This window comes from Lutra lutra, chromosome 8 (genome assembly GCF_902655055.1).
Source record: "Lutra lutra chromosome 8, mLutLut1.2, whole genome shotgun sequence".
NCBI lineage: Eukaryota > Metazoa > Chordata > Mammalia > Carnivora > Mustelidae > Lutra > Lutra lutra.
Window position 1 is genome coordinate 85,241,664 of NC_062285.1, and position 144,179 is coordinate 85,385,842.

The 144,179-nt window shown below is 38.3% G+C and overlaps 1 protein-coding gene and 1 non-coding gene across 2 annotated transcripts; one reads left to right on the top strand and one right to left on the bottom strand.

Annotated features, from left to right (window-relative positions):
- Nucleotides 1-27,565: 27,565 nt before the first annotated feature.
- SLC15A5 (solute carrier family 15 member 5) lies at nt 27,566-108,519 on the top strand. Its single transcript, XM_047742436.1, has 9 exons — nt 27,566-27,926; nt 32,352-32,574; nt 43,889-44,058; nt 53,906-54,126; nt 58,185-58,371; nt 71,402-71,590; nt 85,320-85,448; nt 105,316-105,424; nt 108,372-108,519. Exons 1-9 carry the CDS (start codon nt 27,566-27,568, stop codon nt 108,517-108,519), a joined length of 1,737 nt encoding a protein of 578 aa, XP_047598392.1.
- On the bottom strand, nt 88,590-88,696 carry LOC125108066 (U6 spliceosomal RNA). Its single transcript, XR_007129756.1, has one exon. It is a non-coding gene; the product is annotated as a U6 spliceosomal RNA (small nuclear RNA).
- Nucleotides 108,520-144,179: the final 35,660 nt, after the last annotated feature.

A 144,179-nucleotide genomic window follows, 5' to 3' on the forward strand; every position in this document is an offset into this window, starting at 1 on the left:
AATATTTAGACCACTGTAGGAAGACTCATCCCCCTCTCAACTAATTGACTGAACCAAAAAGCCTAATTAGTGCCACAATCACTTTATCCTGGAAAGCATTCACTGTACATTAGAACAATCTAATGTTAACCAACATTGTACATTAAACCTAGATCATGTTCACTAGCAAGGAAATCATTTTTAATGGAAAGAATTCAGTTTTAATGTTCTGTAATGGGCCATTTATTAGTATACAAGAGGGTCAGAAGAACTAATTAGAGACTATTTGAGCAAGTGTAAGTAATGTGGTTTTCCCAGGTTGCCAATTGGGATTCCAAATCCCAAAGCAGAATACTTACATGCAGATATAATATCAGATTTTACATGCCTGTGGGATTATTTGAGTGCCCCAAAGCTCACTTTAAATGCCAGGTTGTGAAAATTTGTTCAGTAAAGCAAGTTTAAGTCACATTTGTCCTTTTGATTTTTATGGGATCTGAGCAGCTAAAAGCCTACTTACTTTTTTTTTTAAAAATTAGGTTCATGGCATTCTTTTTTCATTTTATGTACTTCAGTATATAAACACAGAAAAGCAAGATCTTTTCTGTTTTTTACACAGTCCAACATTCATGACAATAATTATCTGAATTGCTCAATTCCCACTATGTTGCTGTTTGCATGCAACACACTTTACCAGCATTTCCTCAATGTGAAGCCCTCCTAACAGTTTCTTTTTTCAGCAGTTGTGAGAAAAGCTGTCTGAGGAGAGGGAGTAATTTTGGAATTTGATAGCAAGGCCCCCGAGGATATGAAAACTTGCTCAAAATGCATTGTACAACTGCCTTAGGCAAGTAAGGTATACCCAAGCTATGAACATCTGGCTTGCAACTATTATTTACATAATGAACTCATTCTTTCCCACCCTCAGTATTTACCTCAGGATCCTCCGCTCTCTCCCTCAGGGAGTGTTCCAGAATGCAGCTGAGCCATCCTACACCAATCTGGGCCAGCTGGTAGCCAGCATGGCCCCTACTGCCTTATCTCGTTCTTCAAGATCAATCACATACTTTACTCCTCATGCTTTTCCTTTATGACCTGCACTTTCCTTGTTTCCATCTAAGGTATTTTCTTTTCCTGAATGTACAAATTTCTCCTTGAATCAACAACCAAAACTATTTTCCTTTCTTTTTTTTTTAAACCATTCTTTACTGATTACCTCTTTACTTGCTCTGTTTTATTTTGAATCAAGATTATAACCTCTATAAAACAAAAAAGCATAAAAGTCAGACATATGATAAAGTTACACAAAAGAAGTGTGCTGGGGTGCCTGCGTGGCTCAGTCATTAAGCATCTGCCCTCCCCTCAGGTCATGATCCCAGGGTCCTGGGATGGAGCCCCATGTCAGGTTCCCTGCTCGGTGGGAAACCTGCTTCTCCCTCCCTCTCCCACTCCCTGCTTGTGTTCCTTCTCTTGCTGTGTCTCTCTCTGTGTCAAATAAAAACAAAAACAAAAAATTGTGTTTACCTAAACTTAAAAACAAATTAAGAACAGGAGCCAAAATTATTCCCCAGATTAATCTATAAGAACAATGGAATCTACAAATACAATGGAACAAGATGACAATCTGATTCTGAAGGTAAGATAGAATAGCAAAGAAACAAGACTTTTCAAGGTAATCTTCTATTAGAAGAGGAGGAGGAGATTTGTCCTATCTAACACCAACACTTCTATTAAAGTTATAATAGGAACATGTGGCATTTACATGGGGTTAGATAAGTGGAATAACGGAAAAGGGAGTGTCCTAAAATAATCCCACACAAATAACACAAAGCAGGAATTACAGATTGGGGGGAATAATCGTTATTAAATCAGTGGGTCTAGGACAATTTGTTATCTACATGGAAATTAATTAAATTTGATTCTTAATCCATATCATATCCAGAAATCAGTTACTAGTTGTAGATTTAAGGAAAATATGAAAGGTAAACCTATGGAAATTATAGAATAAAATATAGAACACCTTTGCAACCTCAGAGTCCAGAGATTTCTTAAATGATAATAAAACGGGCACCAAAACTCTTTTCCTTTCTTTTTTTTTTTTTAAAACCATTCTTTACCGATTACCTCTTCACTTGCTCTGTTTTATTTTGAATCAAGATTATAACCTCTATAAAACAAAAAAGCATAAAAGTCAGGCTTATGATAGTAAAAGATTGGTATATTGCTACAGTGAATCGAAAAACTTGAATTCATCCAAAGACATAAGGAGTTAAGAAAAATCACAAAGGGGGGCCTGGGTGGCTCAGTCAGTGAAGCGGCTGACTCTTGGGTACTGGGCAGAGTCTCGATCTCAGCATCCCGAGAGCGAGCTCCTACTTGGGCTCCGTGCTCACGTGCAGTCAGCGGGGAATTCTTTCTCTCTTCCTCTCCCTCCACCTCTGCTCCTCCCTGCGTGCTCTCTCTCTCTAAAACAAATAAGTAAATAAAATCTTTAAAAAAAAAAAAAAAGGAAGACAGATCACAGAACAGGAGAGTTTCCCTACACGTTTTTAACAAAAGATTTTATGTAGAATCAATAAGCAAAAGACAACACGATAGAAAAATCAGCAGACACATGAATGCGCATTGCGCAGCAAAGGCAAATAGCCCCAAGCCTGTGCGAAGATGCTTGTCCTTGGGGCGGTGCAGGGGGAGGCTCAGTTGGATAAGCAGGTTAAGTGTCTGCCTTTGGGGCTCAGGGCTCCGGGTCAGGATCTCACGGTAGGGGGAGGGGGCATAGAGCCCCCTGTAGGGCTTCCTGCTCAGCGGGGAGTCTGCTTCTCTCTCTCTCTCTCTCTCTCTCTCTCTCTGCCCCTCCCCCCGCTCTTGCTCCTGTGCACGCGCTCTCTCTCTCTCTCTCTCTCAAGTGTTTAAAAAAAATCCCTATCCTCATTGATATTCAGAAAAATGTACATTAAGATCTCAGGAAAAAAGTGAATAATTGATTCGTGAAAATTAAAATGATGATAAATTAAAAAATTAAAATTTAATCAAAAACAAAGTGAGAATCTCCAACACACTGCTGGTGATGATTTAAATTGTTACAGCCACTTAGGAAAAAGTTTATTCTGACAGTGCTAAGGAAAATTGAACATAGACATAGCTTATAATTCATCCATTCTATTCCTAAATATATATACCACGGTCTGAATGTTTGTGTCTCCCCCACATTCATATGTTGAAACCTAATTCCCAAGGTGATAATATTAGGAGGCAGGTGATTTAGGTCATGAGTCTGGAACCCTCAGTGATCAGTACCCTTATAAAAGGAACTAGAAAAATCTCCCTTGCCCCTTCTGCCATCTGAGGACCCAGAGGAAAGGTGGCCATCACGAAGCAGGGTCCTCATCAGACACTGACTCTGTTGTCACCTTGATCTCGGACTCTCCATCCTCCAGAACTGTGAGAAATAAATGTTAGTCTATTAGCCACCCAGATGACAATAATTTTGTTACAACAAAATAATTTTGTTATAGTAGCCCAAACAGGCTAAGACATAACATATGTTGGAGAAACTCTTATCTTTGAGAAAGAAGACTCATATATAAGGATATTCTTAATAGCCCCAAATGGGAAATGATCTAAATGTCCATCAACAGGATAAACCATGGTGTATTCACATGATAAGACATAGGAATGAACGCTAATGAGTTGCTAGCATATGCATCAGATGAGTCCATTGGCCCAAGGACCCTTGCCCCAGAATACTGTGCATGTCCTCAGGGTTGGGACAAGATCACCAGTATTATACCCATATTCCAGCACTTAGGAAAGGGGAAGAAGGTGCAGAGACAGCAATTTCCTCTAAGGAAGTGACTGGGAATTCACCGACATCACTTCTAATCACGCTACTAAGAACTTAGTCATATGAGCATACAATGGCTGCAAGAGAGACTGGAAAACATAATCTCTAGCTAGGCAGCCAAGTGCCCTTTTAAACTTGGGTGAAAGTTCTATTCTTACAGAAAAGAAAGGGAGTAATATGATACTGCAGATAGAACTGTAGCCTGCATATAAACTCTACCCAATCCCATTCCCTCTACCCTCTCTCTGAACTTAAACTCTATCCCGAAATTCTTGTTTATCATTCCCATTCCTATGTATGTATCCATGACAATAACTAATTTTTTTTCTAGTTTTTAAACTAAATATGCATGGTGTCACACTGGATATATATTTTGCACATTTTTTCCCCATTCATCCTTAAATTCTTGAGTTTTTTTTTCCTTGCTACTACATGTAGCTCTAGTTTGCTCAATTTACCTGCTGTATAATGTTCATATGTGAATATAATACGAGCTCTTTACTAATTCTCCTGTTGGTGAAAATTAGGTGGCTTCCCATTTTTCTCCCAAGTCCAGAGCTCAGAAAAAAAGTGTTAGAGATGGTCCAAGATGGGGATAACCACACTCTGAGCTATATGCTGTGTCGGTACTATGAAAATTAAGAAGGTGGAGCATATTCGGGAAAAGGAAAACTTGCTTTTAATCTCCTTCATAGGCACTTTTTCTTCCTCATTTTCATAAATGACAGTTGCCCTCAAAGTTTTGTCCTCTTCTTGTTCCATAATCTCCCCCCGCCCGCCATGTAATATTGTCTGCTCCAGTGAATCCAAGTATATAGACAGCCTTTGCAGGATTTCAGACTTTCTCACCTCTTAGAACACCTCGGTACTCCTTCCTTCCCTCCTTGTTCTTCCCTTCCCTCTGCCTCCCTCTCAAACCACCCCCCACACTCCCACAATACACCAATGGAGAGCAGTTCAGCTCCCTACCCCCACCTCATTTAAATCTATCGAATTTTGGGGCGCCTGGGTGGCTCAGTGGGTTAAAGCCTCTGCCTTCGGCTCAGGTCATGATCCCAGGACTCATGATCCCGGAATCCTGGGATCAAGCCCCGCATCGCATCGGGCTCTCTGCTCAGCAGGGAGCCTGCTTCCCCCTCTCTCTCTGCCTGCCTCTCTGCCTACTTGTGATCTCTGTCTGTCAAACAAATAAATAAAATCTTAAAAAATTTTTTTTAATCTACTGAATTTTTTAGAGTGGGACATATTTAAAAGCTAAAATAATAATACATTTGAAAAACTGTATATGGCGGCTTTATTAAGTTCTTGACAAAGGCTCTCTGTCAGTCTAGCCTGAGTACGTTTGCTGTTATTTGTGGCGTGTCTCTTTGGGTTGGGGGAGCTGCACAGGCAGGAGTGGAAATGGAGTGATCACGTTTCTACCTACACACATGAGGGTATCTATTTGGGACATCCTCCTTTGTGTGTGCGTGTAGGAACACTGGCTTTATGTGTCTCCTCTAAGCATGAATTAGCACTAATTGGTTTAGATACCTGTTGTATGTTTCAGCCACTTGCACGCTATGAATCATGGACTTGAATGTAGTTGACAGAGGTAGCACTAATTAATTAATGCTACTTTATTTTGCATACCTAGAGTAGGGTCTTGGATATTAATGCAGATTTATGTAAAAATAACCAAATTAATACTGCTGTGACATTTCTTTTAATGGGATCAGAGCTTATCTCTAGATAGAAACAAGTTAAAGTAAACATCTGCCTCTAGGAACTATTTTTCTTCAGCCAGGGTTGATTTTGATCTGTCTCACAGAGTTATTTAAGGGAAAAAAGTTAGAAAACCTCTTTAAATATAACATGCAACTTAAATGCTAAGGCAGCAAAAAAAACTTTTTTTGGGTGGGAAAACAAATCAGAGAGCGAAAAAAGGATGGATTCTCTTTACTGAATCATAACTTAGCTTGAAACACGATCTAGGAATCCTTGACACCACCAGCTTTTTTTATAGCTCATGTACTAAATACTGCAATCCACTCAGCAGTTCATCCTCTTCTGGGTTTCCGATAGGACCTCAGTCAAACTGGCTTCCTACAGTCTTGGCCGAGACTAGTAAGAAATCCATCTGGTAATGTAAGGCGGGACACTCCTGCTGGGCTCCATACCACACCCACGTCATGAGTCCAAAGAATCCAACGTCTTTTACTTATGCAACAAAGTAAGATATATATAACACAAAACAAATAATAAAGCTTCACCTACGTCAAAAATCAGCCTGGAGGATGATGTAAACTTTGGAGACAGGATCCAGTTAAATGGCATAATGCTTCCTTCTTTCACTTTTTGCTCAACACTCCTGTGCACCTTCAAAACAACACACACACACACACACACACACACACACACACACAGTGCTTCCTTCAAGACCTTAGTTAATATTATTGACTGGTTGATTGTAATTAAGGGGGGAGAGGACCTCCAGAACATATGAGATGACTTTTTATAATGATACATGTACTTATTATTGATGCAAACAGACAAGATTGAGATGCCCCAAATAATATTTGAGGATATAAAAGATACATTGGAAAAAAGTTTAAAGGGATTTGTTGGTGAAGAGAAAACTATTAAGGGATGTGATGAATCATGAAGTGGATAATATTAGCAGTAGCAGTAGTATCTTAAACTTATATGGAATTTTCGATTTAATGACATTTGTGGTAATTTATTAATAATTAAACATAAACTGTACCTTAATTTCCTAACTCTATAAAATAGATATTAAATTTATCCCAGATGTTCATCTACATTTTCCAACACATCCTCATTGATTTACGTAGTAGAATAGTCTTCTTAGCAAGAACTATGGAAAGGGAGAAAGAAATAAAATTTTTATTGAGTGTCTACCATGATACACCACATATGTTATTTCATTTAATCCCCACAACAATCATCTGAGTATTATTTTACCATTCCCAATTTTTAAATGAGAAATCAGAGATTTAGAAAGGCAAATAACATTTTTTTTAAGATTTCATTTATTTATTTGACAGACAGAGATCACAAGTAGGCAGAGAGGCAGGCAGAGAGAGAGGAGGAAGCAGGCTCCCTGCTGAGCAGAGAGCCCGATGCGGGACTCGATCCCAGGACCCTGGGATCATGACCTGAGCTGAAGGCAGAGGCTTTAACCCACTGAGCAAGGCAGAGGCTTTAACCCACTGAGCCACCCAGGCACCCCGGCAAATAACATTTGTAATGTTTCACTAGAAGGTAGAAGAATTGGGATTTGAATGGAAGTCCATCTGGTTTCAAATTCCAGCAAGCTCCCTTTCCCCTGTCTTAAACTCCTCCCTAGTGAATGTAGTATGTAACTGTGAAGAGATTTTCATGGGAAAATTCTCCCCCATGACCATAACTTAATTTCAAGAATTATTTTAATGGAGGAAACTGACATCAAGTCTCATAGCAAAGCCTGCTAGTAGTGAAAACCTTTGGGGAAATTCTTTGGAATACTGATACCTATAGGGAGTTAGGCAACTGCTTTGCATCCCACTACTAAGTCATTCTCAGACTAAAGCTTTCATTGAGATGTGGCTGATTGCAAGTGACTTCCAAATCCAAACAAGCATTTTAGGTCTATTTAATAGATCAATACAGCAATTCACTCCCGGGCCCCCTGAAATCATTTGTTTGGACCTGATGTCTACGTAGTCAGATTGAGGTGTACACATTAGCATGTGCAGGGAATTACACAAATAACTTGCATTGAAAGATGTTAAACCAATTTAGATTGTGTGAAGGAGGCAGTATTTAACTCATTTCCAAGTGACTGGGATTAAATGGGTCATTATAAAGGCAATGCCTTCAATGAGCATCACAAAGGAAAATAAACCTTTCGGCCAAAAGATACACTCTATCATGTTCAGATGCAACCGAGGCTAGCAGAGGCTAGAAAGAAAAAAGTTAAGAAAACCTAATATAAGTTGAAGGTTTTTTTTTCTCTTCTTCTTTTCCTCCTTCTTTTTAATCATTTCTATTTGAGAGTGAAAGACTCTCCCAAGGGAAATAGCAGAGGACCTGTTGCTTGATTCGCTGAAATTCACTGGACAAAACACCAGAGGGGAATAATTTTGCCTTAATTCCCCAGAGGAATGGGGCTATGCGGAACTAATAATAATTTTCCATCTCTAATTTTGATGACACAAAAACCAGAGTTATGTGCTTATTTGATCTAGTGTTGGATTGGATTTTAGCGGCAACATTTCATACCAAGTGAAGTCTGTTAATTATGTGTGCTGGGACACCAGCCAAAAAACTATTACAATAGTCTGAAGGGAATAAAGTAAAAAGTTTTAACATGGATCCTTCCATGAGGAACAGAGAATTGGCAGTAGAAGGAAAATTTCATTACAGCTGAGGTGTGACTCATTTGTCAGGTGTCGAAGTAAAAGAAGATTCTCCATGAGAGAAACAAAAGATATTCCTTTGAAAAGAGAGTTAAAAGGAAGTCCTTTGCCGATCAATGAATGAGCTTGCCCATAGATGTAATGCTGATAGGAGTGAAGCCATATAAACACTCATTCATTTATTCAATCATTCAATAAACAGTTGTCTTATCAGCAAGTACTTTGCCAGATGCTGTCAATTTAAAGAGGTATAAGACTCCATCCATGTCTTCAAGAAAGGACAAAGTGAAGAAAGAAGATATAAATAGATAGTAATAATGTAATATCTTCAAGAACAGTGAAATAGAAGCACAGAGAAAGAGCATGTCACTTGCCATTGACCGAAGCATAGGGACATCTTCCTAGAGGACGGGAAAGCTGAAATATATCTGGAAATGTGAAGAAAACTTAGCCAATTGGAGAGGATAGTGTTGACAAAATAGGAAACTTCATGGGCCAAAGGAAAGAAAGTAAGGCCATAGTTGTATTGGGAACTGTGAGTAGTTCAATGTTGAAGCAGAAAGAGCCCTTAGGAGAGAAGTAGAGACCAGAATATGGTGAGCAAAGTGAGTCTTCTTAAGGAGCAAGGGCTTCATCCTGGAGAGTGACCAGGTAAAGAGGAGACGATGGCAGCTAAACAGAGAAGGGACTGTAATGTCATCAAAGTAGAGACAGGGTAATCAGTAGGAAATCTCTTACAATAATTATGCCAAGGGATAATAAAGGCTGACTAAGTAACACTAAGGATAAAAAAAGAGGAGATAATCTGAAAAATATCTGAAGGTGAAATGGATGCAGCTTGATGATTGAATGGGTGTGGTAGATAGTGAAAGAGGAGAAAGACCCCAAACCACAGAAGTTTAAATGAGAAAGGGGTAGGGGAAAAATGAAAGGTAACTATGCTTAGCCACAGGGCCAGGACATAAGCTAAGAAGAAAACATAATAAAGACGTGTAGGGAGAGACTATCTGAGTAAACCTGGTAAAGCATGCCATTTCCCTGGGCTAATGTCTTCATTTTTACTTGTAGTACTTGCATTGATGACATTGAAGGGATTTTGAGCAAGAATCCCCCAAATCTGGATTATTTTGACCTGAAGGTTCAAATGGAGATCTTGTGGTATTAAGAGAAACTTTTGCCCCTCTTTCCTACCTAGAGGAATATAAATTGGAGGTCTTTTCCAGATTTAGAATTATTACCAGAGATAAATTTTATCAGAGTGACCCATCTGTATGGCAGAGTGAACATCTAATCACCAAACATCTGCTCTTCTTATCGCCCTGTGAATTGCCCTCCTCCCCTTTGAAGCCCAAAGCCCCTATCCCATTCCTTAGCACAGGATGGCATATATACCTCATTTTGCTTTTCTGTTTTGAAACCCTAATGGAAGTAGCATTCCCATACACATGGAAACAAATTTGATTTTCTTTTTTTCTGTTAGTCTGTCTCATGTTAACTTAATTCTTAGACAAGCTGGAAGAATATTTGAAGGGTAAATGAAAAATTTTTCTCCCCAACGCCATCTAAAACACACCCAGGTTTCTTATATTTGTGTTCTGGTGTTTTGTTTTGCTTGGTTTTGTTTTGTTTTGTTTCACTAGGTAACATATATCTGTATGCTACATATAAAAGTGCCTTAGCACATTTTGGTTGATTGAATTTGAATCTCAATCTGCTAGTACTTACTGTTCCATGCCTTCTTCAAAGTCAGATGCCAAGCTAGTTTTGTAATGCTCTTTTAGGCCCATTATTTCCTTCTCTTTTCTTTATTTTTCTATCAGTGTCTCCAACAGACTGAGACACACTGAAAGTTTCTATCCAATCTGATTATCCTGTAGCACAACTCTGATATGAATCAGCATTTTCATTATATAAATTTCAATTTTCAGTTCAAACTCCCTGTGTTTAAGGCATTACATTTGGAAACTCTGACTCATTCAGAGTTTACCTGTAAGTATGACCTCGAAAAATGATAAAAATCAGAACATAATTCTGGTAGCTATTTGAACAGGTGGAATATCAACATGGCCTTTCTATTCTAATTTTTACTAATCTGCCCTGACATATAAATTTTTTCGTTCATTTAACAAGTATTTTTTGAGCACTACTTTGAGGTCATGGGATGTTTCCATGGGTGGTAGGGTGGGGTGGAAATAGCAAAGCATCCTGCTATTATGGAACTTAATTCTACAATAGGGAAATATTCAGTTAAATGTGTGTATGTGCGTGTGTGTGTGTGTGCACACACATGCACATGTTTGTGTGGTATCTGTGCAGATGGATGGATGGATGGATGAATAGGTTAAAAACTTGGGCAGTGTAAGGTTTACTGGGTTGAGGGGGTTTCTAGAATGTTGGACCTGCAGTGTTAAAACAGGAAAAATCCCAAGCAAACCAGGACATGTTGGTCACCCTAATGTATGAGTAGGGAAACAGAAAGCAATTTTAAAGAGGAAGCCCCGTGCATGCTTAATTGGGAAGGTATCTGAGCAAAGTCTTGTTGGAAGTGAAGAAGTTAGACATATAGATATCTAGGGGAAAAGCATTATAGACTGAAGAAAAAGCTGAGGAAAGGGCCCTACATTTGTGACATGTTGGTGTTTACAGACACAGTGAAAATATGTATCATGAACAGACTGTGTCTATAAGGCGACAAAATTAAAAGAGTGAGGTTTGAGCCAGAAGAGCAATATTCAAATCTAGGATCTACTGCTTCTTAATACTCTGATACTGGACATCTTCAAACTCTCTAGAGGAATAATTATACATTTTTTAGAAACATAAAAACAATAAATAGTGATCAGACAAAATCACATTTGTGCTGAATCAACTAAATGAACTTGGACTCAAAATTCATTGTAGCTATTTTTTAATCCCCTTTGAGTCATTTAGACTCTGTCAGTATAAATAAACCCAACATGAAACCAATAGTATAATTTTTCTTCTACATATTTCTGCCTTTGCTTAATAATAAAATATAGGTGTGGAAATCTCAAAATCTTCAATAAATATTTGGTATGATCATAATAACCCCAGCTTTAACCTGTACAAAGACTAAGTTAGTATTTCACTCACACACACCCCTAGAAACTTGCATTTTCTCATCATTTTAGTTCTTGTTGACAGCTTATCTGGATAATTCACACTGAAGAAAATCTTTCGCTGAGAAGGACTTTATATGAATTAGCGCTATTGTTTTCAGTAAACCATGCAATTGTATTAAATTTCGTACTCATTTTGCATGCTGTGGACAGCATTTACCTGTTCAGCTAGAGTAAATACTTCAAAAAAAACTAGATTGACGGATCCCAAATCTTTCCTTCCTGGTCATTTTCTACCCAAGGATACATTTTGGCCTAACATGAACCAAATCACAACAGAAGTCTCTTTCTTTTCATTTTTTACCACATCCTAAGTAATTCCTCCAAAGACTTCCTCAGAGTTCTCTGCAGATGGGAAAGGCAATTCACAATGCAATAAAATTTATAGCTCATAAAATTATGAATAAGCCAAACGTTAAAAAAGAAAAGTTAAACTAGGTTTAAAATGATTTTTATAATATCAGCCACATGAATTGACACAGAAAATGAATTGCAAATGTAAGGGAATGCAACAACTAAATGTTCTGTGCTCTCTGGGTGTTAAATGGAGACTGTCAGCACAGCACAAAGAGATTCAGGAAATAGTCATTGATTTCTCTCAGTAGAGGTGGCCAAAGTATGGCCCAAAGTAGATTCTTTAAAGCAAATTAACTGGGTATGACTATCAGTACACAAGCCAAAAAAAGAGGAGGTATTTGGAAATTAGCCAATGAAGTGAACTGAGTCAACCCAAATCAGCTGTGTGGCTATTTTTGTTAAAAACGTTAAAAATACAAGCAAATAAAGAATTAAACAATCTGAAGGTTTCTTTCTCTCAGTACTGGAAGTTCTTTTTAAAAAGAAATAGAATACTTAACAATCTCAGAATAACCTCAGTCTTTCACTTCACTAAACTTCTTACCATGGATACCCTTGGCAACAAAGACATCAGTATCTAGAAGGATGGCTGATGAAAGCAGGTATTATCAATATCTAATCCAGAGTTGTCAAGCCCCTCACAAGGAAGTGTCCTTGGTGGTCTTTTCTTCCTATATTAATACCTTTCCTGGATCACCTCATCTATTCTCTTCACTCTAAATGACAATCTATACATTGATGATTCCCAAATCAACATCATTAATGGCTCATGTTCTTGTGCTCAGGCCCATTATTTCCTCCATTGATATCCGAGTGTTCCTCAGGAACTTTAACCATATGCCTATATTCAAGCTCAGTATCTGGCCCCAACCTGCTCTTTCTTCCATATTTTCCATCCCAGTCAAACATCATTCACCCAAATGTGTGTGGGGCCCCAGGAAAGAGGGAGTGAAGTCACTTTTTTTGCATCCTTCTGGAACCGATATCGCTGGCCCATTCCAACCAGTCAGAGTATTTGGGTATCAATACAGAAGACATGTCTTTTGAGTTACTCCTCTTGTCCATCTCTATCATTACTTGTTCATTCCATGCTTTTCTCCTACTTGGCTCTGTATCACTGGGGTCTGCCATCTGAAAACTCTGTTTCTGAAGCTCCCTTACCAATTGGCTTCTGCTTCAGCTTGATTGGGGTAAGTGGCACATGTGGAAAATTGGAGGCCTAGAGGAGGGGGAGGACGAGGTTATTCCCAGCCACACAGTGACCCAAATATTCCAGGTTTATCAGACTTCAGGGTTTTGCTCATACTCTGGATAGGATTCTTTTTCACCATTTCCACAAGGCAAGTTCCTATTTTGTTCAGGCCCAGCTCAAATATCAACAGATTGTCTCCTCACCTCCTGTATAAGCATCTTATACAGGCATCAAGTAACATGCCCTGAGCACTTTTAAACACCTTCAGTATAGCACTTAATGTACCAATGAAATTGGTTCCTCATCAAAGATATTAAGTCACATGTTATATTTTATCTCTTATCTAACTTGACATTTGACAATCAGTTCTTTTTACTCTATTGTGCAATCCCACCCCTGCCACCACTCCCATTTTCTTCCTATGTTCCAATTACACAATTCTTTTTCTGTCTTAAATATTAAAATTCTCCAAGATGTTTTGTATTGCCTTTGTTTTTCTCTCCCCATCCTTCTTGAATGGCATCAATCACTTTTATGTTTCCCTCTAGCATCAGTAAATAGATGACTCAATCTGTATCTCTGATCCATGTTTGCCTTCATGGCTTCAGATATGAATATACTGGATATCTCTTTCTGTATGATCCATAGGCTTCTCCAAAGCCTCCTAACAAACTTAGTTCATTATTTTCTGCAATCCCATCAAGTTTCCCACCACAAAGTCCCTCCACCAAACTGTCTCAGGAAATATCATTGTGAAATTTCTCCAGCCAGAAGCCTGGGAATCAAAATTGATTTCTCCTCCCCCAGCACAAATATTTAAATCAGCCAGAAATATTTGTAAATTTTCACTTTTTAATGACTCACTAAATGTGTACCCTGTTTTCTATCCCCATTAAAACCTTCTTAAATAGACACATGAAAAGATGTTCACTGTCACCAGTCATCAGGAAATTGCAAATCAAAACTACAATGAGATATCACCTTACACCTGTTAGAATGGCTAGAATAAAAAAGACAAGAAAAAAACAAGTGTTGTCGAGAATCTGGAGGAAAAGGAACCCTTGTGCACTACTGGTGGGAATGTAAACTGATGCAGCCACAGTGGAAAACAGTATGAAGATTTCTTTAAAAATTAAAAATGGAGGGACACCTGGGTGGCTCAGTTGGTTGGACGACTGCCTTCGGCTCATGTCATGATCCCAGAGTCTCGGGATCGAGTCCCGCATCAGGCTCCCAGCTCCACAGGGAGTCTGCTTCTCCCTCTGACCTTCTCCTCACTCATGCTCTCTCTTACTGCCTCTCTCTCAAATAAATAAATAAAATATTTTTTAAAAAATTAAAAATGGAGAACAGAATTACCATAGGATCCAATAATTCCACTACTGAGTATTTATCTAAAGAAAACAAAACACTAATTTAAAAAGCTATATGTACCCTTATGTTTACTGCAGCATTATTTGCAATAGCTAAGTCCATCCATAGATGAGTAATTAAAGAAGATAGAATATATACATTCTACATCATATATATACATCATATATATCATATATATATACATCATATATACATTATATATATAATATGTATATATATAATGTATATATATGTATAATGTATATATATATACAATATATATATATGATTTGTTTAAAAACAAACTAACTAACTAACAAAGATTTAAATGCAGAGAACAAACTGGTGGTTACCAAAGGGAAGGTGGGTGGAGGGATGGATGGATGAAATAGATAAAGGAGATTAAGAGTACACTAGTGATGAGCACTGAGTAATGTACAGAAATGTGGAATCATTATATTGTACTCCCGAAACAAATATAACACTGTATTTTTAATAATACTTCAATACGAAAAACGAAGTCTTGGAGATCCCAAAACACACAGCTGTCATGGGTTGGAATGGGGACAGGGAGAATTTTCCACACTGAATGTTTCCACTGCGGTATCTCTCCAGTAGGTCTGGAGGAAATGAAGCTCTTTCCTCACTGAACATACACTGTAGTCCTCCAAAAGTATGTGCAGGTGCTCCCTAGGGCTCAGTAATGGTGAGTTTGCCTGCCCTCTGTTGGCTTTCAGGCTAAGCACAGAGCACTCAGAATTCAGTATTTCAGAGGACATGCGCCCTCTGCCTTCTATCCAGGGAAGTGCAAGATGCTCTAGGTTCACTGGAGGTAGATGTGCCCACACGCAGCCACTAATACTAATATATATTTAATAGCAGAAGAAGAAAAACACTACGCTGAAATGAAAAGCATATTGGTATAAATAGATGTTTTAAGAATACCCTTAGGGGCACCTGGGTGGCTCAGTGGGTTAAAGCCTCTACCTTCAGCTTGGGTCATGATCCCAGGTCCTGGGATGGAGCCCCACATCCGGCTCTCTGCTCAGCAGGGAGCCTGCTTCCTCCTCTCTCTGACTGCCTCTCTGCCTACTTGTAATCTCTGTCTGTAAAATAAATAAATAAAATCTAAAAAAATAAAAAAGAATACCCTTAAATAGAATCTCATCACTTATCACCAAGATTACTTCTCTATTAACCAGTTTCTATGGTCTCCTGTCCATTCTTTCTACTGTTGCTAGAAAAATGTTCCCCATTGCTCCCTAGAATATAGTTCAAACTCCATCAATACATAGGTGGAAACTTTTTATGACATTCTACTAATTACAGAATAAAATCTATACTCTTTATCATGACTAAAGACTCTCCACAATTTCACCCCATCTAATTTATCTTTCACCACCCCTTCTTTTCACTGTGCTCTAGTATTATCAGAATATCTGCAGTTCTCAAACTCTCTCTTTGGTTTCACATACCATTTCCTGTGACTCACTCCTCCCTCTTCCCAGAATGCACCTCCCTTCTTTCTTTCTTTCTTTTTTTTTTTTAATATTTTATTTATTTATTTGATAGAGACCACAAGTAGGCAGAGAGGCAGGCGGGGGGGTGGGCAGGAAGCAGACTCCCTGCTGAGCCGAGAGCCCGATGTGGGGCTCAATCCCAGGACCCTGACATCATGACCTGAGCCAAAGGCAGAGGCTTTAACCCACTGAGCCACCCAGGCGCCCCACTTCCCTTCTTTCTTGGTCTGGATAACCCATTGCTCTTCATTGAGATTTCATCCAAGCATACCTCTTCCAGAGAGCTTTTTGTATATAGTCACATTAAAGTGTATTTTATCTGTTATCCCATAGTGTCCTGTGCATACATCTATGAGAACAGTTGTCACTGTTTTCTAATTTTATTTTTATTTCAATCTCTACCACCAGACTGAATTCCTTGAAGGCCAGATCTGTGTCTTTTTCTCTGAGTCCTCTCTACTTATTATAGTTTTCTAACACAAACAAATATTAAGTAAATATTTCTAGGTTGAATTAAGTAATCTAGTCATAGTGATATATATATATCACTCTCTATATATTAGATATTCCATATATACGTATGGAATACGTATATATGGAGTATGTATGGATATATATGGAATATATATGGAATATCTAAATGTAAACTTATTGGGGGAAATTGAAAGTTAACGATCAGCTCTTACTCACCCTTGAATCCCTAGCATCAAGCAAAATGCAACAAGTATTCAATAAATGTTACATACAACAATTATTCAACAATTGTTAAATTTTTACTGGTCCTAAAGGCTCTAGGCTGAGTTGATTTGGTGCCTGAGTTCACTGGAAAACCACGCCAGTCCCCTGCTCTGTTGTGCTATGCCAAATTATTGAGTAAGTTAGTCTGTCACTCTGTCCTTTGAGGACCTATGTTAAGCAAACATTGTGAAAACCTTAAAAAGTTTGGTCTTTGTTCTCTTGGAATCTTATAATCTAAATGTATACAGAGTTGCATATAAGAGTTTAATACCAGAGTCGGTCATATGGACAAGACACACAGGATCTTACTGTTCCTATAAAATAGTTCAACACTCTCCTTGCCCTCCATGGATTCACAGATAACATTGTTTCCTTTTGTGGATGCTGTTTTACAATACAAAAACTTTTCTACAATCCATATCAAGAGCTAGGAAATGAGTCAGAAAAAGACATCTCACTCTGTGAGATAACTCGCTCTAATTTCCTCATTAGTGAAAACGACATCATCATAAAGAATATCTGCCAACAATCTGATATAAAAATGTACATGCATCATGAAAAATAATTGCTGTTCAATTACTACTAAATTATAAAGCCGTCGTACAGGTGCGATAATGCAAGAGCTTTGAAAGTATGAAAAACTGCTTAGCTTAGGTAATTACATGTGTTCAAACAAAGTCCCCAGAATAAAATTTGCAGAGTTTGAAAAAACAATAAAATCAGAATCAAAGTGCTATTTATAGCTATATATTTTTAAATTTTCTGGTTTTTTTTCCTCTTGTATAAATTTTGAAAGGCCAGGGATAATAATTTTTAACTCTGGGGTCCAGAGAAAGAGAGAGATGCCGTAGCTCTTTCTTTGCCTCCCACCTTCCCCACTTCTCAAATTGGATCCACAGGGACCGTACTACGAAGATAGAAATCTAGCCATAACCAAGGTAATTGTATCTTTTAAAATAGTTAAATCTTACTTATGCCCTCTGCATAGTTTACATATACAAAAGGAAAAATTTATAGGAAGACAATTCCATTACTATTGTGAAAGGGATATATTTCTTGTAAATTTCCAAGGTCTTTAGGAAGGGAAATTAGAATCAGAGAACCAGAAAGGGCCTTAAATCTCATCTACTCCAAGGCCCTTAGTCACTGCTTAAGAAAACAGAGGTCCTAAAAATTTTATTGTACACATTTGTGTAGATAGTAGAAGAACTGGATCTAAAAGAATTTCTACAATATTATAGATCCGATTAAGCATAAGCTCTATTGTTCCAGGTCAGTTTCTAATTTTCAAAATACTCAAACTTCAAAGCCCTAAGACATATTTTTACCCAGCTGCAATGTTTTAAAAATAAAATTAGACTGGCAGCAAAAGGACATGAATTTATGGCAGGACAGGCTATTAATTAGTTAAAATAGCTTAGACTAGTCATTTCACCTCTCAGACCTTCCATTGTAAAACACTGTGAAACAAGGAGCTTGGCCAAAATGCCCTCTTCCATATCTAAAATGATACAATTTTGAAATTAGAGGATAGTTGATCTAAAATTATGAGTGTCTAAAAGGAGATAACCCCAGTCCTCTCCGTGTATCCACCATCTCCAGTCCTCCCCCACCAAGGGTAAGACATCTTCCTTAAGGGAGCCATCATTTCTTTAAAGCACGTCTGTTAACTTATGGCCAAGTTCATATTCTAAGCAAATGATTGGTTTAAGGGCTGGGTGGGGAGGTCGAGGGGGCTTTAACATTCACTATTATTTTAAGTTTTCAAGACCAGTGTTATATCAGTTAGTTATTTCCTCCCGTATATTTCCCCCAAAATTGGTGTAGGCAAAACCCAAATCTGAGATGAATGACAGGGAATTTAGTTTCACCTTCTTGTTGACTAACCTAGTATGTGATCCAACTGCTTTCATTTTTCTTTTAATGAAAATATAATCTAGTGTTAAAATAACAGCCACTTTGTTTAGTTTACTCCGAGAAATAAGTGGAAGTGACTCAAAGAAATTAAAACTAAATTAAATTCGTATTTTGTAATTGATTTTAAAACAACTAAAGCATATCCCTTCTCCTATTTTAATAAAAACTAACTTTTTCTTTAAAAAAAGATTATTGTGGTTCTACAGCTTATGTTTAGCTTTGGCTACAGTCTCCTACAGCCTCCTCTAGGCCCCGTCTTTGGGGTGGCATAGGGCCCCCCAAATTCTCATGAAATGTGAATTAAGAGGCGATTAACTAGAAAGCAATGTTCTAAGCTTTCTTTGCTTTGGGAATGTTTAATATTGTTACACAAAGTTTCATTGGAAGACACCTTTTACTGGGGCTCAAAGCAAGAAGTAACTCTTTCCACATGCACAAAGAAAGCAAATTTGATACCCCTCCTTCCTGGCCTATTGAATATGCTGTTGGGGCCTCAAACTCTGATCTGTCGTATAGTAAATCAGCTTCCTTTACTCCAGATCCCTTCCTTTGTGCTGCATAACACCACGATCCACCAAGATATCTACACTAGAAAGCTGCCCATCATCCTGAATGCCCTTAGTTCTTCATGCCACACATCCAAGGAACACTAAAGCTTCGTGTCTGATTTTCTATCAAATCCTAGTACTTTTTCCATTTATAATTTTTGCCTAGATTACTATATTTGTTCTCTAGGGGTGGTGGTAAGAAAAGAAGTATCTAGAAATTATTGGGTCTTGCCAGTACCTCTTAACTCATGCCCATACTTCTGATCTTGAGTAGGGGGAAAAAATGATTTGATGTCAAAAACTTTAGTCCTTTATCCTTGCTTTTGGTAGAAATTCATTCTACTCAAATTCTGGCATACAGAAGAAAGATGACTTCGAGAACCCGTCAAAATTCCATCTCATAAAGTCATTTATGATCTGTTTTTGTTTTTGTTTTTAATCTTTTCAGCTTCAGCACTCATGTCTCCCCAAATCCCATAGCTCCCTGATCCAGACCTTCTGAATCTGCTCCTGCCTCAAAGCATTAGAAAAAGCTTCTTAGGTCCAATAGTAGGCATTCTGTATTATAGGGAACATGCTCTGTGAGGAGAACCCTCACCTTACACATTTTCCCCAAGCTGAATTCTATCCCTCAAAAGAACCCAAGCAGAGTTATTGCTTCAATGGGAACCCTTCGGTGAACTTGCTGAGGTTGGGATAGAAGCTCTGCTGTATGCTCTGAGGCCCTTTCTTTTTCCTCCATCATGGCGCACAGCTCACTGGACCATAGTTCTTGCTGGATTGTTGATATTCCTTTCTACATTGTAAGCCCCAGGAAACCAAGTCTGGTATTTTGTCTTTATGGGATCTTCAGGGCCTGGCTTCTACTGGGTGCTTAATAAATATTTGATCAGAGTCAGATAAGGTCCCCCGGTATATAGGAATGCTTCCCTTCATAACGTCCCAAAGACATCTCATCCTAAACCATTCTTTCATTTATTCATTCAGGAAGTCAACTACGCATTTATCCATTCAAAATGTTTAAATATATAGGCATCCAGTGGATTTTACCCAGTTATTAGAGTCAAGATCCTAGTAGCAGACTGGGAAAAACTAAAGGAATAACACTCCTTGCAGAACTCTGACAGAATCAAGGTTGTGTCTGAATATGGCAAACGGCACAGCTGTCCTCCGCCCTTGGACACGTGCTGAAACAACGAGTACATTCCAGGCAGTGTGCTCGGCCGTGCGGGTGGAAGGTTAAGTAGGAAACTGCTCCTGTTCTCCACTCTCTCACAGTCAGTGAGGAGAAGAGTTCTGCAAGCTAATTAATATAACATAACACATGTAAAAGAGAGAGAGAGAGAGAAAGAGGTACAGTGTTTAAGAGCACGGAAAAGACTATCTGAGAATCAGAGCCACCTAGACTGAGGATGTGATGCTTCTATTGAGTTTTAAGGAATGAAAAGAGGCTCCCTGAGTGGAAAAGTGTTCCAGGCAGAAGCGACAGCATGTGGAAAGCATGAGAAGATAAAAGAGCATAGCCTAGTCATCAAAGTGTGAGCATATCATCCAGCGCCATGGCAGACTGGCAAGGGAAGGTTCTCGTCACAAGGTGGCATGTTGATCATCAGAGGCCTTACGTGCCAGCAAAGGATTTTTAATTTAATCTCTTAGTCTAAAGGAGTTGTTCACAGACTTTAAGCATGGGAGGAAATGGATCAAATCCAAAATTAAAAAAAAAAAAAAAGTTTCTGGAGGGTTTAGGGAGAATTACATAGAAGATTGTTTCCCAATATCTTGAAAATGGAAATGGTTTTAGATGATACATAGTTTGGACATTAAATAATGTAGAATTTTGTGGGGGGGGGGGAGTGATTTTTTACATAGTATCTTTCCATATTTTTATTATACAAAAGAAAAAGCATCTGTTAAGTGTAGGCTCTGGAGTCAGAGCACCTAGGTTGAAGTCTCTGCTCTATAATTAATTATCTTGAATAAGTTAATTTATTCTGTGCCTCAGTTTCCATAACTGTAAAACAGGATTCATGAAAATAGCATTTACATCATCAAATGGTTTCAAAGATAAATGAATTAATTCTTAGAATGGAGCCTGACCAAAAGAGCACTTAATAAATGTTAGCTATTATTTTTAATTAGGATTATTATATTTATTTTTACCATCTATTATGGCAACTGATGCCATTTACAGTAATAACTTAAAATGTCCTGTTAAGGGGCGCCTGGGTGGCTCAGTGGGTTAAGCCGCTGCCTTCGGCTCAGGTCATGATCTCAGGGTCCTGGGATCAAGCCCCGCATAGGGCTCTCTGCTCAGCAGGGAGCCTGCTCCCTCCTCCCTCTCTGCCTGCCTCTCTGCCTGCTTGTTCTCTCTCTCTGTCAAGTAAAAAAAAAAAAATCTTAAAAAAAAAAAATGTCCTGTTAAATAGGCTTACTCGATTTTAAAGAACAAATCGTTCTAAATAATACTACTAAGGAAATAATATAACATGAAAAAGTCAGGACAGGCAGAGGGACCAGAGAGTCCACAGGCATGGCAAATAGGTGAAAATAATGTACACATGATTGGGGTTGAGATGAGAGGAAGCCATACTGGAGGCAGTGAAAAAGGGAGAAAGGTGAAAAGTTCAAATTTATATCAGAGTAAAAAAGGTGAAGAAGAAAAAGATGGATTTGTGAAATATTTAGAAGATTGAATTGACAGTATTTCCCTGCTCTCAAAGTCTAAATAGTTTTCCTGGCATGTGGTAAGAACTCAGTAAATATTTTCCGTGAATGGAGCGCCTGGGTGGCCCAGTGGGTTAAAGCCTCTGCCTTCAGCTCAGGTCATGATCCCAGAGTCCTGGGATCGAGCCCCACATCGGGCTCTCTGCTCTGAGGGGAGCCTGCTTCTTCCTCTCTCTCTGTCGGCCTCTCTGCCTACTTGTGATCTCTGTCAAATAAATAAAATATTTAAAAAAAATATTTTCCGTGAAAAGGCAGACAAAAGAGGTAAGGAAACAATAAAGAAAAAATCTAAGACATCTCACGGTCTTCCAGTTTGAATATTTGGGTAGGTGGTGATGTTAAAGAAGGTAGAGCAAGAGGAGGAGGACCTGGAAAGAAGATGACAAGTTAGCGTAGGCTGTGATGAGATTGAGTTTTTCAGCAGAAATCTAGACGGAGATGTCCAACAGTTTATCAGAAACTCAGGACAAAGGTCTTGGTTACACATGTAGATTTGGGAGCTCTCAAGTCCATATTCTTTTTTTTTTTTTTTTTTTTTTTTAAAGATTTTATTCATTTATTTGACAGACAGAAATCACAAGTAGGCAGAGAGGCAGGCAGGGAAGCAGGCTCCCCGCTTAACAGAGAGCCAGACATGGGGCTCGATCCCAGGACCCCGGGATCATGACCTGGGCCAAAGGCAGAGGCTTAACCCACCAAGCCACCCAGGCGCCCCAAGTCCATATTCTTTAGTACATCTTTGTTTTCCCTCCATGATCAAAACAGAAAGATAAGACAGAAAAAGAGGGATGGTATGGATGGTGTCTATCAGTCAGGGTTTTCCAGAGAAACAGAACCAAAAGGATACACATTTATACAGTCAGAGATTTATCTTAAGGAATTGGCTCACGTGATTGTGGAGGCTTCACGGGTCAAAATCTGACTGAGGACTCTGGGAGGCTGGAGACTCAGGAGAAAGTTACAGTTCTGGACCAAAGGCAGTCTGCTGGAGAACCAGGAAGAGCCAATACTGCAGGGAAGTCCAAGGGCAATCTCCTTAAAGATCACCTCTTGCTCAGGAGAGCCAGCCTTTTGTTTATTCTGGCCTTCAATTGATTGGATAAAGCAATCTGCTTTGCTTAAAGACAGTGATTAAAATGTAAATCTCATCCAAAAATGCCTTCACAGAAACATCCAGAATATTGTTTGGCCCAATGATCTGGGCACTGTAGCCCAGCCAAGTTGACACATTGAATTGTCACAGAGCACATGTGATAAATCACTCTTCTCTTACTTTATACAAATATACCTTCTATATAGGGTTCAGTGCAATAGCAAAATTCATAGTAGTCATTAGTGGTATGGAAGAAAATCCCCTCAGGAGTACAATGGCCTTCATTCTTAGTTATCCGCAGAAAAAGAAGAATGGAACATGTTCTGCGTACTTGGACTGCATGAGCTATTATCTCCTGGAGTCTGAAGTGATTCTCCTTTATACTAGATAGAAGGATTGGGGTAGAAATACATACAATTGCCAGAGCATCTGTATAATGCAAGAGAAAGATTAACACAGAGAACTTCTTTCCTAAAACAAAACTGCAGCCTGATATGTACTTTTGCATTTCCACTTTGCAGCTTGAACAATGCAACAAAAATTTTACTCCAACAAGTCTTTGATACATCATTTTTAATAATTATAGTTAAGACCAGTCCTTCATGTTCTTGTCAACACTCAAACCAGGTATTTTACCAAACTTCATAGTCAATGGAATAAAATGGAATTAATAGGCCTAAAAGAATAAATATCTTCAAATGACCTTTGTGCTTATCATATACAGAGAATTATTGAGCTAGAAAAGCCTGTCCCTCAAAAAGCTTATTACATGTTGAGAGGACTTATGAAAAGTCAATCCACAAATGTACATAAAATTTGAAAGTGTTACAGTAACACATTGTAAAACCATTTTAGAAACTACTACAGTTTTCTCAAAAGTTATAATCAACTTGGAGATTATAAAAATACTTTATAATCCTTCATTGTTAAAAACAGCCTCCTTAAAAGCAAGGCTTCCATTTCTGGCACATTCCTGCAGCCTTCATGGGGTTAGATCACGGGATCTAATGTGTTCACACTCCAGATGCTTAGTAAAAACCATGGAGGATCATAGTTCATCAGATGAGCTCCTGACTAATTTTCCATATTAAATAAGATCCATTTTCCAATACCTGTAAGTATCGTCAACATTATTACCCCACACATGATGACTTTTGTTTTGCCAATGAAGAATTTTAGTGTTGGGGCAACTGGGTGGCTGGGTGGTTAAGTGGCTCAGGTCATGATCCCAGGATCCTGGGACTGAGCCTGGCATTGGGCTGCCTGCTCGGTAGGGAGCCTGCATCTCCCTCTCTTTCTGCTCCTCCCTCTTGCTTGTCCTTACTCTCTCTCTCTCTCAGTCAAAATAAGTAAATAAAGTCTTTAAAAAAAAAAAAAGGATTCTAGTGTTAAGTATAGCCTTAGCATCCCAAAAACAACATAGGCTTTCCAATTAAAAAACAAAACAAAACAAAACCTGAAGTTTGTATTGCAATTGACTTATGTCTGCATGCCTGAAAACTTCCTCACGTTCTAACTCAGCAATACTGTTATATACTAGTCTACGAATACAACGTGGGTTTCTTAAATTCTACATAAGAGTGAAATCATATGGTATTTGTCTTTCTCTGACTGACTTACTTCACTTAGTGTAATACCCTCATCACATCATTGCAAATGACAAAATTTCATTTTTTTGATGGCTGAGCGATAGTATGTGTGTGTGTGTATATATATATATATGTATATATATATATACATATATACACCATACACACACACACACACACACACACACACACACATATATATATACCACCTCTGTGTGTGTGTGTGTGTGTGTGTGTGTGTGTATACACACACATACATACATACCACCTCTTTATCATTCATCCGTGGATGGACATTTGGGCTCTTTACATAATTTGGTTTTGTGGAAAAAACAAATGATCATAGGGGGAAACAAGGGAGAGGAAAACTAAGAAACAGACTCTTAACAATAGAGAAGAAACTGAGGATTACCAGATGGGTGGGGGGATGGGTATAATAGGTGATGGGGATGGAGGAAGGCACTTGTGATGAGCACCAGGTGTCATATGTAAGTGTTGAATCCCTAAGTTGTAGACCTGAAATGAATATTACACCGTACGCTAACTGGAATTTTTAAAACATGTTAAAGAATGCAATATGGGAACGTGGGAAATTCATGAACATTGTTTATAAGGATGTTTTTTCTTTTAGAAGTGCATTTATAATGAAAAGTTAAAGAACATCTGGCTTATAACTGATCTGAGACTAATGTAACCAACCAAAAATGGAGGAATAGTTAAGTGAGTGATATATCTATTAATACAACCATAAAAATTTATGTTCACAAAGACTTCATAATGGATTGTTAAATTACCTACGAAACGGATAAAAATGCATTATGCCATATTTGCATATAACTATATAATTTAAATATTTAAAGTCTACTAATAAAAAATAGTCATGGGGGAAAATATCAAAGTAAATTCTGCAAAAACTTGCACTTCATTTCTATTTCTAGATATTTTCCACTTTGGGTCCAATGTACATACATTGCTGTTAAAATGGAGGAAAAATAAGATTTTATTAATGGAGGTGGAGGGAGAAAGAGAACAAAACCAAGGTTTGGGGTGGGGGAAAGTTTGCATGAAGCTGAAGGATGCAGAAGCCCACACTCAAGGGCTCAGGTTTGTATAAAGGTGATGGCATTCAATATTCCCTGTCAAGTGTCATTCTCAGGCAGAACTGGTAGTTGTCTATGCTCCCTCTGAGCCTAGTTTTGAGAGATAGCAGTAAAAAAGAGGTGTTTTCCTATTGCTTTATATCTACTCAGCAACTGCTGCTGTTCTCCCTGACTCAATGGTCTCCAAACCACAGGTTGCCACTACCTGCGGCCTGTTTGGGGACAAGGATACACACTACAGCTGAAGGATTCCAACATACCTAGGATCAGGCCCTGGAAAGGGTCAGGACTACCCAATTTATGATACGATCCTGCGGGAGTCCTTTGTCAAGGGCCGACTAAATGCATACCCAGGGGCTCGGGAAAAACATTCCCTGAATCTGGGGCAAACAACAACACAAAGTATCACTTAAGGTTCTCTCTCAACCACAGAAATCAAACACAGCTACTTCAGTCAAACTAAACTTGATTGGAAAGTGAGTCCTTTACAGAGGAAAAACTCATCATGTCTCCTAAAGGATAAGAGCCAGGATGGTACTGAATTTTCCATCAGAAGCTCTTGAACCATCACTTTTCTGAGAGTTGCCATCTGAATGACTTAGCTCCCATGTCCAAACTGGAGTCATTCCGCTCCATGATTAAAATTCTTGGGGAGAAAATGTAAGAGGATGGCCTTGGACCATGTATTGATTCCTCTGGCCAGAAGAAAACCCAACCAGGATCCCATGGCATAGATCGAAGTTATTCCCTAAAGGGAAGACGTATGTTGGGACTTGCCCTAGATGGTCCCAGTTTATATGCGTTTTTCAGGAATAACTATAAATAGCTTCATTTTCACTCACGGAAGTGTTCGAGTTTAGGTAATAAATTGCATGGTCACTCTACGCAAAGGAAAAAATGGGTCATTGTTACCAAAGACGGGGAGGTAATGTTGAGCAGATGAAAATAGAATGAAACTATTAGAAAGAACTGAAGCAAAGTGCTTGCTCCCAATCTCTCAGGTGAAAAGATAAGAATCAGAGTCAAAAGCCCTTATCAGTCTTTTGCTTCTGACTCCAACATAAAATTAACATTCCTATACTCACTCCCTGTGTGTTGAATTATTATGGCTTTAACCCAATAGTTCCATCTCCTTGTCTTCCTATGTCCTTGCAGATAAATCCCTAAATGTTCAAGTGTTCTCTTTTGCTGCTGCTTTTTTAGCTTAATTGGTGCCCTCCTGCTTTCCAAAATAGAATGCTAACATCCATTCACCCAGCTGGAGGAGGGTCAGGGTGATACCAGATCCAATATTCCCCAAAGCTTGTGTAGGATGGTTGCTGTGTTCCTGCTGCTGACTAATAATAAGGACTCAAAAATCACCTTTTGATTCTGATTTCCTCCGAGAGGCTGTTCTACAAGCATGGGGTCAACTTAAAGGAAAAGGGTTTTTGTTTAATATTTTCTCCTTTCATTAGTGCACTTAAATTACTTTCTTGCAAACTCTGCTTGTTACCTAAATGTACTAGCACTTATGTTACCTAATTAGCTTTCTTATCAGAATTCCAACCAAAAATAACAAGAAATGTAATAATGATAAGGTATCCTGCCCCCTCAAAACAGATTTCCTTTCGCGCTTTATCTCTTGGTGCTGTTCTGGCTTGTTTAATTAAAGTATCAGAAATTATTAGACTCAAATTATTTCTTGATCTAGTGCTCAAATTCTCCTGAAAAACTGCTTCTTTTGCCTCAGTATTAAACCTTTATCAGTGTGAGGCAGATGAGTTTCCACATGTATGCAACAGGATTCATGTAATACAATATAAGTTTGGAGGAAGAGCCTAATTAGCCTCTAAATAATTAGACAAGTCAGATTTGGCTACACTGGGCTACCGTGAACATTTAAATACTTGTGTCTCCTCTCCTGTGCTCCCCCATGTTAATGTGCAAAAAAACCCATGAAACTTTAGCATGGAGTTGTGAAATTCAAAGCAAAGATCTTATTTATTTTTTCATTAGAAGGGTGGGAGTAAAAAAAAAAAAATCACTAAGTTCGAAACACTGACATAAGTTGCATTTAAAGAGGGTAGTCATGTCTGTTATAGACTTTAAAACCACGGATGAGAAAGTATCTTTACATCACAGCTGTGAGAAAGAGAAAACTCAAAGACATACTGGTTATTTCGCTTCAACATATGCTGTGAAAAAAATTAGGGTTGGAATCTGTTTGCTTCTGGTGGAGATGTGTGAGAGGTTCACTTTCTTTGAAGTCGTCTGCAACATGATCCCCTTTTGCACTGTCAAGCTTGGCTATCCCAATTACCAGGCAGCCATTTTGAACTTGTGTTTTATTGGAACTTCAGTAATTAGCCCTATGTTTGCGGGATGGCTTGCTGATGTCTGTCTAGGAAGAAACAAGCTGGTATATGCTTGCTTATGTCTACATTTTCTAGGTGAGTATCCTCTTCTGACTGGATCGTTTTGCAACTTAACTGATTTTTGTTAGGATTTTTACTCTTATCCTTATCTTGCTCTGAGTATAAAATGTGATAAATGAAGTAAGAATGTTGTCTCAATTTACTTTGTTCTCTGTATTATTGGAGGGATGCTAGTAAATGCATGTGTGTGTGTGTGTGTGTATCCTTTGATACCTATATTGTTGCACTGATTATATTTTATAATAATTATCTCTTTACATATCTGTCTTCTGTACTCCTTCAAACACCCTCCCTTTCCCCCTTCCTACCCCAAGCCCAAATTCGTGACAAATTCTATGTGTAACATGAAGTTCATCTGCTTCACAACTAAGATGAAATGTGCTAAAAAGGTTTCTGAAGTTCATGTACAATAATTGAAGAATGTTTTCATCTAAAGGTGGTTCTTAATTAGTCATAGAATAATCAAGATTGAATATGGAGACATGATTTCTAGATTATGAACTATGGCTACATGCTAAATAAATGAATGAATTTAAATGCTACACTAAGCTCCTTCACATAGAAAAAAACAAATATATCTACAAAACACTGGGAGTGAAAAATATATCTACAAAACTTTGGGAGAGAAGTGCTCATGAGAAATGGGGAAAAATTAGGATTGTTTGATAAGGTATAGAAAGTAAGTTGATGAACAGTCTAGAATTTTGGGCTAAAAAGTTCAAGTTGTTCTTCTGGACATCAAGGAGTCACTGAAGATATGATGAAATACATCTCGGAAGTGTTTTTCTTCAGTAAACAGGAGAGGCAACCACAGTGAGAGGTTCAATAGCAGTAGACCAGGATATCCCAGGAGGATGGTCTAGGAGAAGTGCCAATCCAGGAGTGAATATGTGAAAAACTATGAAAACCTTGACAACTAAACAAGAGAACAAATATGGTAGAGAAACAAAAATTAACTCCAAGTTTCTGAGCTGAGGAACTTAAGAAGTTAGTATGTAGTTCACCGATACTATGAAATGGAGCGAAAATGCAGGTTGGGGGGGTAGGGGAAGAGATAAATGAGGAAGGGATGGATATCAGGTATTCAATATACCTCCCAGTTTCAGATGATAAATTACCATTCACCATTCATCACTTAGAGTGTGATTCAAACTTATAACTCTTCACTGTGTCAGTTTTGTTAAGTAAAAACAAAGTCTCTGTACAGCAAATATTCACTCAACATTCAACAAATACTCTTCAGTGACCGCTCTGTGGCACGCATTCTCCCAGGATCTGGGAATGCAACAAAAAAGAAAACAGTCTCGTCTCTGTCAAAGGTGACTTTCTGGTGCACCTGGATGATTCAGTGGGTTTGGCATCTGCCTTCAGCTCAGGTCATGATCTCAGGGTCCTGGGATTGAGCCCCACATCAGGCTCTCTGCTCAGCAGGGAGCCTGCTTCCCCCTCTCCCCTCTGCCTGCCTCTCTGCCTACTTGTGATCTCCCTCTCTCTGTCAAATAAGTAAATAAAATCTTTAAAAAATAAATAAATAAATTTTTAAAAGGTGACTTTCCGGTATGGGAAAGAGAAAACAAATGAGCAAATGATATTATGTCAGGTGCTCAGGAGTGTTACGATGAAAAATATAGGAGGGTAAGAGGGTGGAGACAGAGCAGACTAGACAGTGACATGTTTGCTGTTCTGCATCAGGAAATGTTTTCTGATAAGGAGATGTTTAAGCAAGCATATGAATGATTTGCTCTTCCTGACTTGGTAACAGGCCATATCCATGGCACTTGGCAACTTCTTATTTAACATGGCAATTCCTATCAGTCTAAATTCCCATGTAAGCCATCAGACTAAGACTGAGTCCCAATTTTAGAATTTGACAAATAAAAGACCCAAGTCAACTCCATATCCACTCATTTTCTTACTAAAAACTATTTCCTTGTGTCCCCACTCATGGCTGCCATCAATTTCCAACCAGTCACTGAGTATCAGAGGTTCTACCAAAAATGTGTCTTCTGTTTCAAATGCTAATCCTTAGCTCAAAAATGCAGCTTTCTTTTTCTTGACCATTACACTGGCCTACTTACTGGGCTATTGGAGGTCAGTATGACTCCAATCCATATACATTTCTATTTACAACACTAAGGATAAATAAGAATAAATCTATATAGATCTATATAAGTCTATAGAATAAATCTATATATTGGCTTTATTATCTAAAAAACAAAATCCAGTTTAGTACATAAGAATCTTTACAATCTGTCCCAAATTTAACTTTCTAGACTTTTCTCTCAGTATATGACCTCAACCCTGCTGAACTTTTGCTTGCCTCTAATCCCCTACTTCTCTACTGTTACTTATGCATTTTTTTTTCTATGCCTGAAATTGTCAACCTTCCTTTATCTTCCTACCCCATAGCCAAGACTTGAAAAATCCTGTCCTTCTTTCAAGACCCACATTGTTTAACCACATTCTAATCATACCTCTATAATTTCACTTACCACATTAAAATCTAATTTCCACCTGATTATCTGTCCTCTTTGATGGACTTGTTAGCTCCCAGCAGAGGCTATGACACATCCTGGTGTTTTATACAAAGCTACCCTGAATGTGTGCTGAATATGCAGTGCCCAATATAGCACATATCAAAGAGGAGACTTTCTATCATACATGTCATAGACTTGTATTTTCATTACTTCAATTTTACAACAGATAAAAATAAAGTTTTGATCTAATGAAATCAATACACTATGACATTTCCTCAAAAAGATGGAAGGAGTGTATCTTTCTAATTTACACAAATGGACCACTAAAAGTGCTTTGTCTTTAAGCATATGGTTTCTGCAAGAAATAACTCTCTGCCCATCCCCTTTGGACAACCCTTAGCCTCCCCAGGCCTCACATCATACTTCCGGAGATACAGAGGATTGAGTGGCAGGGAGAAAGCAGTTGGTATCATATCTGGCCAAACTTCATAGGAAATGTTTCAAACTCAGTTATATAAAGGGCCCATTCTCATGGTAAATCTATTTGTTACCACATATTGAGTGCATATATTCTTCAGGTTGAAAAAGCCATTGTAAGGGAGATAAAACATTAGACCCTAATTTCTGCCTTTAAGGAACTTATAGTCCAACTGAGAAAACTAACCACATACAGCCGCCATATAAAAAATCATACCAAAAATATGAATGCTTAATTAATAAAATGGAGGACAAAAATAACAGGGAGAAGCCATTTTTCACTAATCAAATTGACCACACACACACAAAAAAAGATGATTTGACCAGTTGATAGGAATTATGAAAAGTAGCAGATTACATCTGGGATACTCTATAACATTGGGCAAGTCACTTAACCTCCCTGAACCTGGGTTTTGTTTTGTTTTGTTTTGTTTTTTAGACTTAGAAGAAAATCTATCTTCTGACATCACAAAGTTTTTCCAAGATGAAATAATAATAATACATAAAAATGTTTTACAGAATTTAAAGAGCTTAGCAAAAGTATGGAATTGAATTATAATTTCTACCGAACAAAGGAAATGTTTAAGTTTACTCCATGCAAGATGGAAGGGAAAAGAGGATCGACTCCCACCCCTTGTCCCTTCCTGTCTTCCCCCTCCTGCTGTCCAGTACGGAATCACCCACCTCACCTTCTCACCTCTGTGTTCACCAAGATGGCTCTGCTCAGTGGCCTCATAAGTGAGAGAAATCAAAGGGCATGAATAGGAGAAAGAGAAGTAGAAAAGGCAAAGAGATCTATGCTCTTGTTATCTCTATGATAATGTTCTCTGTAAAACATTTTCTTTAGGGGCGCCTGGGTGGCTCAGGGGGTTAAAGCCTCTGCCTTCGGCTCGGGTCATGATCTCAGGGTCCTGGGATCAAGCCCCACATCGGGGGTCTCTGCTCAGCAGGGAGCCTGCTTCCCCTCTCTCTCTGCCTGCCTCTCTACCTACTTGTGATCTCTGTCTGTCAAATAAATAAATAATATCTTTAAAAAAAACACACACACATTTTCTTTAACAAGAAAGTTAAAAGTTACTGACAAGTCTGATATCTTTGAGTTTTCTATCACTCTAGTGACTGAGAAAAAATAGCCCTTACTAACAGTGGTTTTCTCTGGGGGGTGAGATTACAGGCATCTCTCGCTTCTTATATATTTCCCAATTTTGTTAAAACGGACGATTTGCTTATATACCCTGCAAGAGAAGATAGGTCAAGTCTAAGGGGGGGAAAACTAGGCCTCTGGATTAATTAAAACACATAATGAAGAAAATGTTCACATTTAGAAAAATTATCCTGTCTCCAGAATTGCAGTGACTAACAAGTATTTCAAGAAGACAATCACACAATGCTGCTCCTTTCAGAGGAAAAAACCTTATTTAAAATGTGGTTTGGTGATTCAGGTGGCCTATGCCATATTTATTCTCCTTTTTTTCTCTGTCTACAGGCACTGCTTTGTTATCTGTGGTTGCTTTTCCCTTGGGAGATTTCTATATAGGCACTCACCATATGATTAACCATATACCAAAAAAGGAGCAGAAGAGGCTGTTTTACACAGCGTTGCTGGCCATCTGCCTTGGCACAGGAGGACTGAGAGCCATCGTCTGTCCACCGGGTGCTTACAGCCTTAAGGAGCATGGATCCCAGAAACAAATGTCTTTTTTTAACTGGTAAGCACCACTGGGTAGGAGTGAAATGAGCCTTACAACATTCCTCTCCCTCCTGGGATTTCTCTTGTTTGCCCTCTGGTCCCATGTTGATGGCAGTAATTCAGTGTTTGTTATTGACTGGTCTGGGTCAAGTGACAATGTGACAGTGCCTTGGACAATGATTCAGCCAGTAAGTGTGGAAGCCCATGAGTCGGGTACAGACGAACGCAGCTTACCAGCACCTTCTGGAAGCACACTGATACATTTACCTTCCAAATAAACCAGTGTGAAGTGGCTTGTCACACCCAACAAAAGGTGGCTTTGGAGCCAAACAGGCCTCAACTCTACTTAACACAAGCTGTCTGACCTTGGTAAAGTTGTTTATTCTCTATAAGTTTTAGTTTAATCATTTTTTTAAAGATTTTACTTATTTATTAAACACAGAGAGAGAGAGAGAAAGAAAGAAAGAGAGCACAAGCAGGAGGAGTGGCAGAGGGAGAAGACTCCTCACTGAGCAGGGAGCCAGATGTGGGGCTCGATCTCAGGACCCTGGGATCATTCCCCAAGCTGAAGGTGGACGCTTAACTGAACAAGCACAAAGGTGCCCCCTCAGTTTAATCTTTGTGAAGGCTTATCATAATCCCTCTTCTTGGGTTTTATTAGAGGCAGTAATATGTGTCTTGCAGGCAGAAAATCTGGCACATAGTAGGGGATTCCCAAATGGTAGCTGTTACTAGCACTGTCTACCCTGTAAGAGGAGAATTGGGCAGAGATTATAAATTCACAGGCAGTGCAGAGAGAAGATAAAAAGGACAGAAAAAGTATTTTACAATTTGTTGAAACATAAACCAGCCTTCTGTCTGGAATCCACTTCACCCTTAACACCTAAAAGAGTTTGTATTCCATGAAAATCAAACCACCTTCCTGGGAATCTGTTTCTCTCCCAGTGAGTTCTTACAGTTTTATGCAGTTTTAAGGAACCAGTTTTTATTATCAAATACAAATTCAAAAAAAATTTTGATCTTAAGGTAGAATATTTTGTTATTATTCATCAGTGAATGTCAAATACATCTGAGATACTTTCTTTTGTTCCCTCTTCTCTGTGAAATGAGTTGTCAACATTTTTCTAAATATTCTGTCTTTACACCAATGTTAGCAATGGAAAAAATCAAGGCACAGAGAGAATCAGACAAAACGTTTAAAGAAAACTCGTATTTAAAGCATTAAATGAAAAAAAAACTTAGCATAAATAATCCCAGTATATTTAACTATCCAAGGCAGTCAGTTTCTTTCTCTCCTACTTTCTTTCCCTCTTTCTCTCTCCCTCTTTTTCTTTCTTTCTTTTTTTTCTTCCTTTCTTTCTTTCTTACTCCCCCCACCCCAATTATATTAATATTACAAAGCACTCAGGCCTATTTTGGATTCAGTCCAAATGTCAGAAAAACAATGCAGTTTTACCAAAGGTGGAAGGGACTCTTTACTTCCTTATAGCAAATTCTGCCTCCTTGACCTGCCCAAAGGAGAAAGAAAAATCCTTCTTTTTTATTCTATTCGGAGGTTTTAATCCTTAATTAGCAACATCATTTTGATTAAATAAGACTCTGGAGGATTAAGACTAGAGAGCAATCAGTTGTTCTGAAAGATAGCTCTGGAGAATTTATTGTACTATGGTCTTAGTCATTCAGAGTTGTGTTTAATCAAAGTGACATTTCTCAGTGTTGATTACAAAGGAGACATTATATGAATGAAATATTTCCTTTGGGAAAGGGGGGGACTCCCAATGGGTTTGTACTTTAGGCCTTTAAAGGGGGGATGGGGAGTGGGGTGAAAATGAATTTCTGCAGCGTGAGCAGCCAGGCCAAATTTAGGATGAACACGTTTCAATGCGGTTTCTTATTATTTCCTAATTTCACTAAAATCTCTAATAAAAAGAGTCAAGCAGGGGCGCCTGGATGGCTCCATTGGTTGAACATCTGACTTGGTTTTCTGCTCAGGTCCTGATCTCAGGGTCAAGAGATCTAGCCCATATCAGCTCCGTGCTCAGTGGGGAATGTGTTGAGATTCCCTCTCTCTCTCCCCCTCTCTTTGAATTTCCCCATCACACTCTCATGCTTTCTCTCTCTCTCTCCCCTAAAGATAAATAAATATATTTTTAGAAAGAGAGAAAGAAAGAAAGAAGAAAGAAAGAAAGAAAGAAAGAAAGAAAGAAAGAAAGAAAGAAAGAAAGAAGGAAAGAAAGAAAGAAAGAAAGAAAGAAAGAAGGGAAAGAGTCATGCAGAATTTTTAAAACCTAAAGTTAAATCACCTCAAAATGTAGGGTGCCTGGTTGGCTCAGGCCATTAAGCATCCCAGGGTCCTGGGATCCAGCCCCACACTAGGGTCCCGGCTCAGTGGGGAGTCTGCTTCTCCCTCTGCCCCTCCCTCTGCTCATGCTCTCTCTCAAATAAATAAATGAAATCTTAAAAAAAAAAAAAAACACCTAGAAATGTGCATGAGGAATCTAAAGTCAAGGTGTCACTCTTGGATGAAGAACTGTCTCGATAGTAAGCTTCTTGAAGGCTGAATCTGGTTGTTTCAGTTTTGGGGTTTTTTCCTAAGTTTATAGTACCAAGCTACAGGGCAATTTCTATGGGCAACTGCTTTTTGTAATTTATGGAAAAAAATATTAACTTTATTGCTCTACATACTGCAGGGGTGGGTAGTTACATGGACAGAGACCTTACAGGGCAGCCTGAAGGCTGACAGGATCCTGGCTCTGTCACAGAAGTTTTCTGCTTTTCCGCAAGTCCCTTAACCTCTCCGGGCACAAGTCCCTCATCCACAAAATGGGACTATGCTGGGTGGCGGCTGCATAGCTCATATATAAAGGATCCTAGCACATCATAGGTATTCAAAATAGGGTAACTATTGTTATTAAATGACAAATCAGCTAAAATTATTGTCTAAGTTCTGAGTGAGAGGGAACCCATTGAGGAGGAGGCCATCTTTAAATAGGCAGTGCCTTCATTTAAAATCTATTTCTCCATGTCAAAAAAATGCCTCTAGAAAGTACAAACTTGGCTAATATAATGAATTGCCATAGTGTCTTTAAAAACAGCATACCACTTGAATCCGTAACCACTCGAAGGCTACATCCAGTTCTATTTTCAGCACAGATGTCAGATGTTCCTAGTTACAGGACCTTTAATGGGATGTGTCATTGCATCTCTACCACCTAAAGCTTCCCAGTGATTATGTTAAATAGTATAGACTGGAAGTCTCGAGCATTGAAAGCACCACTTCTGAGTAGAGCTGCCAAATGTAGGTGAGAAAACCACTCCCAGCCAACATTACCATCTGGTACTGGATCTTCAACTATGTACCTTATTGAAAGAATAAAGCTAAACTCCCTGAAATCAAGAGGCACAATAATCTTCCAACATCCTTGTGCCATTATCTAGATTAGAACCTGGCTCTTCCAGCACTTTCCAAAATCTAAGGTGTGCAATTAAGAGTCACCATGCTAGAGATCATCTAGGTAAATACACCTGTGCAGAATCTTTTCTGGAAGCAAAAAGAAAGGTGGATAATTAAGTCTGTCTATAACCATAATTTTAAATTCTACTGCAATTAACTTCAAATCTTGCTTCCACATTTCTCTAGTTACTTCACCTGGTAATTTGCATCCAATCTGCATATCATAGTCTGTTCCTAACTAGTTACCAGAGTGAATTATACATGATTGAAAAGTCCAAATAGAATATTGGTAGAGTTCTTGAAAAAAAATCTAGAGACTAACTTATTCTATCCCAGAAATTTTGAATATCTGGTACTCAGATTGACTGTACACAATATTTGTCCTACACTAAAATATTCTGATGTTAATACTTGCTTGAACTTAATAACTTTTATCTTAGGGAAACGCTAGAGGTAAAAACTTACTATCCCACGGAATGCTTTTTCAGAAGCTATTTTAATATTCAGTTGAGTGTTGTTCGAAAGCAGAGATTCTCAATCCTAGATTGACATAAAAGCCCCCTGAGGACTCTTAAAAATACTGATTCCTGGGCCTTGGCATCAAAAATTCCATATATATTTGTATGAGGTGAGATCCAGAGACCAGGATTTATTTTTATTTATTTATTTAGCTGCCTAAGTAGTCAGATTTAAGAACTACTGCTCTTAAGCTGTTGTCTGGTTTTGAGAATCATTTACAGGCTTTATTTAAAAATGTTTCCTAGGCCCCACCCACAACTGCCAAGATCAGAATATATTGGAAGCATAGCTGGGGAAGGTTTACCACTTTTATCAAGTGCTTTAGAATTTTGAATATAATTGCAGAGATATAAGAAAAGGGGATAATAACATGGTCTAGAGATAACTTTGAAAAGAAATGGGGGGCACCTGGATGGCTTGGTCATTGGACATCTATCTTCAGCTCAGGTCTTGATCTCCGGGTCCTGGGATCCAACCCCGTATCGGGCTCCTTGCTGGGAGAAAGCCTGCTTCTCCCTCTCCCACTCCCCCTGCTTGTGTTCCCTCTCTTGCTGTCTCTCTCTCTCTCTCTGTCAAATAAATAAATAAACTTAAAAAAATATAAAGAAAAGAAAAGGAATGGAACTGGACATCACTGGAGTGCACATACTGGATATGAGGCGCTTTGGAAAGTTTTGACAATTCATAGCGATTTTTCATCTCACTTGGAAACCTATCTGATTGAGAAATTCCTTGCAAAGAGAAACGAAATATGAATCTACTTAATTCTGTAATAGTAAAATAATAATTTATAAGGTACATTTTAGCCAACAAAATCAAAGCAGTTCACAGAATAATTGTATTAATTCTCAAAATATCATCTGAGTTGCACACTGAGGAATAGCCTGTAAATAACTTTAAAAAAAATCACTAAACCTTCCAAAATTCTATTTGCATGGGCTCTACCCAAGCTTAACAAATGCTACCCACCCACTCTAATAACAACAGACAACTCCTTCTTTACTTTTACCAAAGTTGTAAGCTTTCAGGAAATACACTCAGAATTCCTGCCTAACACATACTTGTGGAAATCAAAGAACACTGAGGAAAAAACAAAGAAAGGCAAATTTCTTATGTGTCTTACTGCTCCTTTTTTTTTTTTTTTTAAGCCCTGCTTGGTCGTTTTTCAACTTGGTAGGTACATGACTAGAGACTTATTTTCATCAATAAACACGCAGTGATCTAAAGACCTTAAATTGAGGAAATAAGAAAATGATATACAGGAATAACTGTTATGGTTGCAATGTTGGGGGAAAAAAAGGAGGAGGGAGGATCAGAGAGAGAAAGAGAATGACAGTAAGTTAAAAGAAGAAGAGGCAAGGAGAGCAAGAGAGAAAGAGTGAGACCTGTTCCCAAATTTCTTAATTAAAAATATACCTTTTCTAGGGGTGCCTGGGTGGCTCAGTGGGTTAAAGCCTCTGCCTTCAGCTCAGGTCCTGATCCTAGGGTCTTGGGATCGAGCCCCGCGTCGGGCTCTCTGCTCAGTGGGGAGCCTGCTTCCCCCTCTCTCTCTGCCTGCCTCCCCGCCTACTTGTGATCTCTGTCTGTCAAGTAAATAAAATCTTTAAAAAAAAAATATATATATATATATATACATATACATATATATATATTTTTAAATCATGCTGTCTATTCACCAAAACCAACACTCTTCTTTTATTAGATGCCTTTTCTTTATCTGTACTGTTGAAAAAAATTACAGATAAAAAGCATCTAGAACTGCAAAATTTCCACTTGCTTCTTTTTTCTCTAAATTCATGGCCACCAGAGTATTCTTTGAAGTACTTCTATGGGTCTATGGTTATGCTGGAAGAAGCAACCATTGTCCACCACGACCCACCAGGAAGTCAGCACCCAAGTGTGTCCTTGACTTTTCTGAACAGTTCAACTTTATCCCATTGAAGAACCACAAATCTCCTAGTCACTTATCTCAAAATTGTTCAATGCAGAATAAAATATTTTCCCTGAACTCTGTACATTGTCTCCTGCTACCATGAAGACCCAAGAGCTTGCCTTCCCTCTTGGCATCTTCTCAGGTTAAGAAAAACCAGTTTAAACCATTTTACCTAAAATCACTGAAAACAAATCTGAAGTATGTCAAAATGAGACAGCCTAAGAGATGACAAAGTGGAAGAGTGAGTTCAATCATGATTACTAAATAAGTAAAGGTGAATGTTTAAAAGAAAAAAATCTCAAAAGGATTGCTGAGATTTGCAGCAACAAGTTTTCCTTCCCTTATTTGTATTCAATACCATAGAATCACGAAGACCAAAAAAAAAAAAAAAAAATTAGACTTATATGTACTCTCAGTTATTTGCAGTTCCCAGTCTGTATTTAAAAGTAGACTAAAGAAACATATTTTTACTGCTGCTTTCAATTTTCCTTAATCACTGGTATTTATTTTGCTTTAGTGCTTTGCTCTCTGACTTTCTGTGTGAGAGGTGCTTTATATACTCAATTTGCTAGTGAGCTATGAGATGAAAGGAGTCTTAATGGTGAGTTGGAAGACTGTGGGTTTTTATTTCTTTTATTTTTTTATAGTTGATACATATACAATTTCACCCTTAATTATCTATGGCTTATCCTGTCCATGGATCAATAAAGACATATATAAAACATGCCTGTACTAAGTAATTCTTCCAGAAAATTACACAATCAAATAGGTTGGATTGCATTTGTTAAAATACATTTAGTACTTGGTGTAAAATCTCTTCCTATACAAAGCTATTCAACACTATAATTCTTTTGTTTCTAACTGCCTTTTACAAGATTGAAGTCTTGGAATAATTCTAATTTTCCTTGACCCTCTTTAGAGCAATTTAGTTTATATCACCATGTGGTGTTCCGAGGAGCCACACAATGTCCTCTTGGATTTTCTCAGCAATATTGAACATTTAAAAAAAGTGTTTCCTACAGATTGAAAGAGCTATAACACTGCTTGCAGCTCCAGCTTCTCTTAGTTGCGTGAGCCGCAACTCAAGTGTGCCCCTTGCAACAGCACGACAGGATGACCCAAGACTGAGCCTAGGAGCTCTATCCAATTGTCCTACAAAACTCTAGCTTTGTGTCTCACTGGCACTGTGACAAGTTTCTGGTGGTGGATTATAGTAAACCAGAGTCCACAGCATGGCCATGTTGGATGTTTGATTACTTTCCTAGGTCAATTATGGAAAATGTTTTTTATATGTTGTTGTTGGATCACGTGGTTTTTGTGAGATGCCATGTTATTCGTCAATTACTTATTTACTATCCCTATATTGTGATCCTAGAACCATGTTATGTCCTATGGAGACAAAGAACAAGGTGTTCCTGTCAGGAAGCCTGACCGTTTGTGAGAAGACAAAACTAACAAAAGTGAAATCATTGCAGAATGGATTATCTTAGAAGTTCAGAGAATTTCTATTCAAGAGAATGTTGAATAAAGGAAAAGAGACTTGACACCGAACTTTAGTTAAGTGAGAAAAGGTATAGGGATGGGGGTGCCTGGGTGACTCAGTTGGTTAAGTATCTGCCTTAGGCTAAGGTTATGATCTCAGGATCCTAGAATCAAGCCCTGCTCATGGGGAAGTCTCCTTCTCCCTCTCTTTCTGTCCCTCCCCCAACTCCTGCACTCTCTCTCTCTTAAAAAATACATAAATAAAATTCTTAAAAAAAAAAAGTTGTAGAGGTGAAAAAGAGCAAACATGTTTATAGGACAGAGAAGGCACAGGGCTAGCTGGGCACATGTCTCCTTTCCAAATATACCTCACAAACCTCTCTCCCTCTCTCCCTTGACTTTGCTAACCGCAGTCCAGTTCACTTCTAACTCTCCTCCAGGCTACAGCCGCTGTGATTCGTCTAACCAGCCCTAACCATGCATAATCTACATGCATAGACCTGACATGATAATCCTTTCTTTTTTTCCATTTAAAAGCACATCATTTCAGCCCCATGATCAATCTCCTTCAAATGGCTTCCCAATATACTAAGAATAAAAACCAAACTCTTTACCATGGACTTCAAGGCCTTGCATGATCTGAATCCCACTTAGTCTCAGATCATGTCTCCAAATGGTCTCTTCCTTGCTCACCATGCTCCAACTTCCTTGCTCATTTTGTTTCTGGAATCAAGATTGAAGAAAAGTGAAGAACATGACAACGTTAGCTTAGCACAGTGCAGCTCCAATGTGTGTTCTCCATTCAGTCTTTACAAGAAAACTGTCTGGAGGGTATGATCCCTATTTTAAAGATAAAGACCCAGAAATCCAGAAAGCCTAAGACACAGATCATGTGATTATCAGAGTTTTCACTCAAATTCATCTCTTTTTTTTTAAGATTTTATTTATTTATTTATTTGAGAAAGAGACAGAGAGAGAGAGAGAGAGTGAGCCCAAGCAGAGGGGAAGGGCAGAGGGAGAGGGAGAGGGAGAAGGAAGCTTCCTACTCAGCTGGGAGCCAGATGCGGGGCCCGATCTCAGGACCCTGGATCATGACCTGAGCCAAAGGCAGATGCTTAACCCACCAAGCCACCCAGGTGTCCCAAATTCATGTCTTTTTAAGCATCATTCCAAGAGAAAGAAACAATATTTATAATTAATAATATATAAAATTTGGCGAGAAGCATGAGTGAAAGGTAATTTCGAATGTTAAAGCTTGTATTAATGAGGAAATGGTGGTGTCATGAACTTGATAATAGGAAAGAAGTGTAAAAAAGACACATAGTCAAGTTAGCCTCTTCTTAGAGGCTGCACCAGGACGAGGGCTCCTACTCATGGCTTTGCAACAATGCAGCTGTGAGAATTCAGTTGAAACCGTAAAGGTCTCCAAGGCTAAAATTTCTTCTCTGAAACAGAGATGGAGAATTTTCGTGATCTTGGGTTAGGGAAAGATTTCCTAGATACAACAATGAAAGCACTATCCTCACTGGGTTGTGGTGTAAAAACAATGAATACTGTTACACTGAAAAGAAATAAAAAATTAAAAAATAAATAAATAAAAGCACGATCCTTAAGAGGGAAAAAAAAATAAAAATAATAGGCTTTCACCAAAATTAAGAACTTAATGCTCAACAGACACTGCTAAGAAGTGAAAAGACAAGCCACAGACTGAGAGAAAATATTTACTAATCATACATTTGATGAAAGACTTGCATCCAGAATATATAAAGAACTCTTAAAATTCAATAATAAGGGTGCCTGGTGGCTCAGTGGGTTAAAGCCTCTGCCTTTGGCTCAGGTCATGATCCCAGGGTCCTGGGATCGAGCCCCACATCGGGCTGTCTGCTCAGCAGGGGGCCTGCTTCCCCCCTCTCTTTCTGCCTGCCTCTCTGCCTACTTGTGATCTCTGTCAAATAAATAAATAAAATCTTTTTAAAAATTCAATAATAAGAAAATAAACAACCTAGTTTTATTTTAAATGGGCAAAAGTTTTGAACAGCAATCTCACTAAAGAAGATATACAGATGGATAAAAGCACATGAAGAGATGCTCAATATCGCTAGTCATTAGGGAAATGCAAAATAAAATCACAATGGGATACGAACACAGATCTATTAAAATGGCTAAAATTTAAGACTGATCATATACCAAGTATTGGCCAAGATGTGGAGGTATTAAAACTCTCATATGCATGTTGTAGTTGATGCAAAATGTTACAATTACTTGAAAACCATTTGGAAATTTCTTAAAATGTTAAATGTTCATCTACTGTATCATCTAGCCCTTCCACTCCTAGGTTTTTTTCAAACCCTAATTATGTTGTTACATGGCAAAAGTGAAGGGATTTTGCAATGTAACTAAAGTCTCTAGGGGTGCCTTGGTGGCTCAGTCAGTTAAGCAACCAAGTCTTGGTTTTGGCTCAGGTCATGATGTCAGGGTTATAGGATTGAAAACCTTGGGCTCCTTGCTCAGCAGGGCGTCTGCCTGAGGCTCTTTCTCTCTCCCTCTGCCCCTTCCACCACTTGTGCACACTCTCTCTCTCCCTTTCTCGCTCTAAAATAAATAAAACCTTTTTTTTAAGTGTCTAATAATTTGATTTTTAAATTAATCAAAGAAGAGATTATCCTAGAATCCTGGATGGGCCTGATCTAACAAGGTTGGCCCTTTAAACCTTAGTGATAGTGTTATGTTCTAAAACTTAGGTCTTATTAGTGTTTACCCAACTGAAAAATTTACCAAAACTCATAAAACTATATATTTAAGCAGATATTTTATTGTATTTAATTTTACCCTAATAAATCCTTTAAATTCATGTTAAGACCCCTCCTCTGCCATGGGACTCTAACAGCCTGGGCTTAGACCCAATGAAAGGATGAGAGATACAGATTATTTCCCCAAAATTACAAACCAGACTACTGCTATGGGTATGTAGTTGTAATACTATTCATCAGGAAGAGTTACTGAAAGTTTTAGTCAAACGACACTCATTTCTTTGGTTTAATGCATGGTCTGGGTATAATCAAAGTATTCCTCAGTTTACCCATACTTTGAAGAGTGGAATAAATAGGAAGATTCAGCTTTTTAACCATGCAGCCTTTCTCAGATTTATTAGGCATGTTTGATTAAGTATTGTTTATGGCTTCTCTAGTGCCACAACACATAGTTGAGCAGTTACTGTAGAATATTTACCTCAAATATTTACTATGAAGCCCTTTGCAGAAAAAGTTTGTCTTTAGATAACACATTCTCGGGGCGCCTGGGTGGCTCAGTGGGTTAAAGCCTCTGCCTTCGGCTCAGGTCATGATCTCAGGGTCCTGGGATCGAGCCCCGCATCGGGCTCTCTGCTCGGCGGAGAGCCTGCTTCCTCCTATCTCTCTCTGCCTGCTTCTCTGCCTACTTGTGATCTCTCTCAAATAAATAAATAAAATCTTTAAAAAAAAAAAAAGATAACACATTCTCTCCACACGTGTTCTAAAAGGAATGAAACAAAGATAACAAAACTGATAAGACTCCATAGTAGATATGTATACATTTATTAAGAAGTCTAATAAACAGGCGTGCCTGACTGGCTCAGTTGGCTAAGTGTCTGCCTTCAGCTCAGGTCATGATCCTGGAATTGAGCCCCATGTCGAGCTCCCTGCTAGTCGGGGAGTCTGCTTCTCCATCTCCCTCTGCTCCTCCCACTGCTCCTTGTCTTTCCTTGTCTCTCCTTCTCTCTCTCTCTCTCTCTCTCTCAAATAAATAAAATCTTTTTTTTAAAGAAGTCTAAAATAATACTGAAAAATTCTAGTTCAGCTAACAGCCCACCACTTCATAGCTTACATCTATATCAAAGCATTAAAATTAACAATTGTTCTCTGAAGTAACTCAATGGTCTTTTTATTTCTGTCTGTCTGTGTATCACAGGTTCTGCTGGATCATGAACCTGAAAGCAACTGTTGTCTTTCTGGGAATATCTTACATCCAGCACTCAGGGGCTGGGGCCCTGGTTCTACTCATTCCCTTTATGTCTACACTTATGGCTTTGACAACCCTTCATATGATGCACTGTGACTTGCTTTATCAGCCAGAAAAATGTAAGTAAATCACACTTCACATTAATTATTTGATTTTGATGGTTTTCTTGATCTACTTGATCTTCTTCATCTTTGATCCCCTGTAACTTCTCTTTCAACTCACAGGATTTGTAGAGTCTGCCAGTTACTACACTTGAGAGCAGCAAAGTCTGTAAGAATATTAACAATCTCTAAGATCTTTTAGGTTTCCCTTGTTCAAATCAGTTTAATAATTGGATGTTTTAAACAAAAACAAAAGTAGGAAAAAAATCCCGTATGCACTCTCCACTTCAACTATCATCAACTCCACTCACTCTCTCCCCATCCAAAATGGTGATTTTGAAGCAATAAATTAAGTATAATAGCATTTCTAAATGAAATGATTCAGTCAGAGGAAGGCAAATACCCCATGATCACATCCCTCAGATGTGGAATTTAAGAAAGGAAACAGATAACCAAATGGGAAGGGGGAAAAGACAAAAGGAGGGATGAGGACAAACCACAAGAGACTCTTAAAGATAGAGAACAAACTGAGAGTGGATGGAGGGAGGGGGTGGGGGTCAGGCTAGATGGGTGATGGGTTTTAAGACATGCTCTTATTGGGTTGAGCACCGGGTGTTGTATGTAAGTGATGAATCACTGAATTCTATTCCTGAAACCAATATTGCACTTTATGTTAGCTAACTAAAATTTAAATTTAAATTTAAATAAATAAATATTATAGCATTTCATTTGTGTGCAAGTGTGTAAATGACATACTTTAAAAAAACTATATTCATAATGTCAATATTACATACACACACACAGTGAAAGGGAGAGTAGCTGCTCACTGTTAAAATCTGTTTCCATTTTTGAAATTTGTGTATTTTATTTACTTCAAATCAAATCCAAATAGGTCCATACATTCCGAATGGCAGAAATGCCCCTTACATCATCTATATTCCTCTTTCATTTCTGTCTCTTTTCAATTTTTTTTTTTTTTTAAGAAATCTGAACATTCCACAGAGCATTTCTCGTAGTCTGGATTTTATGGATTACATCTACATGTTGTCACACAAGCGATGTTCCTCTTTCTTAATTCCTTTTAATTGTCTGAAAGACCTACATGCTTGATCAGATTAAGATTTTTTTTAAACAAAACTCCTTTATAGATGCTGTTATGTACTTCAACGAAGAGAAGAGATGTCTGATTATCTGTTTTACAGTATCAGCACCCACTGATGATTTCTGCCTAAGTCCATACTCCACTGTGGGTTACAAGGCGGTGATAGTCCATATTTATTCCTCCTTTATTAGCTGAAATAATTCTATAAAGAGAAATCTCTCCTCAGTAAGTATTCAGTTATACAGAGGTACAGTTTATATAAGAAAAAGAAAACAAATGTTTAATTCTTTTACTCTATTTTTAGACTTTCAGTATCTTCCAGAGGTAGACCTTTTGGTTGATTTCTTTAGAAAAACTATTATTAATAATTTATGGACTTAAAATTTTTAATAAGTTTCAATCCACTGCCGTTATCAGTGCTCAGATTATTCCATTTTTGGGCAGTGAGGTTCTTCTTCGAGTTGGTGTCTGAGTCTTTCGGACAAGCCTCTGTTGTCTTTTGTGGCTTCCTTGCTTTCTGATATACCAGCATATTCTATGGTGATCATTTCTTTCCCTGAACTTGGAATCATCTCTTTCTCCAAAAAAACGGTGTTTCCTTTCCACGGATGTTGGTAATTAGAGACTATAATTTTGGCTATGGGGATGCTCAATGCTACTTAGTCTATCATGGTTCCTAGACTTTTCTGTGGACAAAGCTAGAAAATGTTGGTTTTTTTTTCTTTCTAGAATAACATACATTTTGGATTATACTAATATCTTAATCAAAACCAGTGCTGAAGGATTTTTCCTCATCCTATCAAACTCAGGTCTTTTTCTCTTATTTCCTAGGCCAAGAATCCCAGTTCTCAATGACAACAATAATCCACACATTTGCTTTATCTCAAAGACTCAGCAGTCTTAGCCTGATACTGACGCCCCCAGTATGGTTATCGAAAATAGTTTCAAGATTCTTGCACGTTTTTTTTTTCTTTTTCTTATAATCCCTAGGAATGTACACCAAAATTATTATGTCCTAAAGTTACTCATAGTTTCTCTCTGTGTGGTTGTGTCAGTAACTTTTTGGAAGATTAAATGTATTTATTTCATTTTTCTTTATACTTAGACATATTTTAAAAATTTAATTAAGTCTTGGGAATAGTTTCATGTATCTAAAATTCATGTAGAAAGCAAAGTCTATTTATATTCCTATATCCTCTCCTATTCCCTTAGGTGTCCATTTACATATTTTAAAGAATTATCTTTCCATTTTTGTAATAAGGGAAACTATTAAAATTTTTTATGTGTGTGTGTATATATGTCTCCATGTATGTATTTACTTCCCTCCTTATATAAGCAAGAGCATATTATTCACTCTTCTCACCTGCTTTTCTCATTTAATCTATCCTAGGGATTGCTTCATAATTGTTAATAAAAATATGCCCCATTCCTTTTTATAGCTGCTTGGTTCTTGCTTCATATTGATGTTTATTTTATCAGCCTCATAGTGATGCACATTCAGGTTGGGTTTTTGCTTTTTTTTTTTTTTTTTTGCTTTTGCTATGTTAAGTAGTTTCTAGTGAATAGCCTGCTGTAATCCTCTCTTTGTAGGAATGTTAAGTGAAAAAGTAATTATACACACAACTTTGCTATATTTCAGCTAATTTCCTTCCATAGTGGTTGTACTGTTGAGTTTCCACCAAAAATGTATGAGAATGCCTGTTTTCTCATAGTCTTTCCAGCAAAGTAATTTTGTCAAACTTTTGGATTTTTGACAACTTGAGGGTGGAAAATGGTATCTTGCAAAAGTTTTGACATTTCTCTTATTATGAGAAAAGTTGAACATTTTTTCATTGCTTAGAACAATTTGTATTTCTTTCAGTGAACTACCTGTTCATACATCTAGTCCATTTTTTTTCTGTAGGACTGTGGACTTTTTCTTTTGATTTTTAGAAGATTTCTTTATATTATAGATGTTAAACTTTTATTTATGATAAAATTTGCAAATATTATTCCCCATTTGTCATATAGCTTTTAACTTTGATTCTTGTGTTTTTCTTCTACACACAAGATTTTTAAGTTTCTTTTTTTTTTTTTTTTGATGAGGGGTTATGTTTATAATAAAATATATCAGTTGTCTCCCTAATTACTTCTAGATTTTGAATTATGTTGGAAAGGTTTTCCTTACTCCCAGAATATAAAGATATTCACTCAAATTTTCTTTCAGTACTCATATTCTTTTTTTTTTTTTTATCTTTGCATCTCTGACCCATTGGAAATTATATTAAAATGGGTTTTGGGGCACATGAGTGGCTCAGTCGGTTAAGCCTCTAACTCTTGATTTTGGTTCACATCATGATCTCAAGGTTGTGGGATCAAGTCCCCATCATGCTCCAAGCTCAGCACGGAGTCTGCTTGAGATTCTCTCTCTTCCTCTCCCTCTGCTCCTCCACCTACTCTCTCTCAAATTCATGAATTCATTAATTAAATCTTTTTTTTAAAATAAAACAAAATAGGTTTTAAGAGTGAACTTAATTTTATCTTTTTTCCATGTAACTGTCAAGTTATCCAAACTCACTTATTTCAAAGTCTGAATTTTCCCCACTAATATGAGATGCCACCTTCATTGTACATAGACACTTGCATTTCTGGAGTTTCTACTCTGTTCCTTGGTCAGTCTATTAATCTATCTTTTCTAACTCTGACCTTAATTTTTCATATATTTTCCTTTTACTACTACCACTGTTTCTACTACTTCTCTATACAACTACTACCACTAAGAGTGATGTGATGAGCTGTATTTTTACCAGTTGAGGGTCTTCACCAATGTTACCTCATTTTCACCCCCAGCCTGTGAAGTAGGTAGGAAGGGTACCTTGTAACCTTTTATAGCTCAGGCTCCATATGCTTTGCTCTGCTTCTCTGGCAACTTCAGCATATCATTTATGATGTTTTTAATTTAAATTAGAGTTAGTTAACATACAGTGCAACATTCTCTTCCGGAGTAGAATCTAGTGCTTCATCACTTACGTACAACACCCAGTGTGGAGCTCATTTTATTATAGCACATTTGGAAGTATGGAAAATTTCATCCATAGGAACATCTGCCTCCATTTCTCAGAGCTCTGTGGTCTGTGGATCACAGCTAAGCAGTACACTTCTTCCTGGCAATCTGTGGAATGGGTTCAATATGCAGAAAGGTCTATGAGGGTTGGTCTTTGTCAGCCCCACAGAGCAAAAAAGAGAAAACTATAAAGCATAAAATTTCATGGACAGACAATTTAGTCATTTCTGGAATGTGTAATTAGCAAATAATTCTGGGGTTTTGTGAATATAAATTCATAACTTATCTATATAAATTATAAATTTGCTTCCCAATTTCCTATTTAAAAATATATTTATCTGAATAAAGAGATATAATTCTTCATGTAATACAGACATATATAAGCTACTGTTCACCACCAACCTATTTTAACCCTTATGTTACATATTTAAATACATGATGAAGTAAACTTTCTTTGGAAATTCATGAGAAAAAATTTTATAATTGTAATTAAAAGTATAATAGAAAATGTTCTGGCGTCTTTTACTCTACACAATACTCCATAAACTGAATACTTCACAGTTTTCAGTTTTGTCTTGTTTTGTATTTCTAAGTAATAAGATCACCCAACTACCATGAAGTAAAATGCTGTCTTCCCTCTAGCCAAGAATATAATCCTTATTTTGGCTTCTTCCTCTCTGATGACTAAATTGGAAATTCCTCAAAGCTGTAATTCAAAGCCATAGGTGACCTTAAAGAAATGATTTTTTATATGCTACCTTTTATTTTAAGGTAACTTTTCAAATGTGGACCATGCATTCCATTATGTTTAGCTGTCAAGCAGGGCCTTCATTTGCATTTCTTCCCACTGCTATAATTTTGAGAACTGGCAGGTGACCAAAGAAGAAAAAATGTGCATCTACCATCTAGAGTGCAATGTAGGCTTTTTTTTATTATAATTAAGTAGCATAGATATTCATGATTAGATCAAGGTCAGAGGAGCAGAACATCAGAGCCAAGGACTTAAAGGTACAAAGAATAGAAAAATTGCTTTCTAAAGTTTTTTTTTTAATAGTAATAGCTACAATCTTTAAGTTTTGCAATAAAACATTGAAAATAGCTCATCTGTTTTATTTTAAAATGTACACGCCTGGTGTGTTTGCCATGCACATTTAAACTAGAGCTTGAAGTCTCAGTTGCATTTTCATTCCTTTTTTTTTTTTTCAACTTCCCATTTCTGCTCCCGGTGCAGAAAAGCAATTTGAAAATTATAATGACAATGGATTTTTTTTTAAAGTGAAGTCTACATGACACCCCAAATTATTTGTACGGAAGGTATGAATTTTCTATTAAGTGTAATGGATTAATCCACAGAGGTGGTGTGATGTTTAGAAAGAGATGTTTTCAACAGGGTATCTCTCCTAACATTCAGGGATAATACCCTGGGTTGATGGGGCATCTGCTGCTCTCCTTGGGCAGACAGATGACTGTACATTTCCTTTTCCTGCCCCCTCGAACTAGCTTATGACTCCCTCCCAGGTCAGCTGATCAATTTAGGATTACTACTTCTCTGCTTTCTTTTCCCTCTGACTTAAAACCCATATAGCACACTGTCCACTCCTTCTCAATCTCCTTGATAGTCCTTCTCTTTTCTCCTCTGATAATCTTCTAACTGATGTAAAGCCCTAGGATTCATTCCCTGGACCTCATCTCTTTACACCCTCTTTCCTCAAGTAACCTGTAATCCCACTTTTAATATCAACTATATACCAAACACTCAAGTTCATATTGACTTCACCTTGAAACATACATATCCAATTTCTAGTCAACATTTTTTTTATGGTAGAAAACTTTTATTTTTCAATTTAAAACATTTCTACGCAGTTTACCTCCCCCTCTCCCTCTCTCTCTCTCTCATATATATAAACATATATATATATAGAATATATATATACATATAGATATATATATTTAATGTTACCTTTCAAAACCTCATTAAAATAAAAATACAAGGACAAAAAGGTGTCAGCTTTCAAAAATGAAAAGAACAGAAAACAGGCTATTAGAAGACAAAAGCTTTTCCTACATTTCTTGGAAACATGCATGGACATTTTAACTTGGTTATCTAATAGTCCTCTCAAACTTAACCTGACCAAAACTCAAGTCCTGATTCACCCAAAGGCAACCAAGCCCCTTTCTTGTTTTCTTCATCTCAATGTCTATCACCAACACCCAGTTTTCTAAGGAAAAAGTAAGTAGTCATCCTCAAACTTCCCCATTTCTTCAAGCTCCCCCCATCATAAAATACTGCTGGTTGTTCAAACACACATGCCTACCTGTCCACTTCTCTTCACTGCTATTGCTATGTCCAAGTCACCATTACCTCTTGCCCTCTCTCAGCTTCCCCTCGTTTTCCAAACCTATTATCCACACCACTACCAGACTTCAAGAGTAACTTTTTAAGTGTATACATCCTACAGTTATCTCCCTTCTACATAAAATTTCTTAATGCTTTCCTGTAACACTGAAGGCAAACTCCAAGCTCCTTACTTCAGCCTGTGAAGTCGGATCCCTGACCAACTCTGGGACCTCACCTTCTTCCAATCTTCTAACTGAGGTACTGCCTCAAATTGACCTTTACGGATACTGAACCACTCTCAGATTCTTTTCTTTTTTTTTTTTTTTTTAAGATTTTTATTTTATTTTATTTGAAAGAGAGACGAGACAGGGGGTATAAGCAGGGGAAGGGGCAGAGGGAGAGAGACCAGCGGATTCCCCACTGAGCAAGGAACCTGATCTGGTGCTCAATCCCAGGACCCTGAGATCATGACCTGAGCTGAAGTCAGATGCTTAACAAACTGAATCACCCAGGTGCCCCTCAGCTTATTTCTACCCTGTGACATATCTGGAATATGCTTCCTCCATGTCTTTTGCCTACTTCCAGTCATTCGAGCCACAGTTCAAATTTCAACTCTTTCTGCTGTCTTTATACTCTATCCCATAATGGGTGTCTGTCTTAGAAGTCCATTTTGCTTTCATCATTGAGCATGCCTTATATTTTTCTGCTAAAAAGTGTCTCCCCAACCAGAAATTTGTGGGGAAAACTCAGAAATTTGTGGGTCTTGTTCACTATTATTATTCTCAGGCTCCAAAAAACCTTTGGCATATAGTAGGAACTTAGTATGTTAAATGAATGAATGATTACATATTCACAATTGTTTGGAATCAATTATGTGCCCTCCCTATCCTAGCTAAAATTCTAAACCTCATTCATGCTCAATCATTTCTTGTTCTTAACCATTGTTTTTGTTGTTTCATATCACCCTATCAGATATAACTACTTGTTTAAATAAAATTCATTTTTCAAAATGTGTATTTAGTTGAAGCCAGTGCCACTCAAAGCCTTATTCATAGAGCACTGCTGATCAATGAACTGTTTGTTATTGGTATGCAACAAAATAAATACAGACACTGAGAGAAAACATGTAGAAACATTTACTGAAAGTTAGATTCTATGTCTGTTGAATCTAATAATAAAAATATCAGGACTTATATTATTTATGTCTTTGTTTTATTTTATTCTTTAGGTATTATGTTTTATGGTTATTTTTAAAATGTTTTGACCATATGGTTCAGACTTTTAAAAAAATTTTTTTTAACACAGCTAGTTTAAGAAGCAATAATTCAAACTATTCCTCTTTAGAAATAATATGATAAAGATATTTAAATATTTATTAAGATTGCAAGTATCAATTTACCATGCATTAAGAGCAGATGACAATTCATCTTGCAACAAATGGTGATTCACTCAAAGAAAAACAGAATGATGGGTTCAAAACATGTATTCAATATAAGCACCTGAATTTAAAGAAAGAGAGGGGAAATTGGGGAGAATATCTTTGGAAATAGTCTTTCATCCTATGAATAGTCATCATTTCATCATAAAGCCTATTCAAAAGCATAGAGTAAGTTGGATTAATGCCAGTAATAACCCTTCCATCTACACAGCACTGTTTTGCAAAAGTTGAGCAGAGAACAGACTGATGAGCAACAGAGACAAGTTCATAAAGAAATGTCAGGAAGTTAAGCCTCCTAGCCCAGACCTGTTCAAATTCAGTTTCCAGACTGTTCATCAAGGCATTCTCAGTTCTCATTTTACTAAAGTCTTAAGTAAACTAATTGAAATAGCTAGGAAAGTCTCATAATAGAGCAGTTCTTCCTACAATAATAAAAAGATGTCCCTCTTCTTTCCTAAGAGACGCAACCACTCACAGGGGCTTCTTTTCCCTTGGTGCTCTTAGTCCCTGGGCTTTCCTCTGTGTTCTGGCAATAGTGACTAAGAAGAGGCAATAGTGACCACAGGTATGAGCCCATAGGAGATGCAATTATTTCAACATACTTCCACTTGACCTCAACATACTTCACAGAGGCCGCCAAAGAGCCACTGCTATAATCATTCTTGGTCACTACCAATTTGGGCTGGATTTGATTCAGTGATTTAGAGGTGAAAGGTTCCATATTCAATTACCAGGCCCCCAGCTTCTTCAATTAATCAAAGGCTGACATAATAGGTCTATTACAACTCTTAAAAGAGATCAAGTCAATATAATCACTCTATAACCATAAAAAGAAATATTAATAAATATTCTTTATTTAAATATAAAAACCAATATTTGACCACATTTATATGAATTTGTTAGAATGTATTTCACGTAGAATTTTATTATGGGAAATTTGAACATAAGCAAAATGACCATCAAACTATACTTCAAAATTCTACAGTGGCCTTCCTTGGAGAAACTCAAACATTTTTACATTTATTATACCGTTTATCCTGCAACCATGGCTTGGTGTCTATGTAATTTGCAGAAGGATTGCTTTTGTCGAAAGAGTACTATGAAAAATTGTAACAATTATGGTGGCACAGCTGAACTGCTAACTCAAAGGGGGGGTGGGGAAGTGTCCCTTATCTGTCATTGTATCAGGAAGTCCTAATGGAGTCAAAGAAAAGGTGGATTCTGAAAGATCATGAAAGAAGCAACAGTGAGGTTGCAAATCATAAGCAGTAAGTGACTGCTAACATCTGAGGCAATAAAATGCTTTGGATGCTGAAGTGACAGCCATATAAACCCAGAGGAAACTACTGGAAAAGTCAAAAGCCAGCTAATCCAATCTGAACTTTTAGTGATGCTATCAACATGTATAAAGTCATTTGAAGAGTTCAAAGTTTAACCTTATATCTGAAATTCAAGGATAACGTCAAAGCAGAGAATACATTTCGCTTCATCTCCATGTCAAAATAAGAAACCACCCTCCACCTGACAAGTGAGGATTATTGATGTAACCATTTATATTAAGAACTAGTACTAGTCCTTTGTGTTAAGACTGTAAAAGAAAGTTCTGGTTGTCTTACTCATTAATGAGTTAGACTTCTAAGAGATTGTGGAATTTCTTACTTTGGTGTTTTATTTTGTCACCTTTCTTCCTTTTTTAATATGTTTCCATTGATCTTACCTTTTTCATTTTTTAGTTTAGCTGTCAGGCACTACCTTGGGCTGGTCACCAGGATGCCAGAACCCTTGTCAGAAGCATGTTCCTTTGAATTCAACCCCTTGGGGGCTAAAACCTTCTCAGTCACTTTACTGCCCTTCACCCTTGCAATTGTCATCTTTCTGATGGACGTCTTAGAAAATTGAAGAACAATTCCTTTACTAATACATAATATCTCAAATTACTTGCAGGTTGCTCCCTCCTGACAACCTTTGGGGTGTTTATTAATGCACTGAAAATATGCTGTCTGCGCTATTGCCATCTTGCTGGAGATGTGACAAGTTGGTTAGACCATGCCAAGAAAAAAAATGGCGGTTGCTACAGTGAGCTCCACGTGGAAGATACAAAATTTTTCTTCACCCTTCTCCCTCTCTTCATTTTTCAGCTCCTTTACAGAATATGCATTATGCAGGTAAGGAAGGTAATGAGTACTATCCCACGATAGTAAAGTGATTGTATGTGAACATTACAAGTTAAATATTTATTTTCATCCCATCAAACTCTTCTCATACACTTTGTAAATGCTTCTCAACATTACAGGCTCTAATTTCAAGAGACAAGAGGGGTCAGGCAGAGAGAGGCATACCTGAGGAGAACCTAGTATGTTGTTTCTCTTGTAAAACTGGAAATGTCTTTCAGAAGATGCAGACGATATTTCAGAGTGCATAGTCACAAGGCATTAGAGCAATGCACGAAAATACGCAATCTGTGGGCGATTACCCAACCTTTTCTTCCTCCTTCATTAAAACTTTAAAATCTAGTACTAACACGTAGCTAACTTGACTGATTTAAGTACCACCTCCCCTGCACTCAAGCATATGTTCTAATGAGCAAGAGATTATTTCCTCACCCACCCTTAGTTCCTTGGTGAACCCATCCCTGTGCTGTGGAGAATTTAGAGGGAAAACAGCAAGTCCAAAGTACATTTTAAAACATATGTGATTAAAGAACAATTTTAATATGACAATGGTCAAAGACAAACTTACAAAGAAATACAAGTGACTATAAAGACTTTGAAGAAATTCAGGACTATATTTGCTGCTAACTTGGAAATTAGATGGCTAATGAGTGAGTTAGATTTGTAAATCTCAGAGCAGTAGAGCTGAAAAAGAAACTTAGAGATTAATTTACTCAACTACTTCATTTGCTGAAGAGGAAACTGAGGCTTAGAAAAATTAAGTGATTCTGGAAGGACAGCTAAGTCACACCGTTAATAATAGCTAATAGCGAGAGGGAAGGCAAATCTACCTGCGGACTCTTAGGACAATGCTTGCTCTAATTGACCAGGGGTCAGCAAATTACTGCCTGCAGGCCAAATCCAGCTTGCTGGTTTTTTGTTTTGCTTTGTTTTGTTTGCATTTCCTGCCAGATAAAAAAGAGTTTTAAAATTTTTATATACTTGAAAAAAATCAAAAGAAAAAATATTTTATGACATACTAAAATCATATCAAATTCAAAATTCAGGACCAATAAATAAGGTTTTATTGGAACATAGCCATTCTTGTTTATTTGTCATACTATGTTTCCTGGTGCATGAAAACAGCAGGCTTGAGTATTTGCAATAGAATCAGTATGTGGAAATATTTTCTATCTGGCCCTCTGCAAAAAAGTTTGCCAAGAACCCTTGCTGTAAACGTTGCACGAAGGCAAGGTTAATCTAGCAGATTCGACTTCTTTCCTGACTGCACTATAGCAGGCAGCACAAAAACACAAAAATATTACCTGTGTATATAATCTTTAATATCATAAAGAACATCTTAAAAGGGCAAAATTAATAGTAAGTATAAAATTACTAGGTAGTCCATAGCTAGCCTCGAACCTTCTGTGAAAATAGCACAAATTCCTGACTCTTTATTTTCGTAATGCAGTGACACTTTCTATTTCTTTTGACTAAATTTCTCTTCTGAAAACTGTCATAAATTTTTTAATTTGACATAAATTACCATAAATGCCAATAAACTGAATTTTAACTATCTCACCAACTCTAGATGATGCCCAGGTATTGCAAAGAACAAAAACTGTTATTCATTGATCACCTATATGGTCATAACTCCTAAAAGATGACTTCACAGTATCTAATTTAATCCCCACAGCAAGCTTACAGTGGTTGTTATTCTGGTCCTAAATATGCATCTCAGAGACATGCAGTAACCTGTAATTTGCTTGCAGTCACCCCACTAATATATGGCATCCCAATTCAGTGCTGGTATGAACACCCAGAGTTTACTACCCACAATGTCTCTCTTGCAACTGGGTTAAAAATCCCTGATACAGACCTATAGGCTCCAAAATTATACACAGTAATGTTATGCCAGAAAATTCCCCACCCCCCCCCCAAAAAAAGTTTAGAATGTGCTTCTCAAGAGAGGCAGAGGAAACTTCCAATGGGATAGGCTGAAAGTAGATTTTTACCTTCAGATGAAATACTCACCAGCATAAAGGCGATCAAAGTACCAAGAATAAAACATCCTTGAATTCCGTATTTTAAATTTAGTAGCCTTTATTGACCTTCAGTTCCAAGACATACATTTAAAATATGTTGATATTAAGGCTGATGATGTTGCCATTTGACATTACTGCCCACTCAAAGGTGAAAATGAATCTCTATTGACAGCAATTATTTCTGAATACTCAGAGGCTTGTATGAAATAAAAGTATTTAAAATTTTAAAAGGGGATGATTTCAGAACTTGAGGCAGAAGCAGAAATGATTTCAAGCTTTCAAGACACTGGAGCCTTTTCTTAGATTAAGCAATATATTAATATTGCTTCACTAAAGATTAATAGTACATTCGCCACATTATTAAGTTAACAGGTTTCTGTGTCTGTGATTCATGCCGATAATAACTTTATTCCTATTAACAATAATTCTCATTTGAAATCAGTAACAGAAACTTCCAAGTTATGCTGGGAGCCTTTCAGTCTTCGAGCAGATCCGCTGCCAGCACTCTTTTTTAAAAGCATCACTCATTTTCCTCTGATTGGGGGATATGTGCTTAATAATTTTATGGAAGTGAGGCAGAACTAGCTAATGTTCCCTTCAGTCTTGCCATCTGCCCCCAGCAAAGCAATCCTTGTTTATAATCCTAAAGGTCACATTGAAGACTGGAAGATGAATTATCACCAGGACACATTTTAGACAGATAGAAAGAATGTCTGTGAAAATGTGGTCTATCCCTGGATTTAGGTAGTTAACATAGCAAGAGGCTCATTTTACAAGCGATGGGTTCATTAACTGCTGTGCTTATGACTCGGCTTCTTCTTACACCCTCTCCAATTGTACGACTGATAGCAAAGGAGTCAGTGAAAAGACTCGAAAAGGAAGTGATCATCTGGATGTCTGAGGTGGGCATCTCTCCCGGTATGGCAATAAGGCACAAATCCTATCGTAGTTCACGCACAGCAAGAAAAAAATGGTTTGGTGAATCCATCCCTTATGGACAAGACTCAGGTTGACTTAGCAGTTTTGTGCTCCACTGGGAATTAGAGAAGTACTAGGCTCTGTGACTGCTAATCACGAGTGACTGCAACCACGTTCACAAATAGAAAAGCCAATAGGTGCCCTCTTTCTTGTGACCCTGTGCTTTTTAACAAGAGGAATACTTGAACAGTCTCCAAGTTCAGGTTATGCTTTTAGTTAGGATTAGGGTTATTTTAAAAATGAAGAAATTCTGGCACTACACTGAGGATTTGGGATGTGGTAGAGGTCTTCTTTGTTTGGGCTTTTTGGTTTTGGGGGGATTATGTTTGCTTTTCATTTCTTATCTGTTAGTTTATTATGCAAACCTTTTGCATACAGCTTCCTTTGTGGTCCACTAATGTCACACACTGAGTTTAAAATGAGAGTGTAAACACAAGTATATTTTGTTTCTCTTTTTTCATGTTACTTGGCTCATTTTAAAAGTGAAGCCCATCCAAGGAGCCAACAAAGACAGCCTCTGACAAGTATTGTGTTTCTACCCTGGGCCCCTCTTCTTAGTAAAAATCCTTCCTATCTATTTTGCTACCACACTAGATGCCATTCGAAGGATTTTTTTCTTGCCCCCAATTTTTTTTCATCAGGGTAAAAACAAACATCCTTAATACCTTCTACTGGTTTTTAATTTATTGTTTCAGGAAAAAGTCTGTTTGCTTATACACAGAGCTATATTTTTTCAGTAAGTTATTTGACTTCTTAGGTGTCAACCTAAGCACAAACTTAGGGCCACCTTTACTTTCCATAGGAAGATTAAGAAGTTAGGATGACAAAAGATTCCTCCATAAAGAATCAGTAGTATTGTTGATAGACTCCACAGAGACAATACTGCCCTGTGCCAGCTCATAATTGGGACGTGGAGGATGAGAGGAACATTCTGCTCATCCGTTACAGACAGAGCACTTGCAAAGGGCAAGGCATCTCCTGCAAGATGCTTTCTCCAGAGTTAAACCACTCTCTTAATGCCTGGCTGCTTTCCCCCTCCCCCGACTACAGATTCCTTCAGGCTATTATGTGCAGACCATGAATTCCAACAGGAATTTGGATGGATTTATTCTGCCAGTTGCAATAATGAATGTCGTCAGCACCCTACCATTATTAATTCTGGCGCCTTGTATGGAGTATTTAAGCACCTTCCTCTTTCCCTCGAAGAGAGATGGATCATTTCTGTGGCCATGCATTAGTAAGTACAACTTAGCATCTCAAGTGAACTGTTTGCAACTTTTTGCAATAAAAAAACACTCTGCTAAGATCTAAGCTAGCTATATGTTTTGGAGTAGAGACCCATTTTGACAAGTTGGGAAGAAAATGAATTTGAGAGGAAGAACATCCAGCTCCTCGAGTCTTGACGCAGACATGAGTGGCCCATTGTCTTCCCACCTTTGATGCTTCCTCAGAGGACACAGCTGATATAAAGACCCAGTGAAATTTCCAGTGCTACCAAATGGCCTATCTTTCCTCAAGGGGAGCGGTCAATACTCCCAAGTCAATGCTAAATATGTTCTTGAAAATTAACACAGGTTGGGGCACCTGGGTGGCTCGGTTGGTTAAGCATCTCCCTCAGGCTCAGGTCATGATCCCAGGGTCCTGGGATTGAGCCCCGTGTCAGGCTCCCTGCCCAACCAGGAGTCTGCCGCTTCCTCTGCCCCTCTACCACCACTGTGTTCATGCTCTCTCTCTGTCTAAAGTAAATAAAATCTTTAAAAAAAAATTAACACAGGTTAACAAACCCCCAAAATAATGCCTGACTATACTTGCGAGGTATTAACTTCTGAACCAGTAGCAAATTTACTAAAAATTAGTACTGTGATTCAGTTTCTACATTATACTTATTCATATAGTAAGGTACATAGCAATAATTTTCAAGCATTTTTTTCCAGCTTTATTGATCTTCCAGCTTAATTAATGCTTATCATTGTGGAAATCTGAGGTGTACGATGTGACAATTTGATACAAGTATACATTGCAAAGTGTCACCACATTAAGGTTGGTTAGCACATCCTCAACCTCATGTAATTGGGGCTTTCGTGTTATGGTGAGAACACTAAAACTCTACTTTCATTGTTGAGAGGGGGAAAAATTAGGTCACCTTACTCAGAACACAAGCAATAGACCATAAAATAAAATTTCTCCAGTTGCAATGGCAGAGAAGGAGTTGAAGCCCATTCTGACTACACTCTGCCTCAGTCTGGCAGAGATCCCTCAGACACCGCCATGGACCAGGGGACAAGTACTGATACAGCCAAACCAGGCTCAACCCAATAATCAGAGATCTGGGCCTCAGCCTCTGCTTTGCCACTGAGCTGCTGCTGCATGACCTTGAAAAACCACCTAACCTTCCTCATCTTCTAGTTCCCTTTTTTTGTTCACTGAGGGGCATACCCTCAATCAATTTAGGGTCCCTCTGTTCTGGAAGACTTTCAAAAGCATGCCAAATGATGTCAGTGCCTGGAACACGGTCCAGACACATGGTGAAAGCTCTATTATATTAACTAGTATTGAGCCATCATGTGTAGGACACAGGTCTAATTGGTAAGCATAAATAGAAAGCAAAGGGAATTTGAAACACTTAAGAAATATCGTATAATGATAAACTAATGTCTTACGGTCTGCGTGAGAAATAACTCCGTTGAAATAAGGCCAGGCATCTAGAAGATTCTCTCCTCTTGGTTAACCTGTTCTTATTCTTAATTCCTCCTTTTCAGAGATGAGTAGAGACCATACTGCCTTTTAGTAACCTGTTATTATAGTTTTTTGGTTGTTTCTCTGTAGAAGTTATTTTTTAGGAGCATGCTTCTCGTTATTTACCAAAGCCATCAACCAGATCACTTCTGATCACCTCAGAGGATAGATCTGTTTTTGGAAAGAACTCAAAGTGACTAAACTTACCTCAGTGCATGTTGTTATCTCCAGTGATAGATGCCTTTAGCAAATAACCTTTTTTGATTGAGTTCTTAAGCCTCTAACCCTAACATTATTTATCGTAATTGGTTTAGGTAAACTGTAAATCTTACTAGGTTTTGATAATCCTTAAGTCTTAAAAAGGGCTTTTTGGTCTGCCAATGTAGAAATTCTAAAACCAGTATTTAGTGAATATCCAACACTTGGTATAAACAAAAAGCAAGGCATAGTACATGCCCTCAGCAAGCATACTATTTTTTAAAAGATTTTATTTATTTATTTATTTGAGAGAGAGAGAGAGAGAGAGGGAGATCGAGCATACATGTGGGGAGGGGCAGAGGGAGAAGGAGAGAAATCTCATCCAGGCTCTGTGCTGAGTGTGAGCCTAATGCAGGGCTCAGTTTCACGACCCAGAGACCATAACCTGAGCTGAAACCCAGAATTGAAGCTTAACTAACTGAGCCACCCAGGTGCCCCCAGCAAGCACACTATTAAAACATAATGAATGCAGGACATAATGGGGGTAATTGATAATGCGAAATGCCAAAAACTTCAGCAGTCTTGTACAGTATAATGGAAATCCAATGTGGGCTCCCAAATTATGCTTAATCACTAATTTTTTTTTAATTGGTTCATTTTAGGAAAATATGCTATAGAGAGTGACTGAAAGTACTACATTAGAAGTCTTTCCTGAGAATAAGATACCTTAAATTCATTTTAAATACGGACAACTCTCTCTTGGACAATTCTCCACTCTTACATATTTAAAATCCTTTCTATTCTTTAAAAGAGATATGTTTTTTTATGGATGGAAGAAAGTTAGGCAGAGTTACCTAACATATCTCATATATATGAACTAAATATTCCCCTTCAAGATTGGTAACAGACTTGTTGGACAGGAAAAAGGAAAAACTAGACTCATTAAAAAAAAAAAACTGAGCTATGTTCCTCTGAGTACAGAATACTGAATTCAGTTGTGTCTAAGCCAGACTCCATTCATTTGTTCATTTACATACTTGTTCATTTATTTGCATAATATTTTGCTATGGGAGTATAAAAAAATGTGTGATGATATGCATCTTTTAAAACTAGATGTTTGCTTCACTTCTTCATATTCCATTTACGATTATGGAAGATTAACAAGTTTTATCAGGACATACAAGCACAAACTTCAGGTAGTTTTTTGGTAGTAATTTACATAACTGAATTAGTCCAATATTAAAATCTCCTTTCACTTCGAACCCAAGTGCCTTGAAAATGTGAGAGAAGTATATAAGTACATAAATCATAAATTGTGAACAAATATTTATGAATTCCTAATTTGAACCTAGGCGCCTTCTTATACATATCCCATTTAGCCTCATCATAAACTGTCATTTAATAGGTCAAGGGTCTAAAAGATAGTATGTGTCATTTGAATCAGGTGTTCTCATTCTCAGGTCATTGCAGCAGTATTATTATTATTATTATTATTATTATTATTATTCCACTTACCAGTTGTAAGTGTTAGATGATAGCAGGTAAATAAAATATTGTTAATTTGGAATCCCTACTGTTATTTCTTTTATTATTTAAGATTGTATTTATTTACTTGGGAGAGAATGAGAGAGAGAGCACAGAGGGAGAAGAAGAAAGCACACTCCCCCCTGAGCAGAGAGTCCATTGCAGGGTTTGATGCATGGCTGGATCCCAGGACCCAAAGTTCATGACCAGAGCCAAAGGTAGATGCTTAAATGACTGAGCCACCAAGGTGCCCCCTTCCTACTATTCCTTTCTCTTCCTTTCCCTTCCTTCCCCTTCCTTCCTTCTTTCCTTCTTTCCTTCCTTTTGAAAGATTTTATTTATTTATTTGAGAGAGAGCAAGAGTGAGAGAGAGAACAAGAGCCAGGTGAGGGACAGAGGAATAAGCAGACTCTCTGTTAGGCAGGGAGCCCAACGTAGGACTAGATCCTGGGACTCCAGAATCATGACCTGAGCCCAAAGACAGATGCTTAACTGACAGAGCCACCCAGGAGCCTCCTTACTACCATTTCTAATTAAGGCTCTGCAATTAATGAAAAAAAAATCCTTTTGTCACTACAACAGGCAGTTACTGCTTAGACCCCCCCCCCGCCACCCACTCTCTTCCACATTCGTCATCCCCCTTCCAGGGACTGTCATGTTTCAGGAGGCAGATGGTGCAGATGGTGCAGATGCCTAGTATTTGACATGGATAATCACAGCCCAGGCCAAGAGTGAGGGATGGGGAAATCTCACTGAATTGGTCAAACCTGAAATTTAATAAAGGAAAAAAGAAACTTACTTTTTCTATCTAGCTCATAAACAATGCAACGAGAGAAGAGTTTCTGACTCAAGATATAACAGTCTTGACTTTATCACCTAAAGAAATCAAAAAGCATATCACAGTACCAACTATAAAGAATCTCCAAACCTTCCAGAACTGTGAAAGGCAAAGGCTTGATAGGCTCAGAATTGTGTATCAAGACTGTATTTTCCTAACATTACATGTGAGCAGATTTATCCATTTAAAAGTCAACCTTAATTCACCTAAAATCTAAAATCAGTGATATTGTGATTTATCCTCTGTCGTAATTGGACATACTTTGTTTTAGCCTTTTCCAGTTCAAAAATGTTTATAGTAGGAGTATTTCTTTTCCTCAGTGTTAATTAAAATCATGCAGTATGTGGTATATAGTAGTTAATGCTGACATACACAAGTATTAATCTGACTAAAATTAGCCTAATTAAGATTGTTATTAAGTCTTACATAAAGCAGAAGTGTATAACACAGTAGGTAGCAATTATCTTGGCTTTTAAATAACATTTAAATTAAAATGCAGATGAAGTATATTTAAATATCTCCCAGACCTTCCTCCTTAAAATAAAAACTTGAAGATTCAAATTTTAACCCCAAGTCCTTTACGATAAAGTGACAACCAAGTGTTGGTCACTTTTTACATTACCAGTAACTGTACTTGTTCTAATAATTGACAGTAATAAAAGATTCCTTTATGAGGACACCTGGGTGGTTCAGTCAGTTAAGCAGCCAATTCTTGGTTTGGCTCAGATCATGATCTCATGGGACATGAGAATGAGTCCTGCCTGAGTCTCCACACTCAGTGTGGAGTTTGCTTAAAGATTCTCTCCCTCTGCCCCTACCTCCACTTGTGTGCGCACTTTCTCTCTCTAGTAAATAAATAACTTTTTTAAAAAAAGTTCCTTTCTTGATTAGAGCCAAAGTGTTTGATAAATTAAAAATTGAGTCAGGGGTCCAATCACCTTCATTGAAAATAGGGTTATTTTAGGGTGCCCCAGTGGCTCAGTCAGTTAAGCGTCTGCCTTTGGCTCAGGTCAGGCTCTCAGGGTCCTGGGATGGAGCCCCACATCAGGCTCCTTGCTCAGCGGGGAGTCTGTTTCTGCCTCTCCCTCTGCTCCTCCCCCTCACCCTGCTTGTACTGTCTCTCTCTGTCAAATAAATAAATAAAAATTTGAAGAAAGAAAGAAAATAAGATTATGTTAACAAAACCAGTTTTTTTGTTATTACAGTTTTAGAACTGATACATTTTTTCCAAAAAAATCAGAGTGCACACCCACTGAAAATACCTGATCGAAGGAACTGTAAATACTAAAAGAGGAAATGTGCAAATATCCAGCCTGAATCATTCATTCCTTCAATTGTTCCTTTGTTTTGTGAAAGCACGTAAGTGTTCTCAAATTCTTATTTTTAAAGCGGACATCAACAATGGATTAAATTTGAGGTAAAGTAGACCAGCTAGTACACCAACTGAAGCAATCATTGTATCTGCAAGATACACTTGTTTATCTGATCTCGATGTAAATGAGTTACCTGCTCTATATTTAGAAATTAAAACACCAACCGAAGCTGACTCTCCCGAAACGAGTTCCGGTGGTCTACAGAGAAACAAAAGACTGGATAGGAATAGCTCAGTTCAAATATAGGAACACACCACTAATAGGAACAATAAAAGTAAAAAGCATGCCATTCTAGTAGTGGGTAAGTAATACATTCTGCAAAGGCAGCAGATACATCTGACAATAAAATCATAGCTGTCTCTGTGAGAGTGGTTTATGGACACCCGTGTGTTCTCACATGAGCAAATTTCCTATTCTGGGAACTGACCAAAATCATGGATCATGGCTCAGTAGAATTTCATACGCACAGTTGTGTTACATATCAGAGACTCGTACATCAGACTATCCATAAAAAAACCCATAGTTTTCTCAGTCAGTAAATTTAAGCAATAACTGAAGCATCTTAACATATCTATTTTTTAGGATTAGTTTGCTTCAGTATGAAGTGGCAATGCTTGAATAAATTCTGACTTACCTTTATTTCATTGTGGTCTAATTTGGAAAATTATTACATGGCAGGGTAATAGAATGAACTATAAGAACTTGAAGACTCTTATGTTCTTGGCTACAACCACACAGCCAATATTAAAACATACATTATTTATCCGAATATAATATCTCCTTTGGAACCATGTACTTTATCTTGTAAATACACATCTGCTAGGAGTTTAAAATGTATACATTCTGATAAACTGTGCTCTGCTTTGGACGAGTTACGATCTCATAGAAGTTAAGAATAAAAGCGGAATGTATTAAATTTAGGTTGGAATCAAACTTTGTTTTGAATTTTAAGAAAGTCATTTTTCACTAGCATCAGAGTGCAGTAGCAAATAAAAAGCAAATTATCTAGATCCTTCAGTTAAAAATATGCTTTGCCCTAAAATATCTGGGTAAATGAGTTAAATATTTGTGCTTCACTTGAAATTGTCTGGAGAACTGTCTTTCATTGGATTTTGCTAGATTAGGTCTCATGGTGCTTTATGCTGGAGTAGTACTTCTCAAGTTTAATGTGTACCAGGAATCTCTGAGGCTCCTTGTTTCAATGCAGATCTGAATTCAGTCCTTCTCTGGTGGCACTGGAGACTCTGCAGGTCTAGCAAGCTCCCAGGTGATCCCTGGTCAGGGACTAACTATGCTTTGAGTATCGAGGACAGAGAAAGAGGCCATGAGACTGCTGTGTCATGTTTCATGCCTGTGAATAGGCAGCAGGAGTCCAGGAAAAACTACCACTATTTCTTATCCGGTCAGAGCTACAATTCAAGAGTAGGCATTAAAAGCTGATGGCTAAGCCAGGGCCAAATCTGGCCCACCATTTGTTTTCACACTGCCCCGGCAAACGAAGAATTATTTTCACAGATGAACATTTGCTCTTGAGCCGAGGGTAAGAAGCAGTGACTTTAAACACCAGTTAAGGGAAATTCCATCACTTCCCCAAAAGAATTATTATCTTGAATTCCATCCATAAAAAATTTGTAGAAGCATATTCTATCTCTTGTTGCATAAATTACCTTCATATCTTCAAAATTTTGCCCTTTTGTCCCACAAACTCAAAAATGTTCATTATTGGGCTTTTACAGAAAAAAATTGCAGATATCTTGTCTAAGCTACTGCCTCTAATGCTATAAACTTTTCAGAATAAAATACAACCTTGTTTACATAGTACAAGGTGATAACCAAAAAAAGGGGGTGAAGGGGTGGACATGATGTTTTTTATCTAAATTAGCCTTAATTAGGATGAAGGGCATCGTAGAAGACTCTCACAGAATTCGAATTCTAAAACAAGAAAGTTTGAAAACTTATTCTTACCTACCTCAACACTTTTGTTAGAGTTCATATGATTATCATGGACAATATAGTTTGTCTGATTTGTACAGCTTAATTTTTACGTAATGCCTAAACATACCTTCATCAGTTTGCTCAGGCTGCCATAACAGAATACCACAGACTAAGTGGCTCAAACAACAGAAATTGTTTTCTCACAGTTTTGGGTGATATAAGCTCAAGGTCAAGGTGTGGGAAGACTAGGTTTTTCCTAAGGCTTCTCTTCTTGGCTTGCAGACGGCCATCTTTTTCCTGGGTCCCATCATGGCTTTTCTCCTGTGCATGCACAAACCTGGTGTCTTTTCCTCTTCTTCTAAGAACACTAGCCATATTGGATTAGGACCTCACCCTTCTGCCCTCTTTTAACCTTAAGTACCTCTCTAAAACCTCTCTTCAAATAGTCACATTGGGAGTTAAGACTTCAACATATTATTTTAAAGGAGCATAACTCGCTCAACAGCAACAGTATATGTATGTAGAAATTCATCTCTGAAATTGGGTTACATATTGTAATGGATTGGCAACTCTTTTTTCCTTTCTCAGTGATACATAAAAACATGTTTCTTCTTAGAGTTGAATTCATCTTAGATTCAGGAAACATGTTACGTTAACAAACAAATAATGTTGAAAGCCTTTCAATAGTAAATAATGGTCTCCAGCTCTGGCTTTCTCTGCCATCTGCCCAGAGGCAAATCATTTTCAAATTTTAGGTTTTGTTTATCTAATTCTACTAAATAATATGATTATAGAAATATTATTTAAATTGGCAATCAATCTCTTTCTCTCTCTCTCTCTCTCTCACACACACACACAAACACTCTCTCTCTCTCTCTCTCATGGCAAAACCAAAGAATTTGATTCAATTTTCTCATATAAAAATTTATTTTCTGTACTTAAAAAGTATGTGATTTTTCTCAATTATTTAATTAAAAATTGTTTGTTTTTTAAGTTTCAAACTGCTCTATCAGTTTCCCCATACTATCACTAGCTTTGTCTCAGTGCTAAAATACGTAAGGTCATGTAATAGGGGCTCCTCTGCTTTGGGAGATTTTAAAGACTTTTTGGGTCTTGACCATGGCCCTCTAGACTGGCTGAGTGGTGCTCTTTTGTGTTAGCTCTCTAACAACCTCTTCCTCTTCCTTAACTTACTTCCTCTTTCATTATCATTTATTTTTTAGCAACTTCCTAAGAAAGGGCATATGAAAAGTATAATTTTCCAAGAATTTATATAATTGAAAATCTTTTTACCCTTCTACTTGATTAATTGATTGTACATTGAATTCTAGGTTGACAATAATTTTTCTTCATAATTTTGAAGGTATTAGTCTGATTGTGATCCACAGACTTGAAGGACGGTTGAAAAGCCCAGTTTCCTTCTTCTGCTCGTTTCTGTGTTTATGACATCTTTTCCTAGCTGGAGCACTCTTCCTATCAATGTTATTCTAAGATGCCATGTTATTGTGCCCTGGTAAATGTCTTTTCAACCACTGCACTATTCATGGGTACTCTCACTGTTCTCTCAATCAGAGAAATTTTCTTTTATTTTTAAAATATAATTTCCTCTCCTTCATTTTACCTGTATTTCAACACCTATTGATTATAATAGGGGTTGGACCCTCTTAAAATAATCCAGATAAGTCTCTTTAAAAATTTTTTTGGGGGGAGAGAGAGAGAGAGAGAGCACACTTGTGCGTAAGCAAGTTGAGGGGAGGGGCAGAGGGAGAGGAAGAGAGAAAATCCCAAGCAGGCTCCACCTACAGCATGGAGCCCAGATAGCACAACCCTCAGATGATGACTTGAGCCAAATCAAGAGTTGGTCACTTAACCAATTAAGCCACTCACGTGCCCCCAAATAAGTCTCTTAAAACACATGCCCCCAAATAAGTCTCTTAAAAAAAATGTTGACTCTTGACTCTATTGAGGTATGATTGATCTACAAAATCTGTACATATTTAATGTACACAACTTGATGAGCTTGGCTACCTTTTATTGCATCTTCTTGCCTAATTGTTCTGGCTAGGATTTCCAGTAATAGACTGAATATCAGTGGCAAGTGTGGGCCAGTAAATGTTTCAGAAGAGCAAAGCAAAGGCTCTAAGGTGAGAACGAATTTAAGATAGTCAAGAAAAACAAAAAATGTGGCTGAAAGTGGTTAGAGAGGAGAAAGTAGCAAGCAATTAGAGTGAGAGGATAAGCACAGGCAAGATCATAAAGGCATGTTAAAGATTTGAGATTTCATCTTAATTGTATAAAAACCTACAGATGGAATTTAAGCAGGAGAATTTGCATTTGAATTTGCATTTATTTATTTATTTATTTATTTAAAAGATTTTATTTATTTATTTGACAGAGAGAAATCACAAGTAAGCAGAGAGGCAGGCAGAGAGAGAGGAGGAAGCAGGCTCCCTGCTGAGCAGAAAGCCCTATGCGGGGCTCGAACCCAGGACCTGGGATCATGACCTGAGCCGAAGGCAGTGGCTTAACCCACTGAGCCACCCAGGCGCCCCTGAATTTGCATTTATATAAGATCTCCCTGACTGTTGGGTGCTTAAGGAGGCACAGGTGCATAAGAGTGAAAACAGGAAGACCATTAAATATGTTATTGCACATAGCCTGGGTTAAAAATAATAATGACTTGGACTAGAATGATGGCAGTGGCTATGAAGTGAAGCAGGTTAATTCACAATATATTTTGAAATAGAATCTGGATAACTTAATAATATATTTGGAGATGAGGGAAAGACAGAGGATCCCAGATTTCTGCCTTGAGTAGGTAAAGGTACTGGAGGAGATGGGGAAGAGTGAAAAGGAAGCAGGGAAAGATCAAAAGTTCTGTTTTGTGTCACCACCTCTTTGAAACCTTCCCTTAGAGATTACTTATCTTTCTGACCTTTCTTTCCATGGTTTTAGCTTTTGTCTTGACACCAAATGCAAATATGTTTAAAAGCATTGACTAGAGGGGCGCCTGGGTGGCTCAGTGGGTTAAGCCGCTGCCTTCGGCTCGGGTCATGATCTCAGGGTCCTGGGATCGAGCCCCGAATCGGGCTCTCTGCTCGGCAGGGAGCCTGCTTCCTCCTCTCTCTCTGCCTGCCTCTCTGCCTGCTTGTGATCTCTCTCTGTCAAATAAATAAATAAAAATCTTTAAAAAAAAAAAAAAAAAAAGCATTGACTAGATGTTCTCTTCCCTCACTCCCCATCATTTTTTAAATTTCACCTGACCTTAAATTTCCATTCCTTGCCGATGACTCATTAATCTTCATCTCTTGACTCAACCCACCTTCTGACCTACGATTCACATTTTCAATTGTTCTCTGAGTACTTCTCTTTAAATTATCTTTGTGACTCTACCTCAACTCAAAATCAAATTCATTTTCTCCCTGTCGTGGATCTTCTTTATATTATTGGCACTACCATCTTTCCAGTCACCTAGACTTATGCTCAACTTTGACATCTTCTTCCTCCTTGCTCTTGCTATGGTTTTATCAGTGGAATCTATTGTACCTCATGTTTCTATTCTCTATGTTTTCTGGAAGTGGTATCCATGACTGTAACTTAAGTCCCCAGTATACTTTATCAGGATTATTTTTTAACATCCTAACTATCTTCCCACTTCCAATATCTCTCCCATTCTATCAACCAGCACATAGCCTTCAGAGTAATCATCCCAAATGACAGTTCTAATCATTTCACTTGTGTCTCAAATCTTCAGTGATTCTATTACCTTCAGAGCAATTTACAAATTCCTTAAAAATATATTAAATGCCTCTTATGATCTATCTTGTCCCCCGATTCCCAAATAACTTCTCACTATTCTGAAAATCTGTCTGATTCTTTCACAACTCTGTACTTTTGCTCATGCCAGTGACGCTGCCTTTACCTCTTCATATGAACTCCCTTCTTTTTTTTTTTTTAAGATTTTATTTATTTATTTTACAGACAGAGATCACAAGTAGGCAGAGAGGCAGGCAGAGAGAGAGAGAGAGGAAGAGAAGCAGGCTCCCCGCTGAGTGGAGAGCCCAATGTGGGGCTCGATCCCAGGACCCTGGGATCATGACCTGAGCCAAAGGCAGAGGCTTTAGTCCACTGAGCTACCCAGGTGCCCCTACCTTCTTTCTTTAAAGCATAAAATTATTTCTCTCACCTCTCCAGCTAGAAATAAGTTCTTCTTCTTAGATTCCCCAATAGAGTATAAGTCTGCAATGACTGAGAACAGATATTTTTTAATCTTATATCTCCAACTGTGCCTAACATACTGCCTTGCATGGAACAGGAAGAGAGTAAATACTAAATTGAATTGACATATTAGCTCTTTTTCTGATGAATCTATAATGTGCCAAGTAATCTAAATCAATGCAATTATGTGATGAATGTGATCTTAAAAGTAGATAATATTGAAACTCAAATTTTTTATATAAGCTGTTCAAAGACCCAAAATCTCGACCTCACTAATGAATGAGCCTTCCTGGAACCAAATTTCAAATAAAAATAAATTAAAAATTCCTCAAATTTTCTGTTATTCAGATTTCCTCCCTTTTTTTACACCTTCTATTTCTTAGAGACTCAGTAAAGAGCAGTCCTTACAGATACATTTAAATACTGAGATATAATCAAAAAATTTACCTACCAGTTTCTCTATCAACCAAAACAAACACTAAGCTATTTAAACATTAGATTGATTTTTTTTTGAATTGAAAGCTTTGCCTTATCTGAAATTTTATGCAAGTTAGCAAAATGTGACTATCTCTAAATTTCAAGTAAATTCCATCTAGCTCAAGTTTGCGTCTGCTCTAACAATGGGATTAGTCCAGTAATACGAATGAAAAATTGGGAAATGGAATGGTTGCAGTGGATATAAACTGTAACAAAATCGTGGCAAAATCCCTACTCATTTTCAACCAAAATTTTCTAGATAATTTCTCAAGAATAAAAGGGAAAGAAGAGCAAGATGACTTTTTGAATAATTGCTTCCATTTATACTCTTTATCTAGCTAATTCACCTTTACTATTTTTTTTCTAAACAAAAGTTTCTAGTCCTTAATGCTCTACAAAGATCAGAGAAATGTCCGAAAACTGAGGACTGATAATGCGGATTATTTCAAACCATTTTTAAATGATTAAAACCTTGTGAAGAGATCACTCTATTTTAAATTTCCCCCAAACTATTTTTGACTCCTATAAATCTTAAAAAGTTATCAAAAATAATTTATCTGAGGACAAAAATTCAAAACTATGGCTTTATCTTCAATAATTGCTCCCTATTGCTTTCAGAAGCTGTTATACCAGTACAGTATCTTATTTAAATCTCAGAGTCACCCTACAAAGGTAAGCATTATTAACCCCATCTTAAGAGCTGAGGAAAGTTATCATGAGGTTAACTAATTTTCCAGAAGCCCTCTAAGCAGTAAATCAGGAAATAGGGAGTCCGTGCAGTTGTTTCTTAGAGACCAGAGTCAAAGCAGCATAGTCAGATAACACAGTTAGCTGGCATCTGGGTAGTCTCAGGGCAAAAAATATTGAGCAAACATCTCTGAGTGTCAATGTGTAAAAATGCCATGGACTATTACACTGATTTGGGGCTCTTTTTTCTTTCTTTTTTTCTCTGCATTGTTTTCCTTAAGTCGCTGGAAATCTTTCTGCTGCATTGTCTGTGATGGTAGCTGGCTTCTTTGAAATACACAGAAAACACTTCCCTCCAGTGGAGCAGCCTCTTTCAGGCAAAGTCATCACCGTTTCTTCCATGCCCTGTTTCCACCTGGCTCTTCAGTATGTTTTACTTGGAGTGGCTGAAACACTGGTCAGCCCAGCCTGTGAGTAATGATTTCATCACCTCATGTAAGAGCACACCAAGTCTTTACACAGAACACATCACCTCAAGCGGTTGGCGACCTATTCACTCCCTGGAGATTTCCCACAATGTTTCAGAACAAGCCTATTTATCACCTTCATTTAAAAAACAAAAATGTTTAATTTCTCTTCTTCCTCTGCCAGATACAGAAAAATTATTAATTCTACCTCAATGTAGATGGAAAGAAAGATTTATGAACTTAGTTAAAGGCAGTAACTATTTGGTCAAATACACAATAGGAGGAAAAAAACTGCTAAAACCTAGAAAACAAGTCCAATATACCTACATAAAAGCTCTTCTGTTTTTCTTCTTCCCGCCTCCTGCCTTCTCACTCACTCACAGACAAACTCACATATATACTCCCTCTAAAAATGACATTTATAATGTACCCTGAGAGTATATAAACATGCAAATGAAATGAAAATTTGAGCCAATTTTCCAGATAACTCATTGTCTTTAAATTAAGTTACACTAAATTAAGTGTGATCACTTGTGTTTCATAAGACAGGTTCAAAATAACTTTATTAAATATCAAGGGTTTTCTGGATTATCTAGATTGCTGATATTAATTAAACCAGCCATTTTAAAATTCATCAAGATAGTTCAGTGACTTCTTGCAATACAACAGAGAGAGTGTGTGTGTGTGTGTGTGTGTGTGTATTTATCAGTGTAATCTATTGCATCTTATTTTTTACCTTCTTTCCCTGCAGTGGGAGCCCTGATAGTAACTCAATATACTTTATCGAGATTATTTTTTAACTTCCTATCTTCCTATTTCTACTATCTCTTCCACTCTATCAACCAGCACACAACCTTTAGAGGGTTGATTCAGCTGATCTGGTTGGCTAGGCATGTGTCCCCTTCCTCCCTCACCACTCCATGTGCATCCCTCCCAAAGTGGCACACTAGGTGGAAAAAGATGACTTACTTCATAGAGAAGGAACATTCTTCAGTCAAGGTATATGAGTAGCTACATCCCCATGGTAGAACCACCAAACAAACTCTCAGCATCATCTGTAGAAGAATGTAGGGTAGTCAAGTTTCCAAGACTCCAGACACATCCAAATGAGGGGCTGCATGTGCAGTCTGCCTTTCAAAAAGAAAAAAAGAAAAAAAAATCTATGGAATTATAACTATATATGTCTACTAGACCTCTTTTTTTTAAAGATTTATTTATTTGGGGCACCTGGGTAGCTCAGTCAGTTAAGCATCTGCCTTTGGCTCAGGTCATGATCCCAGAGTCCCAGGATCAAGTCCTGCATCAGCTTCCTGCTCGGCGGGGAGTCTGCTTCTCTCACTCCCTGTGCTCCTCCCCCAGCTCATTTATTTAACTCTCTCTGAAATAAATAAATAAAATCTTTTACAAAAAATAAAAATAAAATAAAAAGATGTATTCATTTTTGAGAGAGAGAGAGAATCTTAAGCAGACTTCCTGCTGAGTGAGTAGCCTGACTCAGGCCTCCATCTTCCAACCCTGAGATCATGACCTGAGCTGAAATCAAGAGTGGGACACTTACCTGACTGAGCCACCCAGGTACACCTGTATTAGACTTCTTTTTATAATTTTAAATCATTTCACTCAATTCATTTTATATAAATAATTGTCTTATGAGATTCCAAGATGAGCCTATCACTGTTTGACACTACAAGAAATACAGAGGAACTATAAAAGAATGCCATTGCACAAATGTTTGTGACTTCCCTGATGTGGTTTCCAGAAAATTGTCAAAATTTTGTAGGCTAGATGTGAAGCAAGGTAACAGTAATGTGGGTGATGAGTGAATGCAATCAGGAAATTCCCAGACAGTTTAGCAATAGTGGTTCAACATACAAAAGCCAGAAAGGGTCTACAGCCATACCACCCTGAACGTGCCAGATCTCGTCTGATCTCAGGAGCTAAGCAGGGTTGGGCGTGGTTAGTACTTGGATGGGAGACAAAAGCCAGCAAGATACTTATAACCATAGACTATTAAAAAGGCAGATTATGTAATATAAACCACTTAGTCTACCCTTCACTGATTTACCCACGAGGAAATCAACATCCAACTAAGTCAATTGTCTTATCTGCTATTATAGATCATGGGGTAGGGACCAGAAGACTTTGTTTCGATTCCCAGCTTTGTCACTTACTACATTTGTGACCTTGAGAATTCATGCAACCTCTAAGCTTCACTTTTCTGATCTTTTAAAAAGGAAATAATTAAAATTCTTCCTTAAACCTATAAACTCCCAAAATTGAACCAGGAAGAAATTGACAACCTGAATAGACCGATATCTAGTAACGAGATTGAAGCAGTGATCAAAAACCTCCCAAAAAACAAGAGCCAAGGACCTGACAGATTCCCTGGGGAATTCTAACAAACTTTCAGAGAAGAAATAACACCTATTCTCCTGAAGCTGTTTCAAAAAATAGAAGCAGAAAGAAAACTTCCAGACTCTTTTTATGAAGCCAGCATTACCCTGACCCCCAAACCAGGCAAAGACCCTACCGAAAAGGAGAATTTCAGACCAATATCACTGATGAATATGGATGCTAAGATTCTCAACAAGATCCAAGCAAACAGGATCCAAGAGTACATTAAAAAGATTATCCACCATGACCAGGTGTGATTTATCCCTGGGATACAAGGATGGTTCAACATTCGCAAATCAATCAATGTGATAGAACAAATCAATAAGAGAAGAGAGAATAACCACATGGTCCTCTCAATTGATGCAGCAAAAGCATTTGACAAAATCCAGCATCCGCTCCTGATTAAAATGCTTCAAAGTACAGGGATAGAGGGAACATTCCTGAACTTCACAAAATCTATCTATGAAAGACCCACAGCAAATATCATCCTCAATGCGAAAAAGCTTGCAGCCTTCCTGTTGAGATCAGGAACATGACAAGGATGCCCACTCTCACCACTCTTGTTCAACATAGTATTAGAAGTCCTAGCAACAGCAATCAGACAACAAAGAGAAATAAAAGGTATCCAAATTGGCAATGAAGAAGTCAAACTCTCTCTTGTCACAGATGACATGATTCTTTATATGGAAAACCCAAAAGACTCCACTCCCAAACTACTAGAACTCATACAGCAATTCAGTAACGTGGCAGGATACAAAGTCAATGTACAGAAATCAGTGGCTTTCTTATACACTAACAGTGAAAATAGAAAGGGAAATTAGAGAATCTATTCCATTTACTATAGCACCAAGAACCATAAGATACCTGGAAATAAACCTAACCAAAGAGGTAAAGGATCTGTACTCAAGGAACTACAGAACACTCATGAAAGAAATTGAAGAAGACACAAAAAGATAGAAGACCATTCCATGCTTTTGGATCGGAAGAATAAACATTGTTAAAATGTCTATACTGCCTAGAGCAATCTATACTTTTGATGCCATTCCGATCAAAATTCCACCGGTATTTTTCAAAGAGCTGGAGCAAATAATCCTAAAATTTGTATGGAATCAGAAGAGACCCCGAATCACTAAGGAAATGTTGAAAAACAAAAATAAATCTGGTGGCATCATGTTACCTGATTTCAAGCTTTACTACAAAGCTGTGATCACCAAGACATTATGGTACTGGCATAAAAACAGACACATAGACCAGTGGAACAGAGTAGAGAGCCCAGATATGGACCCTCAACTCTATGGTCAGTTAATCTTCGACAAAACAAGAAAAAATAAACAGTGGAAAAAAGACAGTCTCTACAATAAATGGTGCTGGGAAAACCGGACAGCTATATGTAGAAGAATGAAACTCGATCATTCTCTTACACCGTACACAAAGATAAACTTGAAATGGATAAAAGACCTCAACATGAGACAGGAATCTATCAGAATCCTAGAAGAGAACATAGGCAGTAACCTCCTCAATATCAGCCACAGCAACTTCTTTCAAGATATGTCTCCAAAGGCAAAGGAAACAAAAGCAAAAATGAACTTTAGGGACTTCATCAAGATCAAAAGCTTCTGCTCAGCAAAGGAAACAGTCAACAAAACAAAGAGGCAACCCATGGAATGGGAGAAGATATTTACAAATGACAGTACAGACAAAAGGTTGATATCAAGGATCTATAAAGAACTCCTCAAACTCAACACACACAAAACAGATAATCATATAAAAAAAATGGGCAGAAGATATGAACAGACACTTCTCCAATGAAGACATACAGATGGCTATCAGACACATGAAAAAATGTTCATCATCACTAGCCATCAGGGAGATTAAAATTAAAACCATATTGAGATACTACCTTACACCAGTTAGAATGCCAAAATTAGAAATACAGGAAATAACATGTGTTGGAGAGGATGTGGAGAAAGGGGAACCCTCTTACACTGTTGGTGGGAATGCAAGTTGGTGCAGCCACTTTGGAGAACAGTGTGGAGATTCCTCAAGAAATTAAAAATAGAGCTTCCCTACGACCCTGCAATTGCACTACTGGGTATTTACCCCAAAGATACAGATGTAGTGAAAAGAAGGGTGATCTGTACCCCAATGTTTATAGCAGCAATGGCCACGGTCGCCAAACTGTGGAAAGAACCAAGATGCTCTTCAACAGATGAATGGATAAGGAAGATGTAGTCCATATACACTATGGAGTATTATGCCTCTATCTGAAAGGATGAATACCAACTTTTGTATCAACATGGACGGGACTGGAAGAGATTATGCTGAGTGAAATAAGTCAAGCAGAGAGAGTCAATTATCATATGGTTTCACTAATTTGTGGAGCATAACAAATACATGGAGGACATGGGGAGATGGAGAGGAGAAGGGAGTTGAGGGAAATTGGAAGGGGAGGTGAACCATGAGAGACTATGGACTCTGAAAAGCAACCCGAGGGTCTTGAAGGGGCAGGGGGTGGGAGGTTGGGGAAACAAGGTGGTGCGTATTAGGGAGGGCACATATAGCATGGAGCACTGGGTGTGGTGCAAAAACAATAAATACTGTTACGCTGAAAAGAAATTTTAAAAAATATATGAAAAGAAAAAAAAATTCTTCCTTATATCACAGCAGCAATGTAAGAATCAATGGGAATGGGGACTACTCCTTGAGAATTAAATGACAACATGTGAAGGGTATTTTGAACTGTAAATTGAAGAATTACTAAACAAACAAAAAAACAAACAAACAAAAAGAATTACTCTTCTGGGAGGCAGTACAGCATAGTGGTTAATATCTAAATCAGACAAATATGAGTTTAAACCCAGGGCTTTAAACCTAGTTCTGCCATTGACTAAATGTGTGACTCTAGATAAATTATTCTGCACTTCTGAGCCTTTCTCATCATCTATAAAATGTGGAGTGATTGTTATCAGGACTAAGTGAAATGTTTTATGGAGAGGAAAAGGCAGAGTATCAGTATATGGACAGCACTCAATAATTAGTAACTGTAATGTATGCTGCTAGTATTAGTATTCTAATCTTTCACATGAATGAATAGGGCAAGACTCAGGACTCAAGCACATATATCCTGCTCATAGCTCTTTCTACCACACCTACCATAAGCTGAACACCAGAGACCTGGTAGTGTGAGGAAAATTGTATCTTTCTCACGTGAGTCATCCTACATCACCCCCTTTTTTAAAGTTTTATATATTTGAGTGAGAGAGAGAGACAGAGATAGCAAGAGAGAGCACAAGTGGGGAGGAGAGGGAGAAGCAGTCTCCCCACTGAGCAGTGAGCCTGATGCAGGATTCAATCCCAGGACCCTGAGATTATGATCTGAGCCAAAGGCAGACACTTAACCAACTGAGCCACCCAGGAGCCCTCCCCCCCAATCTCTTTTTTTCCCTTACTTCTCACCTCCAATCCAACAGCAAGACTTAGTCTTTACTCTGAAATATAATTTAAATCTCACCATGTCTCACTATCTTCTTCGCTCTCCACTAGTCTACACTAGTTATCTCACTAATTCTGTCAGAGCCTCCTAACTTGTCTCCCTGCTTCTTCTCCTGCCCCAGGAGTCCATTCTCCAAAACAGCCATCATGCTCTTTCCAAAAGAGTTCCTACCATTCCCCAGCTTCAAATTTCTCAATAGGATTTTGGAGATAAATTCCTTAAATGGTGAATAAGTACATGGTTTGGCCTCTTGTACTGCTCCAACTATATTTTGTAACATTGTTTCCTCTGACCACTCCATTAGAAATTTAATGATCTTCATTCTGTGTTTCTAAAGAGTCAAACTTATTTTCACCCCAAGCCCTTTGTGTTTGCTCTTCTCTCTACCTAGAATCCCCTTTCCTCTGTTTTAAAGTGTCTGGCTTCTTCTCAACATCAAATTTTCTCAAAGATGATTTCTTCAGAGAGGTTGTCCAGGTGATCCTATCACTTTCACTCCATTACCCTCTTCCGTTTTTTCTAATAGCACTTGTCAGGACCTTCAATTATCTTATTTATATGTGTATGTTTACTGCCTGTCTCTCACTATGAGAATGTGCCGTCTTTAAGTCAAGATTCTTATCCTTATTGCCCATCCTTATGTTCTACTGTTCTTCCTTCCTTAAAAGTGCCTGTACAGAGCAGACAACATAAATATACTGAATAAACAAATTAATTAATAAAATCTATAGCTATTTCTATGTGAGTACAATAAAAATATATCACTCAAATTACCGACAATGTCCTACGTTGATGGCATTGAGCAAGGAAGCACAGTGGGTTACTTCCCAAATTTCAGTGGACATTGTTTACCATACTAAGTCATGTTATAACTTGGAGATGATCTACAAGAAAAAACAACACACACACACACACACAGAGAAAAGTTTTCAAATTATGGCTTAATTACAGCACTGTATACCCCAGCTATCTCATAACCTGTGTTTGTTTTATTTATTCAAAAAATACTGTGTTGGTATCTATAATATGACTAACACTACTCTAGAACCTTAAGGTAAATCAATTTTAAAAAAAGGATGAAAATTTCTGCCATTGTAGAACCTACCTTCTACCAAAGGGAGAAAGATCGACCTCAATGAGAAGTAATAGATACACAAAGACTTGAAAAAGTTGAAAGAGTCAGCCACAAGGATATCTGGAAAGCACATTACTGTTAGCAAGGGAGTCATTAAATGCAGAGATTAGAGTGTATCTGGTAATGAAGGGTAAGGAGTCTCGTGCAGCTGGAGGAGAGTAAGGAAGAGAAAAACTAGTAAGAGATGAGTCAGAGTGGCTGTTGTAAAGACTCTGACTTGGGCTCTGAGTGAAATGGGAAAAGGGATGACATGACATTACTCACACTTTTAAAGAAACCTTCTCTCTGCTGTCTAGAACATACTACCCTGAAGAAAAAGAGACATTAAGAATATACTACAATAAGGAAAAGGATAGAAGATAGATGAATTAAGGGAAGAAATGAGTGCCTCAGACCAGGAGAGTAGCAGTGTAGGTGGTGAGAATACTATTCTAAAGAAGGAACAATAGGGTATGAGAAAAAGAGAAGACTTACATCTAAGTTTATGGCCTGAGCACCTAGAAAGTTGCAGTTGCCATCTACAGAGAGACAAAAGGCTACAGGGGGAATAAGGTTTAGGGATAAGATCACCAGTTTCATTTTGGACATGAAAAGATGTCAGATTGAAGTGACAAATAGGGAATTGAATATCCAAGTCTGTATTTTCATATTGAGCTAAGAGATCTATGCAAATTTGAAAGTCACAAGCATATCAATGATATTTAAAGCAAGGGGACTAGTTGAGATCACCAAGGGAGTCAGGGTACACTGGGAGTCAGTGTAGACAAAGAAGAGGGTTCAAGAACTCAACCCTGAAGCATATCACATTAAGACATTAAAAGAAGATGAGAAATCTGCAAAGAAGAGAGAAAAGAAGCAAGAAAAAGCAAAACCAAGAGAACAATATCTTACCACATGAAGAAATGGTATCAAGGAGGAAGGAGTGTTCATCCATGTCAAATGCTGCTAATATGTCAAAAGAGATGAGGACTGAGAATTGACCGTTGGGTTGAGCAATTTGGCAGTTACTAGTGGTTTGGAAAAGAGCTTTCTTGTGTGGGATATGGGAATGCAGAAAAGCCTGTTTAGAATGAGTTGAAGGGATAATGGGAAGAGAATTATAGATAATTCATCTTAAGAATTTTGCAGCAAAAGAGAGCAAAGAAATGGGACAGTAACTGCCAAAGAATGGGGTTAAGAACAAGTTTTCGTGTTTGAGGAAGGAAAGATAATGGCATCATACCGCATGTTGGTGGGAATGATTCAAATGAGAGGGAAAATTTTTAAAAAGAGGGAAAATCGATGGCATTAGGAAGGGGAAAATTACTGCAAGGAGAGAGTTTGAGATCTCATTTGCAAGTTGAGAATATGGCTTTAGATAGAAGCAAGGATGGTTTATCAATGGTAACAATGTGGAGAGCAGAGTGCGTAGAGGCAGAAACTCATGGGTGCATAAGTAGGTGAGGAGATTCCTGTGGAAATTCTCTGCTGGCTGACTGATTATTTTCAGTGAAGTAGGGTGTCAGGCCATGAGCTTTGAGTGAGGATGGAAGGATAGAGTTGGGGGGTGTGAGGAGAAGGGAGAGGTAAGAAATTGTTGTCTAAGACAATGAGAGAGTGAATGAACTCGGGAGTTATAGAAATTGCCAGGGAGCATTAGGAGACCATTTGAGATTTGTGGTCAGGAATTTAAGATGAGTTGGTCAACATGGTTATGGTTATGTGTTTTTCTTCCAGAAACATTAGACTGCATGGATCTAGGAGCAGAGATGGCAGGGAGTGAATTGTTGGGCCAATGAGTCTCCAAAAGCAAGTGAAAGGCAAGGGAATGAGGACATGTGAAAGAATATGATCATAACAATTAACCACGGAATTTAAGTTGGTTAAAAAGAGTAGTAGGAATATAAAGCCATGAAAGAGGTAAGAATAACAAAAAGAGCAGAGCAGTGGAGTGGAGATCCTAAAGGAGTCTAAGCATTTTTGTGATTGAATAGCAGACAGTAAACTGGGAAGACAGAAGGTTGTAGTCAGAGAGGGATGCACAAAGTTGAGATTATGGAATGCTTACAATTGCTGGCCTAGGGCATGGGTTGGCAAGCTTTTTCTGAAAAGTGTCAGATTGTAAATAGGCTTTTCATACCAGCCAGACCCTGTTACAACTACTCAACTGTCATTGTAATGTATGAGCCATCATAGGCGTATCTAATGAAGGAGTGCAGCTGTGTTCCAATAAAACTTTATTTACAAACAGGTAGTGGGCCAAACCTCACCTGATGGTAGGTAGTTCACCATCTCCTGGTCTGAGGGACAAGTTTCAGGGTGTGACCGTGGTAATGAATGGCTAAGGTAGAGTGGAGGATGAGGACATTAGAAAGAAGGTCATGGGACTGAGAAACCAAGATCTAGCAGGATGGAAGTTTTGATAGGTGATCCCTGTATTTGACAAAATTGCCAGGAACTAAGGCAGGACTAGAACTGGAGAATGTGAAAAGGTGAGAGGAGCCGATGACTTCGAATAACAGAGGAAAATGTCCTAGAGGTTGACAGATGACTGCACAAGAGAGAAGTATTAGGTGATGCCATCGAATGATATTGACATAATCAGAAACAATAAGCCAAAGCTTTTTAGGGATGAGGAAGGAATAATGATCTGAAAATGGCTAATAGGATAAAGTTCCGTTTTCTGGGACCGGGATACTTCTCTTACATGTGTTCGAAATAACTTCTCACCAAACATAATAAGCACACCAAACAGTTGATGAACAAAATTAGAGTAAAAGAAATTTTGGCAATGAGTCCCCAGCACCAGGGGCCTCAGGAAAGTGGTTACAGCCCCGCGGTCTGTGATTCCACAGATGCTGTGATGGGGCATCCTTGCAAACACTAACCAGCCTCCACCTGGAGGCACATTTCAGCTCTCCTTGGCAGGACCAGCTTTCACACGTACCGAATATTTTTTACTGTGTCTTCACGGTAAAATGAGAATTTTGGGATAGTGGCAGACTTGTGGATACTATCTCTGCTATTATGTGTGAAAAGAAGTTCCGCAGAGCCTAAAAAATCAGGTTGATGATCACTAAAGTCGAAAGAGATCAGAACACGCAAGTCGGTGCCTGAAAATGGAGATCCGAGGACTTGAAAAGCTAAGTTCTCTAAAAGGGAACCGGAGGCTTTCAAAACGACTAAAATGACACCAAAGAGAGATTAACCAGCAGGCAGAGAGCTGGCAAAGTGTGTTCATGAATTATATACCGCACCAGAAGTTCTAGCAAGAGAAAAGCATAGGATTAATAATTAACTAGCAGAGTAATAATGGGCTTGTACGTTCTGCTTTTTCTCAGTGAAAGAAATCGGCCTACTTAGTCTTTCTGCCCATTGTTTGTCTCCTCATATTTATAGAAAGGAAAGTTCATAAGCCAAATCCTTTTTATAACAGTGAATCATTTCTTCCCAAAGCCTCTTCAGCATTTCTCTCATACGGTCCTCCAGATCTTCCAGGGGGAAAAAAAAAAAAAAAAGCACACACACACAAAAACTTGTGAGCTTGGCCTTGGGCTCCTACGGGGTGATTTGCTCTGCACAAGAGAGCCATGGCACCCATGGCCCTTGACGCCGATATCTGAAGCCCTTCTCCACAGTGTTTTATTTATCACCATCATTATCTTCACTTCCAGTAAGTATTTGTGGTATTAAGAGCCTGTTAATACTGCCCTTAGCATCGCACATGTCTCTCTGCTCTCTACCCTCCCAGAGTGGAAAATCCTGGAAAGATACCCCAGTGCCTGAGCCCACGGTGGGCTTGGCCTCATTACGCAGTCCATTTGCTGAAGCGCAGATAGGGATTCCTCTGAACGTTTATTGGAGGAGAAATAAAAACATGTGCAGGATATGCAGAAACCAAAACAGAAATGTTAAATGAATGCTAAGAAAGTGAATGAATACATTTATAGGATGTATTAGTAAGTTTATTCAAAAGGGCCAAACAAATGCAGTTCTTCTGGGGGGAAAAGCACATAAAACAGGGCTGACGTTTTCCTGAAAGAGAAGGGAGGAGATAGTAAGATCTCTTTCTCGAAAAGAAAACTAAGGGGCGCCTGGGTGGCTCTGTCACTTAAGTGTCCAACGCTTGTGCGTCCAGCTCATGATCTCAGGGTCATGAGATCGAGCCCGGAGCTGGGCTTCCGTGCTGGGTGTGAAGCTTGTTTAAGATTCTCTTTCTCCGGGCGCCTGGGTGGCTCAGTGGGTTAAAGCCTCTGCCTTCGGCTCAGGTCATGGTCCCAGAGTCCTGGAATCGAGGCCCGCATCGGGCTCTCTGCTCAGCGGGGAGCCTGCTTCCTCCTCTCTCTCTGCCTGCCTCTCTGCCTCCTTGTGATCTATCTCTATGTCAAATAAATAAATAAAATCTTTAAAAAAAAAAAAAAAAAGATTCTCTCTCTCCCTCTCCTTCTGTCCCTCCCCTATCTACAAAAAAAAAAAAAAAAAAAAAAAAAAAAAGAAGGAGAAGAAAAGGAAACTGGAGGTTTTTAGCCTCTCCAGTATATTGGTTTTCTATCACCACTTTTCTTTTTTAAACGAATTTTAATGTTTATTTATGATCTCTCACTGTAGACAAATTTGCAATGCAATGTACAAAAGAGTAAGGAGAAGCAAAATTAAAAATCCAATAATTCAACCACTCAAAGCTAACGCTGTTCCCGTTATTTTATGTATTTCCTTCTAATTTTTCACCACACATAACACGAAAGAGAGAGATCAGTGCAGTAAAGTCCTGTGTATTCACATTCCAGCTTCAATAATTTTCAAGCCAGCCGAACTTGCCTCATCTCCATCCTCACTTGCACTCTCTTCCTCCTCGTTGTGTAATTTTGAAACAAATCCCAGATATCATAGTATGATAAATGTTGTCAATATTTTGGCATGTACCCCTGAGGTTGCCATGCATATTTTCATATAGTTAATATCATATGTACAAAATCAGATATACTCATTTTCATCTATGTCTGATACCAGAAAAATTTGGGAGGGCCTTTTTAAATTAACATATCACGTATTATTTGCTTCAGGGGTACAGGTCTGTGACTCCTCAGTCTTACACAATTCACAGCACTCACCATAGCACATACCCTCCCCAATGTCCATCACCCAGCCACCCCGTCCCTCCCTCCCAAACCCCCTGCAACCCTCAGTTTGTTTCCTGAGATGAAGAGTCTCTTATGGTTTGTCTCCCTCCCCCATCCCATCTTGTTTCTTTTTTTCCCCTCCCTACCCTCCATGGGCCCCCACCCAGCCTCTCAAATTCCTCATATAAGAGAGAACATATGAAAATTGTCTTTCTCTAACTGACTTATTTCGCTCAGCATAACATCCTCTAGTTCCATCCACGTCATTGCAAATGGCAAGATTTGGGGATTTGATGGCTGCATAGTATTCCATTGTGTATGGAATGGAATCTTTATCCCACATCATCTTTATCCATTCATCTGTTGTTGGACATCTAGGTTCTTTCCATAGTCTGGCTATTGTGGACATTGCTGCTATAAACATTCGGGTGCACGTGTTGGGGGGGTTTAAGTGTTTATTTGAATTTCAGTTATTTAATATACACATAATATTATATTAGTTTCAAGTGTTTAAACAGTGATTCAGTGAGTTCACACCTCACCTGGTGCTCATCACAGGTGCACCCTCTAATCCCCATCACCTATTTCACCCATCCCCCAACCCCTCCCCTCTGGTAACCACCAGTTTGTTCTCTATAATTAAGAGTCTGTCCAAAAAAGTTATTTGTAACTGAAATTTAAAAAAAAAAAAAAGATTTCCTTCTTGATTTTTTTTCAAACTTTTGCCACCATTACCCCAACAATGACCTGGGGGAAGGAAGATAACCTTTTAGGAGACCCAAAGCTTAAGCTATAGTCTCTCTTTAGGTAACCTCTCCTTAAATAGGATAATTTAAATGCATGTAAAGGACTTTGCCAAGTAGGAACCATGTGACTTGGTAAGATTATTACTGTTAAAAATAGCCAACCTGATTCAGTTCCTACAAGTCAGCATTTTACATACATTATAATATTACATATACATTATAGCAAGTAAGAGCCACAGCACCTCTGCAAGTGAGTGATGATATTATTCCCATTTTGTAGAGAGGAACACTGAGGCTTGGAAAGTTTAAATAACTTACTTAAAATTGCAGAGGTAGTAAATAGTTGACCTGGGATTTTAGCAAAATCTTGTCTCATTCCAGAACATCCTCTTAGCCTCCATGCTAACTTTACATGATAAATTCAAGTTTTCTAGAGGGAAACTAATGATTTATGTAAAAATCACAGGATCATAGACCTTATTACTAGATTGTCATATTATCTAGTACAAGCCTCACCTCAATCCAAAATTAGTAAGAAGTATTCACATTGGGGTGAAATTTGGGTGAATACATTGGGACACTTAAACCACCAAGTAATTAAATTTTCCTTGTAGCTGTTATGTAGAGTATGTTTTGCCATATTTTACTCCTTTACATATTCTTTGCCATATTTTACTCCTTTTAGACACATGTAAATTATAACATCATAGTATGCCTTACTGTAGTAACTTTAACGAAGTCCAACCCCAATTTTGCCTTTATCAGTAAACTTTCTTTGAGGTATGATCAACACTAATTTGAATAATATTCTAGGAAGTATTTTACAGAGAATGTTCTAAATTTTTACTTTCTCTTTTCCTTTCAGTCTCTGTAATACACAGATTTGTTCCAAGTACCATCAGAGGAACCTCTATGAACTTTTTGACACTATTCAATGGATTTGGTTGTTTCATGGGGGCATTGCTGGTGGAGATGGTATATGTCATCTCAGAAGGTAAAAATAGGTTCATGGTATGCTTACATATATATATTGATTTGATGACTAGAGAATTGGGAGACAAAATCTTAAAAGAAGGGCTTTGCCAGTGTAGTCTTTTTTTAATTGATCCACTTTTGCAATTAAGATAGAATTAAGATAGGAAATAGACTCTTGCTGTATTCATTAATTTCTGGGAATTGTTTTTCTTTTGATAGGAGGAGGTAATTACAGAATGTCACTTCTCATGAGACCCTGTCTGCTGTCTTTCTTTAGTGTATTTTAGAACAAATCAGTCATTATATTCTTATTAGATCTTTCAGTGAGGTCATATTCAATAATGCCTCATAACTGGCAGAGATAATCTTCAGGAAAGGTAAGTCCTATGGAAATGTAGGTGAATGGGGTCTATGGATGATCTTTTTTCCCTGTGATTTTCCAGAAATCATGTCTATGCAAACCAAAAGAAACTGTGAATTGAATAGCAAATGGTCTTGAAAAATTTTTCCCATAGTAATTGATCAGGAGATACACCCATCTGAAAAATTTACATACAACAAAAAAATACTACTCATACGTGTGCTGACAGAAAAATCAACAGAATGACAATGATTAGATGTCATGGTGAAATGTCTCTGGCTGTATTTTAAATCCACAAGCTTTTTCCTTTATTTGTTCTAAGATGTTAACATGGCTTAACATTTTTTTTAAATTTACTTTTGCTTATTTTATGAAAATACTACAAGCTTGTTCTCTACCTTCAAAGGTATTTACAGTTGTGCACTTAAAATAATGTAAAGAAAGTGTTGGTTTGGGATCTCCTGTAACAAATTTAATTTACATAGTTTCAAACTATGGAAAAATTAACTTCTATGAATGAGAAACTCCTTTTAACACTATCTACATTCAAAAAATATTTATGGATGACCACTCTGTTCCAGGGACCATGTTGGATAGTGGGGATACCATGACAAGGAAATAAACACTCCCAAATCCTCACAAAATTTCCAGGTGCATAGGGAAGAAGTAAAATTAAGAAGGATAAATTTGATGATAGGTAGAGTAGCATTCTAGGGAACAAATGTACAATCCTTGATTGATTATTAATAAGATGAATTATTGCCCTTGTCTTAGTTAACTGAGAAAGTGGAACAAGTGTGTATTGCAATACTTGCTGTGTGCCGGGTTCTGTCCTACGTGGGATTTGTGAGATATGGTTCCATCTCTCAAAGGATGAAAATTCAAACTGTCATAATAACTCTGTGAACAGCAGCAAGTTGTTGACTGCTCTGGTGTTAGATTCTTTATGTATAAATAAGGAACAAAGCACTGGCATTAGAGTTTTATAGGATAACCAGGAAAAGTCTTACCTATATCTCTACCTAAACATTTTTTGTGTTCAGCATATGTTTATTTTCTTCAATAGTACTCAATGAAGATGTTTCTGAAATTTTGCTTTTTTTTTTTTAAGATTTTATTTATTTGAGAGAGAGTGAGAGTGCACAAGCAGAGGGAGCAGCAGGCCCCCCACTGAGCAGGGGGCCAGATACAGGACTCTGTTCCAGGACCCTGGGATCATGACTTGAGCCAAAGGCAGACACTTAACCGACTTAGCCACCCAGGTGCCCTGAAAATTTGCTTTTAAGAATGTCTATAATCAAACCATATTTGACAAATTCTAGAAGAACTACAAGGTCAAATTACTTTTTTTACAATTACTATCAGCTTATCTTTTATATAAATCTACTTTTTTCCTATGTATGTTTGAGGAACATACCCAGTTAGACAGAGCTTCACAAGACTGTTCTCACTTGAATCATTAGCCACAAGTTCAGAGGTTCCCCAGGATGGCCGTCACTTCTGATAAGCTGGCTATAAATGTGGAGGTCCCCACAGACCCCCTTCGGTTTGACAATTTGCTAGAATGACTCACAGAACTCAGGAAAGCACAGTACTTATGATTACAGCTTTATGGTGGCAAAAAAAAATACAAGTCAGAACAAGGTCTAAGAAGGTTCCAAAAGCGAAACTTCTTTCTTGAAGGGTGCAGTGGCTAGCTGGTGCACCAGTGTGTGACAATATGCAGAATATGGCCAACCAGGGAAGCTTCCTTGAACTTCGGGTGTGGAATTTTCATTGAGTTTTAATGATGTACGCAGGATTGATTGCACCATTGGCCATGTGATAGAACTTAGTCTCTGGCCTCTTTGCTCCCCAGTTGGGCTACCGCAGGGCTCAAAGCCTCAACCCTCTAATCCTGGGCTTGGTGTTCCTGGCTGGCCCGGCCCCTTCTGGGTCATCTCATTAGTATTAACTATCAGGTGGGGCTGGAGGGGCCCACCCTGTATAACAAAGGCATTCCAATTACTCAGGAAACTCAATGGGTTTAGTGTTTACCAAACAGGACCCAGGACAAAGGCCAGGCAAATTCTCTATTACACACAATTATTCGTGTCACCCACTTCATCGAAAACCTACATTTTTCTTGAGAATCTGAATAATATGATAGGAACTCTTACTTACATTATTGCATTTATTGCAGCAATCATATAAAGGCAATGTTATCCTTATTTTTGAAACGTAATCAAAACAGGAAAAAAAAAAGCAAAGTAGTCGTGTCATCACAACTAGTTACTCACAGAGATCTGACCCTTTCAGTATTCTGAAACCAACATCAATATTGCTTTTAATACACCAACAGCTATTACGAGTCACACAGTGTGAGGGCTTTTTAAATGACAGTTGTTAGTTCTGAAAAACAACCTCCTCGGATGGGGGTCTGCATGTTGGATATTACTGATAATATTCTAAATATAATAAAAGATGGATAAACAAAAGTCTATATTATTTTGGTGGAGTTCACCAAGGACAAATGGTGAGGACATCTTAGCCACATGGTTGTGAGTGGAATGCTCTGTGAACTTGCATTCAAGAGAACACCATTTAAATTACTACTTATTATTTCAATTTACTTATTCTTTTAAAGCTTTTTGTTGTTGGTGGTGGTGTTCGTGATAATACTGTGTTACATTAAGTCTTCTCTCAATAAGTTAGAATCTTTTTTTAAAATTTAAATTCAATTAGCCAACATGTAATACATCATTAGTTTCAGTTGTAGAGTTCAATAATTCATCAGTTGTATATAACATCCAGTGCTCAAAAAATATGGAAATCTTCACAAATTTGCATGTCATTCTTGCGCTGGGGCCATGCAAACCTTCTCTGTATCCTTCCAATTTTAGCATACGTGCCGCCGAAAGGGGCACCCAATAAATTAGAATCTTACAATTGGATGTTAACATCGGAGGCCATCTAGTCTAACATTGTACCCAAAACTAGATGTACACAGTGTCACCAAATACCTAGAAAATTTCTCTGCTTTGCACATTACCTTGTCTGCCCATCTGCTAACAACCATGTTCCACAGAATAAGTCTAATTTTCTATCCACATACCAACTCTTCCAACATTTGCTAAGTATTCGGAGAAACAATGAGGTACAGTGTTCAAATCCAGTAAACAGTGTTCAAATCTAGTGAACACATCTAGATATGTGTTCCCGGTTTCTGTGCCAGTAACAACAATACAGAGTTCATCATGCTGTTATCAGGATTAAGTAATTAACACACACAGTAAGTGCTCCATAAAGATGGCTATGGTCTAGTACTATGGCTTCTAGGATTAAACTTTATCAACCTGGCGTCTCTCTCCCTTTCTCTCTCTCTGCATGACAACAGAGATTGTGTTGACTATTTCAGTAGTTGCATTGTGCGTATGGTCCTATAAAACCTGAGGCTTTTTATTTTGTTATCAGTTGCTCTTAGTTAAGTTTCACTCATCCTATCACAATTTTTTTTCTGATTAAATGCAAGACTTTATCCTTGATAAATGTGAACGCACCATCTTAAGTGACAGACATTTTTTAAAACTTGATTCGGTCACCTAGTGAATTACTAATCTTTATTGCCTTACTAGCTTTGTGTAATCTGCAAACTTAGTAAGCAAGTTCCTAGACTACTTCCAGGTAATTGACAAAATTGGTGATTTAGACAGGACCAAAAATAGAGCCTTGTGGAAAGTTCCCACGGACGTCACTCACTGCCAGTTATCAACTAATCTTCCCCTTTTAGATGTAATCAGCTCCCACTTCTTCTAATTGCTATCATTCAGCCCATGCTCTTCTCCACCGTTCCCTGAAAGACGTCACAAGAGACTTTGTCATATGTTTTTCTGGGAGCAGGATATATCTGTGTTTTGATAATCCCTTTAGCCATCAGAATAGAATTCATCAAGAAAGGAAATGATGTTATTTAGAGGATTTGGTTCTTGTGACCCTAACTTGGCTCATGTGACTAATAGGGCCCCTAAAAAAGAGTGATCCTTTGACTTCCGGTAGGTCACCATCTTCCCTAAGACGGTTTCCTCTTATTTGAAAAAGGGAATGCTGCACTCCACTTTTCTCAGAGATGACGAGAGGATAGAATTAAATAGTCCATTGGATCATTTTCAGACCAGAGATTCTTTTAAATAGAAAATTAAGTCATATATGATATAGTAGCCCCTCTGGTTAAAAACAAGACCAGTCTTTTAGTCAAACAACCAGACCAGTTTTTTTGACAGAACCGACCAGAGCGACACCAGCACTGCAACTATGTACTTAAGCCTCCCACACGCCTCCGCATTCCATTTAGCATATAAGATATTTTAAACCTTTAAGGATTCATGTCAGCTGAGCATGTGTGTATGTGAGTGTGTGTAAGTGTGTGTGTGTAAGTGTTGGTCTTTGATTGGGAGAGATGATCGGCTCTCACAGTCTCCCAGTCTCTAAGCCGCATTAGTCATTTTTAGCACCATGATGGAGAATGGTGTGAATGCGGTAAATTCAAAAGATTTCTCAAAACTTGACTGTGCAGACAGATAACTGTTAGAGTGACATTTGCAGTACAAGTGAGAAAACTGATCCTTCGGGGATCTCTAACTCCGAGTGCTTTAAAGGAGAAGATACAAGACTAAACCCATCTTCCTACACTAATCATTTCAGGAATAGTTTCTCTAAAAGTAGCAATGCTAATATGAGGGAATGAAAAAGTCAGTCAAACTGCTTATTTCCATTATATCCCATTAGCAACCAGATCAATGTTCTCACACGCATGGGTTCAAGCTTACCTTTTGACAAAAATAACAAAACAGAGTTCAGTGGAAAGTGACATCTTCGTTATGGACGTGCAGGCGATTGAAAGATCCAAAGCAAAAATGTCTAAGGGAAAAAGAATAATTGGGCAGAATCAGGAAGTGAAGGAATACATCTTCTTGTCCCTGTTAGTCCTTCCGCCTAGAGTTCCGAAAGGAGAGAAGGATTTAGCTGTTTGATTCCCATCAAGATCATTTTAAATTAAAAGTGTGATTGTTTAAATTCCTCATTTGAATATCTGTGATTATTGAGACCACAGACAGCCATGACAGCCTGAATCACAGAGTCACTCTTGAAAGAGGAATTTACAGTGGCAGTAAACTTGAAAGAAAATATTTATACACCTGGAAAGCTATTTAACTGGTTTCCATGGGTCCGTGCTTATTTTCCCAGAGATATTTCTTTCAAATTCATGCCATTGCTTCAGGTCCAGCCTCACCTGGGTTTTGAGATGAGATTTTTAGACCTAAGTGTTGGGGCCAATTTAATGTTAAAACCTATTTAACTGGGGCACCTGGGTGGCTCAGTGGGTTAGAGCCTCTGCCTTCGGCTCAGGTCATGATCCCAGGGTCCTGGGATCGAGCCCCGAATCGGGCTCTCTGCTCAGCAGGAAGCCTGCTTCCTCCTCTCTCTCTGCCTGCTTCTCTGTGATCTCCATCTGTCAAATAAATAAATAAAATCTTTAAAAAAAAAAAAACCTATTTAACTATTAGGGTCTGCTTAGCCAGAGCAACTCCATATTGCCTAGGTAGCCATATTGTTGTTTACATCCACGGACTTCATTCCAGGAATAAACGACCCAGTAGTTCCTGGTATGGTTCCAGGTATCCATTCTGGGGTAAACACCTTAACAATAGAAGCCACGTACCTTGCATCTGCTGTTATGCCCTATAAAACCAGCCTGTGAGATCAGGAGGGGGTCGCTCTCTTTGGAGGCAGCCCTGGCCGGTCAGTCTGACTTCTAATGCTTGGCATAGAATAAGGCTTTGCATAACTTTCACTTTGTCTCAGACTCATTCCTTTGATAACAGACCCCAACACTAAGCCGGGACAGCGGCCTGCTACTCCATCGTTTACCTTTAGCTAGGCCATACTCGACTTGCCTATCAACTGGATCAACTGACAGGCCCCTGCTAACTCTCACAGGCAAATCCTGCTCGCTTCCTCAGTCAGAAGTAGATGCAGAATCTTCCGTATGAGGTTATGAATCTCAGATATAACTTATCCTACACCCCCAAACTTTGGCCCCACACAGACCCTTGGAGCTGTACCAAAGCAGAGTTCAAAATACCCTTAGACTATGGAAAACAACTATCCACTGCTATTGGCTCACAAGAAGGAAGAGCAGATTTTTGAGTCAGACAACCCTGAATTCAAATTCAACTCAGCCCTTAACAAGCTGTGAAATCTTGAGCCCATTACTTCTCTGAGTCTCAATATCTCTGTCTCTAAAATTGTGTCACTAAATAACTTAACTTCCAAGATTTCTATAAGGACTAGAGGAAATAGATATAAAGCATCAGGTTAATAAAAGTGCACAGAAATAATGATTTGTATTGTTGTTATTGTAAATTGATTGGGATCTCAACTTTTTCCAAGTGGGCTAGGATTATCATGGATATGATGATCTGCTGTAGCACTCTAATAACTCTTCAGAAAAGAACGTGTTCCATAAATGAGGACATCGGGTATCCTATTCAGCTTTGATTCCAGCTCTGGATTGGGATGAGATGAAATAAAGCAGTACTCTGAGATTCTTCTTGGCCTTATGGACCCATGTCATTAGTGGAGCTTCCTTTGTATTGAAAACATACAACTCTAGATGGAATTAGATATGCATTGGTGCTCACTCTAAGAGTGCCTGGAAATAGTATCGACATTGACACTAGAAGGATGAGTGCTATTTGGCTTGGTGAGCACAGGAGTATTTGTGGCAGAGAGTACCTATACCAAGGCCTGGGGGTAAAGAATTACTAGGCGCATCAGAAGAACTCAAAAATCAGTAACCTGAAAATAATTAGCAAATGGGAGGAAATCGCATGAAGTCAGGTTGAGGAATTAGGTGCAAAATTATGCAGGACCTTGGGCTTATAGGAATTTTTTAAAACTTGAATGCAATATGAAATCATAAAAGCACCAGGCAAGTGACATGATCTATTTGTTTTGAGATCATTGTGAATGCAGTATAATTTAGAAGGGGGAAAGAATGGTTTGGGAGAAGCATACGATTGAACTAACCCCAGCAAGTCTAGAGGAGGGATGAACTAGGGAAGAAATAGGGAGATGGAGAGAAATGAATGGATATAAGCTTGATGTTAGAGGTAGAATCACTAGTGCCTAGTGGAGTCAAGAGGTGGTAGGATACAGGAGAGAGGAATGGTATCAAGGAAGCATCCAGATTCTGCCAAGGGCAACAGGATGGACAAAAATTTCATTTACTAAATGGAGAACACTAGAAGACAAACAGATTGGGAAATTTATCACCTGTTCATTTTTTAACATATTAATTTTAACATACCTGTGAGACATCCAAATAGAAATATCCAGAGCTCCATAAAAAGATCTGCCTTAAATACACAAATATGAGAGTCCTTGGCACAAAAATAGCATTGGAACCCGTAGAAGTGAATTAAATTACCTAGCGTAAATATTGAGAATGAGAGCAAAAAGGAGTCCAGTACTTAGATCTGAAAAGCCCCATATTAGAGTTTAGTTGGAGGAGGAATGGCCTGCCGAAGAAAGAAAAGTAGCAGCCAGAGAAGTATGCATGTATATGCATATATTTATCTACTGAAGATAAAGGAGAGGATTGTTTCAAATAGGAAATGATAAACCAGGTAAAATCCTACTGTGAGATCAAGTAAAATGAAGAATGGAAAATATCTATAGATTTAGCAACAGTATGATCACTGAAAACTTTACCAAGAGTCATTTCAGTGGTGAGAAGGGAATGAAAACCAGTTTGGAGTGGGGTGAAGAACATTTAGGAAGTGAGTAAAAAAAGGTTACCACCTTTAAACAACTTTTTAAAGGAACTTGGCAATGAAGAAGATTTAAGAGATAAAGTGGGGGCTAGATGGGAATGTGGGTAGGTTTGCCGGACTTAGCAGATACAAGTATAGGACACCCAGTTACATTTGAATTTCAGGTAAACAATGAATACTTTTTTTGGTACAAGCATGTCCCATGCAATATTGTGAACATAGTTTACACCAAAAAATTATTTGTAAAATGTTTAAGACACGGTTACCCTAAAAAATAATTCATTGTTTTTCTGAAGTTCAAATTTAATGGTGAGTCCTGTATTTTATCTGGGAGGTTAGGTGGGAGTTCGAGATACTTTTTTATTTCAAGAGATACTTGAGCATATTTTTTTAATATATATTTTTAAAGTTTTAAAATTTTTTTTATAAGCATATAATGTATTATTAGCCCCAGTGAATACAGGTCTGTGAATCGTCAGGTTTACACACTTCACAGCACTCACCATAGCACATACCCTCCCCAGTGTCCATAATCCCACCATCCTCTCCCTACCCCCCTACCCCCCGGCAACCCTCAGTTTGTTTTGTGAGATTAAGAGTCTCTTATGGTTTGTCTCCCTCCCGATCCCATCTTGTTTCATTTATTCTTCTCCTACACCCTTAACCCCCCATGTTGCATCTCCACTTCCTCATATCAGGGAGATCATATGATAGTTGTCTTTCTCCGATTGACTTATTTCGCTAAGCATAATACGCTCTGGTTCCATCCATGTTGTCGCAAATGGCAAGATTTCATTTAATATATTTTTTTATTTTTTTATTGTATTATGTTAGTCGCCATACAGTACTTGAGTATATTTAACTGAGGAAAACATCTGGTGATGGAGAAGCTAAAAATGTAAGAGAAAGAAACGGAGATTAACATCTTACCAGAGGGTGGATCCCTCTTTCCGGCATTCACACAGAAGAGAGGATGGGGAAGATGGGGGTCCCGGAGAAGCAGAGGTGTGGTTCTAGTCTTGGAAAGATGCTGGCCCCTACCTTTCAAGACTCCTGGGTTTCTTTATGAAGTGGGCAGCCAGCCATTCGTGAGAGCAAAAAGGGGTTCGGATGAAAATGAGGAATAGAAAGAGCAGAGAGCTAAGAACGTGTTATCACACCAGCAAGAAAAGAGGATTTATTTATTTTTTTTAAAGATTTTATTTATTTATTTGACAGAGAGAGATCACAAGTAGGCAGAGAGGCAGGCAGAGAGAGAGAGAGGGAAGCAGGCTCTCTGCTCAGCAGGGAGCCCGATGCGGGACTCGATCCCAGGACCCTGAGATCATGACCTGAGCCGAAGGCAGTGGCTTAACCCACTGAGCCACCCAGGCGCCCAAGAAAAGAGGATTTAGAAGAGAAGCATTAAGATTGCCCGCAGTGTTGAAGGCCCAGTTGATGCTGGTAATCACGAAGAGTGATACCAAATGACCAAAAGCATGATTTTGTCCAGTGGTATTCATTCAGATGTCCAATGCAGTTATGAAGCTGTCTGGTAGATTTTTAAATGGCCTAAAGACCCCAGAACAGGAAGAAAAGCACAAAATCTACTCTTGAATTAAAAGAACGTGAAGTGAATCTTATATGCGATTTCCCTCCAAATATGCAAAAGAGGGGGATGGATCTCTTCAAATTCTGAAATAAACAAGTCTATGTCATTAGCTGACTGAAGTTACAAATTAGAGAACACACTGTACAAATAAGCAGATATTGGGCAAAATTAGTTCCTTCTGTATCCATGGTGTTATTTAAACTCACCATTTTACTATTTTAAATAGCTCCACTTTGAGGTTGACTTATAAATTCAGTTCACAAATCCATATTGGGTTCCTACTATGTGCCAGCCCTGGCCAGATAGTGAATTAATAATACCAAGGCTGATGTTTAATTAACAAGAAGAACCTTATAGAAATATTTGACACTCAAATTAATATCAGATATATTCATTTGACTAATGCTATTACAATTACAGTTCATAGCTAATGGCATTATCGGGCTATTATCACAAAGCATTACCTCTCTTCTAAAACTCATTTCCATGATAATTCATTGAAATCATCATGAGAACACACTATCTTGATGGGTTTTTACCTCCCAACGCTCTTCAAGAGAATGAACTCACCCTTATAAGAAAGCCTGTTATCCCAAATATCACCCATGCTCATTCTTTCTGCAGTTCAGGTGAACAATGCACAGCGATTTCTCCACAGTTTTGAAAGACACAGTGTCCCTTCCTGGATACAGCCACCTAACTTCATTTTTATCCACAATTCCCAGGAAGTACAAATGCAAATTAAAGTCTCCACGCAGACTTGTTATGAGAGCAAGGTATCAAGCTGTGCAGATTTGGGGCCCAACTTCAGTTCAACCATTCAATCAACAAATAATTATTCTGTCTCCTTTGCATGACTCCAGGCAAACAGCTCAGCCTCTCTGTGCCTCTGTTTCCTCGTCTGTAAATTGAGGGTAATCATAATTTGGGTACTTATTAGACGAATACGAAAAAGTGGTAGAAAAGCCAAAGTTAGCATATAGTTGTTAGATATCATTTCCTTCAGGTATCATGAAAATTAATGTGTTTTAAAAATTAACTCAGGTAGGAGAGCTATGAATCTCAAATGAAGCATTTAAATCAGGTTACTGAAAGGAAGAAGGAAAGAAATTAACATTTATTAAGTGTCAGTTATATGCAGACCTTGCTGTATGTATTTTGCAAACATATTATTTCATTAAATCTTCACAACAATTCTTTGGGGGTGGATGTTTGTAGCCTCATCATGCATAAGAGGAAAATGAACGGAGAAAGTTATGTAAGTTGCCCTAATCTTACAGCAGGGGTGGATTCCTGATTCCCAAGCTCCTTTTGCTACACCAGAATTTATTTCCCATGGCACAGAAGCACGTCCATCCTGGAGAATGGCTGTTACACGTTTTTAATTACATACTTCTTCGCACATAGGAAGTGAGGGATAGAGTAAGGTATAAAACCCATTTCCGTTCTGTCTCAACAACTTTGGACGTTTGCTAGATCCCCAGCATTTCAAAAAATAACTGAAAGAGGAAAAAAAAAAGATCTAACAAAGTCTGAGGGGGAAATAATGGCTCACTGTGCCCAACAATCGTTTGAAGAGATTCCAAAAGGCACATTTTAATATTTTCAAAGTTCCATTACATTCAAAATAAAACAGTGTTAGTAAAAAGGGGAACTACTGAAACTTCCTCCGAAAAGACATAGCAGAAATACGCCTCCAATCAAAAGCAATATGCCGTAGCCCTTCAAATAATGCATGTATATTTGAGATATTTGGTAAATCTAGGGTTTCAGTAGGGAAATATAGGGACGTATCATGGAAGTGTGAGAATCTTAGGTTTCAGAATAGACTGTTTATTGTTACTTGGGATGTTGTGATTTCCAAAATGATATCTTAGGACAGTTATAGAAACAGCACCTGACTTCTGAACTGGAGCATCAAGGTTGCTATTCAATACCACAGCTGCTGAAAAAGAGTAGGTTGTGATAGAAGACTACCCTTTTCCATTGTTTTATCAAAAACCGAACGTAATTTAGGGAAGTCAGCTTTTCCAAAAGTATGCTTGATGAAATGGTTTTCAAAGATTATTTTTCGCTGTAAAGGTAATATGATGAAATAAATCCAAACTTTAAAGGAGCAGGGGAAAAGACCAGTAAGAGGATGAAAATGACTGCTTGGGTAAATTCTTTCCCAATATATATTTTTTTAATTTGTGTGCATGTGTGCATGGGTATTAAATTTATAGAGATTTTAAATGAAATTGGGGTCTGAATAAACTCTGCTGAATGCTCAATAAAATAATTATATCAAGTTCCCACTTTTTTTCCCCTTACAAGTATTGTGAGCATATTTCCATGTTACTTCAAATTCACACACACAAAAAATCCCTCATTTTTTTCCCCCTAGAATCCTGGAAATGGGATTACTCATTCAAGAAGGATAAACCTTTTTTTTTAAAGATTTTATTTATTTATTGGACAGGGAGAGAGAGCACAAGTAGGCAGAGAGGCAGGCAGAGAAAGAGGGGGAAGCAGGCTCCCTGCTGAGCAGAGAACCCAAGGCAGGGCTCAACCCCAGGACCCTGGGATTATGACCTGAGCTGAAGACGGGAGGCTCAACCCATTGAGCCACCCAGGCACCCAAAGAATAAACATTTTTTTAAAAAGATTTTATTCATTCATTTGACAGAGAGAGAGATCACAAGTAGGCAGAGGCAGGCAGAGAAAGACGGGGAAGCAGGCTCCCCGCCAAGCAGAGAGCTCGATGCAGGACTTGATCCCAGGACCCTGAGATCATGACCTGAGCCAAAGGCAGAGGCTTAACCCACTGAGCCACCCAGGCGCCCCTGGATAACATTTTAAAGACTATTGAGAAGTAAAGACAAATTGTTTTCTAAAGGCTGCATCAATTATGCACCACTGCAGTAGAAGAACACTTGTTTCAGTGTGTAAGCTGCAACCCTGAGCATAATCATATTTTGGTTTTTGTTAATATGATTGGGAAAAATTATATTGCATTACTACTTTAACTTATATTTTTCAAAAATGGAAAATTGAAATTTTTAATGTTATGAATACTTTGATCTTTTCTCATTCATGGAATGCTTGATCATATTCTTTGCCCATTTTTCTTTTTGGTCTATTTGTCTTTTTTCTTTTTGATTTTTAAACGGTTTTTTTAACTTTAGGGATATTATCATTTAGTCAAATTTATTGCTAATATCTTCCTAGTTTTAACTTAACATTTTAATTTCATACATGAGTTTGTTTTGTGCAAGTTTTGCTGATACATGTGATGAAATCTATCAACATTTTCCATTGTGATTAATATCATTGCATTTATCTGTGGTTGTGGAAATTTCAGTAGTTTCATATTTCAAATATAATATTCTCATCCTTGTGGACTTTATTTCTGGGTTAGGTACACACTTATTTCCTTCAAACAACCAAATTTCACAGCATAACTCGATTTTTTTGTGTGAAAAATTAGTTAATCCATAAGTACTCCACAGCCATAGGATAATCAGAATGAAACTAATCAGTAATATATACTTTAATATATTCTTAGTTCTTAGGAGATTCTTGGGCTGTTTCAGGGTTACCTTTCACGTGCCTCTTGATTTATGATATATATTACATATCAACTATTGCTAATCATACCTCACCTTATGGTTAGTCTTCATTTGTAAAAATTTTATTTCCTAGGGTGTATATTTCCAGATGGATTTTAGAATCATTTTATCAGTTTCCCCCAAATCTTGTTTTTATTTTAAAAAAATACGTAAAACTTGTTCGTTAACTTAAAAAAATAAAACTTTTATAATCTTTTGTGTTTCACCTACGTATATAACACAATTTTTTCTTTATTCAATGTTAAATAATTCAGTTCAGTAAGATTTTCTTTTTTTCATCTATATCCTGAACATTTCTTGTTGGACTTACTATAAGCATTTTATGCTCTGCTTCTTTTTGCTGTTATGAACCGACTCCTTGTCCCTCATTACAACTCGCTGACATAATCACTAATATATAGGGGGATTATTAATATTTATGTCTGTGCCTTGCATTCAACTTCTTAAATTTTCTTAGTAAATGTATGAGAGTATTTTAGCTTATCTTAAGTTTACAACAAAATTATCTAATCTTAATTATAATTTCTTCAAATCATTTTTTCCAATATTAACTCTTATGTTTTGCGTCTTTACCAGGACATAGAACTTCAGAGTAATGTCAGTACCAGAAGACAAGTCACATTTTATCCTGTTCATAATCTTCATTTGAATCTCTTTTATTTTTTATTAAGCATATTTGTAGGTTTATCAAGATAATAGTGAAGCGTGTTCTTTATCAATGTACTCTTAATCCCCTTTACCGACTTCACCCATCCACCCACCCCACCTCTGGTAACCACCAGTTTGTTCTTTATGATTAAGAGTCTGTTTTTTAGTTTGTCTCTCTTTTTCCTTATTTATTCATTTGTTTTGTTTCTTAAATTCCGCATATGAGTGAAATCATATGCTATTTGTCTTTGACTGACTTATTTCACTTAGGATTATACTTTCTAGCTCATTGCAAATGGCAAGATTTCATTCTTTTTTATGGCTGAAAAATGTTCATATATATATGTATATAATGTACACACACACACACACACACACCCATCTACTTTACCCATTCATCTATTGGTGGACACTTGGGTTGCTTCCATGGTTTAGCTATTGCAAATAATGCTGTTATAAATGTGGGGCACATGTATCCCTTTGAATTAATTTTTTCTGGTTTTGTTTGTTTGTTTGTTTGGTAAATACCCGGTAGTATGATTACTGGATTGCAGGGTAGTTTTTATATTTAGTCATCTTCAAAAGAAGAGTTTTATCGAGAGACAGTATTTACCAGTGAAGAATGTATGTGGATTCCCTTAGTCTCTGTCCCTTTCCCAATTTTTAATAAAGTCTTCTGTGAAAGTACACCTATTAAAGCCCCAAGTTACTCTCAGGAGCAGACTGCTGGGCTGGAATGAGAATTTTACACCATTTTCTGGTTGTCCAACCATCTGATCAAATGATGTGATTGTAAACTGGTCTCAAGCATACATGACTCTTAGGTGTTCCCTAAAAATCACATTCATGTGTAATGTGTTTCTTGGGGAGCTATGCTACATGAATGCAGTGTGCCTTGCTGGTCATGCTCCCACTACTTCCTGTCTTACGGTTTAATGGGGGTACTAGAAGCAGAGGTACTTGGCGTTGAGTACTGATTAGAATGGAATATGGAAATGCTACTTCTCCTTCCCAAAGCAGTAACTATGCATTAGAACAACAGCAGCTACCAGTATTCTGTTTAGAACTGACCTTGATTTCTGTGTAGGGGTATGTTCTGATCACCTCCTATTCACCAGCTTGGTGTGGGAAAGAGATCCTCAATCTAAATGGGCTAAGATGGCTGGCTGAAAATATGACACCTGATGCTGGGCGATAGACTGACAGCAGTTTATTAGTCATATTATACTCATAGCCCAGGGCAGGAGAATGTGCCATGCAGGGCCAGATGAGGCTGCACTTGGGAGTAGAGTAAATGAGGATCTGCAGAGGGCAGGCTTGGTAGGAACAAAGCAGTGAGGCAGCTCCTGGGTCCTGCAGGAGGATGTGATTGCTTGAATGACATTGAAGGCTGGTAGGGAGGCAAAAGCTTTAGGGCTAGGACCAGTACCAGGCACCTGGTCTGACTAACAGGGGATCTAGCCTTGCGGGGGACGGGGGGACTTCCCACCAGGTGGGGAGGGCATCTGAAAGAGCAGAGAAGTATGTGCTTAGGACTTTGGGGTCCTGTGAGGCTCCAAGACATGAGGGCAGCACATGAAATTTGGGGCCTCACAATGCAAGACATAATAAGGGACAAGGATAAAGTATATTCTCTTTCATACTAGCAACTTTGTGTTGTTTATGGCAACATGATTCTATTAGCATCAGTGGGGGCTTTAGCAGTGCTGTTGTAACAAGATGAGGGTTCTACTGAGCCATGCCTCTACTTATCTCTCTTGCCTTTGCTCTTTAATCGGTAAAATACAAGAACTAGTCTAGATAATTCCATAGTCCTATTGTCTTTAATATGGCCATGATAATTTAAAGTAAGTAGAAACATTTCACTTAGTATGTATAAGGCCTAATACTCCAGAGTAATTATCTTTTTGCATGTCTGCCCTACCAACCTATGAGCTCTTTTTTCTTAAGCAACTTGGAATGCTCATCTCCTGGTACATGACAACTTCTTAGCAAATGATTTTCAGATGAACAATAGATCTAACTGAACAAAAAATATTTGGGGAACTTCTGAGTCTTGCAAAGTATTTTGTGAATGTTCTATTACTCAGTGGCCAAACACTCATTACTAAGTAGGCTGGATATACTATTAAAGTACTCAATGAGGGTTCACCAAGGCACTTCCTGTCCTCCACTGTTGAGGCATGCATGCTTTCTTGGGTTTATAACCTTCCTACCCACCCAAGCTAAGATCTGGGGAAGTTTAGTTTGTTCCATTCTAGACCTTAAGTCTTCTCTTTGTCTCCTTTTGCAAGGATGCCCCAGATTTCAGTCAGCTACTAGAAATGTCTGATGAAAAATGGCACAAATGTGAATTACGACAATAAAAGTTTATAAGCTACTAAAATAAAGTTATAGTACCTAAGAGCTGAGTCAACTGACAATGTTAAATGGAACATTTTACAACCAGTCCTGGGATAATGATTAAAAAAAAAAATGGCACATGAAGAACATGAAGAAATATCTGGTAGGAAATGGGTCCAAGACCAAGCTCAGGCTACAGGATTTTGTATATGCCACTTATAAGGTGTGGTGTGGGTGGTGATAATCTCAAGTTTTGGAGTGCCTCCTCTGTGTCCAACTCTTGACATCTATTATCTCTTTTACTTCTCATAACAGCTCGGTGAGAAAGGCGTTGTCATTTTAGAGAGGAGAAACCGAGGCTGAAATGGTCTGTTTGGGCAAATGCCCCAAAACAAAACTATTAAATAATGGAGACATTATTTGACTTCAAAAGTCTCTCTGCCTCCAAACCCCATGCTCTTTCTTTGTCTCTTCACCCCCAAAGCTATCTCTTTACATAGACTGATAATCTCTATATTAATAAAGCCAATTTTAGGTTTCTGGAACTATCTCTCTGTCCAGCTTGATGCCAGTGTATATTCCAGTCTATGAATTCAGATGATTTTTCTCCTTACCTGAGAGCTCACCTTGTAAATTGGCTACATAGGGAATGTAAACTTATAGCTAAGTAAGGCAAAAATACAGAGCTAGCATGAGGATCAGCATTAGGAAGGAAGCTGAACACTAAAAATGATATTTGAGAAGGACTATAGAATTTGAATAGGTGATATGTCAATCTTTCATTTTATCTTTTAAATACTCCACTCACAAAATGTTTTGTGTTGCTCATAAATTCCCACTACCTTTCCCTAACCTTTCCAACACGACATCCTTCACCCCTCATGCCCATAATTCCAACTCCCGGCACTTCTCATTTGTACCCACCAGAGCACCCCTAGTGACAGTTCCAAGCACATGGTCATGGGCAGGGCAAGCTGGTACCATATCCAGATAGGCTGGTATGTGCTGTAATTGCACAATTTTTTTTTTAGAAATATTATGTTTTACCTTAAAGATCTTACAAAATTTATATTCTTCTCCCTCATCTAACTTTGTTATAATATAAAGATAGACTTTTCAATTACTTATTATGGACCAAAATTCATGCTCCAAGAAAAATTAATGTCATGTTAATTCTGAGGATTCACATACTCTGTGCAAACTCCTCTTAGTCTAGCCAGAGAAACACAGTGATAAGATGGTCTAATCACATCACATGCAAAGTGCTGATGTGAAATGAAAAGGACAGAAATAAGATTGGGATATTAATTCAAGAGAAATAAGGAAATAGGACTGTTTGAATAAGCTTAGCAAGGTGGTTTAGTTCTTCCTGAAAATATGTGTGATGTCATCTCACCTTACCTTGACTTCTACCCCAACTCCCCTCATTCAAGTACAATCAAATGTGTAGTTTCTAAACACACGTGCACACCCACCCACCCAGACACACACACACACACACACACACACACATAGAGGCTACATAGGCCCAGACACAGAGGGAAACATTGTATGAAACTACTCCTGTCAAAGGAAGGCATTATGTCAATATAGCAATAACACTATACATTTCTATTGTAATGGAACACAAATGAATAAAATGGAGAAGTAGAACTTACTGCATAGATTTCAGCTCAACACCACATTTCAGTTATAGGTCCAAGACACAAGCTAATTTTCATGGTTGGTCCAAAATAATAGTCATTGTTAAAGGACAGAAGAGAAACAGCTTTAAATGGGAAGTGGCACCAGGAATCACAGCTGTCATACTTATGTACTTGCTGACTATCAACCCCGAACAGAGCATTTAATTCAAATTTCATTTAAAAGTATGCACTGTCAAGGGAAAGGGCAAGAACCATTTTCTAGTTCAGGAAGCAACTCACAACACATGTACCAAAGATAGCACTGGAGATCAAGTCTTTTGGCACATAGACTGATTGCTCTAGGCCCACACCCCTCTTCACAACCCACTGTAGGAGCTGCTCCTACAAAAAGCAAGAAAATGCCAAAGCTTTGGCATCTGACTGCTCAAAGATTAAATCCTGTATTCATAATGCCTAATTTTTTTGGTAAATATTGTGCCCATTCAGAACTGCAATTGACTATAAGTTCTCTCCGTGAAGATAGATTTGGCCTTTTGAACAATCTTTTTTTAAAATTTTAAAATTCTTTTATAAATATATAATGTATTTTTATCCCCAGGGGTACAGGTCTGTGAATCACCAGGTTTACACACCATAGCACATACCCTCCCCAATGTCCATAACCCCACCACCCTCTCCCAAACCTCCCAACCCCCAGCAACCCTCAGTTTGTTTTTTGAGATTAAGAGTCTCTTATGGTTTGTCTCCCTCCTGATCCCATCTTGTTTCATTTATTCCTTTCTTACCCCTAAAGCCCCCCACGTTGCCTCTCCACTTCCTCAAATCAGGGAGATCATATGATAGTTGTCTTTCTCTGATTGACTTATTTCGCTCAGCATGATACCCTGTAGTTGAACAATCTATTTAACATTATGTGATACTATATACCTGTATTTGTTAATACTAAGATCCCCTTGTTTTAAAAGTACTGCATAAAAATAAGTGTTGCATATAAAATACATTATCTCATATTATGTATTAAATAGTAATACAAACTCACTGAAGGAAAATTGAGAGTGTGTAGAAATAGAGATGATACATAAAAGTATGGATCTGGATATGGAAAGGGAGAAAGAATTATAGCAAAGATCCAAAGCAAAAGTCAAAACTTAGCAGCAAAGTAAAAGCAATTACCTTGAATCCTAAATAGTTTCATATATACTCATCTAATGGTTTTGTATAGAGCAGTTTGACATCATAAGAAAATGGCATTATCTTATTTAGAAGTATTAATTTGAAGGCATTACTTATCAGGTCAAAAAAAACCCTTCATGTCAACCAGAGATTGCAAGTAATTTGACCAACAGGGTCTGTGATGTTACAATAAGGTGAAACTGGATTTACCTAAGTTGCCAAAATAATGTAACATCTGGAATCTATATGTACTATGTCACTAACCTTATAATTAGAATCTGCAACAGACTGTCTGCCTGTGGCAAAAAGTTTTCATTCATTCAGTTTATATTTACTGACCGATTCTTATGTGTCAGGCACTGTTCTAGATACTAGATCAATAAGGATGAGTAAGATACACATGTTCTGTTCTGGTAAATTAGCATAATCAGGGTTACTTTTATAGCTCAGTTCTTCTGAACTTATATTGTGTTATGCAGATTCAGGTTTTGTGACCTTCAAAATATTTGGGGTGCTTTGCTTGTCATTTTACTGTTAATTAGAGAATTAAATGAATTTTAACAATGAGTTTCAGATGAGCTTTTTTGCTTTGTAGATATTACTGAAGCGAATAAATCTCTATGAATAGTGGAATGATAAAACATTCACAGAAACTTATAACTCTGCAGTTGAATAACAATTACATTTTGTTCCAAACAGGCAATTGGTTTCCAAACACATTAAACAAAGGCAATTTAGAAAGCTTCTTCTTCTTTTTGGCATCATTAACGTTGTTGAACGTCCTGGGATTTTGGAGTGTCTCACAAAGGTAAGTGTGTGGTAAGACGAGCAATTTCTGAGCCCATGAAATATTGATCTGGGAACCATCACCGAGCCAACAGGAATCCTGTATGCCATGACTGGACAAATTAGCATATTAGAGAAATTTAACAGATTATGCAGAGCAAGAAATTTCAATTTAGGCTTCACTTTCGCCATTGATCCTTATAATATAATAGTGTTTTACTCGATTCTAAAACATGTTCTGAAGGAAGATATTTTTTCTCCACTGTATAGTACCACTTCAGAATTAGAAATAACCATATTGATAATAAGAATGAATGAGTCATTATCATTAAAAGCAAATATCATTAAACAAATAGCTAGGAATCTAATGATGCTTAAGATCTGGATTCCATTCAGGCCTTTAAATCAGCAGTGACCATTTCAAGGTCAATAACAAACTGCAAAATCATTTAGTCAGTCACCTGAGACCATTCAGTGGCTTAATAGGTATCATCTACTATCCATCCACCGCCAGCCCACCTCTCTCTCATTGACATATTCTTGGATAGCTGTGTACTTTTGAGCAAATTATCTAACCTCTCTGAGTCTCCGTTTTTATACTTGTGAAATAAAATCAAGAATACCAGCATCTTGTGGGCTTTAAGGGTATGAATTTTGGTAAAGGGCTGAGCACCATGTCTACCACATTGTGGAAACGACAGAGATCTTTATTTTTCTCACTTTCCTCCATTCACTTATCTATTTAGTCATATTTTATCCAATCATTTTCACTTCTTCGTTGCCTATTCATTGAATAAAACTCTGTTGGAACGCTGGTCATGTGATGGCCACTGCAATAAACTAGAAGCACACAAAGTCAGTAAGTCTATAAATGTGTATATATGCTCTTGCTTTCATGGAGCTTATGGTACAGTATAAGAGAGAGGCACTTAAATCTCACGCAAGGTGGAACTAATGACAAAAAGCAAAAGTCTGAATTTTTAAATTTCTTACTTTCCAAAGTATAGAAGTTATCGAATTAACCCCTCACCATGTATAGTTTCTCTCTATCTCGTTCTTGGATTGAAAACTAAAGCAGAATATCAGGGAGTCTTGCAGAAAAATCCAACAGGAATGTCCTCAGCTTTGTAGCAAAACAGAGTCATCAGTGAAAACGGAAGGTGAAGGCAACTCATCTTTGCCCTCCATCCGTTGCCTCCAAACACGGAAGTGGTGCCCATCTGCTAAGTCTCATAAACCTGCAGTTTCTCAACTTTTACTTTTTCTCCCACTGTAAGATTGGACCCTTGTCTTTTCATAAAGTAATTTAAAAGGCAATCTTTCAAGTTATCCCAGGTGAATCCAATTCTACAACTTAGCTGTACAAACATGAGCAAGGTATTTAACTTTGCTAAGCCCATTTCTTCATTTGTAAAATGAAATAAGAAGAACAGTAATTATGCCATAAAGTTGTTGTGAGGATGAGAAAATGCTCAAAAATGTTAGCTACAGTAATAACAATAACAATAACAGTAATAACAAACAACACTCGTTCTTTGCCTTATGCCCCCTTTCTTCCTCCTTTTTAAATTTTTCTAGACTCATGAAGAGGTGTGGCCAAGATGACCAGGATTATGGGCTGAATTCATGGACGAAATAGCACTAGACCCAGAATCTATTAGCTCAGGGATTTACTCATTCATTCATTCATTCATTCAACCAATATACTAAGCATTGTTCCAGGCACTAGAAAATATAGAACTGACGAAAGCAGTTCAGTCCAGTCTACATGGAGCTAATACCTAGTGCTCAAAGTTAAATTATTTAAGTGAGATTCTTTCTCTGTGATTATCGAACATGTGATTTACTATAAAGAAGTGAAAGATGGTGGAATGGGGTGCAGAGAAGGAGGCAAGAACAAAATTGTACAAAGCACCAAATATTGGAGGAACCAAAGAGGAGAAGGAACTAAGTGATATAGAAATAAATCAGATTCCTAGCATATCTTCTCTAGTTTCCTACGCTTTCTCCTCCTTTTTCTGTATACTTTTAAGGGAAGGGGGAAAAAAGAGAGAGGATAAAACAAAGCAAGAAGGGAGGAAATTAGTTTTCCAAGTGTTGAGCACTTCTGTATCTTGGGCAGCATGCAAAACAAATAACATTTAATCTCCACCTACGTCGCTGCTACCTAAACCCTATTACTTTACTTTATAAATAAGAAAACCAAAGTGAGAATCTAGGTAAGTAAACTAAGTTCACACACCTAGGATTCAAAACCAAATGTGTTTGTTTATAAACACTTTCTTGTATAGCATGCTATTTCTAAGTGTCTTAGAGGAGCACTGATTCCAAACCTAGGCTCTGCAGACTACTATTCATATAAACCCCAGGGAAGTTATGTAACCTCTTAGAACTTTAGTTTCCCTATCTGTGAAATGGGGATAATTTCATCCTTCCAGGGTTATAATGAGAATTCATTAAGTTAGAGTGAAGATAGAGCCCTAGCCTGGTGCCTGGCCCTTAGAAGACACTCAGGAAAACCAGGTGTTCCTTGGGTCAGGAGTAAAGGGCACACATTCTAGAAAGTTATGCATGGATTTCTTCTTTGATAATGGTGCTTTCCATATAGCTTCAACACCGAATTTACAAATCCCCCATGCACCTGATGAGCCCTTCCTGAGTCCTGGCCTCCACAACGCTATCAAGTCGATTGGGTTTCAGACTTTCCAGTTTGTCTTTGTCACACTCGTTGCAGGTTGTAAATGAGCGCCATCTAGAGGTCTTTATGAGACACCTTAACAGGTCCTAAAACTCCTTTTGTCATTTTATAAAGACTGTTCCTGGTGAGCAGTGCTCTTAAAAAATCATCACTGTTGTGCCAGTATCTATGGGCCCATAATAAAAGGTAGACAAGCACAGGAAGAAAGCAAATGATTTATCAAGTCATCTACATCTGGTCCTAAAAAAAGCTTTCTTTCTTTCTTTTTTAGGTATTGTAATCTAAATCATTTTAATGCCCAGAACATCAGTGGAAGTAATCTTGAAGAAACACTTCTCCTCCGTGAAAAGTCCCTGAAATTTTATGGCAGTACGCGGGAATTTTCTTCAAGTATCCATCTTTGGGAGACAGCCCTATGAAACTATATTTGACTCCACCCGTTTTATGAGCAAAGTAGTCATTATTTTCTTCAGCTGAACATCTTATGCTTTTTAGTTTAAGAACTAATATGTATGGGAGGGACTTCATGAATAGTATCTGTGTACTTTATAAAGACTAATTATGACTCCTCTAGTAAACTGTTGTGCCTTTTGCATTAACACATTATACATTACAGTTAATTTCAAAGTCTGTGATTACTCCATGACAACAAAATGACAGTTTCGTGTGCATTACAATATTTTACAATTTTTTGCAATAATGGTTCAGCCACTAAGAGCCATAGAAATGATATTTGTTAGTTTTAATGTGCTAATATAATAAAAATAATTGTATGTTAACATTGTTTCTTTCTATACGTTTATTGAGCACTTATTACACGCCAAGCTTTGTATCATATACTATGTCTGACTAAATAATAAATCTATATGTCATTATACTGTATTTGATCTTGATGTCACACTATCAAGATATGAAGTAAGGATATTTTCTCTGAGTTGAAAAGCAATGTTAACTAAAATAGAGGTCCTTAACAAAGAATAGTCACATACTGAATAAGTTATAAAATAAAGGTAAATGATAGAATGATTGAAGGAAAAAGGAAAACTGGAGAAGGTGAAATGAGTGTTGAGAAGGTAAGTGATAAATCAAATAGAGAAGATTAAAGCAATTCCCTAGTCTAGGGATGTCTGGGTGGCTCAGTGGTTAAGCAGCTGCCTTCAGCTCAGGTCATGATCCCAGAGTCCTAGGATTGAGACCCACGTCAGGCTCCCTGCTCGGTGGGGAGTCTGCTTCTCCTCTGCTCGCTGCTCTGCCTTCTTGTGTGTGCACACACACACTCTCTTTCTGCGTCAAATAAATAGATACGAAATCTTAAAAAAAAAAAAAATTCTCTAACCCAATTCCCATCTTTTGGTCTTCAGTGCTACCAATTCAGACCCATTCACAAAATCGTCTTCCAAAAGAGGTTCTTCCTATATAAACAAAGAAATGTGGAAACTCACAAAAAAATAATGAATGGGGGCACCTGGGTGGCTCAGTTGGTTAAGTGTCCAACTCTTGGTCTTGACTCAGGTCACGGTCTTGAGGTCATGAGATTGAGCTCCGCATCTGGCTCCAAAGTAAGTGTGGAGTCTGCTTAAGATTCTCTCTTCTTGGGGCACCTGGGTGGTTTAGTGGGTTAAACCTCTGCCTTCAGCTCAGGTCATGATCCCAGGGTTCTGGGATCGAGCCCCGAATTGGACTCTCCGCTCAGCGGGGAGCCTGCTTCCTCCTCTCTCTCTGCCTGCCTCTCTGCCTACTTGCGATCTCTGTCTGTCAAAAAAAAAAAAAAAAAAAAAAAAAGATTCTCTCTTCTTCTCTCTTGGTCCCTCCCCAACTCCCTTCTCTCTTTAAAAAACCAAAATAAAATACATAGTAATAATAAACTAATATAAAATAAAACTCATGCCCCAGTCCTTTGTAGCAGTGCTTGTCAAAGTTTGGTTGAGAGTCACCTGCTTTAGGCAAATTTTCTGGTCCCTCCCAAAGACTGCTTTCACCCAACTCTTTTCCCAGGAACCAGTGGTTTTAACAAACACACCCAAATCATTCTTGTGTTCCCTAAAGTAGAAGCACCACTGCTTTCTAGGACAGTTCATAGTCGATAGGATAGGTGGGTTTATCAGCTGATTGCAAATGGTTCTGCAGTTACGCACCTCCCTTGTGTATACCGAAAATATTTTAGATCTGTAGGATAAAAGATTTATTCAGCTTGATTAGATATGATATGCATTTTTAATTGCAAAAGAGCAGCTGTAAAGCACCAGGTGTTTCTCTTACTCAAACAATTTTTTTGTTTGCTTGTTTGTTTGGTGGACAAATAAAGAGACTAGCTCGTGCACACATGAATTCTTGCCCTGTAACTGTCCCAAATCTTTCTTAATTTTTGTGTTTGTTCTATGGCAAAATAGTGAGGCCAGCCCCTGGATATGTCTTAGAGGTTTTCTCTGCTGCAAAAAAAAAAAGGTTAAATGCCACGTTTGCAATTTGGGTTTAATGAACATCCAAAATATCAAGAAACCTTTAAACACTTCACCTTAGTACAAGCAAGGAGCTCTGGCAGTCTCTCTCACCACTAGAATAAGGGTCTGTTTTATTTTGTTGCGTGTGCGGTTTTTTTTTTTTTTATTTGCCTTCATCTCCCTAATTTCTACATCATAATAGAAAAAAAGTGCTCATTATGCTTTCACTCATCCTTAGAGATAAAAAGAGATCTACAGAATTGTAAAGTTGACCCAAAGCAAACACCAAAAGAGCTTAGAATTCTCACATCGGGGTTGACACTTGTGATTAGCTAAATTGCAGTAACTACACATGCCTCCATTCGGAACAGGACGCATTCACACTGCAGTTTCTTCTCTAGAGCCTAGCAACATTATCATTGAGCACCTGGAATAGTTTAGGCATTAAGTGTAATTGGTTTTGCTTTACATAAATCTGTAGCTTTGTAAATAAGCGAAGCATTTCAGCTTCTATATAACACCAATTAACTTAAAGGGATGTGTTGTTTGCAGAAGCCTGCTGGGTCTGTACTGTATTTCTCGGGTAATATGCTCCGTGGCGGGCAAAGTTCTGTGTCCCTGCAGTGTTCCATTGACTCCCAGTCACTTGGTGCCAAGGGTCTGTACCCAGACACTCATTTGCTCCATTTTTCAGTTGTGAAAGATCGGGAAAATGAAGTCTTCCCTAAGAAGCACTTTCTGTGCTCTATTTTTGTCCATGATCGAGACCTGAAAGACAAGGTATTTGAAAATGTTTTCTGTGACCCGCAGAGCACGGATCTGACCCCATCTGATTCTGTCCACAACTGACAGTGACATCTCTTTCCTCTTCCTTTTTTTCAAGTAACACTTCAATCCAAGGCAGCCAAATGTCACTGCATTGAGCCAGTATACAAAATTAAGAAAACCATAATCTTAGTACATGAATTTGCTAGTGAAGATGTTTCCATCAGAATGACTTTTTTTTTAATAGTACTAAAAAATATGCTCTTGCAAGCAGTAAATTTCCCCAAGCTCCTTGTATATTTTCCCCTTGTTATCTCTTAACTCAACTTAATCCCTTATCTCTCCTATCCCCTCAGGTAATCTTGGTTTATAGCATTCATTCCACCCTGGCAAACCTCTAATTCTCTTGGTTTCTGAAATTGTTTTCTCAACTATCAGAGAAACAGTATCACGCAAAAACAGCTCATGATTCCAAAAAGTTTCCTATTAATACGGTGTGATTCACAAACGGAAGAGAGAGAGCATCACCCCTTCTGAGCACCGTCAGGATTCCTTGTCTTGTGGAAACAGAGCATCCAGCGTGCGTTCCCTGAACCAGTCCGGCAGTGGGCGGGTACCATCTCCACAGCAAGAGAAGCCCGAGTACAATTACCAGTTACAGGCTTACAAGAAAAGCCCTCAAAGAGAATCACCAGCCAAGTGATGACAGCATGCAGGTGCTGCTGAAAGGCAGGTCTGCCTATAGAGAACAGGGAAGCTAAAGGAACCACGAATAGTAACGGCTCACATCTCTGTCCCCCTTTACAGTTTACAGGTTTCTGTCACACATATCATCACATTTGATCAGCACCACCCCTCTGGGAGGTAGGCACATTTTGGCATGCCCGTTTGGTAAATGAGGTATTGCTACTCTGAGACATCAAGTGATTTATCAAGATTCACAGAGAGAGTAGATGTCACAGACAGAACGTGACCTTGGTCTTTCTGTCTCTAAAGTGCCAGAAACTTCTACAAACAGCACTCACAGTGTCCCCAACACTGGCTCATCCCCAACCACTCAGGCAATTCTCCCTCTACGTCATCCAAAAGGAAATAAGAAGGAGGGGGAATATTGTGGCAGGCTTAGAGACCCCGACAAAATGGTTAACAAAAAAAACAAGGATCTTTCTAACATCTCTTCTCTCTCACTCAGCTTTTGTGGAGCTGTGCACTGTCCTCATGTGGACCTTAGGTTGTAAGAAGCACCCCACTGAGAAGAGCCACCCAGAGTGACTGAGGTGGGAGTGGGGAATCTTGGGCTCAAAACATCTTTCCCTTCTCCTTTCAGCAAGATGCTCCCGAGTGCTACAGTCAATTCCAAACTGCCTCGGAAAACAACAATTTGAGAAAAACAAATTTACCCCCTATGATATTAATAATTGTGAAGACTCCTATAGTACTTGCTCAGTGTAAGACACTGTTTTAAGTGAACAGTCTGGTATGTTAGCTCCTTTAATCATCACAATAACCCTATGAGCTAAGTACAATGGTTAATCCATTTTACAGATAAAAAATATGAAGCCCAGAGAAAGGTAATGACTTTCCAAAGATTACACAGGCACTATGGGCAGAGCAAAAGTTTAGGCCTGGGGAGTCTGGCTACAACATCCAGGGTCTAGCCCTCTCTATATACTGCCTCTCAGTAAGCTGTTCTCTACAGCAGATTGTTATATAATTTCGGGGGGTTCCAGGGAAGCCAATACCTTGGCCCAACGAATTCTAATCTTTTTCTGTCCCAACCTATAAGAATATGACTTCTTCCATAAATAATGACTAGACTGACTCTCAACAAGCAATTCAACACCCCTCAGTTGTGCCTCGCATCCTTCCCTTCTGTGAATAATTACTGTCTCCTGCTTAAAGCCAAAGGCATGACTCTAAGGGCAGAATTTCAGGCTCTGTGGCAGTGAATGGGTACAACTAGCCAATAACTATTGTATGGCTACTTTCCCAATGGTCCTTAAATCACAATGTAAGCCACCTGTTCCTCACATAAAGCACTCATTGCTAGGTCAAGATGGGAGTCTGAGGTCAACTAGGCTCTCCACTTCCTTAGCATCTCTGCAGACATTTCCTGGGATTCCTCCAGGCCTGTTATCCAGTACGTGTGTAATTGTCAAAGGTTATCAAGGATAGTGATGGTAAAACTCAATTCTCTGTCTTTCTCTGCCTATCCCTCTTTTTCTCTCTCATTCTCTCTTTCTCTGTCTCTTTCTGCCGCCTCTCCCCACCCCCGGCTGAGTGTCCCATTAAGATTGTCTACAGTAGAATGGATGCTATTTGACAGCCAAGATCACTTCCCCAGGTGATACCCTGTCACCAGTCCACTCGGAGACCTTACTAACTATTAAATAATAATAGCGCCCAAACCCTAATCTATCATCCATCTTAGACAGGCTTGAATCATTTTATTGGCTGGGAATCGGTTGTTTCTTTAGCCTGCGAAACCACAAGTGATCAAATCTTTTATAAATACAGTAATGAGTCTATGACAAGCGTCTATTTCCATGGTAGCAGCAAGTAAGGAGCACATTTACTGACATTTATGCAAAGAGCAAGGCGGTCGTCCTACCAGAGATAAAAGATGGAGAAAAAAACAAAATCGATGAGAGAGAGAAATTTGGCAAAAATCAGAAGGAAGTCACCATCACATCGAAGATACTACCAAGAAAGTGCACACGTCATTATCGTGGGCAGTTTTCATTCCCCCAAGGCAATCTCTTGAAGCAGAGCGAGAGAACGGAAAGGGTATGTGAAATTTTAAAATAAGAGAAAGAGCTCTCTTTCGGAAATGCCAGAGAGAAAGCATGGGCTTCAAAAGCGAGAGCAGTGAGAGGCCATCTGGAAACTCATTTCCCATTTCGGCATAATGGCTTGTGCATAGTAGGTGCCTTGGTTCATCTGAATTGATTATCACCCCTGTGAGAATGCCAGAATGCTTTGCATCTTTTTCCCAAGCCTCTCTTACATGAGTTAAAGCTCTCTGACCAGTTTCCACGGTGTCTCCAGAAATGCAAACTTTTGTTTCCTGTGCAGCTTGTGCAGCTCTGTCTTATTTCACTGCAGCCAACCGTGCCTGAAAGACAGGAGCAAACAAGATGGACAAGTGTGGCAGTGAATGAACCATTTTACTGCAATTAGAAGTTCACGGAGAATAAATTATCCTCTAGTTCAAGCTGTCCAGCAGTAATCCTCATTAATAATAACACTTCAACAACAGTCTGCTTCCCACCACGGCAGTGAGTGCTACAAACTTCAGCATTACTCTTGAAGCAGGAGTCACATCCCAGACGGCTAGCCCAGATCGCCATATGCAGCACACAAGAGAAGGCTTAAATTACAAAGAAGCTTGAATGCATAACTGTCCATGAAGTTCACTGGCTAGATGAGCAGGTGGAAAAAATCCAAGGGCTTCTCTCCTTCCAGCTTTCTCTTCTAATTCATGCTAAATTGTAAATGATTTTTCACATTAATGAGTAAATCTATCTAAAAGGATGCTTTCCTCTTTTGTGGCTGCATTGAAGACATCTCTTTTAGTACAGTATCCTTTTTTCCTACACACGGCCATAGGCTATAGGGAATACATGGTTCATGAAGGCAGAGATTTTTGTGCAGATATACTTTGTGGAGATATATTAACTCCACATATATATGTACATTCATATATATGATTGATATACATATATATACATCATCTCTCTATATATTGTATCTTGATATCTATATATCTGTATATAGAGAGAGAATATATAGAGAGACTACACACACGCACACGCACACATACACACACACATATGTCTGTGTGTATATATGTATACACACACAGAGAGGGAGAGAGAGATTGAGATCCAGCCCTCAGTGGATGCTAGCTATTGGCTAAGAGCCTCTCTTCCTCTCCATGTGTCCTTCTTCATGTTATCTCTCTACATGGGCTACTTTGGGCTTCTTTGGAGCCTGGTGATTGATATCCTGGAGCAAGTATCCCCCACCCCCAACAGATACACAAACAAAAAGAAAGCCAAGTGTAGACCCTATTGCCTTTTAGGACCCCAGGGTCTACACAGCATCACCTACACTGGTTCGGTTTGTTGAGGATGTCAGCAAGTGATGTCTAGATTTAACAAGAGAAGTACTAGGCTCCATCCCTTGGTGAGAAGTAGCAAGATCCTAGAAATTCATTCTGGGACCAGAATTGTCACTGTGGACATTTTAAGTTTAAAGATGAACAGATATGTGTTAGACACACAAAGGGCAGTGGTAGGAGCATTTCAGGTAACATTAGAAAGTGGCACAAGCAAATTACCAAAGTGTGAAACAGCACAGCCTATTCTGAAAACTACAAGTCATTTGGACTTTTGGCTGGAATAGTTGTTTGACTGGAGTGCAAGACTCAAGGGCAGAATCAGATGACAGATTTGTGATTCAAAAAGAGTACTCAGAACCACTCTGGAAAACAATATGGAGGTTCTTGAAAAAATTGAAAATAGAGCTACCCTACAACCCAGCAATTGCATTACTGGGTATTTACCCTGAAGATACAAATGTAGTGATCCAAAGGGGCACGTGCGCCGAATGTTTATAGCAGCAATGTCAGCAATAGCCAAACTGTGGAAAGAACCTAGATGTCCATCAACAGATGAATGGATAAAGAAGAGGTGGTACATATATACAATGGAATACTATGCAGCCATCTAAAGAAACAAAATCTTGCCATTTGCAACGATGTGGATGGAACTAGAGGGTAATATGCTTAGCGAAATAAGTCAATCAGAGAAAGACAATTATCAAATGATCTCCCTGATATGAAGAATTTGAGAGGTAACGTGGGGGGTTTGTGGGGTAGGGAAGGAAAAAGTGAAACAAGATGGGATCAGGAGGGAGACAAACCATAAGAGACTCTTAATCTCACAAAACAGAGGGATGCTGGGGGAAGGAGAGTAGGGAGACGGTTGTTGGGTTATGGACATTGGGGAGGGTAGGTGCTGTGGTGAGTTCTGTGAAGTATGTAAAGCTGGCTATTCATAGACCTGTACCCCTGAGGCTAATAATGCATTATATGTTAATAAAAAATTAAAAACAAAAACAAAAACAGTGCTCAGTCAGAAATACAGAAGAAAATTGGTGGGAACTAGACAAGAGAGCCCAAATTGGTGACTACCTGTAAGTGAATATTGGTAAAGTAATGAGGTCTGAGGTTATAGTGGCAGTACTGGGCATGGGGAAGAGCAAGAACAGAAGAAATTCAAAGGCAGTATATTGGGAAGAACCCATTTATTGGATTTCTACTGTACATTTAATTATCTCATTGTATTTTTGGCAAAAACTCTATGAACTTGGAATTATTATTGTTCATTTTTGTTACACAAGAAAACTGAGAGACAGGGAAGTAAAGTTACATGCCCATTTTCCTACAACCAGAACTGGGAGTTCTAGAGTCTAAGACTGAAGCCCATACACTTAATTACCACATTTAATACTGACTGGACGTAGTGAAGACAAGAGAAAAGGAGTCCAGGATCATCAACAGGTTTCTGACAAGCAACTAAGTGACTATTAATGCCCCTTAATAAAATAGGGAAATAAAGAGATACAGGAGGATGGAAGAATAGGAAAGAAACATGTTTGTACATAATGAATTTTAGGAGTCCTGTAGAAAATTGAGTGGAGATTTCAGACACCTTGCTGATGATCTACACAAGGCACAATGGATTTTGTTCATGTTAGAAATGAATCAAAGTCATTAATCATTTATACTTTAAAAAGACCTTATGAAGTACCTGGATAATTTTTTATTTCATAAATGAGGAAATCCAGGCTCAAAGAGGTGATCCAACTTACTCATAGAAAAACATCTGGTCAAAGAACATATAATCCAATCAAGAAATGGGCAGAAGACATGAACAGACATTTCTGCAAAGAAGACATCCAGATGGCCAACAGACACATGAAAAAGTGCTCCATATCACTCGGCATCAGGGAAATACAAATCAAAACCACAATGAGATATCACCTCACACCAGTCAGAATGGCTAAAATTAACAAGTCAGGAAATGACAGATGCTGGCGAGGATGCGGAGAAAGGGGAACCCTCCTACACTGTTGGTGGGAATGCAAGCTGGTGCAACCACTCTGGAAAACAGCATGGAGGTTCCTCAAAATGTTGAAAATAGAACTACCCTATGACCCAGCAATTGCACTACTGGGTATTTATCCTAAAGATACAAACGTAGTGATCCGAAGGGGCATGTGCACCCGAATGTTTATAGCAGCAATGTCTACAATAACCAAACTATGGAAAGAACCTAGATGTCCATCAACAGATGAATGGATAAAGAAGATGTGGTATATATACACAATGGAATACTATGCAGCCATCAAAAGAAATGAGATCTTGCCATTTGTGACGACGTGGATGGAACTAGAGGGTATCATGCTTAGCGAAATAAGTCAATCGGAGAAAGACAACTATCATATGATCTCCCTGATATGAGGGAGAGGAGATGCAACATGGGGGGTTAAGGGGGTAGGAGAAGAGTAAATGAAACAAGATGGGGGTAGGAGAAGAGTAAATGAAACAAGTAAAAGTCACAAACCATAAGTGACTCTTAATCTCACAAAACAAACTGAGGGTTGATGGGGGGAGGGGTGTTGGGAGGGGGGGTGGGGTTATGGACATTGGGGAGGGTATGTGCTATGGTGAGTGCTGTGAAGTGTGTAAACCTGGCGATTCACAGACCTGTACCCCTGGGGATAAAAATATATGTTTATAAAAAATAAAATATATTAAAAAAAGAAAAACACCTGGTTAACTAGTGAAGCTTCCAGACTTTTGACTCTTAACCTAGCTCAGTAAACCATGGATTCTCCAAATACTTATTATGAAAGAACAGAAGTGTCTATAGTCAAATGCTAGATTTAGCAAACAATTTGGTTTAATTTCCTCAGGACTTCTCAGAAGCTTTATTACATACATTGGGAATTGCTAAGAAAAAATTCCCTATCCAGAGTTTTCTAAATTCATGTAGTCACACAGTCTTTTACTCAGAGAATACTTCTTGACATTGATCTTCTTTGCTACACACTGGAAATGCTGGTAGGGTAAAAAACACATGGGCTTTGAAATCAGGACTGGAACTGAATTAAGTCTCTCCATGCTAGTAGCTTCATAGTCTTTGACAATTCATTTAATTCCCTGAGCCTTAGTTTCTACATCTGCAAAATAGGGTAAGAACATATTCTTCACAATACTTTGTACGTCAGCATGTATAATGCATGTGGCAAAGACCCTCAGACACAGAGATGATGGGTAAAAATGAGTCAGCTACTATTTTTTCCTCCTCTTTAACCAGCAATTATTCACTGGACATCTTCTATATTCCCCCAAACCATTCACAGATATATATTAATTAATATGATTTTCCTCACCATTAATTCAGGAAAACTAAAAAGAGTCTGTCCTTCCTATTTATTTTACTCCAGATAAAATTGTTACCTATTAATACTAATCACCTTGATACCAGACTCTGAATTCTTCCAATTTGAGGTTAGAAGAGATGGAGTAGTAGAAATCTCATTTATCAGAACAAAAAGTCCCTGTTGATTCATCATAACAAGACTTCACTTCATGGAATTTGGAATTTCTCCAGATATACAATTAGCAAGTCTTCACTTCCTTGGTACTCATAATTGAATTATAAATGAAGTTAGAAATTCATACATATAATCAGTATATAAGATGGAAAGAAACTGTGATGGTTAATTTTATGTGCCAACTTGACTGGGCCACAAAGTGCCCAGATTAAACATTATTGCTAGGTGTGTCTATGAGAATGTCTCCAGATGAGATTAGCATTTAAATCAGTGGGCTCTGTAAAGTAGATTGTCTTCCCTGCGTGAGCGGACATCATTTAATCCACGGACATGATTTAATCCATGTTCATAAAACAGAAAGCAAAGGAAGGAAGGGAGGATTCCTTCCCTTCCTACCTGCCTGCTGAGCTGGGACATTGGTCTTCTGCCCTCAGATTGAGATTTGTACCATTGCTCCTATGGTTCCCAGGACTTTGGACTTGGACTAGAATCATTCCACTGGCTTTCCTTGGTCTCCAACTTATAGACAACAGGTTGTGAGATTTCTCATCTTCCCTAATTGTGTGAGCCAGTTCTTCATAATAAATCTCCATATGTATAACCTATTGGTTCTGTTTCTCTAGAGAACCTTGACTAATACAGATTTTGGTACTAAAAGTGGTTCTAGAGGAACAGGATGTTAAGAATAAGTTTTCTGAATTGGTTCCAGAGTTTCTGGAATTGGCTCTCTAAACTGACTAGATGCAAAGATACTAACGGCTCTGTTTCCAATAATAAAGAGAATACTAATAGTCCACAGCATGACCTAGCCAAAACATCTGCATGGGATATTCCTAATCAACCCCTTACAAGAATCAAGAAACTAGGTAACTCTGTAATGATATTTTTGAATATTTCTTAAAAAACTAATGAATATAGTGACATTGGCTGGTTACTCCTAACATTGCTGGACAAAGTAGTGCAAGAAAAAGATGAGCCAAGAGGTTTGAATTCCCATTCCAAGCACCCCATAAAGGACCTAAGAGTTTCTTTATGTTCCCCAAAGGAGACCCCTATCTTCTGTACCTGCAAAGATGAAATTGCTGAAAATCAAATGCAGGACCATCCTGTGATTTTGGTGATTGCGTTATAACCCAGTTGAAATCAGGGCCTCGCAGGGTATCTACTATTAAAGTGAGGGCATCGGTTGGGAAAGAATGGGATCCTGTAGGCTGAAACAGGGACATGTGGGAAGACTTTGAAGAAACTGGGGACATTGAAACTAAATTCTGATGAGTCTTTGCCAGCTTGAAAAGTGTATGAAAACTCCATAAAAAACTTTTAGAACTGATAAATGAATTCAGTAAATTTGCAGGATACAAAATCAACAAATGAAAATTAGTTCTGTTTCCATATACTAACAACAAACCATCTGAAAAGGAAATTAAAAAAACAATCTCATTTACAATAACAAAAAGAGTAAGATACTTAGTAATAAACTTAATTAAGGAGTGAAAGACTTGTATACTAGAAACAAAACATTGATAAAAGAAATTAAATAAAACAAAACAAATGGACAGAAATGCCATATTCATGGATTGAAGACTTAATATTACCAACTGTAATACCAATCAAAATTCCAATGGCAATCTTTTACAGAAATAGAAAAAAAATTATACAATATACTAACACAAAAGACCATGAATAGCCAAATCAAACTTGAAAAAGAACAAAGCCAGAGACATCACACTTCCTGATTTCAAAATATATCACAAAACTACAGTAGTCCCACCAACAAAATTGAATAGAGAGGCCTGAAATAAATCCACAGATCTAGGGTCAACAGATCTTTGACAAGGGTGCCAATAACACATGATGGTAAAAGGATAGTGTCTTCAACAAATGGTGTTAGGAAAACTGGATATACATTCAAAAGAATGAAGTTAGTCCCTTATCTAACACTATACACAAAAATCAGTTCAAAATGCATAAACACTTAAATGTAAGACCTGGATCTGTGAAATTCCTAAGAGAAAAACAGGAGAACAGTTTAAATGTCTGTTTTGGCAATGATTTTATGGATATGACATGAACCACAGGCAACAAAAACAAAAATAAATAAGTAGGACCACTTAAACTAAAAAGTTTTCTACACAGCAAAAGAAACTATCAACAGAATGAAAAGGCAACCCACAGAATAGGAGAAAATATAAAAAATAGTCAAACTCATAGAATCAAAAATGGAGTGGTGATTACCAGGGCTGAGAGAAGGGGAAATAGGAAGTTACTAATCAGCATAAGGTTTCAGTTAAACACATGTATATGTTTTGGAGATCTGCTGTAAGACCCTACACCTATAGTCACCGATCATGTACTATACACTTAAAAATTTGTCAAGAAGGTCGGTCTCGTGTAAATGTTCTTACTATAATTAAGTAAAAGTTATAAAAAGAAAGTTAAAAATCCTATCAGTTCCAATGTTTGAACTTATTTAGATCCTGATTCAATATACAGATGTGGGGGGGGGGAGTGAGGTATATTGAACACTGGTAATATTTAATAATATAGTAATTATTATTAATTTTTAAAGATAATTTGTATCATTTTGAATATCTATATAGAATTACAGATGGATGAAATGCTATGATGTCTAATATTCTCTTCAACATAATTTAAGGTGAGGGAATATGGTAAAAATCGAGATCAGTCAAATTTGGCTGTGAGTTAATAAATGTTGGAGCTGGGATTGGGTACATAAGATGTATATTGGATGACCCACTGGCAAAACTAAGGGAAAGGAAATAAGAAAGAAAAATTGAATGTATGCTTGCCCCAGTGAAAGAAGCTCCAGATTTCAAAACATAGTTCAATAATCTTTCACAAATTTAAGATAAAGGACTGATGTCTTCTAACTCCCACCCTTCATGTTGGCTGTGCTGTGTCATTGTGATTAATCCAAGGTAACAAAGATGGAATATTGCATTCACAATGAGAAATATTTGTCTTGACTCTGAGGATGCATAATAACTCTCTGTATTTGGTAACTGATAAAAGGAAGGCATATGTCCAGAGGAAATCCCAGACAACTGGTATTTTTTTTAAATGAATTCTTTAAACTTAAAGAATTTTAGCTTCTGTGTATGCACAGCTGAATTAGATATAGACACAGTTTAAATAAATGGAAATAAGCACTATTCTCTCCCCCACACGTGCTGATCATAGTAGAATTACTTCTGTGCAAATATAGTTAACTAGGTTAAAGACAGGATGGCTAGAAATGTAAAAGGGAAATAGAAATAAAGAACAAGAGAACAAACAAAGGAAGAAATGGAGAGAGGGAGGGAAGCAGGAAGAAAGGAAAGAAGAAAAAGAGGAACGAAGGAAGACAAAAGTTGACCCTTCTTAGCAGAATGCAGAACATTTCAATTTAGTAAGCTTGGTGCAGCTGTTCTCATAAACCCATGAAGAGTGGAGCCAATTGTCCATTAAAGATTTACCAGCCATTCCTAATCTTCACTGTGCAAAGTGTCCATTGGAGATTTCCCTGTCCTAGTTGGTGAGGATTACTCTTCCTTTCAAAGTCATTTATGGTCACTGAGGAATCTAGAGTACAAGAAATGGATTGTTGGTTATATAACCAAAAATTTACATATGATTACTGACTTTGTCAAATCTCAAGTTGTCCCAAGCATTCTAATAGGACCTTAAATGTGTGCAAAAATAAATTTTTTAACTAGCTATGTAAAAAGTTAAATAGGTGGTATCTTAAAACCAGATCGTGTCCTTGAGTTTTGGGTTCAATAAGGAGTATTAACTTGGGAATAGTGACATTTCCCTCTTGACCCACTATCTCCAGATTTGTAAAGATGCAGCCAGGACTAAGACAATAATTCCAGTCGTCTGAGATAACTGAACCACCAAAATCTAGAAAATACCAGTAACCCTCTGAAATGTCCAAATACACTGGTTCAGATAGCTCAGTTATTTACACTCACATTAATTATTTCAAAGACACATATTGGCTGCATATATGCCAAGTACATTTCCTGGTAATATGAAGGTGATAGAAACAGAGAAGACTCCTCATGGAACACACAGTCTAGAGGAGAGTTAAGGGTAAGTCTCATCTAGACCCTAAAAGATAAGAATAATTTAACCAAATAAGGTGGGACACTCGGCAGCCTCCTCAAGTGACTACATTGATACACGAATCCTTGGAGATCTAGAAGTATTCTCACCAGGTTTCTTAGAAGGCCCCTCATCCTTTTCCCTCCATTCCCACTTCAGGAATAGTTTCAAAGAGAGTGCAGAAAAGAAAAGAACCTTTTTTTAGCTTGGGGAATCCAAAAGAGAAAACTATTCCCTACTTCCCTTCTGGAACTCTGGGGAACAGTATCTGCATTCATTCAGTCTGTAGATCAACAAATATTCATAGGGATCCTGTTTATGCACCAAACACATCTTTATATAGTTGTTGTTGTTTTTTTTTTCACGCCACCAAAGCAAGGCAGCAAAGGAGCTGAATGGCTTTGTGGGATGCCTAGGGTACAGGGTCCAAGATTTCTCCCAGTCTGCAGTACTCCAAAAGGAATGGGAGGTACAATGACTCTTTCTCTTTCCTCACCTTTTCAGGATGCAGATGTTAGCTCTGAAAGAGAGAAATAGAGAGAATAAGTGCCCCAAATGGACCCTACAATCATGATGGGGGTGGGGCACAGAAGTATGAAGCAGCATAGAGGACCAAATGAGATAAGTACTTATCCCAGGAGAGACCAGTGCAGGACAGGTAAAGACCAAGGAGTAGATACTATCTCTTCGCTATTGCTATGAGACTGTGAAAACACCACAGCTTAGATTAGACCTAGGAAGAAGCAGAAATTTTTTTTTTTTAATTTATTTGACAGACAGAGATCACAAGTAAGCAGAGAGGCAGGCAGAGAGAGAGGAAGGAAAGCAGGCTCCCTGCTGAGCAGAGAGCCCGATGCAGGGCTTGATCCCAGGGCCCTGGGATCATGACCTGAGCTGAAAGCAGAGGCTTTAACCCACTGAGCCACCCAGGCACCCCAAGAAGCAGAAATTTTGACTTGATGGTGCTTAAACCAGAAATTGAGAAAACTCAGAAGTAACTTAGTTTGTAATGTTTATAACCAGGGAGTAATGGTCTCTTGGAATGTATATTTAGTTGAATCATATAAAGTTATATCTTTTTACACGACCAAGACAACTGAAAATAGTACAACCTGTATGCAAGCTCTGTGCATACTCGTTTTATACATATGTGTTTGCAAAAAGAACCAGATGTACTTGAATATGAGACCCTTCATAAAACCACCTTCAGAAGTTCTACTTAAGGTGTTGTCATTGTTCAACTCTTTCTTAACCCTTCAGCATCACCTTATAAACAATACAAGAAAATCAATTCCATTAGTTCATATCGACTCTCCATGTTTGATTAGCAACTGTACAATATAGAAAAAAAAAAAAGAAAAGAAAAAAGACGACTTGCTTAAATCATGGCTTTATTCACCAAACTTGGCACTTCCAATCTTCTGGCAGTTTCCAGAAATCAGCAGACACATGTTTACTAGCTCTGAAAATAAAGGCAATCCCAAGATGTTTTAAGCAATGCCTACTGTGTTGTAATACATGCATTATCAAGGTGGCTGTTTTGAATGAAAACATTTATTTGGATGTATTAGCATATTTGTGGAAACCAGAATAAAGCCAAAACAAACAAACAAAACAAAACAAAAAAACAAAAACAAACAAAAAAGCCCACCCAGTCAAATTACTTTAAATCAGAGGTATTTAGGACAGTGACAAATATCTCAACTTTGACCAAATGGTCATTTCCCTTGAAATCACATTCTATCACTGTCTCAATTTCTATGATTCCTTGTATTTTCCCCACACTTTAGAAATAGCTTTTTAAAGGAGGCCACAGCATCAGCTCTGTTATGCAAGAAGAAAGGGGAGACTGAGAGAGTCCGTCACCTAGCCTCTACTGTCTCTCAAACAGGTATCTTAGCATTTTTACAAATATTACTCTTAATCTCATTTTTCATTCCCATCTTGCAACTTTATGCCTTCCTATTGATCTAAGTGCTGCTGCTCAGAGACACCAATGAGAAATGCTGCGAACATTCAATAAATAAAAAATATCCATCCACCCCGTACGTGATTCCTCTTTAGAAAACTGTGCAAGTAAAATAGTGTTTTTCTGCTCCTTCTTCGTTCTTGAGACCAAAGCCTATGCCCTGCATGTAGAATTAACTCCAGGGGATGAGTAGAGGATGTTCTAAATTTCAAATCTCAATCCTGGTTCTGCAGCCCAATATTGCCTTAGAGAAGTTGCCTTCTATAATTATTGATTACTTTGCACATACTGTAATTGAAGTCACATCTACAAAGATCTCAGTTTAGATTGTAGCATGTGTGATTTTTCCTGAATGAGAAATGCATGCATTTGCATTACTTCTATAAAAGAAGTTGTTTGAAAATGAGAAAACACTCTTCTGTTGCACATATTTTGCTAGTTTGAATTTAGCCAGGGATCTTGGTACATTTTTGTACACTGGGTACATTTTTCATTCAAATGATCATTTGTTTAAAAAAAAAAAAAGTCGCAAAGACCACCTGAGAGATGAGGTTTTTATCAAACAAGTGAGCCAATTCAGGATCGGAATTGTGCACTTCATCTCGGTACCAGGTATGGGCATTGGGGTTAAGTGTTACTGAATAGAATGGAAAGAATCCTGACCTAGATATCAGGAGATGTGGGTTATAGTATTTGCTTACCCAGCTATCTAGATTTCATTTGACTTCCCCAAGCCCTCATTCTACCATCTACATTCTCATTCTCATGCTCGCATTCTACTATTTACAGAATGAAGGAGCTGATACCCGATCTTTTCTACCACTAGTATTTTCTGAGCTTCATGCACAAAATGTGAAGGTATATTTTCACAAACAGCTGGTTGCATCTTATGGCAACATTGTCTGTCTTTCTTCCCTCATTCCAAGTCTCTTAAGAGCATTAACAATATTTTGTCTGCAGAGAACAGAATACTGAGGTGTAGAAGCTGAGAGGTTGCACTGGGAAGCGGTCTCAATTAGACTCTTTCAAGTTCTAAGTGACCAAAAACCTCCTCACAGAAACCTCCATTGATGGGATGAGAAAACAGCTATTTTACTGCATTTAGGCATCTACTGTATGACCTGCTCACGCCGAGAGTCTGGACATTCAGATAAGGACCTGAGCTTAGGATTCCCACCACAAGTTCCTGCTTTGGTTTTCACAGGACATCTGCTGAAATAACCACTGTGGTTGAGGCCACAAAAAGTTAGCGACCTCTGCCCTTACCACCTATAAGTAATAGGTGCTTGCTTCTCTGCTCTCTGTCTCCTGCTCGCTCATGACCTGGGATGGAGGTCTGCCCTCTCCTGGGCTCATTACACTCTGCTCCACTTCTGGGATTTCTGTGGAATAAATCTTGTGACTTTATTTCTTTTGAATGAGTGTATTGAAACTGCACCTTCAATCAAAATGACTCTGGGGTTACTTCCCCAAACGTGGAAGCTGAAATGCTGAAGAAGTGAACTGCCACCCCACATGTGTAGCTGATGCCCCCTCATTTGGCAGGTTGTGTGCTCTATCCATTTTTCATTTAATACAACAGCTAAAAGACCCCCAATACACTTGACATTTAAAAAAAGGAAATTTATGCCTCATGCCATTGGAAAGCCTAGTTATGGACTAAATCATGGCCCCTCAAAATTCATATGTTGAAACCTTTATCCTCGGTATCTCAAAATGTGACTATATTTGGAGAGGTACTTTAAACAGGAAGTTAAGGTTAAATGAGGTCATTAAGTTAGTGGGCCTTAATACAGTTTGACTGGTGTCCTTAAGAGAAGAGGAAACTTGGACAAAGAGACATACCAGGGGTACACATGAACAGAGAGCCAACCATGTGTAGAGGCAGCAAGATGGTGGCCAAATGCAAGCCAAGGAGAAGGCCTTGGAAGAAGCCAACTGTGACAGCACCTTGACCTTGGACATTTAGCCTTTAGAACCAGGAGAAAATAACCTCTCTTGTTTTAGCCACCGAGTCTGGAGTTTTGTTATAAGAGCCCTAGCAAACTCATACCAGTCCCTCACAAGGCAGGATATAATTTCCAAAGCCTAGTGAAAAATGAAACTGTGGTGTCCGTGGTTCAAAAAGTAACAACAACAATAAGAACAAAATACCATAAATGCTACTAAAACATTAGGCTTTTTTCCCTCTCTTAGTCTCCCTCCAACTTATCATGGTGGTTTTACTGTTTAGGTTTTGGGGGCATTTTTGTTTTTACTTTTTGCTATTTAAGTCATTCTAAGAGAAGAAAAATTAAAATGCTAAATTATTAGCTTGAATTTTACCATTCATCTCTATATTGTGCAGTGCCTGTTTTAGATACAAATATAAGAGCATTGAACTCCTATGCAGGATCACCACAACGGCACTACTCATATTTCATAGCCTGTACGTGCATATCTGTATCAATCTTACAATAGTGGGAAAAATGGAACGTGGAACAATGGAACGTGTGTGTGAACACAGGAATACACGTAAATATGTCTGCTCTCTTTGCCACCCCAGCTGCACATATAGCATTCACGATGAACCAGAAACACAGAATTCCAGGAAACTCCACAACATGTAGAGGCTCTGGAAGATTCCAAGAGAGCACACAGAAAGCCTGCCGTGTCTGTGACTGAGTAGGCAGGGGTGCCGACGGTCCAGGGAATCAGAACTGACTTGGAATGCAGAAAGCAAGCAAGGGCATTCTGAAAAACCACAAAAAACCAAGCAGCCCTGTGAGGACTTTTCTTCCTTGTGTATTACGTCCCTGTATTAGTTAACCATTAGTCTGAAAATGATCACTGGCAGGAAAGGGAAAGAAAGAGCAACTTTTAGTTGCTTTTCCTTTCAGTCGTTCCATGCTCATCAATAATTGTAGGAGGGAGTATTAGTAGAATTTATGTGTCTCAAGAAATGAAATAGAAAGAGTTGAGTTAGTTTCTGCAGTGTTTCCACTATCCCAGAGCCCATCTCTGAAGCTGGCAATTGCAAGTACTCTGAAGTGAAGGATGGGAACAGAAAGTCAGGAAAAGAGTAGTTTGCCAGAGGAAAATTGGGGTATAGTCACCCAAAATAGGGTAAATGGGTGCAAAAAAGCAAAAATAAAATAAAGGTCAGAGATATGTTAGTCATCCTGATCTAGGATGTCAGGGTAGAGAGATCAGTGCAATTAAGAAATTGTACATGATTTTTAACCTGGCAAAGTCACAAAAACTAGGCTGATGATTTTTCTGTTCCAAGCTAGGATCATCAGGTAAGGTTGTGTAGCTCACCATATGCTATGGCTCTTTTCCAAGAAGTTATGGTATTGTGTACAAGTTCTATTCCAGGATATTCCATTTGGATGCTTCTTTTAGCATTTCCCCTGCATTTTATCATTATCATCTGAAATTTACAATCAAATGATCTTAATCCCCCTGAAAGCATTTCTATTTCTGACTATTATATAAGAACTGCTTTCAAACATGCAGTAACTAGCACTGCAACTACTTAACTCAGTTCTATTCAGACTTCCCATGAGAATTCACTTCTGACTGAGTGGTTTTCCGCAGAGGGAACGGGGGTGGTTAGAGGGAGGAGGCTGGTGTGGATGGGTGCTGTCAGAGGAGGAAGAGGGTGAGTGAAAACAGGGGGTCACATTTACACTTATACACCACGTTTGTCCAGTTGTCTCCTGGGCCTGTGATTGGTGGAGCTCCTGCCCCTATTCAAAGTCTTGCCGAAGGGGATCTCACAGGTTCTCATGGAAGAACCTTCTCTACCTCATGTGGACTACTCATTAGTGTGTGATATCTTCTCCATATACACATACTCCCTAGAAAGCCACTCAAGAGGATCTCACTGGCACAGCTTGTACCCACAGGGAGGCCACCAACCATAAGGATCATCCTTCCCAGAGTCCCCAAGACCACTCCAGGTAGCACCACTGCTAATCCCCTTGTCAGAGCCCCTGGGTACCTTGACAGCTCCTGACTATGTAACTCTGCTACAGCCTTTCAGATTCTGTATTCTGATGACCTCATTCTCAGAAACCCCAGTTCTGTTCCCCACCAAAGCGTTTGCCCATTTTGTGTTCCACCCTGTCACACAAATACCAAAGCAGAGCAGCCAGGCACCCTTATGTTTCATGGAATTGTTAGTGGGAACAGGAAGATGAAAATAATGGACACCACTCTGTATTCAAAACCTTTGAGGAGAGCAAGCTTGGGTGCCTACAACTCTGTTCTCCAAGAATTTCTACCATGGACAGAGAATACACAATGTTGACAGGCCTCCAGGCAAATAGGCTTCTAGTGAGTCAGTGACCTCACTGGCTTTGTTTTGCCAAACGGAATGGGTGTGTCCTACTGCCTGGAGTGACAGCAGCTTAGACTCAAGCTCTGGACTCACTAGCAGTAAATAATTCTGATGATGACCTCAGCCAGGAGAAAGGCCAAGCTGGAGATTTTGTTCAAAATTGGGGAGTCCCAGGGGTATGGATTACAGAAGTGTTATTCTATTTATCTTAGAAACTTCTCTCTCTCTCTTTTTTTTAAAGATTTTATTTATTTATTTGTCCGAGAGAGAGGGAAAGAGAACACAAGCAGGGGGAATGGCAGGCAGAAGAAGAAGCAGGCTTCCTGCTGAGCAAGGAGCCCGAGATGGGGCTCCATCCCAGGACCCTGGGATCATGACCTGAGCTGAAGGCAAAGGCTTAACTGACTCAGCCACGCATGATACCTCTCACAGAAACTTCTGTCATAGAAAGTCATCTGGGATTTTTCTTGGCATATGGATTACTTTTTTTTTTTTTTCCCCATCTAGTGAGTGGCAAAGCTGGAACTAGAATCCAGACAATTCTTCCTTTTCTCTCCTCATGGAAAAATCACAAGAACAACAGGGCAAAGATTACTGACACTCTTACAGCTTTGGTATCTACCACATTTGTCCCGGATTATGGAAAACTTGCCCTAATACAATCCAGAGGACTTCTTATTCTCTACTCTCATGAGAAATGTTAGAAAGAAACTGTCAAAATTCTGTGAACTTTGATTGGCATCTATTCCCCACGTTTATATGACAAAGCCAAAGTCTTACATCTTATTTTCCATGGCAAGTACCCTGGCTCTTTCAGGTTTTTTTTTTTTCCACTGAATTTTTTCTCATCTGTGATCCAACTAAAAGGATGTCCTCATCGTCTGAATGATTTTATCTCCCACACTTACTCTACATCTCCCAGAAAACCAAGATAGGACTCTAGAATGCTAATGATTTCATGTCTCTGTAAAACTTCACAGCTCTCTCTGATGTTAGCCTCCCCTTCAAATACCTCCAGAGGTACGGGAGAGTTTTCACAGAACAGAAAACAATAAAGGTTTAGGTCATTTTAATAATAGAGAAACTGAAGGAAAGTTAAGTAAGAGTCACACAAAGACACTCTAGGGACATGACTGGGACACATGTGATCTTGTCCCCAGGCTACTAGACAGAACCTATTTATTATTCAAAGAAAAATCCTGCTGACCCTCTGATCTCTGTGTATAATTAGGTAAAGCTCAGATTCTCCTTGTGTGTGTGTGTGTGTGTGTTGTGTCGTGTTTGGCTCATGGCATTTAGTCCAAATAAACAGTTTTCCAATTGCTTACAATAAATGCAATGCTTCCTGAAAACTAACAATAATCTCATTCAATTCTGCCTTCCTCTTCTTCAATCATGTGACTAAACAAGGACCTATGAGACTATTCCCCAGGTCACCACCATGAGTGATTGAGTTGTCAGCCTTTCTACTAAAGCTCTTACCTGGATCTCAATTAGTGCTAATTATTATTGGGACTCCATTACCCAAGTAAGGAAATGCCTCTCCTGATAAAAGCAATGCTATAAAAAAAAAAAAAGAAATTTAAATTTGCCTGCTTCTGAATCAGAAGTGATCCCAATACCTGACCTGTGAGCAGGGTAAGTGGTAAGACAACTTGACAAGAGTATACCCCAACAGTTCCAAGCCATGAAGACCCACAGAGTGTTAGTAGGAGTATTCTGTAGATAAACAAAGATTACTGCCATTGGCATCTGGCACTGTGCTGATAGGAAGCCCATCCTATTGTTGAAGGACCAGCTCAAAAGGAAAGGAGTGGTGATCTCCCTTGTCCCCAACTCTGCTGCTTCTCACTTAGTACCCAGCTTTACCAGGTCTGCCTCCAGTCCCCAGCCGCACTTCTACGGATCTTACTTCTAGGACAAGATTTCTCCATCTTGACTCAATTGATATTTCAGATCGGGTAATTCTTTGTTGTGAGTGGCTGCCTATGCATTGTAGCATATTTTGCAACATTCCTGACTTCTACCCACTGGATGCTAGTAGCACCCACTACTTGTAAAATCAAAAATATCTCAAGACTTTGCCACGTGCCCCCAGAGCAAGGAACAAAGCTGCCCTTGGTTGACCACCACTCACCTAGGGTCACAGAGAGTGGGGTCAGGAAGAGGTCACATGTAAGCTGGTTCTCAGAGGATGAATTGTTAACCTTTCTGGTATCCCAGTACTCTCCCAGATTTTGTGGGGAAAATTTCTTTTTTTTTCTTAAGATTTTATTTATTTATTTGACACAGAGAGAGACACACACACAGCAAGAATGGGAACACAAGCAGGGGGAGTAAGAGAAGGGAAGCAGGCTTCCCGCCAAGGAGGGAGCCCGATGTGGGACTCGATCCTAGGACCCTGGGATCATGACCTGAGCCAAAGGCAGATGCCTAATGACTGAGCCATCCAGGCACCCCAAGTAGAGAAAAAATTCTTAGCCAGTGTCCACAAAATCACGTAAGTATGTATAGGTAAAATTTTGTATCAGAGACTCCCTCAAGCCCAAGAATTAATGCTCTCAGGTATTACTCTCTTTATATCAACATTAGAATCTTTTCATACAGGACTTTCCCAAAAAGCAAAGCAAAACCAAAATAAAAAACAAATACTGCAAATGTAGTTCAAATACAGACAAGTTTACAAGATAGAGATATCTTATCTTAAAATAACTGAAATCGAGTCACAAAATGGTTTGGCACAATTTAAGAGCTCATAAGCTCTACATTTTTTTTTTCTTCTATTCTGGGTGAGTTTGTTTTCCCAGCTCCACCTGCATCTCCTTTCCTTCCCAGAAAAGCACTGAATTAAAAGCAGGAGTAGTAATAGCTAACTGTTATCTAGCACTTACTAAGGGGCAGGCTTTAATTCTGAGCACTGTTCTGAGCACTTTTCCCGATACTTTTCCACGTCCTCTTATGGGATAAGTACTACCCTCCAAACTATGTGTGGTCCACAGTCCTAAGTGGACAGTGGGAGGTAGTTATCTAATGAAAAAGGAAAGCCATGCATTTCCAGGATGTATGACTTTCACAGTCAATACTACGGACATCTAACCAACTACATTTCCTCTCTGTCCCCTTTCCCCCTCAGTTTTCCCGCTCTTAGGAGGGAGGTAAATCTTTGTTTCTTCATTGCATCCTGACTAGTTTCCAGTGAATTCACATGATTTGGGTATCATCTACCATTGTTCCTCAAAGTCTGGCCCAAGAACCATCTGAGGATGAATCACAGTAGTCCTTACTAAAAATGCAAATTCTTGGGTCCTACCATAGATCCACTGAATTAAAATTTTGGAGGATGATGCCCAAGGCTGTGCTTTAAACAAGCTGTTTAGATGATTCTGATACATACAAAAGTTTGAGCTCAGTTTAGACTTTATGATTGGTTAGCTCAGCTAGTTAGAGCTAATTAGACTGCAGTTCAATTCTCAGACAGAAGAGCCAACTTTGCTTGGCAGTTCTACTTCTACCCTTTCCTTATTTATTCAGCATTCTTCCCAACTAAAAACAGCTAAACAATATGGGGAATTGGGGAAAACAGTCTGGATAGTTAGAGTCAAGTTTATTACCCAAACTGGAAAACTAATTACAGGGGCATTATTTGTATTCACAAGGGGCAATATATATATTTTTTTCCATTGGCATTTCTTGAATGCCTAACAATCAAGATGTAGTACTAGTTTCCAAAAAAGGAAAACATCAGTGAGACTTCCCCTAGGTCTTGGTTAACGCATGTCTGGGTCTTAGGTCCGAAGATCTTAAGGGCAGAAGAGCCTGTAATTCATTCTGTGGAGCATTCTGCAAGGTTACATTGTAGGTGGAGTCTTTCTATAAAATATAGTCCATAAAAGTTCTCAGTGGAGGGGCACCCGGATGGCTGGTTCTGTTGGTTCTGATCAAGTCATGATCTCAGCGTCCTAGAATCAAGCCCTGCATTAGGTTCCCTGCTCGGTGGGGAGCTGCTTCTCTCACTGCCTGTGTTCTCTCTTTTGCCCACTCTCTTGCTCTCAAATAAATAAAATCTTAAAAAAAAAAAAAAGCTCTCAATGGGATAACCAAAGCCAATTTACAAAGTTGTGCCATGGCCATAAACCCTGAGTAATAGTATTTCTTCACCCACCTAACTCCTGAACTCCCAAACCTCTCGGCAGTTTACAATCACTCTCAACCAAACCAAAGCTAATAAAAGCCTTTGAATCTTACTTTCAGTCATTCAAATCAAACAGTATCTCTGAAATAACTTTTACTTACCCTGCCAATGACAGAAATACTATCTGATTTTTTTTTTTTTTTTTTTTTTGGCCAAACTACATAGAAACATTGGTATTATTGTAGAGAATACATAACCAAAAAAAGGAGTCAGCTTCTTCCTTTGAGAAATACTAATTAGTAGCCTGGTAGTCAGTGCTTGGAAGGGAGCACAAGGAAGTGTCTCCCAGTAGAGGAGCTCCAATACTGTTTTCCCAGCAGGAACTGTGTGCCAGGACTGCTCCTTAGTTACAAGCAAGTTTTATTGTTTTCCCTAAACGAAAATAAAATAGTCTGGTGGTAGAATGGAATTAGAGAAACGGGACTTCATTTGGGAACCTTACCAACACTGTTCAGAGAGGGGAAATTCCCAGCTTTCCAGAATTCTCTGAATGTTTCAGACCACGGTTCCAAGACAAATGTCGCAAATTCTACTGCATTTCATCCCCTCAGTTCGACAGTTCGACTTTGACACAGTCATGTGATTAACGGTGCAAACTCCTTCCTTGACTTTGCACAGCTTTCTGTGCTTCAGCTTCTCCTCAGTAAAAACAAAACAAAAAGAAACAAGACAAAACACCTCATTTCACTTGCACGGCCCTCCCTCTCTATAAAAGACTAAGAAGTAATGAAGTATTTACGGTACTTTTTTTTTTTTTTTAAGAGGGTTCTACTTTCCAAAGCCTTTTTTTTTTTAGGTGAAGCATTAAGTAGCTTGCATTAGTCTCCCTCCCTGACACTTTAAAGGGAGAGTTAATGTGGTTAAACAAATTTTCATTAATTCCAAGTAGATCATAAAGTATATTGGAAGTAAAACTAAATCCTTCTCTTTTCCATTTTCGCTAGACCTAGATGTCCTGAAGATGTAAAGTCCTTTTGTAACTTTTCATTGTATCTCAGATTTCTAATATATTTGACATTTATTCTGTAACCACTATGTCCTGGGCTCCTTCATATATATACAATATCATTTAAGCTTCTTAACAACTCTGAAGACAGGACTCCTGTCTCCATTTTACAAACAAGGGCCTGAGGTTTGGAGAAACAAAGCAAATTTGTCCAATGGCACAGAGCCAGATTCAAAGCCTGGTCTCCTAGCTCCAAATTTAAAGTTCAGTCCGTTGTCCAATAGCCATTACTTGGGTAGGTACAACTGCTCAGGATAAATGAGTGATCAAAATTCAGAGTTTCCACTGTGGTAAAAAAAAATCTCTTAATGCTTTCTATCCTGTGCTCCCAGGAGTCAGTTTTTCATGTATTTTGCAAGGTTGACACACTCCCATGTTCTCGCCCTTCCCTGGTCATACCTGTTTCACCTGCGTGAATTATAATAGAAGTATCCACAGACATACTTCTTTTTTAGAAATTTTTAGAAAAGCTAGTCATTGGAGAGGATATGGAAGTAAATATGCATGACACAGAGTGACATGACCCAGAGAATTCCTTCCACTCAATTCAGTCTCTAAGTCACCATTTCTAGGCCATCCTCCTGTTGCCAGAGGCACATAATGCTGCTGCTAAGCACACCAGAACTCTTGTGCGATCTTTCTAAAGGTTCCCTGCAAAATGCATTGTTTTTATAACTGCCAGCTAAGTGATGCCTTGGCCGCATTTGAGGAAGAGTGGGGACATCCAGTGGCCACCTAGGTTGATAACAACTGAATTATCACCACAATGATATGTTACGATTTGACATAAACCCTTGTGCTGTGGAGAATGCTAAAAGATTTTTGGTTTTAACAGTTTTTAAACTATCGTAAGTGGGATCCTTTGGTACCCAGCTACTTGTGTTTAGAGTTCAATGGGCAAGTTTATCTCCATCAAATAAATTCATTTTGGGATACCGGGATCATAGTTCACTGCTCAAAATGACCTACCACATTAAACCAAAGTATGATGTAATGATGACATTAACTGCCAAAAAAAGAAAGAAAAGATTCTGAACATCATAAGCTGTTGGACTCAATCCATTTACATGGATGACCTTTTGGCCTCAGGGTGTGCACGTTATACCAATATTGATGAAGTCTTCCTTTTGGCAGTAGGAAAAGGAACAAAAAAGTTGGAGGGGACAAGAGGTCTCATTGGCCAGCTAGTGCAATTTGGGAATTGAAATTTTTTCAGTGAGGAACGAATGCACGTGTCTTTTAAGTTCTCCAGAATAATATTATTGAAAGGTGTTTGGTATTATTCTGCCATGAGATGAAAGAGTTTGGCCAATAAAAAATATGTTATATTGTTCTCCTGGAATGTGGTTTAGTTATTATGCTTGTAACTTTTCCTGCTGTCACATGCAAAATTTTAAAATCATTCAAAACTCAACATTCCTATCCTTATCTGAATAGAACAGGTAAAGTTGGAGGACAAGGTAAAGAGATCAAGGACAAGGACAAGGGAACTCCTAAGACATAATCTTTGGAACACACATCATTGTATCTGCCCTCCGAATGGCTTAACTCAGGGGCAGTCACCCTCAAAAAATCTGCAAATAGGTGCATGTAGCTTTGGGGTTTCCTCAGTGTTGGTCCATCCCCTGGCTTTCCACAATAGTCTCTATAGGTTTTAACAGGCTTGGCCTGTAAGCAGTTCTCCAGCCTTCCTTAACCTTCTCATCGATCATCAACACAACCGTGGTGTACAATCACAGGACTCTGCTCCCACTGAGATGTTCCTAATCAGAAGGAAATTAATTGAATCTTTGAAAATTTAAGGGTAAAAGACAGATGCTGGCTCACAGTGTTAGTGTTCCAAAAGATTTTTTTCCCTAATAGAAGACAATGTTTTATTCCATAAAAATAACTTGCAGTGTTGGAATGTCAAACATAATGGCAGGTGTTCAAACTCTCCATCTCAGAGTTTTAGTTTTCCTGCCATGCAGACTCTCAGCTATAAATAAAACCAATCCTAATTCTTATCCATTAAAAGTAACCAGAAGGAATGCCAAAAGGCACCCTCATAAAGCTCTAGATTTTTGCTTGACACCAAAAAAAATACAGGTACACACTGTACTTAACCATACGTCACCTACATTCACCTTAAATACAAAGCTCATGTACGCAGACCTAAGGGGTCTTCCAGATACTCCCCTTTTGAAGTCTGTCATCTCTGCTTCATAGTAACATGGTTTTGTATTTTAGGATTGCCTAGATTAAGGACCAAGAGAGTAGTGTTTCTGCTCAGACTCTCCCATTTTTAACCCTGTGACTCCACACTAGTCAGTGCACATTTTGAGCTTGGCTTTCCTATCTGTGAAATGAATGAAACATCCTCTCCTACCATTTCCTTGTGTGTCACCGATCGATTTGTCCAGTGTCACGACGTTACAAAAATCATCGGACACCTTGAGGTCTTTGTAGTAGATTCCCTCCTTCCAAAAGAAAGAAACCACCGAAGTCTCACTACCACATAGAAACTCTGACCTTGGTTAATTACATACCAACACTGGGGCTAAGTGATGTGCGGCACAGAAATGCCCCCAGATCCTCCTGCAAACTCCCAAAGTACTTTATCGCACCTCCTATTTCTGTGCCATGTAGAAAAGGGGAGGATGAAATGAGAACCCAGGACCCTTACATCTCACTTTCTGCTCCAAACAATCATTATAATGATTTCTGAAGAAAGCAGAAAAAATGAGCAGTGTTGCCGCTCACGCCGTGGTTCTCAACAGTTGGCCATAAGACGCATTTGAAGATCTTTCTTATTTTTTTTTCCTGCCAACACAGGAATAGGAGGCAGATCGGTGGTGAGGGATATCACAGGAATTCGCTTTCTCCGTCTTAAGAAGAGCCATTCCGTTTCTTGCCTGAAGTTTAACTTGATTATGCATTCATTAAGGACGAGTGATGGCAATGATTAAACAAAAACATCTTTAAAATGCAGAGTTCATTTCAGCCCATTTGGTTTTGTTACACACAAATTGGATTTGCCTTGCATCTAGCACAGCAGGTACTCCACTTGAAATCAAAGACAGATGCTTTTATGGGATTAAAAAGAAAACCTAGGGGGAGGGGGAGGGGGTAGATATTGAGATAGTTTGCATTTCGGTAATAATGGCTCCAAAATGAAATAGTGATCGCATTGCCGCTTTATCCGTGTAAGTGTTTGGGCTATAATTAAAAGGAAACAGGAACCCCCCCATCATAACTTGAACCGTTGTCACAGAAGAACATTTAATTTGCAGGGAAAAAAATGATTTTTCCTATAAATGTCTAATAATACCTTAGCATATTTGAAATTTAATCATAAGTGGCTTAGAATTAAACCATTTGAATTATTACTGAAACATTTCAAGTGGTGACATTAAATGCTTTGTTTGAAATTAGCCATTAATTCAAAAGTCTTCTCTGGCGCTGCTGTGAGAGTTTAACTCCTTGTCTGTAAACAGAAGTCCCTGGTTCTCACACTGTGTAATTAATTGGCATACCTCTAGAACATTCACATCACTGGCTATTTACTCTGGCACCTCCGGTTAAATTACTCTGGACACTCTAATTTTATAATTGATATCGTTTGCTGTTTTAAAATTTTTTATGTATTTGTCAGCTTCTTGGACATCTGTTGGGAATGCTGTCTGAGTAAAAAAAATGTCAAGCAGGCAGAGCCCCAGTGTGGCTTACCTTTCCATTAGTTGTGAGAAGCTTTGTACAGTGAATATGGTTAATCTCTTACACTGTCTTGCAGAGTGTCTGACTCTATATCAGGGTTATAGTAACATTTCTCATCTATTTGATGGTTGCATCTGGTAGTGGGTCGATTACACAGATGGCCTGAATCACTGGCCTCCCTTGTATCTATGCTCTTTGCAATGCGAATTTCTAGATCTCCCCATGAAGAGATGGGACCTGTTTCCTCAAGTCTTGAATCTGGACTGACCTTGGGATTTGCTTTGGTCAGTAGAATTTGGTGAAAAAGATGATGTTCTAAGCCAACTCTGGAGTTTTTCTCTTGAACCCCTGGTTCTGCAGGGAAAACAAGCCCAGGTTGGTCTGAAGAAAAATGAAAGATACCTGGCCCAGTCACCCACAATACCCAACAACAACCAGAAGCAGAGATATTCCTAGCCAAGACAAAGCTCACCCCAATTACAAGAAGAACTGCTTGGCTGAGTCCAAGACCAAAAAAAAAAAAAAAAAAAATCATTAATTTAGAGGTGCTTGGTAACACAGCCATGGGTAATGGATACACATCTGGGTCAGATTTTTTTTTATGTAGTATTTAACTTGGACTTTAAATGATGAGTGTGTTTCCAAAGCTTCACACAATGTTTATGTCATAGCATGCATTCTTACGTATTTACTAATTCATAGTTGAGTGGAAATTTCTTTATTTTTTTAAAGATTTTATTTATTTATTTGACAGGGAGAGAGAGCACAAGTAGGCAGAGAGGCAGGCAGAGAGAGGGGGGGAAGCAGGCTCCCCACTGAGCAGAGAGCCCGATGCAGGGCTCGATTCCAGGACCCTAGATCATGACCTGAGCCGAAGGCAGAGGCTTTAACCCACTGAGCCACCCAGGTGCCCCTCTATTTTATTTTTTTTTAAGATTTTATTTATTTGAGAGAGAGAGAGCATGAGCAAGAGGGAGGGGCAGAGGGAGAGGGAGAAGCAGGCTCTCTGCTGAGCCAGGAGACCCATGGAGGACTCGATCCCAGGATCTTGGGATCATGCCCTGAGCTGAAGGCAGACAATTAACCAACTGAGCCACCCAGGTGCCCCAGATTTCTCTATTTTAGATTGTTAGTCAATATGTTCTATAAACTGTCATAGCATGGAACTATGCCCTTTTGTACAATGCTTGGGAAACAACAGAAAGAGGTATTGTGTCCCACTCTTTCTCTCACACATGAATATCACACATGAAAAGTGACCCAGGAACAATAGATCAAGGAGTTGGAGAGAAAAGCAAGTCTCATGTGGAAGTATTTTAACTAGCCTAAAAGGTCATGCAAAATCGTACCAGATGGGCTTACTGTTTCAAAATCTTCATGGAAGAGAATTCCACATTCAAGGCTGGATGTCATTTTCCAATGATATGTAAACATTTAAAACAATGTGCTGAATCTACAGAAACACAGAATTGGAAGAAATTTTTGAGATCATCTTGCCCAGCCTCCTACTTCACACAGAAATCTCTACCTCAGTCCTCCAGAAAGGTAACAATTATAATCAGTAGTTAACATTTAATTTACATTTACCAAATGCTAGATCCTGTTCTAAGTACCATTTGTGCATTAGTTCTTCACAAAAGTATTAGAAGGTAAGAGCCATCCGAAAGTTGGGGAAAGTGAGCTCCAGAAGATGAAGCAACATGTCCAAAGTCATATAGCTAGTACGTCAGAGACAGAATTCAAACTCAAGAATCTACTCTCTTAACTATGAACCGGTACTTCATGTTAACAACTAGAGCCATTCATTGAAGATCGAGCTATTCTGTGGTGAGGTGAGTTCTCTCCCTTCCCTAGAAACACCCCAGCAGAAGCAAAACATCTGAAAACTATATAACATAATGGTTTAAACCCAAACCTCCCACACTGTAATTTCTACCCATTGGCTTTGCTTCCAGCCTCGAGTGCTATGAAGAAAAATTCTGTATTCTTTTCTACATGACAGACTTTCAAATATTTCTCCTTTCTCTTTTCAAGCATTCTTCTTCCAAAATACTTTTCATGTTCTTCACTAACCTGATCAGACTTTGAATGGAATTTCTACGACCTCCCCAGTCATTTTAGTGCAGAAACTATTATCTTTACAGTCTAAGATAGTATCTAGATTTTATGTTGTGGTTGGCTGGTGTGCGGTTGATTGATTAAATGATTTTAACTTGAAAAATTAACTCAAAATATATCAAACATTGAACTATTAAAACTACAAATACTTTTCAAGCCATCCTATAAACATTTTGTACATTTGGGCTCTTTGTCTAAATCTAGGATCTCAGTTAGTACTTGGAAAGGTACATGAGTCAAGTCCATTGCCAGATTCAGAACAATTTTATTGTTACCCTATCATAAACATACAGAACCCAGAAGGTGGTACAAATCCATTCCTCTATTTTTCTGGACAGACCCTTCTAATTCACTCAGAGGCTGTCTCAGAAATGTGTCCAGCATCACTTCCTACTACTGGCCCACTTCCAGGTTTCCACCTTCATTTTGGTGGTCCATCTCTCCCTGAGGTAATAACACTCATTCACTTAATATGGTTATGGCACCAATGCATATAAAGGATGTCTTCCAGATTCTTCAAAATGAAGCATCTAAAAGGAAAATAATATGATCAATTAATCTTCAACAAAGAAGAAAAGTACATCCATTGGGGAAAAGACAGTGTCTTCAACAAATGGTGTTGGGAAAACTGATCAGCAACTTGCAAAAGAATGAAACTCAACACCTTCTTACACCATACACAAAAATAAATTCAAAATGGATTAAAGACCTAAATGTGAGACCTGAAACCATAAATATCCTAGAAGAGAGCACCGGGAGAAATGTCTCTGACATCAGCTGTAGCATCATTTTTTAGATATGTCTCCTGAGGCAAGGGAACGAAAAGCAAAAAAAAAAAAAAAAAAACAAACAAACAAACAAAAAACAACTATTGGGACTACTTCAAAATAAAAAGCATCTTCACAGTGAAGGAAACAATCAATAAAACTAACAGGCGACCTACCAAATGGGAGAAGATATTTGCGAATGACTTATCCAAAAAGGGTTAGTATCCAAAATATATAAAGAACTTATATCACTTAACATCCTTAAATAATCCAATTATGGGTGGCTGGCTCAGATGGTTAAGCGTCTGACTCTTGGTTTTAGCTCAAGTCATGATCTCAGGGTCATGAGATCAAGCCCCAAAACAGGCTCCCTGCTCAGCAGGAATTCTGGTCGAGACTCTCGTCCTCTGTCCCTCCCTGCTATTCATGCATGCATGCTCTCTCTCTCTTGAATAAATTTAAATCTTTTTAAAAAATTCAGAGAAAGCATGAACAAATATTTCCCCAAAGCAGACATCCAATGGACACTGAATTTCATCCAATGGACTCTGAATTTCATTCAGAGTGTCCTGATGACAACTGTTTAAGAGCAGGTGAAATACACTTTCATTTATTCATTTTTATATGCAAGACACTTGTTATATAATATATTTATATTATACTACATGTTTATAATTTTTTTTCTCACAGCAATATGAGGCAGGCTTTTTTTGAAGTCAACTATTCTGAGATATAATTTTAAACAATAATATGCATTCATTTGAAGTGTAGAGTTTGATATGTTTCAATAAATGAATACATTATGTAACCACCATCTAAATCAAAATATAGAACATCTCAAAATATTTCCTTGGACCCCTTTTAAGTCGATTCTTCCCCCCTTCCCCATCCAAAGCAATCGCTGATCTGATTTCTGTCGCATGGATTACCTTTTGCCTGTTCTAGAATTTCACTTAAATGGAAACATATAGTACAAACTCTTTTGGGTCTGTTTTCTTTTTCTCGGTATTATCTTTTAAGATCCATCGGTGTGGCTGTATGAGTAGTTTATTCCTTTTGGTTGTTGAGTACTAGCCCATTGTATGGCTGGAGCACAATTATTTTTCCATTCACCTGTGGAGAGATATTTGAGTAGTTTCCAGTTTGGGTCTGTTACCGAAAAAGCTAATATGAGCATTTATGATGAGCATTTTGTGGACATCTGTTTTTATTTTTCTTGGACATATACCTAGGAGTGAGCTTTTAGAGTATATGGTCAGTGTACATTTAACCTTGTAAAAAAACATTAAACTGTTTTCCAAGGTGGATGTATCATTTTACAATCCCACAGCAAAAAAATGAGGTTAGGGTTTTTTGTTTTGTTTTTGTTTCCTGGATTTATTTTTTCTATTGCTGCACATCCTCACGAAAACTAGGAATTACCAGTCTTTTTATCAGTCTTTATCACCCATTTTTACCACTGGTGTGGGTGTGAAATCATATTCATTTCAGTTTTAATTTGAATTTCCCTAATACATAACAATGTTCAGCATCTCTCCATGTGTTTATTGGCCATTCTACATCTTCCTTTTAAAAACATTTTTGTTCAGGGGCCTCTGGGTGGCTCAGTTGTTAAGCATCTGCCTTCAGCTCAGGTCATGATCCCAGGGTCCTGGGATCGAGTCCCACTCAGCAAAAGGCCTGCTTCTCCCTCTCCCACTCCCCCTGCTTGTATTCCCTCTCTCGCGGTCTCTGTCAAATAAATAAATAAGATCTTTTTTTAAAAAAAGCTTTTGTTCAATCTTTCGCTCATTTTGGCGGGTTGTTTTTCTCTTAGTGAGTTGTGAAAGTAATTGATCAATTCTGGATTCAAGTTCTTTGTTAAATATTACAAATATTTCCCCTCTTTTCATTGCTTTCCTCTTCATTCACTCATTAATGTCTTTTGAAAAGCAGAAAATTTTAATTTTGATGTGGTCCAATTCATTAAATATTTTCTTATGTTTTTAGTGTCCTAAGAAATCTTTGTCTACCCAATGTTTAAAAGATTTTTTTCTATGTTTTCTTCTAGGTGTTTTACAGTTTTACCACTTGTCTTTAGATCTATGCTCCATCTTCAGTTTATTTTAGTATACATTGTGAAATAAGGGCAGAGATTCATGTTTTCCCCCATACAGACAACCACCCTTTCCAGCACCATTTGTTAAAAAGACTGCCTTTCTCCCCCATTGAATTATCTTGGCACCTTTGTCAAAAATCAATTGATAATATATGTCTGGACTCTATGCTGCTCCACTGATCTATATGGTCTTATGCCAAGATCACACCGTATTAGTTACTACAGTTTTATAGTAAGCCTTAAAATCAGGTAGCATAAATTCTCCATCTTCCTTTCTCTTTTTCAAAATTGTTTTTGCCCATTTCAGATCCTTTGCATCTCCTTACAAATTCTAGAATCAATTTGCCATTTTCTATAAAAATCATACTCAAAATAAGATTTTTTATTAACACTAGAGTGACTATATTAATTTGAAAAGAATTACTATTAACTGCATAAAGCCTTCCACTCTATGGATATGATATGTCTTTCCTCTTATGCAGGTTTTAATTTCTTTTATTAGTGTACTTTAGTTTTTACCAGACAGGTCTAGCACATATTTCAGCAAAATTTGTCTAAGTATTTCAGGAATTATTAGCTACATTTTTCAAATGAGAGAATAAGATGATCAGAGAGAGAGAGGTTATATAGTTCAATCAAAGCCACAGATCTAGTTGGGTGCCTGAGTGGCTCCATTGGGTGTCTGCTTTCAGCTCAGGTCATTGCCACACTAGACATTCTGGTAACTCATTAGAGAGACAAAAAGTGGGTCAGATGGGTTGCAAAGCTCCCAAGATGTTTCTGCTATAGCCTGCTGGTCAAGAACTACTAAGCCTTCAATCTTGGCATAGCCAGTTTCAGTTGGCCCCTTTTGAAGCCCATCCCACTTGGTTTCTAAAAAGATTAGGCCAGGAGAGAAAGAGTCTGGTATGACTGGAGAGCCAGTCTACCAGAAGCAGATTCATATACAACAAAAATAGGCATTGCA

Bases quoted from the DNA above. Each gene is read 5' to 3' on its own strand.
- SLC15A5 (XM_047742436.1), top strand. From the start codon at position 27,566: ATGTCTGTTATAGACTTTAAAACCACGGATGAGAAAGTATCTTTACAT. The intron at 54,127-58,184 runs GTAAGGAAGGTA...CCCCGACTACAG, and splicing joins ACAGAATATGCATTATGCAG to ATTCCTTCAGGCTATTATGT. The intron at 85,449-105,315 runs GTAAAAATAGGT...TGTTCCAAACAG, and splicing joins GGTATATGTCATCTCAGAAG to GCAATTGGTTTCCAAACACA.